This window comes from Apodemus sylvaticus, chromosome 5 (assembly GCF_947179515.1).
Source record: "Apodemus sylvaticus chromosome 5, mApoSyl1.1, whole genome shotgun sequence".
Classification (NCBI taxonomy): Eukaryota; Metazoa; Chordata; class Mammalia; order Rodentia; family Muridae; genus Apodemus; species Apodemus sylvaticus.
The window spans coordinates 113,228,764-113,350,659 of NC_067476.1; the positions used below are offsets into that span (position 1 = coordinate 113,228,764).

Here is a 121,896-nt window from a genome sequence, read left to right on the forward strand (position 1 = left end):
CATGATCTGCATTCAGGATCTAGAGAACAACTCCTTGTTTCATTTACTAGATAGAAAGGTAGGCAGGGAGGGAAGTGACTTTGGCTTTCATAGGGAAACAGGGCTCCTTTAATCCTAACCATCAGCCCTGCTAGTCCAGTTCTTACCTGCCTGTGGTACCAATGCAGTAGAAAGCAGGGGGCTCCCACTTATCTCTCTCTTGGTTCCTTTTATTTTTTTTCTTCCAAGACAGCTCTTGATTGTGCTAATGGGGTAGGGAGCTCTGAAAGGGCCAGCAGTCAAGCAGGACAAAAGCTAGGCCAGTTTCTCTAGGGAGTAGCTAAGAATGAGTGAGTGAGACTCTTCTCATAAAAACTGTAGTTGTCTAAACTGACCCTCCCTTCCCAGGGTCTCTATCTAGGGCAGGCTACTTGAGAACCTTGGTTTGAAGTTCTGTCACCCTTTCACAAGTATCACACTGCCCAAATATTATGTAGAGAAAAGAAACTTGCAGTTTTTTTTGAGAATGGGTTACTTTGCCAGGCTGCATGTACTTGGAAGGGCCCAGGAAGAGTCAGGTAGGCTCAGGGTATCATCACATGAGAGGCCTAGAAACCCAGAGCTCTCACTACCACACCCGACTGCAAAGATTCCCAAGTGTGGTCAAATCTGGCGGTGTCCTTCACTTGGTCTCATGGGCAACTGCTCACTCTATTTTATTTACATTACCAAATATTAGTATGGAAAAATCTTTTTATTATACTGTGAATTCAAATAAAATAGGAAGAGAAATGAACAATGTAGGTTAACTGTAGATAAGAAAACCTTAGCTGGTAGGGTTTGCTCTAAAACCATGAGGCTGCTTTCTTAGCCAAGAACCAGTATTTTTCAGTATTTTGTTTTGTATTGGTCTTGTTTTTTTTAATGCATTGAGTTCTAGTGCAAGACCCGACTTTTCATTTGATCACTTATAATTTGCTGTGTATTTGCACCCCTGATAGACTTTGTAGGAAAAGGGCTTCTTGAACTTGTAGGAGGAGTGGACCTTTTTGGCTGGAAACTGACCTTTAGGAAACTGGATTGAGGTCTTGTGGATTGTCTTTGAGATAGCACTGCTAAGGAAGATCGAGAGTCACAAATCTTACAGAGAGGTTTTTACTACCCAGAGGGAGGAGGTTTAAAGAAGGCCCATTCAATGCACATTTGCAGGTCCTGACTCTGGTCTGCACACACTTATTCAACAAATATAGGAAGGCTGTTTACATAGAGTTCTAACTTGGCGCCCCAGGTCTTGCAGCATCCAAAGTGCTCTAAACTGAGGACTGCTACCTCCCAAAACACTGACTATGGCTATGTTCATCTTCTATGAGAAGCTAGATGAGGGACCGATGGCCAGAGAACAGTGTCCGCGCCCGTGGTCTCTCTCAGCGTTTTCAATCTTTCCCTCCGGACCTATCAAGAAGCATCTCCCCGCCCGTTGCAGGGCACCATGTGTTGTGCCTACATCCAGCTCTAGAGAATCGGGCCCAGCTTGCACATCTGGAAAGCAAGAGAGATTTCCCTGGGGTTCGGGTGGGGATGATGTGGGCTGGCTTATTTAAGATGACATCCACAGAGCTAGACCCCTTCTAGGTACTCATCACATGAGAGGCCTGGCAAATTCCTCTCTTCTCACAATTACATCCTTCGTCCTTTAAGTTCCTACAACAGCAGTGTGTGTGTGTGTGTGTGTGTGTGTGTGTGTGTGTGTGTGTGTGTGAGAGAGAGAGAGAGAGAGAGAGAGAGAGAGAGAGAGGGGGGGGGAGAATCACATTTGGAGAAGGATGGAGGTGGCTTTCAGTGCCTGAGTTCACGAGTTGGTGTGGCTTGTGCCTGGTGTCAGTTTCCTCAACTGTGAACCAGGAAAAAAGCCCATGCTCAGGGGCCTAGGACTGTGACTAGGTGGGAGACGTGTCCGGGGAGGATGGAGAGCGTCGCGCCCTGCAACCCGGAGACCCCCAGTGCGCCCGGGCAACTCCGCGGCGCAGTGGGGCGCGCAGGGGTGGGGCCCGCGGAGGCGGAGACGCCCGCCTGGCGTCAGCGAACCAGCGCCCGCCTCTCAACGGCCAATGACGAAGCGCCTTACAGCCCGGGCCGCGTCGCGAGTGAGGCTGCGGCGAGTGAGGCGCTGACAGGGACTCGCGGGGGCATCTTGCACAGACCCCTGGACCACGCCGCCATCGCAGCCTCCCGCCCAATCCTCTCTCTGCCGCTTCTCCTCGCCATGGAGGCGAGGCCGCCGCCGCCGCCGCGGGGCTTCGAGCAGCGGACCGGGCGGCGGCCCTGAGGGGAGCGGCGGGCCGAGACGCCGCCGCCGCGGTGCTGAGGCGGAGCTGCCGTGCGCGTCCCCCGCGGTCCCGCCCAGCGCCGGGCTCGGTAAGCGTTCGCGCCTGCCGCCGTCGGGAGGGCTCGGGAAGGTGGGGTGGCCCGGCCGCGCGTGGGAGCGGTGCCGGGATCCCGTCCTGGAGGAGCGCCTCCGGCTTGTGCATCCTGGCACGGTGGACAGGGGGAGGGGGTCCCGGAAACGTGCGGGACACAGACAGGCTGGAACTTTGCGGACGTCCTCCTCGGGCCCGGGCCAGGGCGCTGCCGTAGTTCATTCTGAAAGAAAACTTTGAGCAGCGAGAATGGTATTTGCTCAGGTCCTTTTAATGGGAGGAGAAAGGTGGCTCACGCAGTGACCATCCCACTCCCCACCCTCCCCTAAAAACCCTTCGTGTCCTACTCTCAGGCCCCTCTCTGCCGCCCATTCCCAACTGTTGTGTTTGCTTAAGAAGGAAAATATGGACATAAGCTACCCAGAATTCAAAACCAGCCACTTGGGAACGCATATCTCCTCTGTTTACTTTCAGTAATTCTTAAAAATTGCCATGTGGTGGTGGTGGTGTTAAACTCCTAATATTTCCTAAATATAACAACTGCAGAGGCCGAAATGATCCTGATATATTAGGGATTTTGTTATTGACAGTGATGATATTTGGTTTTTGGATTTGGTTTTTTCGAGACAGGGTGTCTCTGTGTAGCCCTGGCTGTTCTGGAACTCACTCACTGTAGACCAGGCTGGCCTGGAGCTCAGAAATCTGCCTGCCTCTGCCTCCCAAGTACTGGGATTAAAGGCATGCACCACCCTTGCCCGGCAGTGATGATATTTGTAAGACAAGAAATAAATGTTCTAAACCGTCTTGCACAGTGTGATGGGGCCGAAGCCCAGGGCTAGAGTAGGGAATCCCTGTTGAAAACCAGCCTCATTCCCGGAGATGGCACCACTTGTTACCTGCTGAGTCTTGAAGCAGCCAGAGAGCCAAAGATGGTGGATGAGAAAAGACTGGGACAGGAGGACCTTCGTTCTGTCTGGATGCTCCTTTCAAAAACATAGATCAGATGCTGTCATTTGTGTGCTTAAAAACTCCCTCGCTTTCCTTCCTCCATGAGATGGAGGAAAACCCAAATGTCTTAAGGTTTCCTACAAGATTCTTGACAATCTTGTCTGAACTTACTCTTTGATGGTTACCTCAGTCTTCTCATTCTCCTTTCCCTTCCACCTGCTTGGCCGCCCGTTCAGGTTTTGGGAGGTTTTTGCTTTCTGGGTCTCCCTTCTCACCGTTCTTGCCAGGTTCCAGGCCTTCCTTCATAATTCTTTGTTTGACAAGCTTCTTGAGGACGGGGCTGTGTCTTGTTTAAGACTTCCCTGTTAGAATTCATCCTAGCTATCTTGAAGGTCCTCAAGCACTTCCCAAGAGAAATGTTTACTAGTGTTTCCTGGCAGGCTGCTTGTGTGGGGGCTGCCCATTCCAGGACCTGCATCCCTGTGTCTCAGCGTCTGTCACACCAGGCACTCATGCAGTCACTGGGGAGAAACTGGTAGGCTTTGCATCTTACTTGCTTCTCAGCCTGACTGTCCTTGAAAGACCAACAACTCCTCAGTGACATCTCTCCTCTCGCTGCCCCAGTGGCCCAGCACATGGTCAGGTCCAGAAGACTATTGGCTGGGTAACTTTTAGCCGCTGATTATTAGGTGGGTGAATACAGAACCAGAAAAGCAAACCCCTTGATTTAGTGCATTCATATGCCATCTCTTTGCCAGACACAGTACTGGAGATGCAAAATGAAAATGAGAAAGTCACATTCTTATCTTTAAGAAGATTACAGACCAATGGGAGACAGGTGGATATAAACAGTTACATCATAGGTGCTAGTAGAATAATAATAATTGCTGTTTTCTGTGTGCCTGTGACAGGCTATATAATAAATGCCTTACATGAATTATCTTGTTTAATCTTTTCAGTGATTATAAGGGCTCGTTTTTTACTCTGCAGGACTTGACGTTAAGTGAGCAGACAGAGGCCTAGTCAGAATCTAAATCCTGATGGTGTTTCTAGAGCCTCTGCCTGGGTAGTCTGGAAGGGCTTTCCTGGGAGGGGATCTTGAGATCCTAAAGGAAGGATCTGCATGTTTGGAGAGAACACAAGCAGTCTCGGAGGAGGAAAACTCTGTCTTAGGAAGCTGGGAAGAAGTATAGCTGGCCAAGAGGGGCAGAGCAAGGTAGGGTTAGGATCAGAGTGAAGGCTTCTGTTGTTCTGTGGGGTCATTGGAGGCTTTATGGAGCCACAGACATGCTCATTGGTAACTGAGCAGTTTAGGAGGCGGTGGTCCAGACCCACAAAAGTAGACCTACCCTTTTAGACCCAGAGGATGTTCATTCCTCTTGAGAGGGGTTCTTACTTGGTTTGGGAAAAGTCAAAGCATTGGAGAGGAAAATTCTAGCAGTCAAAAGGAAATGTAAAGAAATCTATCCTCTTATCTCCTAACATCTTCCCATGGATGGCTGAAGCTGCTAGCATCTGTGAGACCCTCCTCCTTTATAAACATTCATCCACTCCTCCCTCTGTGGCCATACCAGCCACACTCTTTAAATGAGCACATGTTTAGGAAATCATTCCATGCTAGCATACAGTATTGTTTACCCCTTGTGTTGACATTTCTTTAAAAAAATTTTAATTTAAAAATGTATGTGTATGGTTGTTTTGCCTGCATGTATGTCTGTGTAGGACATGTGTGCCAGGTGCTCTTGGAGGCCAGAAAAGTTGTTGGAGATCCTGGAATTAGAATTATAGACCACTGGGATCTGCCATGTGGATGCAGAGGATTTAGCTCAGGGCTTCTGGAAGAACGAGCAGTGTTGACATTTCTTAGTCTGTTATACAGCTGTAAAATAAGCTGCTTTTATCTGTGCATAGGACTGTTGCATGTATTTGTAACTAGTCTTTAAGTTAAACATTTGTTTCTAGGTTTTTCTCTTATAAGAATACAATGAACATCCTTCTAGATATTTTGTTATGTGTTTGTACCTATAATTGTCTCAGCAATGTATTTTAAGAAATGGAACTACCTGATCAAAAGACCTGTGCATATTATTTTTATTTTTAGACATACCAACAAGTTGCTGCCTCTTTGAGGTAGTGCTCATTTGTTCTCTCCCCTAAAATGTGGCTCAGTGAACGTAAGCCACAATATCCAGCGGAATCCCCTGCCAGGCTTTTCCAACAGTCGTTTGCCTGTTTCCCTCCCCTACTCCAGCCTAGTCCAGAAGGAATCATGTGATTTGTGCAAGAAGATCAGAACTGGATGATGGTGGTTTAGTTCCTGCAGTTCTGGTGTTGGTGTTTGCCTAGTCCGGTTCCTGGAGGGCCTCGGCATCAGTTTGTAAACACTGTTGCATTACCCCTTCACCGTCTTTATGTAGAGAAATGGGATGCAGCTTCAGTTTCAAGCAGGAAGCTGGCCAAATATAGAATCTTGTCATTTTCCTTTGCTACAGGAACTAGTAAGTGTTCCAAATCCCAAAACGGAAGAATTTTTTTTCCCTTTGGTCCCGGGTGCAAAAATAGCAGTAGTGTAACACAGACTTAATAAAGCCAAGCAGCAAACTGACAAGATAATCTACTCAATAAAACTGTATTTTCTCAATTCACATTTGTTTGCATCAGTGTACTGATATTGATGTTATTTGTAGTCAGTACATATAGATATGGTTTCTGGAGTTTTAATATATTAAGTTATACGTACTCACTTCTGTATCTTGTTTAAAAAGTATTATTCTATGTAGTTTATGAAGTCTGTTTTATTCTTTCTTTTCTTTGTGCAGTTACTTTTGGATGATTTTATTGTCCAATAAAACCCCTCAGCCCCCAAGAGGAGCCACTGAAATCAGGATTATTTTAGTGATGAAGTTGAATTAATTTGCAACAATTTTCTGCCATTCCAGCAACACTGTCACAGATAAAATCCTAGTCTTTATTTTTATTTATTAATATATATATATATATTTATATATATATATATTTTATGTATATATATATGTATAGGAGCTAGAGAGGTGGCTCAGTGGTTAAAAGCTCTGAGTGCTCTTGCAGAAGGCCAGAGTTTGTTTTTTGCACCCACATAAGTTGACGCACAACCTCCTGTGTAACCGAAGCTCCAGGGTTCTGGCATCCCTGCCTTCCAAGGGCACCTGCACGGATAGCCACACACACAATTAAAAATAATAAAAATAAAGTGTTAAAAAGAAATATCAGAGCCATTTAGAGTGAGCACTGCTCTCACAGAGAACCAGAATTCAGTTATCAGTATCTACATCTGACAGGTCTCAGCTGCCTGGAACTCCACCTCCAGGGGACAGACACCTTCTGGCTTCTATTGAGTGCACATGTACGCATGCATACAATATTTTTTTTATTAAATTAAACACAAGGTGGATGACTCTTAAGAAATGACACTTTCAGGTGTCCTCTAGCCCCTGTATGCACAGCCGTATCTGTAGTTTTATCCTTCCACACATACATGTACACAACGGAGAAACTCCATTTCTTGTCCCCCCTGTGGGCAAACAAGTCAGGTTATCATTCTCTTGTTATCTTGTGTTGTCAATGACTTGTGTATTAGTCAGAGTTCTCTGGAGGAACAGAACTTAAAGAATGAATCTCTCTGTGTTTACACACACACACACACACACACACACACAGGATTTATTAGAATGGCTTACAGGCTATGGTCCAGCTAGTCCAGCAATGGCTGTCTACCAACAGAAGGTCCAAGAGTCCAGTAGTTCTGTCCATGAGGCTGGATGTCTCGGCTTGGCTTCAGTATGTGCCAGAATTCCACAGAAGTAAAGCTCTAATGCCAGTGAGGGCATGGGTTTGCTAGTGAGAGCTTGCAGCAGGTAGAGCGAAGGCTTCCGTCTTTCATGTCCTTTATACAGACTGCCAGCAGAAGGTGAGGCCCAGATTCACGGTGGCTCTCCCTACTTCAGGTGATTTCATTGAGAAGAAGCTCCTCACTGATGTACCAGCCACCTAGGTTTCAGTTAATTTCAGATGTAGTCAAGTTGACAACCAAGAATAGCCACCACAAATTTCATATATGTATGTATACATGTATACGTGTATATATTTATGTATGTGTATTTTAATGCCAATTTTTGTGAGTCTTGGTAGAACATAGCTATACAACTCATACACAGCCAGTACACCTCAGAGGTTGAGGAAAGAGGATTGAATGAGACCAGCCTAGAATACAAATGCTCAATTTTTTGCTGCCAAACAAGAATATTAGGGAAAATGTCTGGCTGATATCTTCAAGTAGGGTGGTTACTTTTTTTATTTATTATTTTTATTGTATGTGTATATATGTATGTGCACCTGCTCTCTGTTTGTACAGTGTATTCATGTAGGTACTTGCGGTGGCCATGGCCATGAGAATCTGTCAGAGCCCCTGTAGCAGCGATTCTCAGCCTTCCTAATGCTATGACCCTTTAATTCAGTTCCTCATGTTGTGGTGACCCCCCCCCCCCACCATAAAAGTATGTTGTTGCTACTTCATAAACTGTAATTTTGCTACTGTTAATGATCGTTATGTAAATATGTGATATTCGAGACCCACAGGTTGAGAGCTGGCGCTGTGGAACAGTGAGTTCCCGGTGTGAGTGCCAGGGTTCTCCACAAGAGCATACCTTACCTGTGGGGCTGTCTCTCTAGCCCCAAGAGTGCCCTTCTTGATAGTGAATGAGAAAGTAACTGCATTTAAAGTTACTTTGTTTTCATTTTTGAGTTACACATTTGTGTCAGTGTATAGGCATGTGCATATGAATGCAGGTGCCCACAGGACCAGAAAGTGGCCTGGGGTCCTCTGGAGCTGGAGCTGCAGGCAGGTGGGAGCCGTCTGATATAGGTCAGGGAGCCCATCTCAGGGTCTCTGAAAGAACAGTGTGGTCTCTAAATCCCTGAGCCATTCCTCCAACTCTGAAAGTAACTGCTTTTTTTTTTTTCTTTAGAAAGGACAGACAAGCTGATTGATATCATGGGAGGCCTACTCTTTTCAGAGGAGAAGGGGACGAGGAGTGTATGGGTGGGGAGAGGTGAGGTGAGGGGGGTAGGAGGAGAAGAGAAAGGGAAAGCTGTGGTAGGGATATAAAGTAAATAAATGATTAATTTTTTAAAAAAGAAAGGACAGCCAAGGCTACGCAGAGAAACCCTGTCTCAACAAAACCAAAGGTAGGGAGTATCGACTGTCTTTCTATGTGTTTATTAACCATTAGTGTATGTTACTTGAAAAAATATCTCTTTAGTCTTTGTCCCTTTTTAGAAACACAGTTGTTTTTTTTTTTTTTAATTACTGGGTTCTTATGTGTTTTCAATATGTTCTCTTATTATGTATATGATTTGTAAGGAACTTTCCCACTGGTGAAGGTTTTCGTTGAAATTATTGCATGTTTGGATCTAGCAACAGAGTTGCTAAGGCAGACACTCACCTTTGTGTTTAGTTTGCTGAGGCCTGTGGGACTGTGTCCAGTCTGACACAACGTGCGCTGCCTAAGAGTGTCTGCGACTCCACATCTTTGTCAGTGGAACTGCCTGTATACCTTTCAGCTCTAGCCATCTTAGTGGGTATGAAGTAGTTTTGATTTGTGGTTTGATTTACAGACTGAGATGCATTGTGATTTTGTTCCATCTTTTAAAGAAATTCTCATCATTTTACACTTGAGGAACTTGTAAACAAGATTTTATAATCTGATAAAAATGTCTTGAATCTGTTTCCTTAATATAAAGTTTCTATGTGATGATCTAATGAAATAAAAGACCTGTGCATTAATTATCAGTAACAGTTAAAACCACTTATGGGACTTTAGAGTAAGGGGCCAGACTGACAATCTTAAGATAAATCACACCAGCTCTAAATTGGCACGACTGAATCCTTCTGTGCACAACGGGCTAGGAAGAGCATGGCATCGTTCATGAATATTCCTGTTTCCTCCTCCACAAATTAAATAAAGCTAAGTTTCGAGGTGTAACAGTTTGTAGAGTGTTACTAATTATGATATGAGAATACTATAGAGCAAAGTGAGCCCAAAGACTTCAGCTGTGTGTCAGGAGAAAAGGACAGGATCATCTACACACTTGAAAGATCAGATCCCAGCCAAGTGCACTGTGGAGACCTCATTTGTATTATACCATTGTAAAAAGGTATTTCTGAGGCTATTGAGAATAACTTTGGTAGCCTTCAAATATTAGATGATTTTTAAGTGATTTATTTTTTTACATATGATAATAGTATTGTTAAATTCTAAAAGATTATTTCTGTCTTAGAGATAAAAGCTGAAGTCTTAGGAATGAAGCAATATGTTTGGAAGTTGCTTTGAAATATTCAGTGTATCTGAAGGATTACAGATGAGCAAAGAACTGCTGTATGTTGGTAATCATTCAAACCGAGCAGTAGGTGTGAAAGGGTTGTCCTGTGTGCCTGCTCCTGGAGGCATGTGTGTGTGTGTGTGTGTGTATGTGTTTGTGTGTGTGTGTGTGTGTGTGTGTGTGTGCGCGCGCGGACAGCTGCAGAGGCTAGTCCTCAGCCTGGGCATTGTTCCTCAACTGTCTGACGCCTTTTGAAAATAATTTTTATTTTACATTTGCTTATTTTATGTGTGTACACTCATGTGCCATGGCATGTGGGTGGGGGCAAGAGGACACCTTGAGGGAGTTGGCTTTTTCTTCCACACGTGAGTCCTGAGAACCCAGCTCAGTCAGGCTTGGCAGCAGGCACTTTTACCTGGCGCGCCGGCTCATTGCTCCTCGCCTTGTTACCTTTGAAAGAGTTCATTTTATATTTGGGATTGCATGTGTATTTTATATTTGGGATCACATGCCCGTGTGTGTGTGTGTGTGTGTGTGTGTGTGTGTGTGTGTAGAGGGGGGATATGTACTTATGGAGTACAGTTACCAAAGGAGGCCAGAAGAGGACATTGGCTCCCCCTGGTCATTGTGAGCCAACTGATGTGGCCACTGCAAACTGAACTGGGATCGTCTGCAAGAGTAATATGTTGTCTTAACTGATGAGCCATTTCTACACACCCCCAACACACACACACATACACACACACACACACCTTGTTTTCTTTTTCTTTTTCTTTTTTTTTTTTTTTTTATGTTTTTTGAGACAGAATCTTTCACTGTAGTCCAGCCAGGGTGGCCAGTGAGCCCCAGGGATTTCTTGTCTCAGCCTTCCATTACTGAGATCATAGATGCACAGCCCCACCCACCCCTGCCTACCTTTTCAATGGTCTCTGGAAATCAAACTGAGGTCCTCATGCTTGCCTGGCAGGTACTGGCAGATGGTAGTCCAAATGAAGAGTTTTAATAGATTTCAAACACATTTGGTAACAAGTGACATCTTCTAACTAGTCGTTAAGAGTGAGTGCATCGGAGAAGATGGACATTTACTAGACCAATTTATTTTTGTGGTTCTGGAGTTCTGTTATTTTTTAGGGCAGGAAGGATATGAGATGAGGTTTAGGTATGTAGTCCAAACTGGACTTTCCCACCCCAGTCTCCTGAATGCTTAGATTGCATGTCTGAATCACCACACCCAAATGCAGGTGTCCGGAAGCCAATGTTTGGTGTCTTCTGCACTCTAAACCATTTTTTAATGGTCTTACACTAAACCTGGAGTTCACAGACTCAGCTAGGCTAACCAGCCAGTGAGCTGCAAGCATCTACCTGTCTCTGCCTTCTCAGTGCTGGAATTTCAGGCACACGACACTGATACTTTTACATGGGCACCAGGGATGCGGACTCAGTCCTTACACTTATATGTTCTGTAGCAAGCACTTTATTCACCGTGCCACTTCCTCAACTCTATATCCAGCTTTTTATTTAGATCAGAATGTTTCTGTTACTGGATGGTGGGAAAATACCACATCCTAGAGCATCTTCCCTTTGGAAGCATGTTTCCGTTGCCCATCATAACCAAGCGTTGTCTTGAAATCAGTCTTCTGCACTGCTTTGCCATGGAATACTAGAATGAACTTTAAAAAGATAGCAGTATAGTTTAGCAGTAGAGTGCTTGTATACCCCAGGTCTCGGGTTCAGTACCAACAAAGAAAGGAGAGAAAAAGGAAGGTGCATTTTCAACCAAAATGAAAAAGTTTTAAATTTCATAAGTCACTATTTTTATTTGTTGTTGTGAGTGTATTTGTATATGGAAGTGTGAAGAGGGGCACACATGCCACAGCACACATCGAACAACTTCGTGGAGTAGATGCCTTCCTGTACATGAGCTCTGGTCATCAAGCTTGCATAGCAAACACTCTACAGCCTGGAGGCCCACATGAAAAATATATTAATATTTTAAAAATTTTATGTGGATGGATATTTTGCCTGCATGTGTGCTTCTGTATCCCTTGCATGCCCACAGAGGCCAAAACAGGGTGTCAGATCCCCAGGGCATCAGATCCCCTGGAGCTGGCAATAATATTTGGAACTGATTTAGTGTGAAGGCATGATGATGCAATTGGGCACATGGACAAATATTACTAAGCAGGAAAAGTGTTAATAGTTCCAGGTTTGGGGACCAGTGGTGGTCCTTTAATCCCAGCAATTGAAAAGCAGAGGCAGGCGGAGCTCTGTTAGTTTGAGGTCTGCCTGGTCTACAGAGCAAATTCCAGGACCGCCAAGGTTTCACAGAGAAATTGTCTCAAAAAACAAAAACCAACCAAACAAAAATAGATCCAGGTTTAGGGCCTTGGAAGAAGATTATTGGAGAGTGGAGCTTCTGTGTAAAGGAAGAAATTGAAATCCAGCTGTTAGGAACTGTGTGTGTGGTTTCCAAACATAAACTAATTGGCTGGTGAATCAGTAGCAAGAACTGATACCTTTCCAGTAACTGTGGCTGGAGTGATGGAGCAGCCTCAGGGCTTCTGATGCTTGACGGACCACATCTTTCTACCTGGGAGCCTCTGTCCCTCTCCATCTTGTTTTATCTCTGGTGACGCACGTGTTTCTCCCACTTGGCACGGAGTGAGACAGTAGCTTAGTGCCTGTGCCTGTGCCTGTGCATGGCAGCCCTTCAATGTTCTCTCCTCTTGGCTGGGCCTTCTCCTCAGTTCACAGTGGTTCCCAGCTAGAGCATCTCTTTCCCAGGTCTGAGTGTTAGCTGGAGAGGCTCTCTTGAGTCAAGTCTGAAAGCCTCATTACAGAAGCAGCAGCAGCCAGAGAAGTTGTCTGTGGCCTGAGATTTTGCTTCTAGTCTGTGGGTTCAAGAAGATGCAATCCTTTTTGTCATGAGCACTCAGTGCTCCAGTGTTGCTGCTGGTAGTAGTTGTCACAAGTAAGTGACAAGGTTAGTGGGTTACTCAAAACAAAGGGAACACATGGTTTTGGCATTGTATTTTTACAAATTTTTGCATTTTAAAATTATATGCATGTTTAAGTAATTAATACTTATAATAAAATATGTAGAGAATTAGAGTAAAAGATAGTTCTCTCTTTCCCCCCAGCCTCCAGCTTCCCCTTTACAAAAGCATCTTTAGGAGTCTGGGGAGAAAGCTCCGTCAGCAAAGCCCTTACTAGGCCAGCATCAGGACCTCACCTCACTCCTAAATCCAGGTGGAAGAGGCAGGCAGGCATGGTGGCACTGGCAACCCTGGCACTAGGGAGACAGAGACAGGCGGGCCCACTGTCCTGAAGGTTACTGACCATCATTCATGCTTAGTTTTCAGAAATTATGCTTTGAGCGAGTTCTTGTGGGACAAGCAGTGGTTAGAGCAGCCAGGCAGCCGGTGCTGTGTGAACTGGGTGCTGGGAGGGCCTTTTGTATACAGGAGGGCTGTAAATTAACTTAATAAAATGGCAGCAAAATCAAGGTTTTTTTTAAAGGCTTTTTCAACTGCAGTTGTAAGCAGTAACTATAGAAATGGGAAAACTTTTATTCTTTTTCTGTACTTTGTCTTTCTTCACTCTTTTAAATAAATGTTAAAATTTCGCAGATAAAATCTTCCAACCCCCTCACTCACTGAACTGAACCTCCTAAGTTGTTTAAAATACGTTCATTTGTGTATACATTCAAGTCTGACAAGCACAGCCAGTACTTGCCCTGCTAGAGTGAACCACCTTCAGTCTCCAGAAGAGTTGAGCAATCTGCGATGGTAAGGAAGGAGTTAAACCTGCAGAAGCAGCCAAGCGGGTCCTGTCAGGCCAGTGCTTTTTGTTGGTTAGGTCTGAACTACCAACACACAGCCAAAACTTAGAAATGTTAGTGCAGTAGCTTTGATAGCGCTTTGTTGATCCATCACAGCTTGTCTCCCTGGGTCATGATGTCACTCAGCTTTGGGGGACAGTTTTAGTCATCTCAAAGAGTCAAGGTTATTGGATGGAAAAGCCCCACCATGATTACAGCAGTACAGTCGTAGGGTTTCTAAGACTGGGTAGAGAGAGAGGATGCTCAGCTTCTAGGGAACTTTGACCCCGAGGGTGGCTCTGTTTATGTAGAGTTCTGAATGTGGCACCCAGTGATTGTGCTGTGTGCATGAAGGATCACAGAAACTGCCTTTTTTACATTCCTGCTTTTAACAAAGGGAAATGTAAAGAAGTCCAGGGAGGGAAGAAGGAAAGGAATGGGGTAAATTAGTAAATTAATCGTCTGCATCCTGAACTGGCTCCTCTCTGTGGCGCTCTGTCCTGTATCTTCTCTGGTCTCCCCTCCTTTCCCTCAGGCTGTTTTTCTTTGACCACTCTGGGCTTCCCAAAGTCCATCCCTCATTTGTGTTTACCACACACATTCTTGGAAGGACAAGGGTATGTCTATGGCTTCATGTTTTTTGTGAATTACAGGGGGAAAAATTATCCTTAGATCAGATCTGGTTGATAAGCAACAACCTGTTGTTTTCCCCATTGAGGTGTTTCCCAGACATCTTCGTTGGTCTCAGAACCAACCTGTTTTTTAATCTCTGTCTTGATGAATGAAACAACCCAGCAGAGACACCAGAATTTAAATGTTGCTATCAATGTCGTCAGTCATGTGTTTGGCTCTCAGATTGGCCTGTACATCACCTGCACAATTTTTCTTGTGTGTCTCTTTTAGTTTTTGACTTTTACTTCTATAGTAAGAACACATAATATGAAGCTGCCCACCTATGTCTGTAAGAGTACCCTACGGTATTGCTGACTGCAGGGTTTATGCTCTATGATCAGTTTCAGTGAAGAAACTCTCAGAGAAGCAGTATTCACTGTCTATAGCACACTGCCTCATATAACTTTTCTAGCATAATACAGCATCAGACACCAGGACTGAAACGCGGAACTGTAAAGCAGATGTGGTGTTAAGATGGAATTATTTTTAATTATTTGGTGGGCCTGACTCATAAGAGACAGTACACACAGGTTTGTAAAGAAGGAAACAGTATTAGAGTTGTAGAAGTCTGAGCTCAGCATCGGTCCTGTGTTTGTTTCTTTTATGTTTTATTTATTTTATGCTTATGAGTATTTTACTTGCATAGATGTTTGTGTATCACATGTGTGCCTGGTTCCCACAGAGCTGGGAAGAGGGCACTGAATGCCTGGAACTGGAGTTATAGAAGATTACTGAGCTGCTATGTGGGTGCTGGGAACCAAAGAACTCAGGAAGAGCACCCAGCACTGAGCCATCTCTCAAGTACCCTGTGATTTTTTTTTCTGTCAGGTTATTTTATCAGATTGTTTGGTACTCCACATACTTGTGTGATAATCCTCACAACATATAGATTAAGTGTTGGTCTCAGAAGGAACTTTATGGTCTGCAGTTTTGTGATACATAATTCTCCTGAGGCATGGCTTGCATTGCTTGTGCACTGAGCTTGGCGGCAGCAGAACTGAGCTCACTTACAGTGAGCCTTGGTAGCTTCATTTAGCATTTAATTCTGCCTTTATTACTTGATTAGGTCAAAAAGAACTAGAACCTTCTGTATAAAAAATAATATTTAAAAAGATTTAATCTCTACCAGAAGAAAAAAATATTTGAAGGAAACTTGTGTTGTCAGACTAGATTTAAATCACAAATGCTGCCCAACAGTACTTGAAAATGTTAACTTTTTTAATTTAATGGTTTTATTTTTTTTATTTTGAGCTAGAACCTTGCTATAAAGTAGGCTGGCTTTAGACTTGAACTCTCCTGTCTTGGCCTTCTGAGAGCTAGGCTTACAGTCATGTGCCACCCAGGTTACTTCTCTGTTTGTTTCTTTTTTTGGTCTTTTGGATTTTGGGGTTTTTTTTGAGACAGGATTTCTCTGTATAGCCCTGGCTGTCCTGGAACTCACTCTGTAGACCAGGCTGGCCTCGAACTCAAAAATCTGCCTGCCTCTGCCTCCCAAGTGCTGGGATTACAGACGTGTGCCACCACCGCCTGGCCTGTCTTTGTTTCTTTCTTTTTATATTTGTTTATTTAATTTCATGTATATGATGATTTGTGTATTTTACTTTATATGTATGAGTACCATGTGTGTACCTGGAGCCAACAGAGGTCAGAAGAGGACCCCAGATCCTCTGGAACTGTAGTTACTGAGGTACCATGAAGGTGCTGGAAACCAAGCCCAGGTCCTTTACAAGAGCAGCCACTGCTCATACCTGCCAAGCCATCTCTGCAGATCCCTAGTTCGACTTTTATGGCTATCTTAATGTCAACATTTTGTTAGTTTCTTTTCTACGTATAGTAAATTGCTCTCTTGAGGATAGAGGTATGGATCTTGTGTTATAGTTTCTTTTAAAGCTTGTTTTTTTATTTGTTTGTTTTTATTTCAACTCCTATATGGCATTTATTAAGTATAAGTATACTCCAATAAACCACATTGACCCACACACATACACTCTGAGCACTGTAAGACAAGTGTGCTAGTATTCTTTCCTTTTTCTTAGTCAAGGTTTCTCACAGTAGCGGCCTAGATCTTTGCTGCCTCAGCCTCCGCGGTGCTAGGATTGTGGGTATGAGCCACTGCCCGGCTTGAACCAATTCTCCTAAAGGAAGCAGTATGACCTAACAAGCATGTGACTTCCTGGTCAACTCTTTTGAAAAGGATAATCCTAGAAAAATTTTAAAGTAGTATTTAAAACTACTGAAGATGATTTTAAAGTTGTTTGCCAGTGTTTTTTCAGTTAGTAACTTAGGAACACTGTTTTGGGGGTCGAGTCCCTGCTTCTCTGGCTCCGTTGCTGTGGACCTTTGGTGAAGTATAATGTGGCAGAAGAAGCTGCTTATCTCCTGGCAGCCAGGAAGCAGAGTGAGAGCTCACTTCCTGAGAGTGAGCCGCCCCAGTGGCCTTTCTTCTTGGGTTCCAGCTGGAGTCCTAGCTAACAGATGGCTCCAAACACCTCTGTGCTGAGTCTTTTCCCCTGGTTGCTACCGTGGCAGAGATCTTGGAAACCCTGTCATAGTCACACCCAAAAGTGTGCTTCACTAACTCCCACGAGTCTCAGTCTATTCAAAGTGATAATCAGGATAAACTGAACCTCTCTCAAATTGCACTGATCTCTTGGTTATATCCTTTGCAGCAAAAACAAAAACCAGAGAACTTCTTACCTCTTACTTGTATTTTAGGGACCATCCATTGTTGACTACTTGGTTGTCATATTTCTTAGGTTTCTTTCAAAGAAGAATAGTTTCTCAGACTTCTTTTTAGTAATTTGACATTTTTAAGAGGTTTATTTTGTGTGTACGAATGCTCTGCCTATATGTATGCCTAATACCCTCAAGAGGACAGAAGAGGGTGTCAGATCTGGAGCTGGGCAGCTGTGAGCCGCCACTGGGAAGTGCACCAAGCACTTACAACCACTGAGCCATCTTTCCAGCCTCTACCTTGACCCTTGCTTTGTTTTGTTTTGAATAGTTTCTCCTGATGTCCTGGCACTCACTCTATAGACCATGCTGGCCTCAACTCAGAGACCTGTGTGCCTCTGCCACCCAAGTGCTGGGCTTATAGGCATGTGCCACCGCCGACTTTCCCTTGTTTACTACCTTTTTCTTTTTAAATAGTCTATAGTTATTATACAGAATGTTCTTCATTCAGAGTTAGTTTGACATTTTATCACCAGGAGATTTGAGGCTTTATTTTATTTTTGCTTCTGTGTATGTGTGTGTTTGTGCATGTTTGAGTGCAGGTACTCACAGAACCCAGAGCGATTGTTAGATTTTCTGGAGCTGAAGTTAATGGGCAGTTAGTGAGAATCAAATTCAGGTCCTCTGCAAGAACAGTGCTTGCTTTCACCCACTGAGCCAGCTCTATCCCCTAGTGAGTAGATTTAGATTATATATTGTTGGCAGAATACCATAGACACTGTGTGCTTGTCACTGCATTATGTCAGGAGGCCCATGCCCATTTATGCCATTATACACATTAAAATTGGGTTCACTTTTATCACATGGTCAAGATGTTGTCTGACAAGCTTTTCAAAAGTTTAACTGAGAAATATTTTGTGCTTATTAATAGGTAAATAATACTTATTTTTTGGGAATGACACTTTGAGGTTATATAAAATTGTCTATTTCAAAATTTGACCAGCAAATGTTAGTCTCCATCCAGGGATTGTGACTGAATCCAGTATTGCTATGGTGGTAACCAGATGGCAAATTAAAAAACAAATTAATCATTCTTCATTCATTTGACATTTCCTACAAGGAAAAGCTTTCACTTTGTCTTTTAAATTTGTAAAATTACCCAACATGGTTTCCTATTTTATTTTATTCTTTTAAAACTTATTTTGATGATCAGGTTGCCCCAGATTTAGCCAGTGGTGACCTTTTCCAACATGTGTTTGTTTTTGTTTTTCATACGTTCATTATTTTTATTTATTTATTTTTGGCATAATATGATTTTTTCATTCTCATCCCAACTCAACCATTTCTTCAAGGAACTCCTCTAGTTCTTTTTTTAGAAAATATAGTTAGGCATCAAATCTGATACATGCTTCGTGCAATTGGGATGTGATCTCCCTTATTCCCTGAGCCCTGAACTACAGTTGTTGTTGTTGTTGTTGTTGTTGTTGTTGTTGTTGTTGTTGTAGAGACAGGGCTCATTTACTCTGTCACCTAGGTTGACTTAAATGTATAGTAATCTTCCTGCCTCAGCCTCCAGGTCTGAGAGTTACCATACCTGGCTATGAAATTGTTTTACTAAATTCCTGGAACCAAATTTACGGAGGTGGCTGAGTAACAGCCCAGCTCAGCACCATTAAAAGCTCGCTATTGCACAGTTTTCCAGAATCAGGATGCACACCCTGCTGCTGTGCAAGACTGCGTGGAAAATCACCAGCATGGCCATAAAGCACAGAACCAGAGACAGACATGAGTGCTGGGAAGATGTTTGGTCTGTGTGTATGGGGTGTTGTAATTTGATTTGTGCATGCCCTCAAAAACTAGGATGATAAGAACAGAAATAACTTTGCCTCTAATTTTGACATCTGCTTTCAAGGTGCCAACTGATTAATTACAGAATATTAAGATTATTATGAATAGATATTCATGTTGAAATATACATGTGCGTATAAATAAACACAAATACCTGAAAGCCATTTTCCATAAAATACCTCTAATTCCACTTTAACCCTATAGAATTGTTTTCCTGTTTCCTCTTTTTTGACTTTAACAGATATGTCTCTCATCCTTTCCACTGCACTGCCATAATCAGTCTCTGTCTGTGAAGACCATCCCATTGCCCTACCCACAAAATGCCCTTCACATTCCATAAGCTGTTCTTTACTTTGCATGGTTCCAAAATGCAAAATTCCTGTTACTGTTGCTTAATTAAATAGCATTGGTTTCCCCAGACTACTGAAATAAATGATTTGTAGTGGGTGGCAGTGCATCTCAGTTTATAGAGTGCTTGCCTATCACGTACAAAGCCCTAGGTTTAATTCCCAGGTGCACATAAAACCAGGTATATGGCACATTTCAGGAATGTCTGCACTGGAACTGAGGAATGGAGGCAGGAGAATCAGGAGTTCAGGGTCATTTCAACTACTTAGGGAATTTAAGGCCAGCCTGAGCTACATGAGACCCTGTCTCAAAACAAAAACAGAAGATAATTTGTGCTCAGAAACAACTCAAATTTTGAAAATTCATCTGACCTTAAAGTAGCTGGCTAATGTGTCTGGAACATTACTCAGTTGGAGCTGTTCTCATTTCTTTTAAGAAAACTATAGTCCACACTTTCCTCAGCTAAACTTTACATAGCTCTGCATTCATCCTGTCCGTTCTTGGGATTCGTGGTGGGTAGCAGAAAGCGAGATGTTCAGTTATGTACTTTTAGTTCTTAAAAGTAGTAGTAGTTCAAGGAAGTATATGAATCCTGCTTTAAGAAGACCTAGAATGAAAAAAGAAGGAAGGAAGGAAGGAAGGAAGGAAGGAAGGAAGGAAGGAAGGAAGGAAGGAAGGAAGGAAGGAAGGCTTAGTGGCTGTACTTATTTCATTAAAACTTAGAAATATACGTGAAGAACTTTGGGCATTCTGAAGAACTCTGTGTCAATGTACTTCTCTCTGTTGCTATGATAAAACCATACAAAAAGTAACTTAGGGAGGAAAGTTTACATTTGCAGACTAGAGTCCATCATCCAAGGAAGTCAGGTCCTCAAATAGGAATTTGGATGTGGAACCGATATAGAGACCATGGCGGAGGGCTTCCTCCGCCCGGTGACTTGCTCAGCCTGCTCTCTTACATAACCTAAGCCCATCTGCAAAAGAGTGGCACTGCCTGCAATGGGATCGGCCCTCCCCGGTCAATCACCAATCAAGAAAGTATCCCACATCATGTTCACAGGCCAATCTCAGGGCAGTAATCCCTCAGTTGAGCTTCATTCTTCTCAGGTGTCAGAGTTGACCAAACTAGTGAACATAAATCTTGGGGAATATTTTGGGTTTGGAGTTTGTCAAAGCAGAAGCACAGCTCTTGTTTTCAAGAGGAAAAAAAGAGAACACTCATTCTGGAACGCAGATTTAGGTTGCCCCAAATTCCGTGTTCCAACATGGAAGCAGATTCAAGTTTTTATAGTAACAGAACAAAGACTTCACATACATCAGTAGAAACATTGAGTGAGTGCATTACGGCACAGAGGAGATGCTCGTCCGTAAGCCTAGATGAAAGCTGTCTGAAAGCATCCTCAGCCCTTTGGTTGATAGAACTAGTACTTTATTAAAGTAATGCATTCTAAAGATTTGTTTGTTTGTTTGTTTTATCTGTTAGGATATTAGGTTTGACTTTATTTGTAATTTGTAACTTTATATGTTAGGTCTGACACAAAGGGGCACAAGGAATAGCTATTTTGTAAGTTAACAATAACCCAAGATAAATTGCAGTTAGACTTTCTGTCTGCAATCTTTCATTCTATCGCTGAATTTCTAATCAGTCAACCAACCTTTGCAAACACAGCTTCTATCTTAGCTTGCTTTCTATGGCTGTGATCAAGACCATGACCAAAAACAGCTTGGGAAGGAAAGGGCTTATGTGGCTTATAAGTCACAGTCCATCATGAAGGGGGGAAGTCAGGACAGAAACTCAAGACTGAAGGCAAGAACTGAGGCAGAGGCCGTGGAGGATCTACTTAGTAAAAGAGTCACTGATGCCATAGATGGACAAACAGCAGCATGTCAGGGGTTCTGGGGAGGAGTCGGGTTCAGATGGTAGGTTCTTTCTCATACAGTTCAGAGGAAATACCATGTGATGAATGGGTTGTCCATAGTCTATTCTTCCTGTCTTTGGTCCCTGACAGGCAGGTGGGAATGGAGTCTGTTAGTGTGGGGCCTGTGAGCAGAATCAATTCTTGAGAGTGGGGAGAGCAAGAATTTAGGGAAAACAAGTTAATGGAGAGCTCTACAAAAAAATGGCATGGACCTGGCTACATTCCAGACTTTTATTTCTGTTAGATAGGTGAAGGAGGCAGTAATTGTCACTCTTTTCTTTGCCTTCATGTCCCCTTTGAATGCCAAACCTGAAACCTACCAAGCATTTGAGATGCAGGAGCAGGAGGATCAGGAGTTCAAGGTCATCGTTAGGTATGTAGGAAGCTCTAGGCCGACCTAAAACCCTGTCTTAAAAAAACAAACAAACAAACAAAAAAACCAAGATGAATGCAGTATAGCTTATGTTAGGAAATTTTAGAGAGTATATTGAATATTTCATAACTTGGAAAAGGTTCCATTTTGATATTTCACAAAAGGCCCTTCTAGAACATATAAGGGTATGTGTGGATTTTCAGATGTTAGTAGCATGAAAGTATACAGGAAAGGTACTAAAAATGCCAACAAACATTTTCCTCATTTACATATGATTCATAAAGTTTGTATTAGTACGGCTTATATTGCTGTTCTTTCAAAGATTGAAACTAAAATCATAATTCCCACTCCCACTCCCAAAACTAATGTGGACTTTTCCACCAAGGACCACACAACTTGCTCAACCACTTTGCTTGGAACAGGACATTTGCTGGTGATTGTCATGTGCAATAGGCACATTAAACCAATTTGAATTTTTATAAATCAATCTTGTCTTCCCCTCCCCCCTCCTATCCCTTCCTTAATTGAGGGAAGCAAAAAGCTGGTTTCCAAGGATACGCATTCTCTTGTGCTGGTTTCAGATTGTTGTAGTCATGGAAACTAGGCTAGTAAACTCATTCTTGGCAGCTTCTGGCATTGGTCTGATCTTTTCTTTAAAACACATTACAATTATAATTTAAAATAATACATTTGGGGAAGGTTAGTGCCTTATGAGTCCATGTCATCCCAGAGGGGGAATAGGAATGTTGCTGAATTGGTTTAAGGAACTCAGTTAAGTAGTAACAAGTGGCTAAATGAAACCTCAGTAACTTAACTAAGGGTGGTTATATGTGATTTAAACAGAAAGACCTATGTGGAAGAAATTAACATTTAGGTTTTTTATTTATTGTGTTTTATTTGTATGAGTGCATGTGTGCACATGAGCTTTTTTCATGTGTGGTGGGGAGCATATGGTATATTTATGGTGTGCTGTGTGGTATATTTGTGGTGTGTGTGTGTGTGTGTGTGTGTGTGTGAGTGTGTGTAGGCTGGAGGTGTATAGGAGGCATTTCCTTGATTGCTCTTCACTTTATCAAAAGACAGGATCTCAGTCACACCCCGAGCTTGCAGATAAAGCCATTTTGTTTTCCCCTAGGTAGAAGTGGTTGCCTTGTCTATCTAGAGTTCTTGGAGGCATGTGACAGCAAAATGTCTGTTCCAGAAAGGCCTGGCTGCATTGCTTGAAGCTAGGGTAGTCGCTGCTGTTATTCAGTCCCATCTATGGGATGTTCAGCCTGGCTGATACTGGAGCAGGCTAGTCTCGGGCTGATAGAGCCGCAGCCAGAGCTGTGAAGGGGATTCAGTAGCTGCCAATTGGGGAGTAAGGCTGCCCTTCTCCTTAGCTTATTGATAGGAAAAGAAATATCAGGAGTGCTTACAATAAGAAGTTCAAGAACTTATCACTCACATTACTAGTGGTTTTAGCAGTGCTTAAGACTGCCCCTTGCTCTGGGGAGAGATGAGGTCCAGTGTCAGCCTCTCCCTTATGTAAAATCTTTTCATAAATTGTTGGTGGAACCTGTGAATATGATGGAATTTTACTCTAGGGACTATATTGCATTGCCTCACATTAAAGGAATTTACAAGTGTAATTAAGTTACTAGTCAGTTTGCTTTGAGATTGTCAAAGGGAGGAGTATCTGACCTGCCACATGAACCAAAAGTCAGAATCACAAACTCTAAGATAATCAAACATGAGAAGGATTTGATGAAGGAAGTTTTCATTCTTGGCTTTAAAGATGGAGGGTACATGTGAAGGATTTTAGACTTTAGGAACTGAGAATGGCTTCAGGCTGGCAAAAACAGAAATTAGGGACCTTTGTCCTACAGCTGCAAGGAGCTGAGTTTTGGTACAGCCTTGAGAACTTGGAAGAGTATCCAAAGACAGGGAAACTGAATGTCTGGCATACATACTGAGTTTTATCTTTGTGAGTGCCTACCCTAGAATCCGCCATGCTGCACCTGAATGTCTAACATCTAAGTGTATGGTTATTAGATAGTGTATAAAATTAATGTGCTATCAAGATGATAAAGGCTTTCTCTTATTTAATTAGATTTATTGATTTTTATTTGTATGAGTGTTTTGACTGCGTAGTGCCTAAGGTGGTAGAAGACGCCACCAGGTCCTCTAGAACTGGAGTTATCAATTATTGTGGGTTCTGAGAACCTAACCCAGGTTCTCTGCAAGAATAGCAAGTGTGGGGCTGGAGAGATGACTCAGCAGTTAAGAGCACTGACTGCTCTTCCAGGCGGTCCTGAGTTCAGTTCCCAGGAACCACATGGTAGCTCACAACCATCTGTAATGGGATCATCTCTTCTGGTGTGTCTGAAGACAGTGACAGTGTACTCATATACATTAAATAAATATTTTTAAAAAATAACAAGTGCTTTTAGCCCCTGAGATATCCTTCTAGCCCCTGTTCTGTTTGTCATAGCATTCTATCAAGTCCTCTGTCAGCTTTCCTCTACCAGAGTAGCATTGGCATTCTCTTGCATATTACACAAGCACTTATGTATTTATAAATGTATGAACACAAATCTGCTGGAAATCTAATTGGGATTGCACTTAATATATAGATCAGTTTGGAGTTACTGCCTTTGTAACAATTTTGAGGGTGTGTGTGTGTGTGTTATTTGAGATGAGATCTCTTGATTGAGCTCTGGGTAGCTTAGAACATAGAAATCCTCTTGCCTCAGCCCCCCAGAGTACTCGGATTGTAGCCTGAGCCACCATATGTGGCTTGAGTCTTTTGATCCATGGGGAGATTGGGTCACTGTTTACTTAAGTCTTTAGGTTCAACAGTGTTATAATTTTCTGCACGCAGGTTTGCCTCTTTTGTCAAAGTTATCCCTAAGTAGTTTTGTTCTCTGTTATACATGGTGGTTTTTCATTTTAACTTCTTTCTGTCAAATTTCTTTAATATTTTTAAGGTTGTCTTGAGGTGGTCCTATACGGTGTGGGTGTGTTTGGGTGTGGGTAGGTGTGACCAAAAGTTCATTTCAGGTGTCATTCCCATTGCTTTCCATCTTTTTGAGACACTTTCTGAGCCTGAGCCATTTCTGCTAGACTGGCTCACCAGCAGACCCTCAGAACCCACCCTTCTCTGCCCCACTGTGTCAGCGCTGGTTGCAGACCCGAGCCTTTGTGTTTGGGATCCAGGCTCAGGGCATCTCACGCTTGTAGAACAAGCACATTATTCACTGGGCCCTTTCTGCAGCCCCAATGTAATTCTTTCCCAATTTGAATGCTGTTTCTTCTTTCTTATAAGACAAGATTGATATAAGAGATGAGAACGTTTATCCTTGCCTTCTTACTCATTTTAAGGTAGAGGAGTATTACTATTACCTTTAAATATAATGTTAGCTTCAAGTTTTTCATAGATTTTTTTTCATGCCAACATACTGTCACATATGAATCCCAACTTTCTAAGAGGAATGTTTTGTTTTTTAGATTATTTGAACTGTAGGGAGGGAGAGGCCAAAGGAGCCTTGCACTGTGAACCCAGGTGTTTATAAGTTTGAATGCTCAGCTACTTTCCTGTGTAAGAACTTGCTTTATAGACCAGGCTGACTGGGAACTCAGCATCCCACCTGCCCTGCTTCCTGAGAGCTTGGATGAGAGAGACGTGTGCACCACGTCAGGGAGCAGCTTCTAGGTCCTGATTGACTTTTTGTTCAGCCAATTATGGTTGTCTCTATCTCTCTTGTGCTTTCCAAAGTATGTTAGTATTTATCCAGTATTTCCAGGTCTTAAAAGCCAAAAGAGTTTTAATTCATTTTCTAAACTGCTGTATTACTAGCTAGGGAAGGAAGGAAGGAAGGAAGGAAGGAAGGAAGGAAGGAAGGAAGGAAGGAAGGAAGGAAGGAAGGAAGGAAGGGAAAGAAAGAAAGAAAGAAAGAAAGAAAGAAAGAAAGAAAGAAAGAAAGAAAGAAAGAAAGAAAGAAAGAAAGAAAAGAAAGAAAGCTATGTGCATTAATGGTTACATTTCTTTATTAGTGTGCATGCCAGCTTTGTATTGCAAGTGCTTTTGCCCACAAAACCACCCTGCTGGCCCCTAACAGTTGAACTTAATATGTGGAAATACTGAGTGTCAGTCAAAATTTAAAACTACATTTTACAAAGTCTTATATTTCAAATTCTATTTTTAAAAAGCTCCTGTTCATCAAGTAAATACAGAACCAGGTTTTCCTGTCTACTTTCTGAGAAAGCAAAAATTGCAAAAAAAAAAAAAAATTGTTGAACAAAACCAGTGGCTGCTATAGTAAGCCAGGTACTTCCTGTCTGTGGTTCTGTCAACTGTTGCATGCCACTCCTAATTTGTTGCAGTTTTGTTTTCCATCTTTGGGAGCTGGAGGCTGAGGGCTGCAAACACATTGCTTCTTCCCATTGCTTTACTCAGATAACAATTCAAAGGCCTTACTAGGTGGGTGCTTTGTAACAGTGTAACGGTTGTGATATATCGGAAGAGAATGTTGATACTTTACATTCCTCTCCTTTCAGAGAAAGCCCTTTCATTAGTGACCTGCCTGGGCTTAGTCTCTCTGCAGCCCATGAGTGACAGCACTGGCTGTGGAGTTGGTTCAGTGGTTGAGTTTGGGTTTCTGGATCTGCCACCTGCTGGCTGTTTATAGACAGTTGTACTCTGCATCACAGTTTCTTCATCTGTAAGATCTACAAAAGAATAAGGCAATATGGTGTGTGTGTCATAGTTTGGCAGGATACATACTTAGTGATGGTCACTAAGATTATTCCTGATCCATTTACTTGATTCCTTTTGATGTGTTCTACTTATCTCTACATGGTAATCTCTAAGGGGTTTGGTTTGGTTTGGTTTGGTTTCATGTGGTGTGGTGTGGTATAGTTTGGTTTGATTTGGTTTGGTTTGGTTTGGTTTGGTTTGGTTTGGTTTGGTTTGGTTTGGTTTGGAAAGACAGAGTTTCTCCATATAGCCCTGGCTGTCCTGGAATTGAGTCTGTAGACCAGGCTGGCCTCAAACTCAGAGATCTGCCTACTCTGCCTCCCCAGCACTGGGGTGTGCCCAGTGTGTGCCCAGCTAGTAGATGCTTTTTTTGGTATTCTTAAGATTTAATCAAATATCAAAGTTCTAAGCAAAAGAAGCTATCAGGAAACAACAATTAAACAGTTATTAAAGCATTCACTAATAATGACCACAGTGTGCTTAATAAGGAATATGCTCCATTTCTGCCTCAGCCTTTATTTTGTATATTTTAAATTTTGCTGTTTCTCTAGGTAAGGTGTTTCATGTCTATAAGCTCAACAGTTTGGAAGCAGAAACAAGATAGTCTAGACCAGCCTAGGTCATTTAGTAAGACCCTGCCTCATAAAAATAATTGCTGTGTTTTCTCTCCCTTTAAGCCTTACTAACGAATTCAATAATAAGCTAAGATTTTTTTAAAAAAGTCTTTACAAAAAATGGGGTACAGAGTTAAACAAAGAATTCTCACCTGAAGAACTTCGGATGGCGGAGAAGCATCTTAAAAAATGCTCAACTTCATTAGTCATTAGGGAAATGCAAATCAAAACAACCCTAAGATTTCATCTTACACCAGTCAGAATGGCTAAGATTAAAAATTCAGGAGACAGCAGGTGTTGGAGAGGGTGTGGAGAAAGAGGAACACTCCTCCACTGCTGGTGGGGTTGCAAATTGGTACAACCACTCTGGAAAGCAGTCTGGCGGTTCCTCCGAAAACTGGGCACCTCACTTCCAGAAGATCCTGCTATACCACTCCTGGGCATATACCCAGAAGACTCCCCACCATGTAATAAGGATACATGTTCTACTATGTTCATAGCAGCCCTATTTATAATTGCCAGATGCTGGAAAGAACCCAGGTATCCCTCAACAGAAGAGTGGATGCAAAAAATGTGGTATATCTACACAATGGAGTACTATTCAGCCATTAGAAACAATGAATTCATGAAATTCTTAGGCAAATGGATGGAGCTAGAGAATATCATACTAAGTGAGGTAACCCAGACTCAAAAGGTGAATCATGGTATGCACTCACTATTAAGTGGATATTAGCCTAGAAAACTGGAATACCCAAAACATAATCTACACATCAAATGAGGTACAAGAAGAAAGGAGGAGTGGCCCCTGGTTCTGGAAAGACTCAGTGAAACAGTACTCAGCAAAACCAGAACGGGGAAGTGGGAAGGGGTGGGTGGGAGGACAGGGGAAGAGAAGGGGGCTTACGGGACTTTCGGGGAGTGGGGGGGCTAGAAAAGGGGAAGTCATTTGAAATGTAAATAAATTATATCGAATAAAAAAAATAAAAGAAAAAAATATTAAAACAAAAGTACATATCATGCAGTCATGAAGACCCAAGTTCATCTGCTGCTGGTGTTTACATAGAGGATAAAGAACTGTTTTACAGTATTTGTGCACTTATGGACGGTGGCCCATGAGTCCTATGTGTGCCTGTGGAGGTTAGAGGACCGCCCTTAGTGTTATTCCTTGGGCACATTCCACTTCTTGTTTGTAGCAGGGTCTGTCATTGGCCTGGAACACTGCCAAGTAGGCCAGGCTGGCAAGCTCCAGGGACCCATCCGCCAGCTCAGCCTCCCATCTCCCCACCACTGAAGAGTACAGCTGTGTACCACTAGGAAACCATTTTTTCATGTGGATTCTGGGGAGCAGTACTATACTGCGTGGGGTTGTTTAGCTCACAAGGGTGGAGAAGCATTGACTGGGTGTGACTTGAGAGCACGGGTGGGGGTGGGGGTGACAGGGAAGCTTGACCAACGGCTCCCCCTCCTGCCTTTTGCACTTTTTAGTGATTGAAAGAAAATCAAAATAAGATTAATGGTTTTTGGCATGAAGATTACATGAAATCAAACTTCAGTATTCACAAGTAGTTTTATTAGAATATAGCTGTGCTAAAATGTTATATATAGTTTGTGGCTGCTTTATACCATAATAACAAAGCAGAGTAACTGTGGCAGAGACTGTTTGTCTTACAAAACCAAACCTTTATAAATCACTGATAATTGCAGGCTTCTTGGAGAGATAGTGGTTGTAAATTTTTTAAATTAGCACACAAACCAATGGGCTTCATTGTGGCATGCATGTGACATGCGTGTGGCACTCGTGTGTGTGTGTGTGTGTGTGTGTGTGTGTGCATCATACTACCTTGTCTTGATCACCCCCCCCGTGTTCTCTCCAGCCCTTCCTCACACAGCTCCCCTCTTGCCATGCCATGCATAGTTCATTACCTTCTCTTTCCCTTCCTCCCTTAAGAGCTCTTTCTTCCCTCTTATGATCCTCTAATTAAATCAAACACACATGCGTGCACATGCGCACACAATCTAGGTACTGTCTGAGAGAAAATATATTTGTCTTTTATATCTGCCTTATTTCATTTAACAATGATTTCTAATTTCTTCAGTTTTCCTGAAAATTATGTGATTTCATTTTTCTTTATAGCTAAATAAAATTTCATGGTGTATAATGTTTTACATCAGTGCTTCTCAACCTGTGGGTCTCAACCCCTTTAGTGATTGAACAACCCTTTCACAGGTTAACCTAAGAGCATTGTAAAACAGATATTTACATTATGATTCATAACAGTAGCAAAATTACAGTTGTGAAGTAGCAGTGAAAATAATGGCTGGGGTCACCACAGCATGAGGTACTGTATTAAAGGGCTGCGGCATTCAGAAGGTTGAGAACCACTGTTGTGTGCTGTATTTATCTATTCATCTGTTAGAGGACTTCTAGGCTGGTTCCATTTCCTGGCCATTGTGAATAGCGCAACAATAAGCATGAATGTGCACACTCTCTGGCATGTTAGCTTAAGAGACCGTTTAATATACTGGAGTGGTGTGCCACATCATAGATGGTTCTATTTTTAGTCTTTTGTAAAATCTCCATACTGCTCTCCATACTCGCTGTATAAAGTCATCATTCTCACCAACACTATTAAGGATTCTCTTTGCCCAAATCCTTGCCAACATTATTGCCGTTTGTTTTCTTGGATAGCCATTTTAACTGAGGTAAAATAGAATCTGAAAGTAGTTTGGGTCTGCATTTCCCTGATGACTAAGGATGATGGGGTGGGGAGGATGGTGCACAGGGAAGGGAGAGGACCAAGAGGGAACCAGGAGCCAAGACAACCAAAAGAACACTTGGCTTAAATGCAGCATTATATGGAAATAGGAAGCCGAGGAAAGGGGCCCCAGGAGCTGAAGAAGTTTAGGGAAGGGGACAGGGTGAGAAAAGCCGAGGGAGACTGTAGTATGCTGATAGGCACCACAGTCGGCCATTTGTCCCCAGTTCCTTTTGGACCTGATACAGGTTGACATCTGTAGGCTCACTGATGCCAATGTCCTCTAGTGAGCTGCAAAGTACCTTCGAGCATTATGGAAGCTGGCCAGCGGGGAAGAAATACCAGCTTAGTTGTGCTTGATTTCTCTATATCTTGACAACCAGAGTATGTGGTGTCTTCAGTAATAAAGTTGTCCTATCTAGCCTTGCTGGGCCACTTATTGTTTGGTTTGGGCATTTTTACAGTTCTTTATATAGTCTAGCTATCAATCCCTTCTTCTGTGTAGTTGGTAATTTTTTTTCTATTTTGTTGCTGTTCAGGAGCTTTTATATTTAATTTGTGAATTATCGGGATTGTTTTCATGTGCCTCTTGAGAATTCTTTTTAGAAAGTCATCACCTGTAGCTATATTTGGACATGTTTTGTCTGTATTTCTTTCTAGCATTCTGAAAGTTCTTCACATTGCATTAAGGCTTTGATCCATTTTAAGTTGCTCTTTGTGAGAGGTGAGAAATATGGTTATAGTTTCACTGCATCTTCTCTTTCTCTTCCTCATCCCCCCACCCTCATGTATGAGGGTGTGTGTGTGTGTTGTTGTTGTTGTTGTTGATAATGATGATGATGGTGATGATGTTTGATTTGTTTTAAGGGCTTATGTGTCCCAGGCCTTAAACTCAAGTGACCTTGAACTTCTGGTTCTCCTGCCTCCATTTCCTCAGTAGTGGCATTATAGGCAAGTATCACCATACTTGGCTTTATGTGGTGCTGGGGAGTCAACCCAGGCTTTCATGTGTGCCATCCAAGCAGTCTACCAACAGAGCTGCATCTTCAACCACATTTCATTCTACATGTAGAGATATAGTAGTCCCAACACCATTTGTTAAACAGGCTCCCTTTTTCCAGTATATATTCTTGAAACCTTTGTTAAAAATTGGTTGGTTATGGGGGCTGGAGAGGTGGCTCAGCAGTTGAGAACTCTGGGTGTTCTTGGCTCAGTGGTTAAGAGAACTAACTTTTCTTCCAGAGGACCAGGGTTCAGTTCCTAACAACCACATGATGGCTCAACAACCATCTGTAACTCCAGTTCCTCGTGACTGAACTTCTTCTCCTGGCATCAGTGGTTACCAGGAGCAACTGGTACACAGACTTCAGGCAGAATGCTCATCTACATAAAGGTTATTTAAAAAAAAAAACAGGTAGTTATAGCTGTGTGGGTTTTTTTCCTATTCTAGTCCATTGCTTCTGTGTCTGTTTCCATTCCAATGTCATACTATTTTTCTTTCTATGGATTGTACTTTCTGCTAAGGATGTCCTTATGTATATTTGTATGTATTTTACATCCTGACTACAGTTTCCTCTCCCTCCTCTCCTTCCAGTCCTTCCCATTAATACAAGCTTTCTAAGGGGGGGGGGGGGGAGTTTACAGAGATGCATAGATTTAGCCTGAAAATAAGATTTCCTACTAGTGCATGGCTGAAAAGCCTTGACATCACATTTCCAGGCTGGAGAATTCGTTTTTCTAGAAGCCTGTCCTGTGATTTATAAGAGGTTTAGCTGCATCCCAGGCCTTGACCCCTGTGTGTCCATGACACAGTCCTCATGCCTTCATTTATAGTGATCAAAACCAACTTTACACATTGCCCAGTGTCTCTGGGAGTCTGTAATGGTATGTGAACAGCTCTGTAGCCACACAGTCCACGCTTTTACATAAGCAAGCAGTGCCAACAACCTACTTGGAAAAGCCTAATGTCTTGTGAATTCAATTCTCCTGAGCTACTTAGTGCTCAAAGTTTAAGATGGTACTGTGTTCTATAGTCCTGGCACTGTAAGCATACCTTTATGAGATAATTTATAAGGGTGCTGCCCTACCCCCAGGGCAGCACTGGTATTTAAATAAGGTTATTTTATGTCTCTCTTAGCCCCCTTTAGTGGCATTTGGCACAACTTGGGGGAAGGGGTTGGAACTAATACCTAAATGTGGGGGTACAAGTGTCTGTCCAATTAACTGTTCAGTCCTTTAATGTGTATGTCTAGAAATGGGATTGTGGATCATACAGAAGTTCTGTGATCCACTACTTTTTTTGAGGAACTACCCTACTGTTTTGCATAGTGTCTGAACTATTTTATATCTCCCTAGCAGCAATGTTGTTTTTTTTTAATTTATTTTTTTAATGTTTATGGATATTTGCATCATATACATGTAGTGTCCACAGAGGCCAGAAGTTGGCATTGGATCCCCCAGAACTGGAGTTACAGATGGTTGTGAGCCACCATGTGGGTGCTAGGAACTACCTTCAAGTCCTCTGGAAGAGCAGCCAGTGCTTTTAACCACTGAGCCATCTCTCCAGCACTGCAATGCTGTGTAATGGCCTCCACATTCTAGATAATATACATTTAGACTGCTGGGCTTTTGTGGTGGTCTTCTACTTCTTCTGTTTTTTTTTTTTAATCTTATTGAAAATAGATTTTAATGCAGTATATTCTGATTATGGTTTCTCCTCCCCCAGTTCCTCCAAGATCCTCCCTATCTCCCCAGTCCAATCCTCACTCTTTCTTTCTCTTGTTGGAAAGCAAACAGGTACCTAGTGGTGGCGCACGCCTTTAATCCCAGCACTTGGGAGGCAGAGGCAGGTGGATTTCTGAGTTCAAGGCTAGCCTGGTCTACAGAGTGAATTCCAGGACAGCCAGGGCTACACAGAGAAATCCTGTCTTGAAAAACAAAACAATGGGGCTGGAGAGATGGCTCAGTGAGTAAGAGCACTGACTGCTCTTCTGAAGGTCCTGAGTTCAATTCCCAGCAATCACATGGTGGCTCACAACCATCTGTAATGGGATCCAATGCCTTCTTCTGGAGTGTCTGAAGACAGCTACAGTGTACTCATATAAATAAAATAGATAAATAAATCTTAAAAAAAAAGAAAAACAAAACAACAAAAAAAGAAGAATAAAAACAAACAGAAGAAAAGGAGCCAAAGAAAAAGCATAAAAAGGCATATAAACACAGAGACACACATGTTTGCACACACGGGAATCTCATAAAAACATACAAAACCAGAAGCCATACTATATATATGTGCCAAGGATCTGTAAGGTTAGGGATGGGGAAAGCCCTGTCAAAACATTATGAGTCAAAGAAACTTAAAAGGGGCTGTTGAGTTCACTTTTTGTTTGTCACCTACTGATGGGCATGGAGCCTGCCCTTAAGAGTAGTTTGTATCCGCAGTGAGACTCCCACTGGAGAAAACTAAGTTTTCATTTGTGCATAGTCTCCATTTTGAGATAGTTTTGGGGTTAGGGATGGGGACTTGTGTCTAATTCTCGTCTCAGTGCTGGGACCCTGTCTGGTGCAGATCTGTGCATGTTGCCACAGTCTCTGTGAGTTTATATGGTATCAGTTCTGCTGTGTTTATAAAGCCTTGTTTGCTGTATAAAGCCTTGTGGCCTGTATCCCCTCTAGCTCTTACACTCTGTCTTCTTGTTCTTCCACAATGTTCCCTGTGCCCTTAGGAGAGAAATTTGATGGAGAGATCCCAGCGTTATCATGTTTCAAGGTTACTTGCTCTCTGCACATTGTGTGGCCTTGGGTTTCTGTATTTATCGGAGTAACACACAGATCTCTGAGTACCACAGAATGTCATCAGAAGCCATTTTATTGCTACATTCCTTTAGCATAGCAGTAGTATTTGGTCTTCCTCTAGTTCCCTGGCCTATCTGGTCTGAGGTTTTTGTCCAGAGCAGAATCCAGGATAAGCTCCATCTTATGGAGTAGGTCTTAAACCCAAGCAGATATTTTTTGATTACTATTGCAAGCTGTTGCACTAGCATACCTTACAGGCAGTTCACCTTTGTTGGTGTTCCCTTTCACCTTTGTTGGTGTTTCCCTTTCTTCTCTGGTAGTTTGCAGAGGACCTTCTAGTATCATGAGCATTAGTACATAAGGCTCTAGGTAGGCACAAGCTTAACTTCTCCATGTTCAGTGAGTTGTGTAGGTACGTTATCTTCATCAGTAGGGCCTTACTGTGGAGAGCGCCCTAGTAGCCTTGGCTACATCCTGGGTTGCTTGAGGGTTCCCATAGGGCCCTTTTGACCAACAACTCAGTAAGATGTAACCCATTCTCAGAACTAGATGCTTCATTTGGTGATGAGAGTCATCCAGTTGGGTCTGTGTTACCCCATTATTTGGCAGTTTCCTTTAGATCACCTTCATATATATTTATATTATAGGAAGCTACTACTGTATTAGGTTTAAGTAGAACCCCTCAAATGGCTGTTAGAGAGGCCATTGTATCTCTCCCCATAGTGTCTTTATCATACCCTCTTTCTTCCCTTTCTCCATTTGATCCTCTTGTTCATTCTCCCACCCTATCCATCTAGAACTGTCCCCTTCCTAAGAAGATCGATTCCACCCCCAGTTCCTTACTCTACATCTAACCTCTGTGGTTATACAGATTATAGCTTGCTTATCAAAGACTTAACAGCTTACACCACATATAAGTGAATACATACCGTATTTGTCTTTCTGGGTCTGGGTTACCTCACCCAGAATGAGTTTTTCTCCTAGAGCCATCCATTTATTTTACCTGTGAATTTAATGATTTCATTTTTAACAGCTGAGTAATATTTCATTGTGTAGATGTACCACATTTTCCCATATCCATCATCCATTACACACATGTAGGCTGTTTTCAGTGTCTGGCTATTATGAATAAAGCAGTGGTGAATGTGATCAAGCTAGTGTCTATAGTGGGACGAAGTGTCCTTTGGCCATATAGCCACGAGTTTTACAGTTGGATCTTGAGGTAGATTGCTTGCCATCTTCCTGAGGAGCCACTACCGTGATTTCTGTAGTGGCTGTACAAGTTTGCCCTCCCACCAGCGATGGGTGAGTGTTTCCCTTGCTCCACATCCTCACCAGCATGAGCTGTCATTTGGTTTATTGATCTTGGCCATTCTGACTGCTGTGAGATAAAATCTCAAAGTTTTTACTTCATTTTGATTAGCATTTCCTTTATGGCTACAGATATTCTGTAAGTGCTTCCTAGCCGTTTGCGTTTCCTCTTTTGAGAATTCTGTTTAGATCTGTACTCCATGTTTTAATTGGGTTTTTCCCCCTTGATGTACAGTTTTGTTTTGTTTTTTTACTTCTTTATATACTTTGGATATTAGCCCTCTATTGGGTATGTAGTTGGCAAAAATATTTTCCTGTTCTGTAGCCTATCACTTTGTCTGAATGCTGGTGTCCTTGCTGTTCAAACGCCTTTCAGTATCATGAGGTCCCATGAAAGAATGAATTGTTGTTCTTACTGCCTGTGTCTTCAGTGTTCTATTCAGAATGCCTTCTCCTGTACCAGCGAGTTCAAGAGTATTCCCCATTCCTCTTCTATCAGATTCAGTGCATCCTTGCCTTATTTTGAGATCTTTGATCGTTTGGAGTTAAGTTTTGTACAGAGTGAGAATATGAATCTGTTCGGAGTCTACATGCAGCCATACAGTTTTCAGCGTTATTTGTTAAAGATGGTGTCTTTTCTCCACTGTATACTTCTGACTTCTCCATCAAATTCTGGTATCCATAGGTGTGTAGACTTACATCTTCAATTCCACATGCCTTTTTATACCAATGTTATGCTGTTTTTATTACTGTAGCTCTGTAGTACAATTTCAGACTAGGGACAGCAATACTTCCAGCAGTTTGTTTATTATTCAGGATTTTTTAAAGCTATTCTGGTGTGTGTGTGTGTGTGTGTTTACAAAAAAAGGTGAAAATTGGCCTTTCAAGTTCTGTGAAGAATTGTGTTGAAATTTTGGTGGAGATTTCATTGACTCTATGGACTACTTTTGGTAGGATGGCCATTCTTTCCTGTGTTAACCCTACTGATCCATGATTATGGGAGAGCTTTCCATCTCTTGATATCTTTTTCAGTTTCTTTCTTCAATGCCTTAAAGTTTGTATCAGGCAAGTTTTTCATTTGCTTAATTAGAGTTACTCCCAAGATATTTTATATTATTTGAGGCTATTATGAAAAGTATTGTTTCCCTGGTCTCTTTCTCACTCCATTTTTATATAGGAAGGCTAGTGATTTGAGTGTTAATTTTGTATCCTGCTATTTTTCTGAAAATGTTTATCAGCTGTAGAAATTTCATATTGTAATTTTTAGGGTCACATATGTATACTATCATACTGACATATGAAATTAACCATCATAAACCCCACACCTTACCAACTTGGTACCAATTTACATCTTTTAAGACATGCTTAATCTCTAAATAAAGATAACAGGGATTTCATATTTCCGATTAATATGATAGAACTATGCTGCATATAGCCCCAAACTCACATCTCTCTCAGAAGAGGATCTTAAGAACTTGGGTGATGTTTATTTTCCTTATGTACTACCATTCAGGTGGGGGCTAAGGTCCATTTGCTCTTCCTGAGTAGGAATCTTAGATAGGTAGGGCTTCTAGCTCTGGTAGTCTCTTGCCTTTTATTACCAAGCCTAAGGACTAGATTAGCAGATCCAGAAGTTTATTAGGTCTGCATCTTGGGAGCTAGGGACCTAAGATCCAGATTTTAGAAACCAGAGACTTATAGCTCTGACTGCTCACACTGGTGGTTATTGCTGGCAGTTTACCCTCATTCCTTGTTTCTGGCAATAATAGAATCAAGCAGCAGTAGGTGGCTGCTAACTCTCGAGCTCTTGTATAGGCCTCAGGTATTGGGATCCTTAGGCCTTGCTTGGCAGTGGCTAATGTTAAACTCTCCAGCCTAAGGTGTCAGAGACTCTTGGCCCTGGAGTCCTTCCATAATCAAGGCCCAGTTTCTCATCTTCAGCTCTTCATGACCCTGTTTCTGCTTACACTGTTCTCCAGATCTCTTTGGTTCTCCTGTCAGTGCTGCTGCTGCTACTGGAGGTACAGCCAGCAGGACAGTCGCTGTTCTGCTTCCATAGCTACTCCCACCTTTTCTTTATGTTACTAGTTCAGTCCACTCTAGGATAAGGATGAAAGGTATACAAAAGATCCCTGGAGTGGAGCCTTTATTGGGCTTAATGTTGCAATACCAGGTGATATCTCAGAAGATCACAGCAGCCTGTTTTCCTGGCTGAGCTGAATATGCTGATTACAACAGTTTGGGTTTGGTTTGTTCAGTTGGTATGTTTTGTTTTTTGTTTTGTTTTGTTTTGATTTTTACCTTTGTTTATTTATGTATATTGGGTGACTGCTAAGTGCACACATTTCTTAGTATGCATGTGAAAGTCAGAGGACAACTTGCGGAGTTCAGTTCTCTACTCTGTGGGTACTAGGTTTCAAACTCAGGTAATCAGGCTTGGAGGCAAGTGCTTTTACCCACTGAGCCATCCTGTTGGCCCAGCCTGCTTTATATAGTCAGGAAAGTAGGTATAAGAAGGGTATCCTTTCCGTGCTACCCAGGGACAGGTCCATACGGCGTTGTTCTTGATTCCCATCGTAACTTAAAGGGAAACTTACACAATGTCCGGAGCCCTCGACGTCTTGCAGATGAAGGAGGAGGATGTCCTCAAATTCCTTGCTGCAGGAACCCACTTAGGTGGCACAAACCTCGACTTTCAGATGGAGTAGTACATCTACAAAAGGAAAAGTGACGGTATCTACATTATAAATCTAAAGAGGACCTGGGAGAAGCTGTTGCTGGCAGCTCGAGCTATTGTTGCCATTGAGAACCCTGCTGACGTCAGCGTCATCTCCTCCAGGAACACTGGCCAGCGAGCTGTGTTGAAGTTTGCTGCTGCCACAGGAGCTACTCCAATTGCTGGCCGCTTCACACCCAGGACCTTCACTAACCAGATCCAAGCTGCCCTCAGGGAGCCACGGCTTCTAGTGGTGACTGATCCCAGGGCTGACCACCAGCCGCTCACAGAGGCCTCTTAAGTCAACCTGCCCACCATTGCTTTGTGTAACACAGATTCTCCCCTGCGCTATGTGGACATTGCCATCCCATGCAACAATAAGGGAGCTCCCTCGGTGGGGTTGATGTGGTGGATGCTGGCCCGGGAAGTACTCCGCATGCGAGGTACTATCTCGCGTGAGCACCCATGGGAGGCTATGCCTGATCTTTACTTCTACCAAGACCCAGAGGACACTGAGGAGGAGGAGCAGGCTGCTGCCGGGAAGGCTGTGACCAGGGAGGAATTCCAGGGAGAATGGACCGCACCAGCTCCCGAGTTCCTGCTGCCCAGCCTGAGGTGGCCGATTGGTCTGAGGGTGTGCAGGTGCCCTCTGTGCCCATCCAGCAGTTCCCCACGGAAGACTGGAGTGCCAGCCAGCCACTGAGGCCTGGTCAGCAGCTCCCACAGTGCAGGCCACCAAGTGGGTCGGAGCCACCACTGAGTGGTCCTGAGCTGCTCTGCACACAGCCAAGCAAAGGGAAAATAGATGGAAGGAAAATAAAGTTTCTAAAAGCTAAAAAAAAAAAAAAAAAAAAAAAAAGAAGGGTATCTGCCCCAATCCCAACAGAACTTCATTCACTGTTATCACAGTCCTTACACAAACGAGGGGCTGTACGCGAATCAGTAATCTGTGTTTGTACCAGTCACAAGTGGCCTACTAAAATCAATAGGGGAAGTACTCCTTCTAGCCTGAGTGTATCATCTAGAGTCCACCGGAACATATGGTGGAAAAATTCTACCACAAGCTATTTAAACAATTGCGTTTCAGAACAACTGTCTTGATCAGTCAGGTTGTGCTTCAGCAGCAGATGCCTTGTAGCTTCCTCAAGTCATCTGTTGAGTGTCCAGAATAGCCAAAGCTGACACGAGGGCGTCAGGCCTTCAGTCCAGGTAGTTAGGGCACTAGGGAAGACTCTACTAGCTGTCAGTTATGGGTTGAACAGTAAGTATCAAAATGGCTGCTTAGAATAAAGGCCTATTGTTGACTTACACAGCATTTAACAGTATACTAGCAACTTTTTCTGTCATTAAAGAGAAGATGAGGTAAGAGGTTTCCATGTTGTTGTTGTTGTTGTTGTTATTTACTTGAAAGAAAGAATATGGGATTTGAAGAGAGAATTCAGCTGTTAAGTACATTTGCTGTGCCTTCAGAAGACCCAGGTGTGGTTCCAGGCACCCACAAGGAGGACCACAGCCATCTTAACACTAGTTCCAAGATAGCCAACACCCTCTTCATGGATCTATGGGTACTGCATGCACATGGTACATACATGCTATAAGCAAACACTCATGCACAGAAAAAAAAATCTTAAAAAAAATAATAGCTTGATACAGGGTCTCACTCCTTTTATATCAGCATGCAGAAGATTGGGGCAGGAGGATCCATGGACTACTCTGAGGCCAGCCTAGACTACTCTGTCAAAAAACCTAGCTAGAAATTAGAAATTAAAAATTACTAATTAGAAATTAAACAATAGAAGAAAGAGGAAATGAATCAAAATGAAGAAAAGCTGTCATTTTCCTCTCTTGGATGAAAGAATTTTATTGACTGACTGAAATATTTTGGGCAGCAGAGGAAGTGAGGAAATGCAGGACATGTGAGCGCCTCACATCGCTTTTTCTGGATTCTCAGTCCTCCAAGAGAACATTAGAATTTGATCGAACAAATGAGTAAGGGAGTGTTTCCCTGTGTGGAAATAACGGACTGTCAATAATTTTACAAGTCAAGTTTAACCATCCATTTACTCAGTATGCCTTCCAGGAAGAAATTAAGAGAGTATTTTCCTTTGAGATATTACTAGCCCAAAACTAGTCACTAGTCTGATTAGCTACAGAATTTAGATTTCTCAGAGCTTGCTGCCAAACCCAATGACCTGAGTCCAATCCTAAACCCAATAGAACGAGAGAACTGAGTCCCACAAGTTGTCCTCTGACCTACACTTGGCATGCACACACACACACACATACACACACACACACACACACACACAATCAGTGTAAAAACTTGTTTTTCCTTTCTCAGAGCCCACTTTACACTGAAATAAAGAGCCTGTTCAGGGCCTTGTTTAGTATTTTCTGACTTCTGTGATATGACAGGGAATGATGGGAAATAGTGGAGTTATACTTCCTATGTCTTAATTTCTCAGTTATTATATAAGGTTTTCTTTTTCTAGAAAGAAACTAATCTGGAATGAGAATGGATTCTCATCAATAAAAGCAGAGCTTTAAGTAGGTCATCTGACTTTGCTTTTGTACTCCACATTCACATGGCTATGAAAGGGCCTTTCATGAGTTTTCTAGGCTTTCATTGCTGTCAGACTCTCCACCAGCATTGTAAAAGAATTAAACTCACCACCCCTCCCCCTGCTGGTCGCATGGACTCTTTCAGGGGCTATTTACAGACTGCGTTTAGCTCAGCAGGAACTGCTAACACTGAATCAGTGAACAGCTCTTCTAGATAAGTGTCATAACCACCAAAGTTAATGTCTGCTGGTGTCTGATGGGATGACCAAAAGTTTACCAAATTGTTAAGCTGTGGTTTAAGAAGTGTTTATATTAAAATTACTTATATATAAAAGTTGTCGATAGAGAATTTCTGTTATCATTTGGATAAGAAGTTTATGAAAGCTTTCTATAACCTAGACATACACTCAGAACTTTTAAAGAGAAGATCATCTGCTGGTGAGATGGTGCACATCTATGATCTCAGTACTGAGGAGACAGGATCCGGGAACAAGACTGTCCTGGGCTATATAGTGAGCCCTTGTTGAAAACAAAACAGAAGAGGAGTGAGTCGTAGCTTCTGCTCAGCACTGGGAATAGTTGTTATTTCAGGATTTTATTGGAAGAGTAGTGATGCCAGGGAGAGTATGGAGTTTAGTAAGGCACTTGGGACATAACTGAGTAGTAAAGTAGTTGTAAAACTTTGACATGTGGGGGCTGAGAGGTGGCTCTTGAGAGAGCCCAAGTTTGATTCTCAGCACCAATATTAGGCAGCTCACAACCACCTGCAACTCCAGCTCTAGAAGATCCAGCACCTTTTTCAGGCCTCCATGAGTATTCCACTCATGTGCACAAACTCAACCACATGACACATGTACACATAGCTTTAAAACATAAAATATTTAGTTGGGTGGGTGGGTGGTTGATTGGTTGGTTGGTTAGTTTGAGAGAGGGTCTCTATGTTACTTAGTTACTTTTTTTTGAGAGGTCTTTGTATGTAGCCCTGACTGTTCTATTCTAGAATTCACTATATAGACCAGGCTAGCCTCAAACTCAGAATACCCTGAAGAAAAGCTATTTAAGAGTTAACAGACTATCATTGTAAGGCAGTCTAGGTAGGAACTTCAAATAGCTGCTCATATCACCAGCAGTCAGGAACAGAAATGAGCACACACATGCTCGCTTCCTACTTTGTTCTCCACTCATTTCTCTACTTTTTAGCTGATCAAGATCCAGTGCCTAGGGAATGGTGCTACCCACAGTGGGCTGGGTCTCCCCATATAAGTTAACTTATAAGGCAGTCCCTAACAGATATGCCCACTGACCAACCTCATGTAGATAGTTTCTAACTGATACTTTTTTCCTAGCTTATTCTAAATGTATTAGGTTGATACATTTAGAATAATGTATGTACATATTAGTTAGCTTTCTATTGTTGTGATAAAATACCATAACCAAAAGCAACTTGGGGGAGGAAATGGCTTATTTTGCTTAATATCCCATCATTGAAGGAGGTCAGAGCAGGAACCTGGAGGCAGGAACTAACTGAGAGGTGATAGAGGAGTGTTGCTTACTGGCTTGCTCCCCGTGGCTTGCTCAGTCTGCTTTCTTATAGCACCCAGGACCACCAGTCCAGGGTGGTATCACCCAGGGAAAACTGGGCCCTCCCACATCAGTCATCAAAAAATGGACCATAGTCTTACCCACAGGCTAATATCATAGGGGCATTTTCTCCCAAAATGACTCTAGCTTGTATCAAGTTGACATAAAACTAGCTAGCACAATTGATAATTAGCCATGTATTTATAGATGTTAGATTAAAATATCCTATTAAAACATCCTTAGGTATTTTGGATAAATTCAAATTGATCATGATTAACTTTTTTGTATGTCACATTTAAGTTTTCAAATATTTGCCTTAAAATTGTTGATAATACTAGTTGTTCCATATACTGTGTCTAGATGCTTCTACTTGGCATTCATATTAATTTTTGCCTTCTCTGTTTTTAATTGTGGGTGTTTGTTGTTTCATTTTAATGGGCATATGCTGGTATGTTGCATTTCTTAGACGATTAGTGGTTCTCACGGTTTTTTTCATGTGCTTGTTTTCCAAATACATTTGTTTTTTGTCATTTTACAGTGTTGAGTCTAACCCCAGGATCTTTTTGAGGGGTGATGGGGTACAAGACTGGGTTTCTCTGTGTATCCCTGGCTGTCCTGGATCTCACTCTGTAAACCAGACTAGCCTCAAACTCAGAGATCTGCCTCCCAAGTGCTGGGATTAAAGATGTTCACCACACAGCTTGGCTTAACCCAGGATTTTTTTTTTAATTTTTAATTTTTTACTTATTCATTTTACATCCCATTCACTGCTCCCCCCTACTCATCCCCTTCCATAATCCTTCCCTCATCCTCCCCCCCCTTCTCCTCTGACCATGACCATGGCAACTCTTACAATTTAATTAGAGTTGGCTTACAAGGTAGGGGTCTTCCTGAGGACCCCTGACACCCTGGCACTTCATGTCTTTGTGAGGCTAGGCACTTCCTCTCCCACTCAGGCCAGACAAAGCAGCCCACCTAGTAGAACATATCCCACATATAGGCAACAACTTTAGGGATAGACCCCCCCCTCCAGGTTTTTGGGACTCACATGAAGACCAAGCTGCACATCTGCTACATATGAGCAGGGAGGCCTATGCCCAGCCTGGACATGTTCTTTGGTTGGTGATTCAGTCTCTGAGAGCCCCGAGGTTCTAGGTCAGTTGATTCTGTTGGTCTTCCTGTGGAGTTCCTATCCCCTTTGGAGCCTACAGTCCTTCTTCCTATTCTTCCATAAGAGTCCCAGGCTCCATCCACTGTTTGGCTGTGGGTGTCTGAATCTGTCTGAATCAGCTGCTGGGTGGAACCTTCCAGAGGACAACATGTTTCTGTCTGCAAGCATAACAGTATCAGTAGTGTTAGGGATTGGTACTTGCTTATGGAAGGGGTCTCAATTTGGTCTGGATATTGCCTGGCCATTCCTCTAGTTTCTGTTCCATTCCCCATGCCTTCATTACTTGTAGACAGGATAAATTTTGGGTTGAAAGTTTTGTGGGTGGGTTGGTTAACCCAAGATGTTGATGAATGCTAAGACAAGTGTTATGTTACTATGCCCTTCCACGAATTTTTATTAAAGTATCTGTATCTGAAAAGCAATTGTTTACTAGCTAGAAACTCTTAAGATTCTACCTGTTTGTGACTTGTCTTAATTTTTCTGTCTACTGTTTTTTTTTTTTAATGTTGTTTTATACCAGGTATGATGGTTCAGGTGAAGCTCTGTAAATTCAGGGATAGCCTGGTTTACATAGTCAGTTCCAGGTCAGCCAGGGCTATGTAGAGAGATCCTATGTCTTAGGGTTTTACTGCTGTGAAGAGACACCATAACCAAGGCAACTCTTACAATTTAATTGGAGTTGGCTTACAGGTTCAGTCCATTATCATCAAGGCAGGGACATGGCACTATCCAGGCAGGCATGGTGCAGAAGAATCTGAGAATTATATGTCTTCATCCAAAGGCTGCTAGCAGAATACTTGCTTACAGGCAGCTAGAATGAGGGTCTTAAAGTCCACCCCCACAGTGACATACTTACTCCAACACCTTCTAATAGTGCCACTCCCTGGGCTGAGCATATACAAACCACTATATCCTGTCTCAAAAAACAAAATAAAACAGAACAAAACAAAAACAAAAAAGTAAAAATACAATGAAAAAACAAATAAATCAACAAATAAATAGATGAATAAAATATTCTTTGTACGTAAGTCACATTGCTGTGCAGCTATCACTATATCTATGTTTAAAACTCTTTCATCTTCAGCTGGACCTGTACCCGTCTAAGACTGTCCTTTCTTCTTTCTACCACCTATAGCAACCACACTGCATGTTTGTTCTGATTCTGAATTTTACTACTCTCAGAATTTCAGAGTATTTGACCTTTCATGCCTGACTTCCTTTTTATTTAGTTGCATGTGTATTGGGAAGGATGTATCAGTGTTGGATACATCTTCCTTAATCAGTTTTCCCCATAGATTTTGGTTGAACCAGTGTTCCACACTGAACCTGGAGCTAGCTCCCTGATTCAGTTAAAGTGGCTGGAAATAGACCTGGCTTCAATCCCCTGGACTGAGAAATTATAAATATGTAAATAGAAATTCAGGCACATACCCTGAGTTTTACCTAAGTTAAAAAAAAAAAAAAGCCAGATACAAGAGGTCAAATATGATAGGACCCCAAAGAATGGTAAAACTCAGAATCAGAAAGTACAATGGTGGTTACCAAGGCCTGGAGGAAAAAGAGGGGGGCATAGTGCCTGTGTAAGGGACCGCCCTCCAGAGCTCCAGCCAACTCTCATTCATTCCTTCCCTTGCTGGTCTCTCCTTGCTCCCTGCCCACCCTCTCAGGCAGGTGTCAGCTCTCCGCTCAGCATCTACCTACTGCTTCTTTCCGTGTCTTCTGTCTGACATGCTCATTACTGCATTTGTCACCAACCAGCTGCCAATGTCCCTCCCTTGGCTCTTTGCCTGACTTTCATGGCAGAGGCTCTGTCATTGCCTATGTGGTGCGCTGCCCTTTCTCCCATCTCCCTGGGCAGACACAGTGTGTTCTATAGAACTATACAGTCTGCACATTCACAAGTAAACTCATCAATCACCTCCCCTGTGTGCCCCAAAGCCTGATCACCCTCTGCCATGACATTGTGATACACTTAGATCCAACACATAGTCCTTGCACACCCCAGCATCTTAGTGAGTTGAACTCTACACTGGTGTACTCTCTGGAGTCTATCTTAGGAGCTAGTCTTCCCCTCCTCTAGTTCCTCTTGCTTTAATGGCTGTATTCCTTTTGAAGGAATTCCTTTGGTCAGTGACTCCCCTCACCTCACTGTCAGCCAGTTCAGCCTCTATTCTGTTAACTGTTCCAAACTCCAGATTATTTGGTCAGCTTCCTTACACTCTAATCATTGGTCTTTCCCAGTTGTGCTCACCAGTAAATCAGAACTTTTTATTATGGGGAAATTTTAAAAATCTTTTTATCGCGGGCAACTGCCCTTTGTTAATGTACTGGCCGCTTCATCTTGTCTCACGTGCATTATATCCCTTTTGCTTCACCCTCTCACACACTCGTCTGTTGTTTGCAGGTTTGTACTGAGGTCCTGCTTGTGCCTGTGTTGGAACTATGTCCTCTGAGCATGACACAGCCATTGCCATCTTGAAATCTCAGCAGCTATTGTTACCACATGAAGCATTGACCTGAAATATCTGTCACCACTCCCCACTGTCCCCAACTGCCCAGTCTCGGGGGACTTAAGAGAAGGGAAGAGGAGAGATTGAGATCTCCTGATTCATCACCAGTGCCAGGGGTAGGGCTTATTCTCTGGTACAATGGTCTAGTAGTCCCTGTTGCTGCCAGTAACTCCTAATCCATGAGCTATCCTTTCTGTGTCCGTCAGGTGTCCTCTGTAATCAGCAGGTGTGCCTAGGCCTCTTCCCAGCTTGTGGTCATTGATGGTACAAGACAAGCTGTTTCAAGCTTTGAAGACCTCTTTGTTTAATGACAGCCTGGTCATTCTCTTAGCTAACTTTATTCTCCCAAAATGATGCTTTACATCATCCTCACTGAAAATTGTCTCTGTAGTTTGCACTCGCCCCACCCCATTTCAGTGCCCTTTGGCTACCATTTTATGACTGGTAATAATTCAGGATTTGAATAGTTTGTGCCTCACTGCAGGTAAATGAAGCCCTTGCTAGCAGTATCTATATCTAATCTCTGTATCCTCCAATATCTGGTGAATTAAAAGGAGAAAAATGGGCTGTAGAGGTGGAAAAGCCCACGTTTAAATACCAGTAAACATTTATTAGCTATGTAGCCTTGAACAAATTTCTTAATCTCTAGAAAAATAGTATCTAACTCATAATATCATAGGAATTTAATAGGATGCCAGGCAGTAGGGGTACACGCCTTTAATCCCAGCACTTGGGAGGCGGGCGGATTTCTGAGTTCGAGGCCAGCCTGGTCTACAGAGTGAGTTCCAGGACACCCAGGGCTATACAGAGAAACCCTGTCTCGAAAAACTGAGAGAGAGAGAGAGAGAGAGAGAGAGAATGAGAATGAGAATATTTAATAGGATAAAGTGCATAAATGCCTATTTCAAAGTCACAAAGCAAGCAATCAAGGATTATAGCTATGTATTGTTTCCGGTAAGAAATATTGCTGAACAAGTGAATAGTTGCCTGAAGTGGCTGGTGCCTCCTAGTCACCTAGTCACCTGAGCAGCCCCAGGAGATGGCCCAGAGCAGTTTGAAATGACTCCCAGCTGCCATTTGGAAGGCATGTTCAGTAAGGCTGGGATCTGAAAGCATTTTTTTCCCACTACAAACTCCATCTCCACCAGAGAGGTGAGTTTATTTAAAATCAAGACCAGAACCAAATGTTAAATGTTTGAACATCAGCCCTTGGGTAATCTGATCATATTTTCAAGGCCCACCACTCCATCAATGGAAAAAAAAAGTCTGTAAAATAGAAATAGGATCATTAATTAGTTAGGATTTTTGAGAGATGTATGTTTCTTCGTTAGGTACATGAGGAAAAGCCAGGTAATCTTAATCTGAATTCTGCCTACTGAGAACTTTTCTAATTTCCTTATTGGCAAAATGGGAGTAAAAAGAGTAGTAAAACAAGAGGCCAAGCATGGTACTGCACACCTTTGATTTCCAGCACTCAGAGGCAGAGGTCGGAGGATCTCTGAGTTTGAGGCCAGCCTGGACTCCATGTGGAGTTCTAGGACAGCCAAGGCTGCATAGAGAAACCCTGTCTCAATAAATAAATAAAAGACTTTAACAGAAATAAAATGTTTCCAGTGGTAGTACATACCTATCTTTTGACCATATTTTATTGGGAATATGTTAAATATAGAACACTTAACTCCGGATATAATTTTTTTCTTTTGTTGGTAGTAACAGTTTAAGCAATAATCTCATGATTTGTGCTAGGCAAATGTTCTATAACTCAACTATATCCCCTGCTCTTTTTATTTTTATTTTATTTTTTTTAAGATTTACTTACTTAATACAGCATTCTGCCTGCATGTATGTCTGCAGGCGAGAAGAGGGCACCAGATCTCATTATAGATGGTTGTGAGCCACCATGTGGTTGCTGGGATTGAGCTCAAGACCTCTGAAAAAGCAGTCAATGTTCTTAACCTCTGAGCCATCTCTCTCCAGCCCCTTTATTTTTATTTATTTTGAGATAAGGTCTTTCTGTATAACCAGGCTGGTCTCACACTTGTGATCCTCCTGCCTCAGACCTCTATGCAGCTTGGCCTACAGGGGTACACTCCTCCACATGACTAGAAAGACTTCCTGGAACGTATTAGAACCCAGTCTAAACTCTGAGAAATGCACAGCTGAGCTCTCCTTCATGGTAAGGACTTCATAATACTGTTACCCTGAGATAGAGCCTCATGCTAGCCCCAGGCTGGCCTTGAACTCTAGATCTTCCTTCCTCAGCCTCCTGGTTGCTGGGAATGTAGGTGCATCCCGTAACACCTGCATAATGTTGAGTGTGTTTAATCCTTTTTGTTAGTAAATATATGCAGAGCTCCTTCGTTCATCAATAGTCATAATGTGAGTTGTTCTTACTCTTTATGAGTTGTACCCGAGGTTGATGCATCTGTCTGAAATATTTTATGTGTATCAGTGATTTGCCTGCATTTATATGTGTATGTATGAATGATCTGCCTGCATTTATACATGTGTGTCGTGTGTCTGATGTCCTCAGAGGCCAGAGGGCATTAGATCCCCTAAAACTGGAGTCACAGGCTATTGTGAGCTACCATGTTAGTGGTGGAAGCTAAACTGAGATCCTCTGCAAGAGCAGCAAGTGCTCTTAACGTGCAACCCATCTCTCCAGCACCCGAGAAAGGTTTTTAAATCACCTTCCTAGAGACCTCACAACACAATTTAGTGCATTAGCCCTTTGGCTCTGATGTTCTCAATTGTCCGCAGCTGTCTAAATAATGGGCACGTTCTCTTGCACCTAAGTTTGCTTTCTTCCTCTCTTTGCACTCACATGAGAGGTCATGGCTGAAATCAAGACAACAGTTAGGAATTTTTTTCTTCAAATTTTTCTTAGTCTTTTATCATATTGCTTTCATGCATATTAGTGGCATTTGAATGTTTTTTATAGTTTATAGGTTGAACTTTGATAATTGATCAGCCTAATGTATATATAATGGAAACTTTTTTTTTTCCCAAGACAGGTTTCTCTGTATAGCCCTGGCTGTCCTGGAACTCTGTAGACCAGGCTGGCCTCAAACTCAGAAATCCACCTGCCTCTGCCTCCCAAGTGCTGGGATTACAGGCGTGCACCACCGTGGCCCAGTGGAAACATTTTAAAGTAATAATGTTTTTTAATAAGTAAGGATTATACATTGGCTCTTTGAACATGGAGGAGCAAGGGAAAGACCACAGTGTATGCTGCTGTGTTTGATATATTAAATAAGGGCTGGAGAGATGGCTCAGCGGTTAAGAGACCTACTGCTCTTCCAAAGGTCCTAAGTTCAAATCCCAGCAACCACATTGTGGCTCACAACCATCCATAACAAGATCTGACACCCTCTTCTGGAGTGTCTGAAGACAGCTACAGTGTATTTACATATAATAATAAATCTTTAAAAAAAGAAATAAGCAGATTCATGACTCAAAGTATTCTTGCTTTGTTGTTACACACTCATTTTACCAAAGGTTTGTGATTTGTAAGTTTTGTGTTTGTTTTTATTTTTAAATAAATAATTGAGCAGCTTGGGAGATAGCTCAAAAGATAAAGCTTTGCAAATGTGAGGACCAGAGTTCTGATTCCCAGAGCCCACCTAGGAAATGAGACTGACTGTGGTGAAGGGTCTTTGTTTTGCTTTATACTCCTGTTTTGTTTGCATTTGTTCTTACAAGTGCACTTTACTTTTGTAAAGTAGTTTATAATACAAGTAAGAGCCGGGCGGTGGTAGCGCACGCCTTTAGTCCCAGCACTTGGAAGGCAGAGGCAGGCAGATTTCTGAGTTCAAGGCCAGCCTGGTCTACAGAGTGAGTTCCAGGACAGCCAGGGCTACACAGAGAAACCCTGTCTCGAAAAAAACAAAAAAACAAAAAATAAATAATAATAATAATACAAGTAAGAGATTGTCTGAAATCTTCCTGTTTCCAAGGTTTTTGTTTTGGGTTTTTTGTTTTGTTTTGGGGGGTATTTTTTGGTTAGTTGGTTGGTTGGTTGGTTGGTTTGGTTAGTTTTTGTTTTGTTTTCAAACAGGGTTTCTCTGTATAGCCTTAGCTGTCCTAGATATTGCTTTGTAGACCAGGTTGGCCTTAGACTCGAAGATCCACATGCCTATTCCTCCTGAGCTCTGGAATTAAAGGTGTGTACACCACAACACTTTGTTGTTTTCAAGTTTTATTTTATGTGTGAGTGTCAGAGGACAGGTCTTAAAGGTTCTTATTCTACCGTGTCAGTCCCAAGGATGGATTTCAGTTTGTCAAGATTGCCAACAGGATCCTTAACCTGCTGAGCTATCTGCCTCCACCCAACCTCCCAGCCCCAAGCTTTTCTTACCTAACAGAAACAGTAAGTAGCACCACATGATTCTATTCACAGTTGTTTGAAAAAAGTAGTATTAGATGCTATGTCCTGGGTTTCTAAGATCTAGTCCTGTGGTCATTTCTTGATAAGTCATCTATTACAAAAATTTTGAATATATAGAAAAATTGAAGGAAGTTCTTTGTTGCTTTTCTGAGACAGGATCTCACAGTATATCCACACACACACACACCCCTTAGCCTCAGGCTCACAACAGTCCTCCTGCCTCAGCTTTCTGAGTACTGAAGTTATAGGTATGAGCCATCACCCCCAACTGAGAGAATTGTGTATGTGGAGATGTGTGAGGGGTGCCATGCTTGAATTTGTCCTGAGCTCTGGAATTAAAGGTGTGTACACCGCACCCTGTTTTGTTGGAATAGGGTGACAAGCTTGAATGTTCCTCATGATGTTCTAATGTTCTGAATTAGACTAGACTGGACTAGTGAGGGACCTGCCCATCTCTACATCTCCAGTACTGGCACTGTAAGCGTGTCCCACCACACTCAGCTTTTTCTCATGACTGCTGAAGTGGCAGTCCTCTCGTGTCCTCATGCTTGCGAGACAAGCACTTTGTTGACTTAGACATTCAAGATTACATTTTCCTATAGTCTAAAGAGAGAGACAGGGACTGAGACAGGGTTTCTCTGTGTAGCCCTGGCTGCCTTTTAACTTTCTCTGTAGACCAGGCTGGCCTCTAACTCAGAAATCCGCCCGCCTCTGCCTCCCAGAGTGCTGGGATTACAGGCATGTGCCACCACCACCCAGCTAAAACAGTTTTTTTTTTAATTTTTTTATTCGATATAATTTATTTACATTTCAAATGATTTCCCCTTTTCTAGCCCCCCCCACTCCCCGAAAGTCCCGTAAGCCCCCTTCTCTTCCCCTGTCCTCCCTCCCACCCCTTCCCAGTTCCCAGTTCTGGTTTTGCTGAATACTGTTTCACTGAGTCTTTCCAGAACCAGGGACCGCTCCTCCTTTCTTCTTGTACCTCATTTGATGTGTGGATTATGTTTTGGGTATTCCAGTTTTCTAGGTTAATAACCACTTATTAGTGAGTGCATACCATGATTCACCTTTTGAGTCTGGGTTACCTCACTTAGTATGATGTTCTCTAGCTCCATCCATTTGCCTAAGAATTTCATGAATTCATTGTTTCTAATGGCTGAATAGTATTCCATTGTGTAGATATACCACATTTTTTGCATCCACTCTTCTGTTGAGGGATACCTGGGTTCTTTCCAGCATCTGGCGATTATAAATAGGGCTGCTATGAACATAGTAGAGCATGTATCCTTATTACATGGTGGGGAATCCTCTGGGTATATGCCCAGGAGTGGTATAGCAGGATCTTCTGGAAGTGAAGTGCCCAGTGCTAAAACAGTTTTTAAGTGCAACAAAGTTTGAGAATTATAATTTAAAAGATACGTTATTTAAATTCACTTTTATTTCTATGAAGATAATTAATAGCTGAACTTCTGGGGAAACTGCCTCTCAGGCTGTCAGAAGACCCAGTGTACACATTGTAATAACTAAGACAGATGCTACCCAAATTAGCCTTTTGTATTTTGAGTCATTTGGACATAATTATAATAATATAAGACTTCATCTTGTGTGTCTGTTTTCTAGGTCAGCATGGATTCCTGGTTCATTCTTGTCCTGTTTGGCAGTGGTCTAATACACGTTAGTGCCAACAATGCTACTACAGGTAAAAGTTGTCATGCAAGAGAGAAATCAGTATTTAAGTTATAATAAATTATCATTAAATGTGACTGTGAAGCTCCTGAAAGTTTGAATTATATTGGCAGCTTTGTTCTGTGTGCTAAAATAACTGGAGAGACTGTTCTTTCCTAAAAATTATAAGAAATGTTAATGTTTACGTCCCTACATTGTGGCTCTGAAGAAATAAGTGAAAAGCCCTTTTTCTTCATGCCATGAAACAGCAGTTCTTTGAGGGAAGCAGGGAGGGTCCAGCATTAGGAGCATGTGGGATGTATGTGTCTGTCTAGTCTCTGCATGGTGTCCGATATGTGAGATATTGTTAATGCTTGCTACTTTGTGTCTTAACTTTTGAGCCTCACACTCTTTTTTTTTTGTTTGTTTGTTTTGTTTTTGGTGTTTGTAGTTTCACCTTCTTTAGGAACTACAAGATTAATGAAAACAACAACAGAATCGGCTAAGGAAGAGAATAAAACTTCAAATTCAACCTCTTCAGTAATTTCTCTTTCTGTGGCACCAACATTCATCCCAAATATAACTCTGGAACCCACCTATCTAACTACTGTTAATTCTTCACACTCTGACAATGGGACCAAAAGAGCAGCCAGCACGGAATCTGGAGGCACTACCATCTCACCAAACGGAACATGGCTTATTGATAACCAGTTCACAGATGCCAGAACAGAACCCTGGGAAGGGAATTCCAGTACTGCGGCGACAACTCCAGAAACCTTCTCCCCTACAGGTACCAGAGATGCTTTCTGCTTGCTCATCTTGCTACGGGCTGGGTTACTGTCTTTGTATATATTTTATAATCATAAAATTCTTAAAATATATTTTTGTCCAAGAAAAGAAATGAAACCTAGAAACAATTTTTTTAAATTTGTTTTCATGTGTGTGTGTGTGTGCCTGTGTCTGTGTCTGTATGTTTGCATGAGTTTATATGTAATACATGTGTAGTGGTGCCCTTGGAGGCAAGAAGAGGTGTTGGATCCATGGTCTTAGAGCTTCAGGGGGTTATGAACCACTTGATGAGGACACTGGGAACCAAACCCCAGTTGTCTGAAAAGAGAGCAAGTGCTCTTAGCCACAGAGCCATCTCTCCAGCCCCGTCATGTTAGCAGTTCTTAATACCTGGTTAGCATAGCACTTTCTAGAGGATATTTCCTGATGATGATGATGATGATCATGATTAGATTGGGGAAGTACAAGTGTATTTAAAGGTATTTAAATGTATTAGAATATTTGATTATCAGCTAGCTGGGAAGATAATGTCCCATGACATAATGAAACAGCAGAAGAATGTCTGCAGGAACAGTGTGGCTCCGGGAGGCTTATACATGGAGAGCCGCCCCTTCAGCCCTCGGCTCTGGGAGGCTTATACGGGGAAAGCCGTCTGCTCAGCCCTCGCCCCTGTCTCCTTGAACCTCAGTCACTAGAGTGAAGCAACAGTGGTCTGGAGGATAGGATTGGAACTCTGGGCCTGAGACCAGCCTGGCTAGGACAAATTTCTGACTTATTCAACCAGATTCCTAGTCTAGACAAGATGATTAGAGGGTCCCTCAAAGAGCGTCTGCATGGAGTAAAGTCATTGCTCCAAATGCCACATATATGAAGCTTCGTTTCTAGTAAAATTGCTGTGTGATCTGTGATCACACCCTTGGGCTCAGATTTCTTGTCTGTCTCAGATTCTCTTAGCCATGTCTGGCTCTTGGTAGAATTCCAAAAGTACTTTTGAAATTTAATTCTAGTTGATACTAAAGATGACATCTTTCAACTAGACTTTATAGTACAGACCTGGTACCTGTCTGCTTTAGGGTCATTGTTTCAACAGTACAAGCAAAACAGCATTTAGCTGGGCCTGGTGGTGCACGCCTGTAATCCCAGTACTAGGGAGGCAGAGGCAGGTGGATTTCTGAGTTTGAGGCCAGCCTGGTCTACAGAGTGAGTTCCAGGACAGCTATACAGAGAAACCCTGTCTCAAAAAACCAAAAACAAAAAAAAAAACAAAAACAAAAACAAAACAGCATTGGCAGTTACAGTCGAGAGCAGTTTGTAAGACAGCATTGACAGTTACAGTCGAGAGCATAGTTTGTATGATAGCATTGACAGTTACAGTCAAGAGCACAGTTTGTACGCTAGCATTGACAGTTACAGTTGAGAGCACAGTTTGTACGGTAGCATTGACAGTTACAGTCAAGAACATAGTTTGCAGACCCAACTTGTTTGGTCCCAACTCTGCCATAAGCTGCACTGTGAGCATTGGCAAATTTCCTTGATATTATCTATACCTCGGGTTTTTCATATATAAAATTGAATGAATGATGGTAATGATTCATACCCATAGAGAAGTTGTTTGATGAGTTGATCGAAGCCGGGTATAGTGATGCCCGCCTTTAATCCCAGTACCTTGCCTGGTAGAGACTGGCAGATCTCTTTAAGTTCAAGACCAACCTGGTCTACAGAGTGAGTTTCAGGACAGTTAGAGCTACATAGTGAGACCCTGTCTCAAAAATAAATAAATAAATAAATAAATAAATAAATAAATAAATAAATAGAGGTAGATTACTTATTATGGTTCTGTGCATGATGATAACTTTTTTTAAGGGTCAGCTCTTATAATTGTTACAACTTATGCTCTGAGAGGTTTCCATAAATGACATGGCCAGGCAAAGTGGTATATAGCTGTAATTCCAGCACACAGGAAGCTGAGGCAGGAGGAGTTATAGTTCCAGATCAGCCTAGGCTATATGATCAGACCCTATCTCATATTAGCTGGGCCTGATATACTCAGTGGAGGCCCTTGTCTACAGAACTGCACCAAGCCTTGGATTCAGTTACTGTAAAAATAAACAAATATAGAGATGCATGCGGCTGCCGCTATTCTTAATTAGGCTGAGAACTGCAAATAATTTTACTTTATATTTTAATGTTAAAGTACAATTTATGCCCCATTCATGAAATTTGTTTAATGGGCTACAACCATTAGTGTTTATTTTGTCATGTCTATTCTTGTTGAATGTATAATGTTTTGAAGCTATGCACATCTCACATTGTATACTAAATAACAACATAAAAAGTGTTCTTCTGTGAGTTATAGCATTGCTTAGGGGAGAAAGCCAGTAACTTATGCAGGCTGAAGGAATAGGTGCAGAAGGTAGGGCTGTAAAGTAAGCACGGTTGACTTCATAGCCTGTGCAAGCTCATTCTCTGCTGCTTTCCACTCGGCAGTTCTGCGAGACGACCATGGTGATTATCTCCTGTTAATGTGTGCTGAATTTAACACTAATACCATATTAGACTTGAAATAGTTTCACTTTTGTAGTCTTTCCACATTAACATTACTATACACATACACTCTAAAATGCAATTTTTAAAAAATATCCTCTTAAAAGTAAAATGAGGGCTGTAAACAGTTGACTGGATAAAGTGTTTGCCACACAAGTGTGAGGACCTGAGTTCCAGTCCCCTGAATCCGCATACCCTCGAGCATGGTGATTCCCACCCTTTACCTCAGTGCTCCTATGACAGGAGGGATGTAGAGACCGGAGAACTCCAGAGGCTCACAGAAGTTAGCCTGCTGTACACAGTGCAATGGCAAACACCGAAGAGATCCTGTCTCAAATGCGATGGCAGGTGAGGACCCGGGCAGGCTAATGTTATGCCAGCCTGGCCCTGCTCACTGTGCGTTTACCACCCCCGGGCTGGTGATCCTGACATCTTCTATAAACAGGCTGAGCAAACCTTGAAAAGCAAGCCAGGACGCAGCACTCCTTCATGGCTTCCATATCAGTTCCTGCCTCTGGATCCTTACACTGGCTTCCCTGGATAAAATACAAGCTATAAAATGAAATAAATCCTTTCCTCCCCACATTGACTTTGATTATGGTGTTTTACCACAGCAATAGCTAAGACACGGCTGGTGTCCAGGGTTGTCCTTTGGCCTCCACACATGCATCAGGTACTCATAGGCCCTAACTCACAAATGTGAACATGCAAACAAACAAAACTCCCATCTATGTATCGAATTACTCATATCACTTTCATGTGTGTATATAATACATTTCATCTTCACCCCGACTCCCGGGACACCCTGTCCTGTCACTGTGCCAATCCTCCCCTTCCTAGCCAGTCCCCGTCAACTTCCATGGCTTTTTCTTAAAGGTTGTGACATATGCGAGTGTTTTGCCTGTATGTGTGTATGTAGTATGTATGTATGCATGTATGTATGTAGTGTGTATGTTTGTATTCATGTGTACTGTGTACATGCATTCTGTCTATGAAGGCCAGATTCGGGCATCAGATCCTGGAACTGGGGTTGCAGGTGATTGTGAGCCTCCACGCAGATGCTGGGAATTGAGCTCAGCCTCTGTGAGAGCAACCAGCACACTTCATTACCGAGCCGTCTCTGGGTCCATCCTTTTTTCTTTTTAATTTATTTATTTTCTGTATGAGTACACTGTAGCTGTCTGCCTTCCGACACACCAGAAGAGGGCATTGGATCCCATTACACATGGTTGTGAGCCACCATATAGTTGCTGAATATTGAACTCAGGACCTCAGGAAGAGCAGTCCTTTTTAAGAGATTTTTTTTAATGGCTCGAGAAGTGTCATTAATATTGCTTACAAAGCATGTGTGAGGAGTTGTTATTTACTTAGGATATTTTCATTGAAGTTTACAAGTGTTTTGTTGTTGTTTTCTTTGTGAATTTGGTCTGTTTTTACTTTGCAAATGTGATATTATTGGTGTATCAGTTGCTAGTGTTTAATTTTCATTAAAAGAACATGAAAGTTTAAAGATGAAGTAAAAGAAAAAAGAATTTGAAAGTTTGCATAGAAAGCTATGAATTTTAGTCATATTTTCTATTCAAGTGAATTTAAGGAAAGTCATCCCATGATCATTTAATTTCCTGTATAGCTATGAATATCTCTCACTTTGCATATTTTGACCCCCTTTTTTCCTTGGGATATACTATCTCATAGTTCATTACTTCTTTCCTCCCAAAGAACCCACTATTCTTTGTTGACTCTAATTGTTATCTTTCTTGCCTTTTTAAAGGTTTATTTTATGATACATATTCAGTTTTTTAAATTAAAGCTGAATTTTTATTTTTCAGACTTATTAATATTTGGTGGTGTGATTTTTATACAACATAGGTTACAGCATGCTGCATAGGTATTCCTGTAGGTAGCTGTTAGCTAGGATGCTGTCTGAGCTGCTCTGATAAAGACTAACGATTGCCTTCTCTATGGGTATGGCCAGAGGGATTCCCTCCCATCAGGAACCATGTCACTGCTACATAGCCTGCCATCAAATGCCAGCCTTCTTATCTGCATGGACCTATTCTCCAAATGTCATAACTACACCTAACCATTTCAGTGTTTCCTCAGATCCCATTAGCCACCCCTAGTCTCAGATTATAGTGTTTAACTGGACCACTTTGTACTTGGCTAAAAAAAACACAAAGAGGTGTTTTCATCATGTATTTTTATTTTAGTTTTCAAATTTTGACTGTGTTAGTTAATTTCCACTTTGATTGTATAGTGATGAAAGAATATCACACTGTGTGTCTTGGGGGTCTGTTTAGGCTGAAGATACTCCAAGGTGCACCTTGGTGTTCACTGGTGGTGGTTGTGAGCAGCCACAGTGCAGGTGTGATGGGACCTGTTTTCTCCTTCCACTATGTAGATTTTGAGGATTGCTCTCAGGTCATCAGGCTTTGTGGCCAAGCGCCTTTGCCTGCTTAGTGTCTCTCCTGTTCACCATAGGTTTCTGAAAACAAGCTTTTCTCTATTAGTATATGGACTTCGGTACATAGCAGTTAGATTGGATTGTTTGTTTTTCATTGGTGGTTGTTTGCATCTCATTGTATAGATCTTTTATTATTGTTAATGTTGTAATTTTCCATATCAGAAGTCCAAAAGAGGTAATGTTTTCTATTTGCTTATATTTGTGGTTTTCCTTGAATTCCTGTATTTTTAGTGAATATTGAATAGGCATACTCAGGAACAAGGAAGGAGACAACTGACCAAAGTGTAGTAACCCTGGATAATTCCCCATTTATTGCAGTGTCCTGAACATGGAGAAAATTACCTATATTCCTGGAGCTTTTCTTTTTGTTTCCCTTAAATTGAATAGTAGTACTTTCCTTTAACCTGAGTAAATGTTTCTGTTTTTTACTTGCTACACAGGTAATTCTGACTCAAAAGACAGGAGAGGTGAGCCCATCACCTTTATCTGTTGTCCTTTAAGGGTATCCACTGTCCATCATGTATCTGATGTGCTGTCCACTGTCCACCATGTCTCTTCTGCCTACTGTCCACCATGTCTCCTCTGTCCACTGTCCACCATATCTCCTCTGCCCACTGTCCACCATGTCTCCTCTGTCCACTGTCCACCATGTCTCCTCTGCCCACTGTCCACCATGTCTCCTCTGTCCACTGTCCACCATGTCTCCTCTATCCACTGTCCACCATGTCTCCTCTGTCCACTGTCTACCATGTCTCCTCTGTCCACTGTCTACCATGTCTCCTCCGCCCACTGTCCACCATGTCTCCTCTGTCCACTGTCCACCATGTCTCCTCTGTCCACTGTCCACCATGTCTCCTCTGTCCACTGTCCACCATGTCTCCTCTGCCCACTGTCCACCATGTCTCCTCTGTTCACTGTCCACCATGTCTCCTCCGCCCACTGTCCACCATGTCTCCTCCGTCCACTGTCCACCATGTCTCCTCTGTCCACTGTCCACCATGTCTCCTCTGCCCACTGTCCACCATGTCTCCTCTGTCCACTGTCCACCATGTCTCCTCTGCCCACCGTCCACCATGTCTCCTCTGTCCACCGTCCACCATATCTCCTCTGTCCACCGTCCACCATGTCTCTTCTGCCCACTGTCCACCATGTCTCCTCTGTCCACTGTCTACCATGTCTCCTCTGTCCACTGTCCACCATGTTTCCTCTGCCCACTGTCCACCATGTCTCCTCTGTCCACTGTCCACCATGTCTCTTCTGTCCACTGTCTACCATGTCTCCTCTGTCCACTGTCCACCATGTCTCCTCTGTCCACTGTCTACCATGTCTCCTCTGTCCACTGTCCACCATGTCTCCTCTGTCCACTGTCTACCATGTCTCCTCCGCCCACTGTCCACCATGTCTCCTCTGTCCACTGTCCACCATGTCTCCTCCGTCCACTGTCCACCATGTCTCCTCTGTCCACTGTCTACCATGTCTCCTCTGCCCACTGTCCACCATGTCTCCTCTGTCCACTGTCCACCATGTCTCCTCTGCCCACTGTCCACCATGTCTCCTCTGTCCACTGTCCACCATGTCTCCTCCGCCCACTGTCCACCATGTCTCCTCTGTCCACTGTCCACCATGTCTCCTCCGCCCACTGTCCACCATGTCTCCTCCGTCCACTGTCCACCATGTCTCCTCTGTCCACTGTCCACCATGTCTCCTCTGCCCACTGTCCACCATGTCTCCTCTGTCCACTGTCCACCATGTCTCCTCTGCCCACCGTCCACCATGTCTCCTCTGTCCACCGTCCACCATATCTCCTCTGTCCACCGTCCACCATGTCTCTTCTGCCCACTGTCCACCATGTCTCCTCTGTCCACTGTCTACCATGTCTCCTCTGTCCACTGTCCACCATGTTTCCTCTGCCCACTGTCCACCATGTCTCCTCTGTCCACTGTCCACCATGTCTCTTCTGTCCACTGTCTACCATGTCTCCTCTGTCCACTGTCCACCATGTCTCCTCTGTCCACTGTCTACCATGTCTCCTCTGTCCACTGTCCACCATGTCTCCTCTGTCCACTGTCTACCATGTCTCCTCCGCCCACTGTCCACCATGTCTCCTCTGTCCACTGTCCACCATGTCTCCTCCGTCCACTGTCCACCATGTCTCCTCTGTCCACTGTCTACCATGTCTCCTCTGCCCACTGTCCACCATGTCTCCTCTGTCCACTGTCCACCATGTCTCCTCTGCCCACTGTCCACCATGTCTCCTCTGTCCACTGTCCACCATGTCTCCTCCGCCCACTGTCCACCATGTCTCCTCTGTCCACTGTCCACCATGTCTCCTCTGTCCACTGTCCACCATGTCTCCTCTGCCCACTGTCCACCATGTCTCCTCTGTCCACTGTCTACCATGTCTCCTCTGTCCACTGTCCACCATGTCTCCTCTGTCCACTGTCCACCATATCTCTTCTGCCCACTGTCCACCATATCTCCTCTGTCCACTGTCTACCATGTCTCCTCTGTCCACTGTCCACCATGTTTCCTCTGCCCACTGTCCACCATGTCTCCTCTGTCCACTGTCCACCATATCTCCTCTGTCCACTGTCCACCATATCTCCTCTGCCCACTGTCCACCATATCTCCTCTGTCCACTGTCTACCATGTCTCCTCTGTCCACTGTCCACCATGTTTCCTCTGCCCACTGTCCACCATGTCTCCTCTGTCCACTGTCCACCATATCTCCTCTGCCCACTGTCCACCATATCTCCTCTGCCCACTGTCCACCATGTCTCTTCTGCCCACCGTCCGCCATGGCTCTTCTGCCCAGTGTCCGCCATGTCTCTTCTGCCCAGTGTCCACCATGTCTCCTCTGTCCATTGTCTGTCATGTCTTTACTGTCCACTGTCTGTCATGCCTCTTCTGTCCACTGTGTGTCATGCCTCATCTGTCCACTGTGTGTCATGCCTCTTCTGTCCACTGTGTGTCATGCCTCTTCTGTCCACTGTCCACCATGTCTCCTCTGTCCACTATCCACCATGTCTCTTCTGTCCACTGTCCGCCATATCTCTTCTGCCCACTGTCCGCCATGCCTCTTCTGTCTACTGTATGTCATGCCTCTTCTGTCCATTGTGTGTCATGCCTCTTCTGCCCACTGTCCACCATGTCTCCTCTGCCCACTGTCCACCATGCCTCCACTGTCCACCGTGTCTCTTTTGTCCACTGTCTGTCATGTCTCTTCTGTCCACTGTGTGTCATGTCTCTGCTGTCCACTGTCTTGTCATGTCTCTTCTGTCCACTATCTTCCATGTCTCTTCTGCCCACTCTCCGCCATGTCTCTTTTGTCCACTGTGTGTCATGTCTCTTCTCTCCACTCTCCTGACTTTTCTGTCCACTCTCTGTCAGGTCTCTTCTGTTGTTTGTTTACTGTCCCTTAAATGTTCTCAGGTTTACCTTAGAAAAGAGTAAAAGAAATGGCATTTGGTTATATGTACATTACATATTCCAACAGATTCCGTGTTTTTTATGTTTTTAAATTTTAGCTTTGTGTATGAGTGTTTTGGCTACATGCATGTCTGTGCACCACATATGTATGCCTGTTGCTTACAGAGGCTGTAAAAGTGCATCAGCTCCCCTGGGAATGGAGTCACAGTGGTTCTGAGTCCTCATTTGGGTGCTAGGAATGGATTCAGGGTCCTCACAGCCAGGGCTCTTAGCTACTGAACTATTTCTCCAGCCCCTTGATGTATTTTAATCAATAATAAAATAACTGTACATTTATCATGTCCCCATGCTAGTATTTTACCCTTTGGTCATACAATAAGGCATAATTTTTTGTTTTCAAATTGTATTTATTTTGTATGAATGTTTTGCCTGCATATATGTCTGTGAACCATATGTGCCCTGGAACTTGGAGTTCAGTTGTGAACCACTGTCTAGGTGCTGAGAATTGAATCTGGATCTTCTGGAAGAGCAACAAATGCTCATACCCACTGAGCCATCTCTTCAGTCCCTAGGGTATAATTCTTATGAATTAGTTAATTTCTGGCTTTTAGTCTACTATTACCTTTATTCATATTTGCTTCCTGTAGTTTTCTCCTTAATTCATAAAGTGTTGTCACTCCATGGCTTTTAGGGACTCTTGCCACCCTAGTGGAAAACTCTCACAACCCCAGAAGATGTATTACTTTTTTTTGCTGTCAATGACCAAGACAACTTAAAAAGCTGAGTGTAGCCTATGGCTCCAGAGGAATAAAGTCTGTAATAGTGAGCGAGGCAGGTGTCAGAAACAAGAGACTATGAGATTACATCTTAACCACACACAGGAAGCAGAGCACAAGAACAGGAAGTAAGACAACACTGTAAACCTAGAGGCCTCACCAGTGATGTACTTCACCCAGCAAAACTGTACCTCCTAAAGGTTCTTTAACACCCCAAACAGTGCACCAACTGGAGTCCCACATTTCAAGTAGATGATTCTGTGGGGGACATTTCTTGTTCAAATCAACACAGATGCAATTTCTGTGATCTAAGCTAGACTGAATTTCTGGGGTATGAGTATTTATGTACAGATTTCAAATTTTATATTGGATAACAATAATATGACTGTTAAGAGAGACTGAGTTGGAGACAGAGGCAGAGACGAAAAGATAAGTCATCCATTCTAAGAAGTGACTGTTACATTTGAATTTGGAAAATGAACACCTATTGAGGAGGTTTTTCATGACTTTTGTGTTTTGGGGTGTTATGTAGTCCTGATGTTTTTTGTCTCTGTCTCCCAAGTGCTGAGATTATATACCTGCACCACCATGCCTAGTTTTGTGTGTGTGTGCGCGCGCGCGCGTGTGTGTGTGTGTGTGTGTATGTGTGTGTGTGTGTGTGAACTTAAAGTATCTTCTGTTACTTTCCACCTTATTTTTCTGAGACATTAATCCTAGAGCTTGCCATTTCAGTCAGACTGGCCAGTCAGCGAGGCCCAGGACATCTGTCTCAGGGTTTTACTGCTGTGAACAGACACAACAACCAAGGCAACTCTTATAAAGACAACATTTAATTGGGTCTGGCTTATAGGTTCAGAGATTCAGTCTATTATCATTAAGGCAGGAACATGGCAGCATCCAGGCAGGCATGGTGCAGGAGAATCTGAGAATTATACATCTTCATCTGAAGGCTGCTAGCAGAATACTTGCTTCCAGGCAGCTAGGATGGTCTTAAAGCCCACCCCCACAGTGACACACTTACTCCAACAGGGCCACACCTTTTAATAGTGCCACTCCCTGGGCTGAGCATATACAAACCATCACAGGATCCTTGACTCTAGCCTGCAGCTCAGGTTTTCAGGCTTGTACTTCCATATCTGGGAATTTGTTTACAGTGTTCTGGATATCCAGACTCAGGTCTTGCACACTTAGCCATTTACCCACTGATTAACTTCCCAGCCCCTTAATTTTCAATTTTATCAAATCAAAAATTTTCAGAATCCTTGTTATAATTCTATTATTTACCCATATTCAGTTTTCAATGTATAATTTGAAAGCTTATGAAGACTAAGAAAGAAGGAAGGATTTGCATCAGCAAAATGGACACTCTGAGCCCTCACCCAATGGCCATCTGTCATTATGTCTGTACTGTGTGCAAGGTTTCCTTGCCTTTACAGCTCTCACTTTCCTAAACTCAGCAACCAAAAGCTGAGTGAGTAGAATGACATCACTGCTCAGGCTTGCCCATTAACGACAGAGCTTATCCGTTTTATAATGCAGCATCTACTTATATCCGTTTCCTACACTGTTCTCTTAACCATTCACAACAAGTGATGTCAGAATGATTAGTCTCAAGGTTAAAGCCAAAAGCTTTTTGAAGAAATGAGTCAACTATTTAGAAATAATTTATATTATAACCTATGTAAATGAATTAAGGGTTTTAAGTTTTTGTGCCTAGGTCTTTAGAGTGCTTTAAACAAAAATGACTGGTAGATTAGTTTATTTAACTTTGAGACAGGATCTCACTCTTTGGCCTTCCTGGTCTGAAACTATGTAGACCAGGCTAGCCTCGAATTCCCAGAGATTGGCCTGCTTCTACTTCCCAAATGTTGGGATTAAAGGCCTGTGCAGCAGTTCCCTGCATAGCTAGGGACAGGATTCCTGGCATTTCAGGAATCAGCCATCAGATGAGGCTTTTGAGAACTTTCTTTTTAGATAGTATATTTCTTGTATGTGTATGAATATTTTACCAGCATCTGTGTATTCCACATGCATGCCTGGTGCCCACAGAAATCAGAAGAGGGTCTCAGGTCACCTGGAACTAGACTACAGATGATTGTGAGCCACCATGTCGGTTCTGGCAATCCAACCCTGGTCTTCTGGAACGCTGAGCTGTCTCTTCAGTGCAGAATTAACTAAAGTATTGGGGAGGGCATGGGCAATGAGGGACACACATGTGCCACAGTACACAGATGGTGCTCAGAGGACAACTCTCAGGAGCCAGTTCTCTCCTTCCGCAAGAGGGTTTCAGATATCAAAACTTAAGCTGTCGGGTTTGCTTAGCAAGTACCTTTGCCTACTAAGGCATCTTGCCAGGTCCTGGAGCATTTCAAATTGAAACTTTATTAAGCCAGAATATTCCTTTTCATCCTTTCTTTTTTCTTAATAACTATTTTCCTTTCTGTCTCTATGAACTACTAGTTAGTGGTTACTCTTATTCCTATCCTGTCTGTATTTATCAGTGTTACTATTAATTATGAGAAGCACAGTTTTCCTGATAACTTGACTATTTAACTCATTTGTTCAGACCCTTTCCTGACCTCTATATCTTTTGGTTTTTCGAGACAGGGTTTCTCTGTGTGGTCCTGACTGTCCTGGAACTCACTCTGTAGACCAGGCTGGCCTCGAACTCAGAAATCCTCCTGCCTCTGCCTCCCAAGTGCTGGGATTACAGGCGTGTGCCACCACGCCCGGCCCCTGACCTCTATATCTTAACTGTAGCCCTCCCCCCAACCCACTTTCCACTCTTCATTGCTCGTGTTCTTCACTAAAGACATTTCATAACTAGGCAAAGGGGTTTGTTGTCACTGCTGAATACTCCAGATTTGTAGAGTATTAGATAAAATAATTCATGTGTGTTATTGGATGATATCTGTTGGCTTTGTTTATCATGATCTTGGGGCCCTGCACATGCAACACAGGTGCTGCTCAAAACCCATTGAGTATATCTATCAGCTATGTACCAGTTAGACTTCTACGGGGTACCAGCTTTAACCAGACCAGAAAAGGCATTTGAGAGTCAGTCAGAGTAAGGTAATCAGTATCTGAATCTTATACTGTAGTGAAGAATTTGTGTTGCTCTTTTAAAGGAATAATAGTGGGCTGGAGAGATGGCTCAGAGGTAAAGAGCACTGGATGCTCTTCCAGAGGTCCTGAGTTCAATTCCCAGCAACCACATGGTGGCTCACAACCATCTGTAATGGGATCTGATGTCTTCTTCTGCTGTGTCTGAAGACAGTTACAGTGTACTCATATGCATAAAATAAGTAAATAAATCTTTAAAGGAATAATAGTAATTGGTTATATTAAGAATTGTTACTGGGCTAGAAGGATGGCTCAGTGGTTAAGAGGACTGTTTGTTCTTTCAGAGGACCCAGGTTCAATTTCCAACACCCACATGGCAGTTCACAGCCGTCTGTAACTCCAGTTTCAGAGACTCCAACACCCTCACACAGGCAAAATTCCAATGCACATGAAATAAAAATAAGTCATTAAAAAATAAATATTTCCAGGCAGTGGTGGCACATGCCTTTAATCCCAGTACTCTGAGTTCAAGGCTAGCCTGGTCTACAGAACTAGTCCCAGGACAGTCAATGCTACACAGAGAAAACATATCAAAACAATCAAACAAACAACAACAAAAAAATAATAAAAGCAAACACACACACACAAAATGGAGGTAATTAGTTATCCAAAACTGAGTGGTCATCCCCTAGAAACTTATATGCAGGCATAACTTTGAACAGACTTAGCAGGTTTTATTTCTATGTTTATATGTACCTAGGTCTTTAGAGTACTTTAAACAAAAATGACTGGTGGATTAGTTTATTTAAATTTGAAACAGAATCTCACTATTTGGCCTGCCTGGTCAGAAACTATGTAGACCAGGCTAGCCTCGAACTCCCAGAGATTGGCCTGCAATCTTGGTATGCAACAAGTTTTCTTTCCAGCTACTGTTCCTTTTGTGTGCGTTTATACATGGTGTAAATTCCTCACTGAGTGGCTGCGCCTCTCTCCCTCTTCCTAGCCTTCTTTCATCCCACTTAGGCCTTCTTCTCACCATGCCCCACAGTACCCACTCCAAGAACCTGCCAGTGACTGTCATCTGGTCAGAGTGCAGTTTCCTTCCTGTTTGCATCTTACTTAACCTGCCATCAGGATTTGAGTTCATTTCTCTTTCTTTGGAAGACTGCTCTTGGTTTTTTGCTAAGATGACTTCCTGCTATTTATAAGTTAGTTTAGCAGAACTTTTAAACAAAGGCAGATTCTGTTGTGCCATTTCTGTGTCCGTTTCCCAGTAATACTGTTTGTCCTCATATTCAGAATTAAAACACACTCCCTTCCATGGCCTATAAATAAATAAGTCTCTCGGCTCCAACCCATCTCTCCCATTGCAGCTTGCATAGTGCTGGCTCTGTGGTGTTTCTTGACCTGCCAAACTCCTGAACCATTCGAGTTGCCTTTCCTTACGTGTCTAGAGAGTTAGTGCTTTGTCCAGATCTCTTCACAGTTCACTTTGTTAGCGCTCTGCTGAGGTGCAAGCTGCAGTGGACCCGCTCCACTGCATGACCCGCTCCACTGCATGACCCGCTCCACTGCATGACCTGCTCCACTGCATGACCCGCTCCACCAACAGATCTCGGGAGTGCTCCTCAGACGCCCTGCTGCCTCCCTACTGCTTTGCCTTGTTTTCTCCAAATCCCTTGTCCTGGCTTAAATGGCATGTCTGGGACCCATGTAAATGTTCTGTCCTTTGTCTGCCTGGGTACTTTTCTCAGTGTCCCAACAACCCAGCAACAGTTGCTGCTCTGTGAACATATTTTAAATGAATTCTGGTAAGAGGGTGAATCCCATGAAAATGGGACTGTTTCTGTTAGATTTGGTAATTGCCAGTTTTTGGTGTCCTTGCTGAGCAATTTCAGAGGAACAGTAAGTAGGAGTTAATGTTGATGGATCAAGAGATCTTGTGGTGTCCTTAACCCCTCCTGCTCCCTCAATTCTGTCCCCCAACCTTCCACAAGACCCCCCAGCTCCACCTGATGTTTGGCTGTGGGTCTCTGCTTCTGTTTACATCCACTTCTGGATTGAGCCTCTCAGAGAACAGTTATGCTAGGCTCCTGTCTACAAGCATAACAGAGTATCATTGATACTCTCGGGGATTGGCTTTCTTACATGGGAAATAATGGGATGGGGAGCATAAATAAATTTTAAAATAGATCAGGAGAACCTGGAGGAGGGGATATTGAGAAAAGTCAAGCAACAGTTGTAAGCGTTAGCTGAGACAGGATAATGGAGTCAAAACGATAAAATGTTTGAGATGGCATCAATGACCATAGTCCAGAGACCATAAGGCAGGACCAGCCTTCACAAGCACAAAGGTGCATGTTGTCACAATACAGAGAAACTCCAGTGGCTTGTTGGGTTTCTAATGTAGAGTAGACATGGAGTCCTGACCTGACCTGGTCCACTGCATGAGAAATGTAGCTAGGTACTGAGCTAGGAGCTAGGAAAGGAGGGAAGGCTTAACCATCTATCTACTCAAGCCAGACTTGTCAGCTTGGGATCCTAGCTGAGGGAGCGGGGTGTCAGAAGTGGGCGAGGGGATGAGGACACCTAGCAGCTGGAAGCCTGGCATAGCTCCTGTTTAATCCTATTTCCTGTGCCAGGACGACCCTGGGGTTTATGAAAGAGCAATCTTTTCCCTTCCCTCCTCGGATTTGCTCTAGGCAGAACTCATTGAGACTGGGAAGGAATATAAATATTGGTCCTAAATTGCTGGCCTGCCAGGATTTGTACCTCCAAATCTTTGAGTCCTTTTAGTTTTTTGGTTGTTTGCTGTTTTATTTGTTTGTCTGTCGTGCTCAAATGATATATCAATAAAAGAGTCTCTGACTTAAAAGATAAATTTTATCCCGACACAGGAAGTCATACAGTAAATAAGTGTATGATATATCAGAGATGGGCCCCATTTTCTACCCGTGGCCCTAAGGTGGCCCAAGGGAGTCTTCCTCACGCACGCTAGCATGTGTGCTTGCTCCCTGCTCTTCTGTGTGCATTTCTGTACCTCCCACTTCTGTGTTCTTGGGGTGTGTGTGTGTGTGTGTGTGTGTGTGTGTGTGAGAGAGAGAGAGAGAGAGAGAGAGAGAGAGAGAGAGAGAGAGAGAGACAGACATCCTACCATATGTATAACTTTGTGCTCTTGGTGTGTGTGTGTGTGTGTCACATCCTATCATCTGCTGAAAAGTTTAGTTGGTGGCGCCCCCTACCCTGCATCAGCATCAGTGTGTCTTCCTGAGCTCCCAACTTGAGCCCTTCATTGCACAAAAGTTATGACCTGTGCTTTTCTCTTGGTTTCAGATGAAACACCAATTATTGCAGTGATGGTGGCCCTGTCCTCTCTGCTAGTAATCGTGTTTATTATCATAGTTCTGTACATGTTAAGGTAAGTAATATAATATTACTGCATTTTCTTAGACTATGCTGATACCCCTGTGTCTCAGTAAGCCTACACATACACAGTTCAGAAGACAGGAGCCTAAGGACATAGGGACATTGAGGGACAGTGACTTAATAGTGCTTAGATTAAATTCTTCTTAGAAATGGTTTCTAGAAATACAGTCTTGCTTAAGACCTCCTCTCTCTTCCTTGCTTTATTTGTCTAAACCAAGTCTCCAAGTTCTAGTTTAGCCAAACTCTAGAGAAGAGTAGTGGTTTGGAGATGGGAAACTTCCATACTATCTTATGAGAGACAGGCGTTTCAAGATCTTCAGGTCTGTCCGTTTGAAACAACACCGGAAAAGGCCCCTGGTAACATTATATACACCACAAAAGCTTACTTTGTTTCTACTTGAGGATTTGTTGCCAAACCTCTCTAGGGCCCCTGTCCTTTGTCTGCTAGGCTGATCTTACAGGTTAAAGTATTCCTCTGGAAGACCTTTCAGAAACTTCTAGATGATGAACAAAACAAGGAGGGAAACCTCAGAGGAGGAAAGCATGGTTCACTTGTTCTCTTCCTACTGAAGCTCCTGCCTTGACTACCTTCTCTTGGACCCGACCTTCGCAGTACTTCCTTTGTTCTTCAGGAATTAAGAGGGGCCAGTGTGCCCCCAAGAATTTGGCATCTGTGTGTCTCCATTAAGCCTGTGCCCGCTCATTCTGGAGCTCTGGGCTTCTCCCCATGACTCCTAAGTGCACTGAGGAAGCACCAAGATTTTTGTCTTATGACGTCTTTAGCTGTTTCACCAGTCCGCCCGTTCTATCACCCCTTTCCTCCTCACCCCACTGTGTACACCTGCCCATATCCCACCTGTTATGGTGTGCATGCAAGTGTGTTATGGAGCTGAAGCTACACAGAGGAACCATGCAGGCCGGAATATACTATTGCATACAGTGGACTTCAGGGTGCCAGGTACAAAGAAGACCATCCCAAGATACCCAGTCACCACAGAATGGAGCCACCTCAGAGGTCCCTGATCTATGTCTCTTTTTTTAAAAGTTTGATTGACAGAAGAAGTTTAGAAAGATAGAGTCATTAGCAGGAATAAAGGACAGTGCTTTACCTCTGTATCTAGTTTTCATTACAAATATGTTCTCATTAGGTTTAAGAAATACAAGCAAGCTGGGAGTCATTCCAATTCTTTCCGCCTGTCAAATGGCCGCACGGAGGATGTGGGTAAGACATGGGGAGCATCTGGAGAAGAAAACCAGGAAGTGAACATTCCCCCCATCCTTTTACATATGTCTCTCCATCACTTATCTCATTTGTGTGCACACACATGTGTCAGGGCATGCTTATGGAGGTCAGAGGCTAACTTGCAAGATCGGTTCTCTCCTTCTCTCATGTGGATTCTGGGAATCCAGCTGAGGCTGCCACGCTTGGTGACAAACATCTTTCATTGACAGTCATATCTCTGCCTCATTTCCCCATCTTTTCAAAAGAACGAGACCACTAGTCTTCGCAAAAGGGACTGCATCCATCTTCATGGCACCTGACTGACTTTCCCTTTTGTACACTACAGAGCCCCAGAGTGTACCACTTCTGGCCAGGTCCCCAAGCACCAACAGGAAGTACCCACCACTGCCTGTGGACAAGCTGGAAGAGGAGATTAACCGGAGAATGGCTGATGACAATAAGCTCTTCAGAGAGGAATTCAACGTGAGTTCTTTGTTGTTAGCAGAGGAAGGGAGACCTAAGGTCCTGCCTTCTGAGTCATGGAATATAAAATAGGTTTCTAATGATAATTGGTGGGGAATGTTTCAGAGTTCATCTTGCTCCTTTCCTGTGTAATCATAGAAAGAAAGTTTTAAAAAAGGAAATTGCTTTACCTTCCTCATCTTCCTATCCATTCATTACTGACTAGCTCATTCATCGTCGTGTCTAGTGACTCATCTGTTCAGTACTTACAGCCACTTTATAGGTACCGAGTGCCGTATTCTAGGTGCCAAGGATATGATACCGAGCAGAAACAAATTCCACTCCCAACCTCAAATAACTTTCTACCCACTTGGGAAACTCTACTTACAAGAACAAAACTACCTAGAAAGCCAGTCAGCAATGTAAGATGTTGTCTATAGCAGGGATCTGGAATGTGTATAGTAACTAATAGGAATAGTTTGGTGTAAAAAGTAGAGGCTCCAACAGAAGGCTGAATATTAAGATTTGTGTTTTTCATGTCTCTCAAGGGAGCAGGATGAGTATAACCAGCACCTGCTAATCCTAGGTCAAAAACTTCCTTGCTGTCATGTAGCTCAGTAACAGCTTACTTACCTAGAGTGTCACAGGTTCCTGGGTTTGTTCCCCAGTACTACAGAAAAGGATGGGAGAGACTTTAGCCAAATCTAGTTTGCATCCATGTCAGTCCAACTAGAGAGGCTGAGGCAAGAGGATCACAAGTTCAAGGCCAACCTGAGCAACTTTATAAGCTGCTGTCTCAATGGACTGTGTAGCTAGAATTTGAGGACAATTTCCTTAAAGAAGTGGGAGAGTGAGTAGTAAGACCCTAGAAATAGAAAAGGCAAGTGTCAGGCATAAGCAACAGGCATATTTAGATGGTTTTAAAGGGACTACATGGCCCATGAACAGTGCTGTCTATCGGTTTCCTGCTAATTGAACTGTTCCTTCAGAGGAAAGAAGAAAAGATCATTTAAGACTCAGGAAGCCCTGAGGCCTGCACTCTTGTAGGGAGCTCCAGTGAGGCATCTAAGTGATTGTTTCTGCTTGTTGGGCTTCAGGGCTCCAGCTGCCCTCGAGACATCCTGTTCCTACCCAGTAGACTTAGCAATGCGCTCTGCCCAACTTAGATGGAATCGTTTCTTTAGTCTGTCTTTGGTGCCCTGTCTGGCATGAGTAGACGTTTAATTATATCTCCCAAAGAGAAATCCTGTAACAAGGAGTAGTAGGGGATGATTCTATTTGCTATATGGAGAACAGCCTGTGGGAACCAGATGGGGATCAAGGAATATAGCTAGTCTGTATCGGTTGCTAAGACCAATTCTAACTTTTATAATTATCTAATATGGTCATTAGATAATTAGCAGACAGGACAGAGGAGGGCAGTTCCAAGGCTATTGGTGTCCCTTGCCTTTTGCATTGTGTCATGTGACATCTTTGTCTTTTAGGTAGGTTCCTCTCATAACGACAAAATGGCTACCCCAGTTCTAGAAATAATAATAGAGATCCAGTCAAGTCCACTGGAAAAGGGATGACTGCTTTAAGTTTCTGGAGGCTTCTTTTGCTATGTGTTCCTTCTTAAAGTTATTCTAGGTAGGGGAGAAAGCACCTGCATCTTAGTAAGGCCAGTGCAGATTATCTCTGGTCTAGGCAGATAATCCTATAGGGAAAATTTTAAATCCAAAAGGAAAGGAGGCTGGCCATCTGGCCCAGTCAATACAGGCCTGAGGACCTGCGTTTAGATCCCAAGCACCCATGTGAAAAATTGGTCACTTTGATGTACTCCCTTAACTCCAGAGCTAGGAAGGCAAAGACTCTGTGTTGCTTCCTGACTGGCAGGCCTAGCCAGATTGGTGAGCTCCAGGTTCAGTAAGAGATGCTATTTCAGAAACAGTAAATACATTGGAAAATGACTGAAGAGATCCTCACTGTCCACCTGTGGCTTCCACGTGTACACATGCACACTCAGATATCACATACTCAGGACAGTAAAAGGGAAAATGGTTATTGAGTGGTCTTATCACCCACTCACAACTGCTCTATCACTGAAGGGTTTGTATTCAAAGTCACATCTTTAGAAAAATCACTGGCTTCAGTGTGAAGAGTTGGTAGGGAGGAGGAAAGCCTTGGAGCCTACACTCATTTACCAGGTAAGAGTTGACAGAAGAGTTTAGACCTTTTGCCTTAAACTGTTGGAAAAAGAGCACCATTTAATACTTATTATTGATTGAGAACATGTAGCACATCCCACCAGACGGCCTCACAGATGGGACTGCGGTAGACATTGTACTGTTCTGTAATCTGTGACACCAGCTGCTTCTGGGTGATGGGTATGTGACCCTGTTGACATACTTTTTTTTTTTTTGTAAAATTAATTCTTTTGGGGAAATAATATCCCCTGAGATAACATAGTAAAGCATTCTGGTAAATCCTTGGAGAGAAGAAGTCCTAGAAGCCTGGCACGGGGTTGGGAGGGTGCGGGGGACAGACAGAATAACCCTCAGCTAGCATGCTCATGAGCTCATCAGGCTAGTCCTGAGGTAGCAAGGAAGAAGGGAGCTGTGAGCGCTTCCTGCTGAGTGCTCACTGAGCATAAATAGTTCTTTGTTCCCATTTAGAGCCTGTCTCTTGTGAGAAGCGTGACAACATACTTAAAGTTCTCCTCACTGAGAGGATGTCTCCTTATGGTCATTAGAGCTGACGGGGAAGCATAATCTCTGCCACAGTCTACTTCTGTCCAGCTTGGGTCGGCATCAGAGTCATGTACTGCAGCTCAGAGTGGTCCCCTCAGTCAGCTGCTGACAGCGACAGGGAGTCATCACTGTGTTTTAAGAGAAGGACCTGTAGCATGTGTCAGGTCTTCTGTGCTCACTGCTTCTAACTAAGGTGTATGTCTGCCAGGCACATCCACATTGTTATTCACAGATCACAAAACTAACTTAGGACGCCAAGCTCCTTTGTGTCAAGTAAACAGTTCCCACTCAGAGCTGGGTTCTAAGCTAGGAGAATGATCTTGTAGACAGGCCATGTGCTTTCTCTCTCCCCTTTGTGAGGTCTAGAGCCCACAAACCTGCTAGGCTGTTTGGCTCGGCCAAGGTCAGCTCTTTTCTGAGCATTCAGTGAGTAGATAGAAGGACACCCGGCATGTGTCACGCCCTTTCTCCAGGATTCAAAATAACCAGGCAAGTATGGCTCCTTTTACTGGGGGAGGATGGTGGGGCAGAAGTGGGAGTTCCTCCTTTAGGTCAGAGGGAGGAGCTTGGCAGGCCTACAACTGTGACCTCAGAAAACAAGGCTCAAGTCACAAGACAACCCTGGGGTTTGCTCTGTTCTGTTCTCCTTTTGTGTCCAGCTTGCATATCTGAGATACATAACCTCCTGCTCTTGAAGTCCTATTAGCTTGGCATCATTAGCCTGATGTTCAGGTTAATGTCCTATGAACCTATGAGACAAAACACTGGCAAACTTGGCTACCGCTGGATAGATCAGGGTTATTTATCACTGAGGTAGTTTTTGGGGTTTTGTTTGTTTGTTTTTGTTTTTTTTTCATGAAAATGGGAAACAACAGTCTGGTATAGCTGTCCCCTGAGAGGCCCTGCCAGCACCAGACTAATCCAGACACAGATACTCACAGCCAACCATTGGACTGAGCCTGGGTACCCCAATGGAAGAGTTATAGAAGCAATGTGACAAGAGTTACGGAAGGACTGAAGGAGCTGAACGTGTTTGCAGCCCCATAGGAAGAACAACATTATCTAACTGGACCCCCAGAGCCCTCGGACTAAACCACCAACAAAGGGTAGACAGGGATCCATGGCTCCAATTACATATGTAGCAGAGGATGGCCTTATCTGGCATCAATGGAAGGGGAAGGAAGCCCTTGGTCCTGTGGAAGCTTGATGCCCCAGCATAGGGGGATGGTAGAGGGGTAAGGCGGGAGTGGGAGGGTGGGTGGGTGGAGGAGCACCCTCATAGAGGCAAAGGGGGGATGGGATGGAAGGTTTGCAGAGGGGAAACTGGGAAGGGGGACATTTGAAATATAAATAAGTAAGATAACCAATAAAAATAAAGAAAATAGGAAACAGCTTTAAATAATGTGTGCAACTTTAAAAAAAGCATATTCTTGTCCCATTAAACCTAGATTCGGGTATTAGTGGTTGATTCTACATTAAGGAAAAAAACGTTGCTGGGAAAGCCAGTTGTTAAATCTGCAGCTCTAGCTGATTGCTGACTCGGTTTATCAAAAGCCAGTATCGATTTGACTTACTGTATAGCCCAGGTTGTCCTGAAGTTTACTGTGTAGCCCAGACATGCCAGGAACTGCAGGTCTTCCTGCCTCAGCTTCCAAGACCATGTGTCCTCTGTGTTAGCCTATTTGGTTCTGTCTCTTTATCCCTTCATTTCCCCTTCCCTCCAAGGTAGTGTTTCCCAGACTGGCCTCAGACCCTTGAGTTTCACAACATTCTTCTATCTTAGATGCTGGGACTATAGCATGTACCTGTAAAATACGAGTTTTTTCTCTCAGCCCTAAGCTCTATAGATTATGACCCTGAGATGCAAATTGTACTTACAAATACCTAGGCCTTAAGTTTTGGCCATTCCCCAACCATCTCATGAATTAATATCCCATTTATTCTAATCTAAGTTCTGCTATGAGGCAGGTTACCTCCGCTCAGGTTCCATGCCTGTCCTCCTGCTCATCCATTATCCCAGAATCTTTTCTTCCTATCGGATGTCCCACCTTCTATTCCTGTCTCGGCTACAGGCCAGTCAGCTTTAATTGATGGGTGTTGCATCCATACTGTACACAGAAATTTCCTCTGAATGTCACTGTAGCTGGATGTCCTTCAAGCTTTTACGTTCTCTGTACCACTTAAGATCTCTGCTTTATGTGAAGGCGGAGCCTATGGTAGGTCAGTGCTCCCGGAACATACATTTGCTTTTCTGTAACAGTCTTTATCGAGTAGGTAGGGAGTTTGTATACCTATGGATAGTCTGCTGTCATAGGTATCCCCTAATATATCCCAGTTCAGGCCAGAACTCCTTCCTTCACCTGGCCTTTAAGTGCTCCATTGAAAGTAATATGTCATAGTGATATTCTAGACTCCTAGAAATTGGTTATTTCAAGGCTAGAGACCAGTAAATCCTTTTTTTTTTCCTTTGCCAATGTGAGTTACCACAGGAAATATGCAAATTCTTAAGACAGAGAAATAGGGTGAATGAATATGAATGTGGCCGTGCTTGGTCAGGGTTAGTCAGAAACAGGTGCCTGGCCTCACTCTAATTAAAGAGATGACCCAAGCTTAACTGTCAGCTGAGAAGAGGCACTTTCTCTAACAGGTTAGTCTCGTAGGTCCCCTGAAGTAACTGAGCTAGCCGCCTCCCATTTCCCATATCTTTCAGAGGCTCCAGTGTTTTCTTCACCAGTGCGTATTACATAGCGAGGACTATGCTAGGACATACAGCAAGATCCCACTAGAGACTTGGTGAAGACATCGTAATCTTCCTGGATTGAAAAGTAGGAAGTCAGGCTTGGGAGAAGGCTTAGTCAGTAAAATGTTTGAGGACCTAAGTTCCAGACCCAGAACCAATATTAAAAGGCCTAGGACACCAAAATCACCATCCCAAGGAAGTAGAGATGGGTGGACCTTATGGGCTTTCTGACCAGCTAGTCTTATTAAAGAACACGCTCCTGGGGGCTGGAGAGGTCGCTCAGTGGTTAAGAGCACTGACTGCTCTTCCAGAGGTCCTGAGTTCAATTCCCAGCACTATGTGGTAGCTCACAACTGATGCCCTCTTCCAGTGTGTCTGAAGACAGCTACAGTGCACTAAAAAAAAAGAACAAACTCCTGAAGAAGGACATGACATCAAACTGTCCTTTGACACTAACATACACACATACACACACACACACACACACACACACACACACACACACACGCACATGAACACGCATGCACATGACAGCTCTGGCAGAACAGACCCTGCCTTGGTGATAGGAAGGACCAATGGGAACAGCTTTCTGCTGTGTCACTGGACTTCCTTAATAAGCTTTTTTTTTTTTTCCTAGTTTGGGTTTTTGAGACAGGGTTTCCTCTGTGTAGCCCTGGCTATCTTGGAACTCACTCTGTAGACTAGGCTGGCCTCAAATTCACAGAGATCCACTTGCCTCCCTAGCGCTGGGATTAAATGCTTACACCACTACCATCTGGCTTCAGATTCTTTTCCTTTTTTTTTTTTTTTTTTTTTTTTGTTAAGTAGGTAGTGATGATGTTTTAATCTGAAGAGTGAAGCTGATGGACTGTAGGACATGTTGGTGGGTGCATTGCATTTGGGATGAAGGAGTTGCCTTTGAATTCTGGCCAGCACATGTCTGGTCAGGTCACTGAGGAAGGTATATGATTTCCAGATATGTTGTTCTGGAAAGAAACGGTGGCATAGAACTTGACAGCTGTCTGTCAAGCTGAAGAAAGAATGTGCAGCATTTCTGTGACTTCCTACTGACTAGAAGTTTGAGGCTGTATCTCTTTCATCTTAATTATAAACTGGAGCTTTCTTATTCACCAGCATTTGTCTACGCTTTAGTTTCCTAAAATGCTCAAGGTTTAAAGAAGAAAAGAAAAAAAGAAAAAGAAAAGATTTAGTTCCCAAGAGAGAAGAGAGGAAAGAGGTAAAGCCAGTGAGGTCCTGCATGTGGCCTTCCTCTGGCAGGTTTATTTTTAGGATGCCAGGTAAAGAAGACACGTATGCCATGTAACGGAACTAGACGGACATTTGAGTTACCTTGATGAGCTAAGACCCCAGGGAAATTAGCAAGAATCATGACAAGGGCTTCAGGTATTCACCATGTCTGTGCTTCAGCACCAGCCGATCTGGTTTACGTTACTCAGTGTGTCTGGTTGTTGTGTTCTTTTACATAGAACTGCTGGAGGGGAGAGTGCTTGAAGGATACTTGACAGTATCAGGGACCTGAGAGCCAGCAAGTTCTGGTAATCCTGACAGAACAGGGAAGCAAGACTAGAAAGGATTGTAAAGTCAACGATAAAATAAGAAGTTATTTCTACAACTATTTCTTCAGAAAAATTTAGTCTCAGGAGATAAGTTTATCAGATAGAAAAGCAGCATAAAATCTAATTTTTGTATGTAGGCCATTAAAACTACTTTTAAAATATATCTTTTATATTATATCCAAGCTGTAAAGTACTTTAAAATAGATTTAACAAAATATCTGCAAAATCTTTAGAGAAAATTATTAAAAAAAAATATTTGCATACATTAAAGGAAAATAGCTTAAACTAGTGAAGAAATAAAATCCTGGATTAGGAAATTCACTATGTGAAGATGCCAACTCTCCTCAGACTGAAACCCAGATTCAATGCAATTCCAATAAAAATCCCAACAGGTTTTTTGTGGAACTTGACAAGCTGATTCTAAAATTTTTATGGAAGAGAAAAGAGTCAAGACTAGCCAAGACAGTTCCGAAGAAGAAAAACAAGGTGAGGAGAGCTGCCTTAGCAGACGGATGAGTCCTCATGACACCAGTGTGATGTTGTCAGCGGGGTAGACAGACGACCTAGTACAGCAAAATACCAAGAGCAGACAGACCTGAGTATAAATGGAAACAGTGATTCGTCATAGAAACACTGTTGCCTTTTGGTTGGGGAAAGAATGACTTTACAGTATCTAGTACTGGCACACTGGGCAGCCCTATGAGAGTAAGTGAAGTGCGCCATCTGTCTCTTATAAAACGCAAGTACCAGTTCCGCTTGACATACATACTGAAGTTTAAAGGACAAGTTTGGAAAGCATAACAATATTATAGGAAAACACACCTGTGGCATCACAGCAGGAAAGGGTTTCTTCTTCCCGACCCCCATCCCAACAGGGTTTCTCTGTTGTAGCCCTGGCTGTCCTTGAACTCACTCTGTAGAACAGGCTGGCCTAGAACTCAGACCCACCTGCCACTGCCTCCCAAGGGCTTGGACAAAGGCGTGCACCACCACTGTCCAGCATGAAAGGATTTCTTACACCTGAAAATGTTGGTAAAGTGAAAGAATTTGAGTACATGTAACACAAAAATGTTGATAAGTATAGACCATAAAAGAAAATGAAGGAGTACAGGTAACTGATCAGTTAGTATCCGCAATATATACAGAAATAATGGAAAAAGTAAAACAGTGGAGAAAATGCTTAATGAGGTACTGCATAGAGGAGGAAACCCTTTGAACCAGCAAACTGGAAAGATGATGACCTTTTCGGTGACATAGAAATGTCAGTTACAACGATATCTAATATATTTAAAGCATGACAGTAGCAAGTGTGGATGAAGGTTCCAGTGGAACCAATTTCTGTCACACTGGTAGTGTAAACAGTCACAGTTACACTGAAAATCAGTTCTGACTCAGCAATTAAGAAATCATAATGTGGACTGGAGAGATGGCTCAGCGTTTAACAGCACTGCCTGCTCCTGCAGAAGATCTGGGTTCCTTTTCTAGCACTAAATCAGAAGCTCACAACCTCCTCTAACTCCAGTTGCCTGGGACCTGGTGCCATCCATCTTCTGGCCTCTTTGGGGGCACACAAACACTGCACACTTACACAAACATACCTGTATGTAAACAAAACACAAGGAAATGTTCAAAAAGACCAAAACAAAACTGTATCTCTCATTTGTTAAAAAGGACAAATTCTAGTTACAAGCAACAGTTTGAATGACTTCAGAACATGTCTTAGGGTTGCTTTTTTTTTTTTTAAGTTTTATTTATTTATTTATTTATTTATTTATTTATTTATTTATTTAATGTAAGTACACTGTAGCTGTCTTCAGACACACCAGAAGAGGGTGTCAGATCTCATTACAGGTGGTTGTGAGCCACCATGTGGTTGCTGGGATTTGAACTCAGGACCTTAGGAAGAGCAGTCAGTGCTCTTAACTGCTGAGCCATCTCTCCAGCCCCCATGTCTTAGGGTTTCTATTGCTGAGATAAAATACTATGATCAAACCAACTTGGGGGAGAAAGGGTTTATTTCAGTTTATACTTCCCATTGACAGTTCATCATTGAGGGAAGTCAGGACAGAAACTCAAAACAGGGCAGGATCTTGAAGGCAGGAGCTGATGCAGAGGCATGGAGGGGTGCTGCTTACTGGCTTGCTTAGCCTGCTTTCTTATAGAACTCAGGCTCATCTGCCCAGGGGTGGCACCACACACAATGGACTGGGCCTGCCCCATCAATCACAAATTAAGAAAATGCCATATAGGCTTGCCTACAGAGCACTCTTGAGGCATTTTCTCACTTCATGTCCCCCCACTCTTAGACAACTTATGTCAAGTTGACATAAACAAAACTGCAGCACATGAGTATAATGTTGATCCAAACAGAAAGCACCTTAGCACTTTATTATGCTTCCATTCTCATCACAAAATCCACTGAGCAATAATAAGGCCGCAGTATATGAGATGTATATCATAACAGATATATAAGTTCCAAGCTTACCTGTGAAAGGAGAGAGAGGAAATCAAGAGTAAAAGAATCCAGAATGATATTTTCCAGTTCCATCCATTTGCCTAAAAAATTCATGAATTCATTGTCTTTAATTGCTGAATAGTACTCCATTGTGTATATATACCACATTTTCTGTATCCATTCTTCCATTGAGGGATACCTGGATTCTTTCCAGCTTCTGGCTATTATAAATAAGGCTGCTACGAACATAGTGGAGCATGTGTCCTTATTGCATGCTGGGGAATCCTCTGGGTATATGCCCAGGAGAGGTATAGCAGGGTCCTCCGGAAGTATCATGTCCGGTTTTCTTAGGGACCGCCAGACTGATTTCCAGAGTGGTTGTACCATCTTACAATCCCAGCAGCAGTGAAGGAGTGTTCCTCTTTCTCCACATCCTCACCAACACCTGCTGTCTCCTGAGTTTTTAACCTTAGCCTTTCTGACTGGTGTGAGGTGAAATCTCAGGGTTGTTTTAATTTGCATTTGCCTAATGGCTAATGATGTTGAGCATTTCTTAAGGTGCTTCTCAGCCATCTGAATTTCTTCAGGCAAAAATTCTTTGTTTAGGTCTGTACCCCATTTTTAATAGGGTTATTTGGTTCCCTGGGGTCTAACTTCTTGAGTTCTTTGTATATATTAGATATTAGCCCTCTATCGGATGTAGGGTTGGTGAAGATTTTTTCCCAATTTGTTGGTTGCCGTTTTGTCCTTTTGACGGTGTCCTTTGCCTTACAGAAACTGTGTAATTTTATGAGATTCCATTTGTCAATTCTTGATCTTAGAGCATAAGTTATTGGTGTTCTGTTCAGGAACTTTTCCCCTGTGCCTGTGTCCTCAAGGGTTTTCCCCAGTTTCTTTTCTATTAGTTTCAGTGTGTCTGGTTTTATGTGGAAGTCTTTGATCCACCTGGAGTTGAGCTTAGTACAAGGAGATAAGAATGGATCAATTCGCATTCTCCTGCATTCTGATCTCCAGTTGAGCCAGCACCATTTGTTGAAAAGGCTATCTTTTTTCCACTGGATGTTTTCCGCTCCTTTGTCGAAGATCAAGTGACCATAGATGTGTGGATTCATTTCTGGGTCTTCAATTCTATTCCATTGGTCCACTTGCCTGTCCCTGTGCCAATACCATGCAGTTTTTAACACTATTGCTCTGTAGTATTGCTTGAGGTCTGGGATACTAATACCCCCAGAAGTTCTTTTACTGTTGAGAATAGTTTTAGCTATCCTGGGTTTTTTGTTATTCCAGATAAATTTGAGAATTGCTTTTTCTAACTCTGTGAAGAACTGAGTTGGGATTTTGATGGGGATTGCATTTAATCTGTATATTGCTTTTGGCAAGATGGCCATTTTAACTATATTAATCCTGCCAATCCACGAGCATGGCAGATTTTTCCATTTTCTGAGGTCATCATCCTAAGCGAGATAATGCAATCACAAAAGAATACACATGGAATGCAATCATTGATAAGTGGATATTAATTAGCCCTGAAGCTCTGAATACTGAATATACAATTAGCATATCAAATGATTCCCATGAAGAAGGAAGAAGAGGGCCCTAATCCTGGAAAGGCTTGATCCAGCATTGTAGGGGAGTACCTGGACAGAGAAAAGGGAGGGGGGAAAGATAGGAGAATGGATGGAGAGAAGAGGACTTATGGAACATATGGGGGGGGGGGAACTGGGAAAAGGGAAAGCTTTTAGAATGTAAACAAAGAATATAGAAGAAAAAAAAAGAATCCAGAATGAACCTGTAAGTTAAAGTGGATGGCAGGTGTACCTTTTTAAAAAAATGTTGAAGCACATAACCCTGGTTCAGTTAAAGTTTGACTAAGAAATGAAATGATCTTTGATGCTACCTAGAGTTTTCTAGAGAAGTTGATGTCTTCTGATCACTCAGTTCTAAAGCTTCTTCCAGGAGTTAGGCAAGCTGTTTCTCAGAGCAAAAATGAAAGTGGTGTAAGGCCCCCTTTGTTATGTCCCTGACATAGGCAGAACAAGCTCTATCTTTCTTCCCATCTCTCCCCAGGTGGTCCTGATAGCACTGTGGGGGCACCAGTCTCTCATTCCTTACCCTTCCATAGTACAGATTGTGTTCTGGGGGGGTTAGGCATATAGCCCAGTTGGGATTACTTGCTTTGCATACAGAGCCATGGGTTTGATCCCTGACACCACATAAAATGGAGCTTGGTGACACCTTTCTTTAATCTCAGCGTTCTGGAAGTGGAGGCAGAAGGATCATAAAGTCAAGGTCATTTTCAGTTATAAGTTCAAGGCCAGCCATGGCTAGTTCAGTAATCTCACCTTCCCTTTCTCTGTTCTACATCATTTTTAAAAAGAAATTGTAGGACTCTTAGGAAAGGGTTAGTCTGGGAATTGAAAGAGCAGGCATTTCACCTGTCCTGTGCCAGCATGGAAACCCAGCCTAGACCAAAGATGATGCAGTGTAAGTGGATTGGGGAATTCCAGGATTAGATAAGTTCTCAGTTCTGTATGCAAGAGTTGGCACAAAGAAAAGAAAAGCAAGAAACTTTCCTTTCCGCATATGTTGACAGCACAGAGTGGAGAACTGGTCATCTTAGTGGAACTGAACTCTCTTGAGTCAGGAGGGAATGACAGGTTGAGACTGATGCCCTCACCTTTAGATTTACAGTGTAATTCATACCTCATCATGCAAGGTCTGGGAAATAGGCTTATTTCTCCTTAGAGCAGTTTCATCAGACAAAAGCAGTTTCCCCAAAGCTGGCATCTCCATCCTTTAATCATTCTTATTCCCAAAATCGGAAGCCCGGGAGTTCTCCTTCATTCCCTTTGCTCCCCTCAGACTGCTTCACTTGCATCCATCTCCAAATGCAGCAACTGTTAACTCCGGAATATAGCTCAGGTGCACTTGCTCGTATTGTCATCTGTCTTAGTCACAGTTCTGCTGCTGTGAAGAGACAGCATGACCAAGGCAACTATTATGAAAGAACCCATTTAATGGGGGCTTGCTTACAGTTTCAGAGGTTCAGTCCATTGCCATGGTAGTTGGGCATGGGGGCACACAGGCAGGCACTAGAGCACGGCCCTCCTGACCCTAACCCTGAGAGAGCCTGGACCTGACTAGGGCTTCTGGGACCTCAGAGCCCCACAGAGACACTTTCTCCAACAAGCTCACACCTCTAATCCTTTTCAAGTAACTCCACTTCTTGATGACTAGGATTGCAGTGCGTACGCCTCTGGAGGCCTTTCTTACTCACACCACATATCTTAACCTGCGTCTCCCAGGCTTTGATTCTTGCCTCTCTGCAGTCTTATTTTTCACAAAGCAACCAGAGGTATTTATCGTGTAACTAGTTTCATTCTTAAAACCCTCAATGAGTTTACTCATGTATTTAAGATCTAAACTCCTGTCTTAAGGATACCTGTGAAAACAAGTCTCACCTTGTCAGACTCCTCCTGCGTCCTGCCATCTCCACCCGCCTCCTGTGTGTTAACTTACCGACTTCTCAGTCTTTGTACAGAGCTCTGGATCTTCACCGGTTCTGTTACTTGTTACTGGAGTAGTATCTCCTGCCTCATCCTTCCACATGGGCATCTACTTTTGATCTAAATTTTGCCCTTTCTGATAAATTTTTAATAGCATTCTGCTTTTCATGGCATATATGTATGTGTATATATATATATATTTTTTTTTACTTGTTTTACTAGTTTAATGTCACCTAATGATTTCCTGAATACTGCTTTGTACCATACATGACCCTGTATCATTCACTCCTCGTGTTGAAGATGAGGTAATACAGGCTGAGAGCGTTAACTGATTTACAGGCTCTCATGTCAGGACACTTTGTTTACCTGCATCCTTCCTGTGCCAGCCACACTATAGTTGCTCCAGAATAGATAACCATTCTCTGTCACTTCATCCATCTCCACTGCTTCCCACCTGCCACACCCCTGTGAGGGTGCTGCCCACCCGTCCTCGCCATACAGTGCTAGAGGTTGGGTGCCTTGTCTCTGAAAGACCCCCTAAAGAAGCATGGGCTAACCAGTCACTCAAGAGTAGTTCACATTTGAGTTTCATCTTGTCTTTGCATGATGGGTAAAATACATATATACATACATATATAGACAAGTGACCTATTTTTCCCTTTATAATCCCCACTCCCAGTTTACAGGTGTAGTCTGTTTTGGTCACACATTGTAATAGTCCTCTAACTAACAAATAATCATATAGAAAGCATGCATGGATTATTTTATATAGATAAATCATATAAAAAGAAAGCATGGATTCTTGGTAGTGAATCCTTAAGGCTTGAAGCGATATAGGAGAAAGGTGAATTTTCTGTGTTAGGCTGCTAATATTCACCTGGGTCTGTGTTCCCCTCGCACCCCCCAAATAGGACTTACTGACCGATCAAGTGTGGTCAAGCAGAATGTCTGCTTGGTATTTATCCTTCTTAATAACTCCTTTAATTTCTCTTAACCTTTCAGGCTCTCCCTGCTTGTCCTATCCAGGCCACCTGTGAGGCTGCCTCCAAGGAAGAAAACAAGGAAAAAAATCGTTATGTAAACATCCTGCCTTGTGAGTGTAGGGTGTCTTGAAGTGTGATCTGAAACTATACCTCTAGATAGATTCTTTGAGGATGGAAAGAATCTTGAAGTAGGTAGCAGGAGGGCAAAGAGAAGAATGTGCTTGGGCTGGTGAGATGACTCAATGGTTAAGAACACTGACTGTTCTTCATGAGTTCAAGTCCCAGTAACCACATGGTGACTCACAACCATCTGTAATGAGAAAGAAATAGAAAAATTTATGGGGCAGAGCAAACAGGGGCCTGGAGCGAGCGAGCAAGGCCGGAGCAAGAGGAAGAAGAGAAGGAGGGGGAAGAAGAATAAGAATGTGCTTGGTCCTTAGGGCTGAAAGAGCATGTGCATTGTCCATATTCATTGTCCCCATAGTCAGATGGGACAGTGGAACACAGTTTGAATTGCAGGCCTGTTACTAGAAACCAGGTGGGGCAGCTTCATGGAACCAGGCAGAAAGTAGGTCATATGGTTGGTTGGTTGGTTGGTTGGTTGGTTGGTTGGTTGGTTGGTGGGTTGGTGGGTGTGTTGGTTGGTTGGTGGGTTGGTTGGTTGGTTGGTTGGTGGGTTGGTGGGTGGGTGGGAGGGTTGGTTGGTTGGTTGGTGGGTTGGTGGGTTGGTGGGTGGGTTGATTGGTTGGTTGGTGGGTTGATTTGATATACACACTGTTCACTCAAACTATTATACGAAGTTCTCTCTTTAGCTGTAAGCAAGGATTAGTGAACAAAACCACTCCATTGCTAGGAAGAAAGGTATATTGGGAAATCTAACTTGAGAGGCTGTCTCTCAGGTGAGAGAGAACAGTAAAAGCAGGGAGAAGCCTTGCCAGCGTTAAGGGGAGCAGGTAGTGACATGGAAGGTGCATGTGAATCAGAACAGCCGAGGAGCCAGCATCGGGCGCTGACCTGTTACAGCCCACTGCCAGAGGTGGTTGTAAGGCTCAGGGAAGGAAAGTCATGGCTTTCCTGACAAACAGAACTTACTTCACAAGATTCCTGGAGATGCTGAGTTTAGGCAGCCCAGCTGTCACTTAGGACATTGTCAATAGCAGTACCATTTTGGAGACCCGCTTTGAGCCTAAGCATAACTTCTTCCCAGAGGTAGCCACTGATAATCAGTTGGTGTTGTCTAACATATTTTTTAAGTCCCTGCTAAGGAGTTTGCTTTACCTATTAGGGTATAAGACAAAGATGTTTGACCTTCTTTGTATTTATATATTGGCTTTTTTTAAATTTCTCATTTGGGGGCTAGAGAGATGGCTCATCTGTTAAGAGCAGTTTCTGCTCTTGCGGAGGACTAGGTTCAGTTCAGTACCCACACGGAGGCTCACAACCTTCTGAAACTCTAGCTTCAGGGGGTCTGACTCATGCAATAATAAATCTTGTCTAAAAAAAAGTATCTTTTTAAATTCTTTTTTAACTTTACTTGCATTTTGTGTGTGTGTGTAGCTACACATACGCCATGGCACACATGCAGCAGTTGGAAGACAGTGTGCAGGAGCTGGGTCTCTCCTTCCTCGTAGCTCCTTGGGTTGCCAGGCTTGGCAGTAAGGGCTTTTACCCTTTCAACCATTTCACAGGTCCTCATACTTTTAAAATGTTTGCTTTCTAGATAGTATTTGTACATAATTTAGCAATAATTGAACAAATATTGAAAATACCTACTCAGGTGTTATTGGTAAAACCTGCAATCTATTTGTATCCTTGTGTGTGGTATATATGTACACAACATTTTTACATATACTAGGTATAGTGTACAGTATACACCCCTCTGACTTTAATATATATATATTGTCAGTTCATCTGTCAAAAAACACTTTTTATCAACTGTCTAATATTCTATATTATAGATACAATAAAATAACCCTAATGTGGTAGAACTGTTTACATATTTAGGGCACTAAAAACAGCAGTGAGAGCTACCTCAGTAAGTAAGCCTGAGACCCTGATGCAATCCTTGGAATCTGTATAAATGTGGAAAGAGCAAACCAACTTTACAGCATTCTCCTCTGACCTTCACATGTGTGGGGTAGCACATGTACCCTCACATGCATCTCACACACATACAATAATAATAGTTATTATTATCATCATCATCATCATCATTATTAGAAGTTAAATAATGTTGAGGGCTGGTGAGATGGCTTAGCAGGTAAAGATTCCTGACACCCTGAGTTCGACCAAAAATAGAGGGAGTAAACCAACTCATGAAAGTTATTCTCTGACCTTCACACACACACACACACACACACACACACACTAATATTAAACAAAAAAATTTTGAGTCACGGTTTCTCTATGTAGCTCTGGCTGTCCAAAAATAAGCCAGGCTGTCCTCAAACTCACAGAGCTCTGCCTACCCCTGCCTCCTGGGTGCTAAGACTAAACAGCAGTTTTCAAGGGCAAGTGTGGAAAGCAGCAAGGGGGCTCAGGGTAAAGGCTGCTTCCAGGCCTAGTGACCTGCGTTCATGGAGGGGGAAACTTGATTCTCTTAAGTTGTCTGCTGAGCTACACAAGCACAAGCAGGCAGATGCACACAAAATAAATATTTTGTAAAATGTTTCCTACAATCTACATGCAAGGTACAGTGGCTTCTGTGAACCTAGCACATGGGAGGCTCAAGCAGGAGGATTGTCGTGAGTTCAAGTCAGTGTGGGTTACAATGGGAGTCCTGGGTTAGCCTGATCTACAAAGTAAGACTATATAAAAAAGAACACTGGAATACCATGTCTCAGTCACAGAGACACAAGATGTCTGAGCTAATCTGCTTCAGGGACATTAACAAGATTGGATCTATTGAAGTGTTAATTTCTTTGTTTTTTTCCAGATGACCACTCTAGAGTGCACCTGACACCTGTTGAGGGGGTTCCAGATTCTGATTACATCAATGCTTCATTCATTAATGTAAGGAGCCTGAACTCTTCTTGTTTATGCCATGAGGCACTATTAGCTGCTATCTCTTGATTTCTTCCTTGCTGTGTTTTGAGAGGTTGCCACCACAAGCTTTTCCTAACAAATCTGAATTTTTAAGTGGCTAATTTCCTTTTTAAATAGTGATTAATTTAAAATATATTTCTGTTTATCTTTTCATCATTCACTACAGTTTCCAGTACAGAAAACTGAATCTAGATGTGTATTTCTGTAAACCCTTTTTTGAGCATTTTCAAATGCTACAAACAAAAGCAGATCTTACCCTCAATAGTAAAAATAAGGGAGACCAAGACAAGAAAAGCAACGACCAAGTAAGTCTGGTCAGTCCGTCCACTTTGAATCAGGCCTGAGAGAAGGAAAGTGGCCCTAGATACCCTGGAGTGGTGCAGACAACAGGAGACTACTATATTCTGGGCAACACAAAGGTCACCTCACCTGCTAATGATCACAGGACTTGATGAAGCACCACCCTGGACACATTGACAGGAGACTCTGGTCTAGACCTTCATTACCTTTGGATACCTGAGGCATATAGCAAGTCTTTCAAAGTGTTTCCACTGGAAGGAATGTCAATTCTACCTACACCACCAGCTGGGGCTCAGTTTTCAGAAAGCACAGACACAAGGAAGCAGCTAAGTAGCCACATTCATCCACCCCTTAGTATAGTAGTCTTTCCTTCTGTTCTGCTTGTAATTAGGTGATGTTACTGTATCACAGAGGGCTCTCAGCTGAGGAGTTAACTGACCCACTCCACTAGGAAACACTCTGGTGCTGGCTTCCACATCTATATGTTTGTTTTGTTGATTTTTTAAAAGTTTTTTTATGTTCCATTGAGACTTCAACAGTGGCTTTTCATGAAGCCAGAGTGTGGCATGCATAGAGTGTTTCTTAAGAGCGCATCACTTTAATTACACATTTAGAACTGGGGCAGAATTGAGTATCCTGAATTATGGCTGTCTCAGTTTTCACATTGTAATGATTTAAAACATTTCTGAAAACTAAATTCCTGTTCAAAAGAAAGTTGTAAGAAGCCTACTATTTTCTTCTCTGCTATGAACCAGTTCTATCCTGCCCTTGTTTGAACTAGAACAGAAAATGACTTCTCAGGTTTATATCTGTTCTTTGATTTTACCACTACCTTGGTGTGGCCTGGTGTCCTAGCAAGACTGCTTCCTATTGCCCACCTTACTGCCAACTGCAGTAGGGAGAAAAAAGACCCTGTCTGGTGCAGTCTTGTCAGAGACTCCTTATCTCTTTGAGTGGCGTCCCTGTCGCCTTTGTTTCTTGTCTCCCACTGACTAATGGAGCCACTCACTGTCAAACCAGGCTGTTTCTGAAGAGTTTGTTTACACCTGAGAAACATCTTCAAGAACAAATGCTTTTTTTCTCCCCAGTTTCAGCCCAGCTTCACCAGGAGCCACCTTTTATGCTCTGTCTTGGAAGGCCTCACCCCACGAACACTAAAACCCACATTGTTGGCTACTAGTAAAGTTCAGAAACATGTAGCCCAGGGGTCAGCCTCTGGATGTTCTCCCCCAGTATTCCTAACAACTCACCTTGAGAAGACGACCTGCACTATCTGAGCCTCACGGTCTCTGGTTCTCCTCCCCAACACCAGCCCTCCTGGGCTTTCTGTAATGGAAATTCTTATGAATTGCCTAGACAGGGGAGGCTTTGTGAACTGAGAGGCTGACAGGAAAGTCATTCCTGCCAACTTCTGCTTTTCACTTTTCTTTCTCATCCCTTTCCACCAGGGCTACCAGGAAAAGAACAAATTCATTGCTGCACAAGGTGATGACAACTTTTTATTCTTGGGCTAAACCATGATTCCCATACTGAGTTGAGGGTGGGGGATTTTGCCCAAAGACTAAATGAAGTAATGAAAATACAGTAACTTTTCTCCAGTTGCTATCACCTAAAAGATATGTGGGGGCTGGGGAAATGGCTCATTTGGTAAAGTGGTTGCTACACAAACATAAAAACCTGAATTTAGATCCCTAGCAACCTCGTTAAAAGGCATGACAGCACGTACTAGATTCCACTGTAGGAGAGGCAGAGACGGAAAGGTCCTAGGGACTCACGGGCTAGACAGCCTATCTAGTTAACAAGCTCCAGGTTAGTGAGAGTGTCTTCAAAAAAATAAGGTTGAGAGTAATTGAGGAAACCCTAGTCTTTGACTTCTTACCCCATAGCCAAGCAATGTGCCTCTACAGTAATATGCAAATGCACGCAAACACACATGAACATGTGCATACGTACTCTCACACACAAGAAAGAAGGAAATATAATACATCTTACAGGTTTGCACCTAATGACATGCATCATGATGACTAAGTTTTGAAAGGTCCTTTTTTAAAAAGTCCCTTGGAACTTGAGAGATGGCTCAGTGGTTAAAAGCACCACTGTTTGTATAAGCTGACAATATAGCTGCTGTTTGAAATGGTTAAGGGGAAGGTTTATTGTAGATGTGAGAGAGAAAACATTCCAGGAGAATCTGGAAGAGTCCAGAACAGAGAGCAAGAGGAGGAGACTGAACACAGTCATGGGATAGCAAGAGCAGAACAGAGAGAGAAAGAAATGAATAAAGGAGGGAGAAGAAGAAAGAGAAAGAGGGAGGGAGACAGAGAGCCCAGAGCATAGCCAGAGTAGCAGGAGAGACAGAGGAGGGGGAGCTGGGGAGAGAGGCCCGTGAGCAGGATGGGGAGGGAGGGGGGGTCTGGGAGGCTAGAGATGTGCAGCAGACATGTGTGATGCTGAGGGAGGCTGCAGGCCAGCATGCGCTCTGGTACAAATAGGAACCACATGTGGCCATTTGTCCCTTCTGCCAATGATGCGGGAGATGGCCAGCCAGAGATACATAGTGAGACCCCATCTTAAAAAACAACAACAGCAGAAAGGGAAAGATTAGCATAGGGAAGAAGGAAAGCTATAGATATGCCAGAAAGGTTTGCAGGGCTCTAAGGAAGTGTGCTCTGCTCTGCAGGCCATGCTCAGTCTGGGCTTTGTCTCTGCTCTGGACTCTTCAGGCACCTCTGGTGGTCTCTCTCTCTTATCGACAATAAGCCCCCCAATCATGGATCTTTACTGTGCCCCTTGTATATAGGCCTCAGTTTCCCTGTGACGAGTTACAGATGATTGAGAGCCACCATGCAGGTGCTAGGAATTGACCCCAGGTCCTCTGGAAGAGCAGTGTTACATCCAAGGAGATTCCAGTTCCTCAAATTCCAAAGGGCCATCCAAATATCAAAAATAGGGTTCAACCTGGGCTGTAGGGGGATTTCTGGCTGTCAGATAAAGGCAGCATTCCTCGGGGAGTCATCTCCCTCACCACTGGCAGAAGGGACAATGGCCACCTTGTGGTACCTGTTAGTGTAACAAAGCATGCTGGCCCACAGGCTCCCTCAGCATCACATGTACCTGCTGCACAATTCAAAGTCCAGGCTAGCATCCCAGCCCTTCTCTCCTCTGCCCCCACCTCAACTCCTCCAGCTCATAGGCCTCCCTCCCCAGCTACTCCCTCTCCCTCTCAGCATTTCTCCTCCCTCTCCCTGTCCCTCTCCCTATCCTTCTCCTTCTCCCTCTCCCTCTCCCCCCCCCCCCCCCCACCTCATTCATAGTACAGAGCCTGGCTTTCTTTAGGAACTTCTTACAGCTTTCTGAGAAGAGCTGTAAGTAAATTTAAACTCCAGGCTGAACAGTTCTCTCAACCTCTCTGGGGTTGATAACCTTTACTCCAGAGTGTAATAGGACAGAGTAAATGTCAGAGTTAGCCGCTGGCTTATTGTCTGGACTGTGGTCAGTAATCAGTCATGACTTCTAAACCTTTACCCTTAAAGAACCATTGTGTTCTTTCCTACTCAGAAGCCTCCTGTCCACAGTCCTAATGAAGTGTCTGGTACACATGTGGTAGAGGCATGGGAAACATTCAGTTGGCAGGTGGATGGATGGATAATAAGGTGGATATTCCCCTCAAGATATGTAGGCACAAAACTTCAAAAATCGGGACTAAGTAGTCTCAGATTCCTAGAATTATTCCCCTTTTCAATCCTCACTTCGGCTGCTTTAGGACCAAAAGAAGAAACAGTGAATGATTTCTGGAGAATGATATGGGAACAAAACACAGCTACCATTGTCATGGTGACCAACCTGAAGGAGAGAAAGGAGGTAAGCTGAAAATTTAGAAGCAAATCCCAATGTGGGTGGGTCTGGTAGATGGACGGTCTGCTCTGCTGGAGCTCGACGCCTGAGCCTAGCTGCCTTCTTTCTTTGGTTACTGTACTATTAGATTATCCAGGCAAGCTAATGTGTCTCTTCCTGTGCCTGGAAACTTCAGCCGAATCTCAGGACAAGGACTAGAGGTGTCCATGGCACGCTGTCATGTCTGGAAGTAAAATAACTCATTTTCATTCCAAAGTAACCGAGAAGGGAGAAGTGGGACATTAGCTAGAAAGACAGAGGCTTTCCCCTTAGCATCTCTGGTCCCTCCTGAGTTTCCTGCAGCACCTCCTAAAGCTTTTGGTATACCTTCAGGTCCTATGGGCAGCTTCTGTGTGTGTGTGTGTGTGTGTGTGTGTGTGTGTGTGTGTGTGTATGTGAATTTCATATCATGCTTGTTGCTTGAGTTCTACATGGGCAACTTCTGTGTGTGTGTGTGTGTGTGTGTGTGTGTGTGAATTTCATATGCTTGTTGCTTGAGTTCTACATGGGCAACTTCTGTGTGTGTGTGTGTGTGTGTGTGTGTGTGAATTTCATATCATGCTTGTTGCTTGAGTTCTACATCTGGATTTGCAGCAGCAAGAAGAGAGAAATGATGGGCCAGGCTAGGGCTTTTGAAACCTCAAAGCCCACCCCTAGTGGCACATTTCCACCACCAAGACCACAGCTGCCCCAGCAATGCCATATCTCATCCTTCTCAAATAATTCCACTCCTGGTGACTAAGCATTCAAATCCATGAGCCTGTGGGAGCCATTCTCATTCAGACCACTGCACTGAGTCATAGATCAGCCCCCTGACATGGATTCTCATTCAGACCACTGCACTGAGTCATAGACCAGCCCCCTGACATGGATCCTCATTCAGACCACTGCACTGAGTCATAGACCAGCCCCCTGACATGGATTCTCATTTATGGCTTTCTCAAGGATGGCCCTCTGTCACCGCGATCCAGCGATCCTTCGTGAATTGTTGAGTGTGTTGCTCAGCAGCTCCACAGTGCTTAGGAGGGAGTTGGGCTGGGCTTATGGTAGAGTGGTGCTCTAAGCTGACCAGGCAGGCCTGTTGAGTCACCAGGAAGAGCTTGGGTTGACAACAAGCCAGCAGTCTGTATGGGCACACTGCAGTAGCTCTGTCACAGTTTACAGCCAGCCCCTCCTCCACACAGGCTTGTGTCTACAGCCTGACCTGGGAGATTGGGTGGTGCAGATTTTGCTGGTAAAACAGTTTCCTGTTTGCCTTGAGCTGAGGGGTAGGAGTGGAAAAGATGGAGAGGTTTGTGAGTGAGGCTGGGTACAGCTGAAGAGAAAGCAAGTTACAGGAACTAAACCTTTAGCTGACAGAAGTGACAGGAGAGACGGGCTTTGTGGTTATTTCTCTCAGTCCCTTTACATCTGCAGTCTTGAGTGAGAGACATATGTCTGTTTTCATTGTAGTGTAAATGTGCCCAGTACTGGCCAGACCAAGGCTGCTGGACCTATGGGAATGTCCGTGTGTCTGTCGAGGATGTGACTGTTCTGGTGGACTACACAGTACGCAAATTCTGCATTCAGCAGGTACAGTCTTCTGTCTCCTATCCAGGCGTTTGTGTAGTATCTGCCGACCATTGAGAGTGGGAAGGTCTGGGTTGTCTCCTTCTTACTCAGGATGCCAGGAATTGTATAGTCTGTGTGAGTTCTGAAACCTGGAATCTGACCTCTGAGAACTTCTCTGTCAAAGCTAAATAAGCATTGTTTTTTATAGCTGAGAGGAAAAGGACCTGTTCAGGCAAAGTTTGATTGCCTTGAATATGCCAAGGCTGGTTTTCAGGAGGTAGGGCAGTCTTCTGGATGCAGTGTTCATCTCGTGAAAGATTTCTCACACCAAGGATATGCCAGGACTATTGTAAGCCTTCCAGAGTGATCATGGAGGCCTGAGCTGGAGTTGGGGATCGGCGTGCTATGGAAAGAGGATTTATCAAGGATCCGGAGCCCTGCTAGCTGTGGTGGTGCACACCTTTGATCCCAGCACTGGGAGGCATAGGCAGGAGGTTATCTAACTAGGAGACCAGCCTGTTGTACAGAGTGAGATCCTGTGCCCTGCATGTGTCTCCGATCCTGCTGTTTACCCTAAGAGTTCTTGGGCTCAGACCACTTAAGTTCTCTGAGTTTTGCCTGCATTTGTAGGCCAGGCATGGTAGCAGCTGCACAGTCTCCTCGTTGTTCTGATCACCTGACCTCTGTCACACATGTCTGTCCGACTGCTGCCTTCCTTGTTACCAGAACAAACACTTAACTCCTCACTTGACAGGTGGGCGACGTGACCAACAGGAAACCACAGCGCCTCATCACTCAGTTCCATTTCACCAGCTGGCCAGACTTTGGGGTGCCTTTCACCCCAATTGGCATGCTCAAGTTCCTCAAGAAGGTGAAAGCCTGTAACCCTCAGTATGCAGGGGCTATCGTGGTCCACTGCAGGTCAGTGTGGCCTGACCCTTGCCCACTTTCTGCCCTCTTAGCCAGGGCAAGGGATCAGCTCAGGGACCCTGACCAAGAAGGCTGGCACAGAAGAAATGCATAACTGGGACCCCAGGCAGTGACCAGGACTCCTCCAGCTCTAGTATGGGGTGGAGAACATGACCGGGGAAAGACGGGGAGTTAGGCCACTTACGCTGGCTCTAAAATAACTGTGAAGGAAGACTCGAGCCAAAGGCTATGTCTTACCTCTACAAGCAGTATTTGCAGTTATAGAATGTTTTCCCTGGCTCCCATTATTTTCAGTATATACCCCTGACAATGTATGGGGTAAAATCATCTGCTTTTGCTGTTATATTTATTGGAGTTAATGTACCTTTCTTCTTAGGAGGGTAGCCCTCCTAGGTTTGGAGTAGAGAGACCACACTTTGAAGCCAATTGACTGACTCAGTTCCCTTGCCATCTTGAGACCCTTAGATGTCAGGGTACCCAGGTCCTGATAACTAGAGACCATGAGCTCCTACCACAGTAGGATTGTTGATGCTAGCTTAGTGTCTTGTCCCACTGGAAATTCTATTTGTCTGCTGGAGATGCCTGAGCTGTGCACCCTCCCCTGCCTGCTCCTGCACACACTAACCCCATGCTCTCTGGCTACAGTGCAGGTGTAGGGCGCACTGGCACCTTTGTTGTCATCGATGCCATGCTGGACATGATGCATTCGGAGCGCAAAGTGGATGTATATGGGTTTGTGAGCCGGATCCGGGCCCAGCGCTGCCAGATGGTACAGACAGACGTGAGTGATCTGTGGGTGAGGCAAGGGAAGGGCTTTCTTTCTAATGCCAGGACATCTGCCTGCTCTGATGACTCCAGGTCATTGTGCATGGGCATCATGTAGTGTGTATACACATGCATGGAACACATGTGTTGGTCAGAGGACACATTACAAGTTAGTTCTCTCCTTCTACCATATATGTAAAGAAACTAAGCATGGGGGTTGGAGAGGTGGGTCAGTGGCTAAGAGCACTAGCTTTTCTTCCAGAATACCCAGGTTTAACTCCCAATATCCACATGGAAGCTAATAAATATCTGTAACTCCAATTCCAGGAGATTCAACACCCTCCTGTGGGCTGTGTAGGCACTATGCATGCACATAGTATTTAAACATACATGAGGCAAAGCACTCATACATGTAAAATAAATAAAAATCTTTTTAAAAAGGATTTTAAATAGCACATATAAGAGGTTTTAGCTCCATGGCTGGGGAAATAGAAAGACAGCTGTGGTTTCCATTGGACCTTGAGGGTAAGGGAATAGTGGTTACTGAATGCAAGCAAGACAGGGCCTGCAGTCAAGTCCACGGGCAATAGTGAGACTCTGGGCACATCACAGATGGGAGGTGGGGGTGGGGGGAGCTCCAGGCTGAAGTCTGCCTTGCAGACCTTGCAGGCTTTCACAGCCTTTGTGTATGTCTAGTATCCCACATACCCTCCAGACTGTGGAATCTGCCAGGCTAGGACAATTATCTCCCAACCCAACCTCCCCCAGGGGACCTCATGCATTTTAAGTCTTGCTTCACTGTACTGGGATAGTATGAACGACAAGTTTATCCCTGCTAAAATCAGAGGAAAAGTACCCTGAGGGACGCTGGCGCTGGCAGTGACCTGGTGCCGGACCATCAGTGACGGAGACCTCTGTGTGATGCACATTGCAGATGCAGTACGTCTTCATCTACCAGGCGCTCCTGGAGCATTACCTGTACGGGGACACAGAGCTGGAAGTGACTGCTCTAGAAACCCACCTGCAAAAAATTTATAACAAGATCCCAGGGACCAGCAACAACGGGCTAGAAGAGGAGTTCAAGGTGAGTCGAAGCTGGACAGTCTCCAAACAGAAGGGACCACACAGTCTGGAACAAAACAGACCTAGGAAAAATGCTAATTCTATGTGTGCCATGGCTGGTGGTAGCTGAGTGTGTCCTGCATGGTAAAGTCACTTGAATTGTCTATAAGGAAAATGAATAGAAAACAGTATTTCCTTAAGCCTCTCAGCACCCCTAGATTATTATAATGTACAGCAGTGTAAAGGCCAGATAAAAAGTCTTTTCTTTGCAGGCCATGCAGTATTCCAACTACTTAATACTGCCATTGTAACACAAAGGCACCCAGAAACAACTGAACAAATGACTTAGGCTGTTATTTCCAGGTAATAGGCAATGTTTGGCCCATGAACCCTAGGCTGCCGACCACTACTGATGCTTTTAGACAGTGACGTAGCACTTAGGGCCTGTGACTAGGGTTTAACTGAGTGGTGGAATGGATGCACGGCATGTGGTGGTGGAGTCAATCCCCAGCAGCCCTCCGCCCCGAAAGAGTAAGTAAATAAAAGCCATGTCACTCTCTCATCGAGAAGTCCTCCTGGCACCAAGCATGGTAGTTCACTCCTTTAATCCCAGCATAGACAGGAGGATCTCTGAATTTGAGGCCAGCAAGCTCCACAGCAGCCACAACTACATAGAGAGACCCTGTCTCAAAACAACCAACCAAACAAGGAGAAATGAAGTTCTCAAGCCAAAGCTGGCCCAGGGCTGCAGGCCAACAATTACAGCTATGTGGGGGTCAGGCAAGGGGGTCGCAAGATTACCTCAAAATCTAAGGAAAGGAATCAAGCCGTGTGTGCTGGCACACACCTTTATCCCAGCACTTGGGAGGCAGAGGCAGGCAGATTACTATGAATCTAAGGCCAGCCTGGTCTACACAGTGAGTTCCAGAACAGGGTGGGCTATGCAGAGAGACCCTGTCTAAAACGACAAGGCTGTGTGGTGAGTGTGGTAGTAAATGGGTTGCAGAGAGCCAGTCACCTTAAAGCCCCCTTACCACACTGTAACGTACTCTTGATTCGCTGGGATCTGCAGAAGCTTGGCAGTTCAAGTTTGGGTGTCCAGCACCCATGTGAGAACTGCACGATAGGGTGTGCCCGTAGCCCCACTACTGGGGAAACAGAGGGGAGGGGGCAGACACTGGCCAAGCAGCCAGCGCACTGCAACAGCAAGCTCCCGGTCGGTCCCATGAGAGGACCCTGTCTCAGAAAGGACGGTGGAGAGTGCAGGTCACCCAGCCTCAGTCTCTGGGCTCCACATGCACACAGTAAAGAACACAGCCATGCAGGCAAGGAAGTGACCTCAGAACCAGGAAGGAAGAATATAATGGGAATATTTTTCTACATGGCAGAAAAGTGGCCCAGAAAATTCAGGGTCAGAGGACTCTCGGGAGGTACCCAGGAGCCTGGAAGGTGCTGTTTCTCAAACATTCTTTTCACTTCTTACTAAACTTAAAGGCAGAAAAATGACATCTGGAGACTGAGCACTGTAGGGAGGAAGCAGTGCAGTCAGGGCCTGGAGGTGTGGTCTCAGAGACCAGCAGGAGTCTCTCTGGTTCTTCACTAGGAGCAATAGTCGCTCTTCTTTCTTTATTCAGAAATTAACTTCAATCAAAATCCAGAATGACAAGATGCGCACAGGAAACCTTCCAGCCAACATGAAGAAGAACCGGGTTTTACAGATCATTCCATGTAAGTGTCCTCCCCTCTCCTTCCCCTCCCCCTCCAGGCTCCTAATTCCCTCCACACTCCAGCTTCTAAGGCATTGTGGTTGGCCAAACTCAAAAGTCACAGCATTGCCTCTTGTTTCTCTCAGTTCTCTGGTGGTTTCAGGGAATAAAAAAACATAAAAGCCAAAGGAACTTTACTGTCTTTGCCCCGCTGACTTACCCGCTTGATGAGGGGAGTGAATGCTGGTGAGCTGCAAGCCATTCCTTGTCCTCCTTGCAGATGAATTTAACAGAGTGATCATTCCAGTCAAACGAGGCGAAGAGAACACGGACTACGTGAACGCATCCTTCATTGATGTAAGTGGTGGTTATGGCCCATGAGTGTCCATGGGACTTCCAAGCCTCCCTCCCATGCCTGCCTGAGAAGAACGCCTATGAGTCAAACAACACTCCTGAGTTCATTGCCGCTGCCCACCCTGAGCACTAGGCCTGTCTAGCCACAAAGAATACAGTGTAAAGAGACATGCTACATATTTCTAGACGAGAACCTCACAACATAATCATACCCAAGACCCTAAAGCTGATCTAATCTTTCCTGTTTCTACTCCTCCACCTACCTCCGTGCCCCCCCTCCCTTCCCCTGGTATGAGCCTTCGTCAAAAGAGAGCTCTTTGTGGAATGTGTCTACCTCTGAGCGGTGCCTGTGGCTTCAAAGGGCTCGACTTCCTCCATTCCAGATAAGCCTGTCTTTTACACTCGCTTCTTGTTGACAAAACCACCTCTGTGATTAACCTGATCCTTACAGGGCTACCGGCAGAAAGACTCCTACATTGCCAGCCAGGGTCCTCTCCTCCACACAATTGAGGATTTCTGGCGGATGATCTGGGAGTGGAAGTCCTGTTCCATCGTAATGCTGACAGAACTGGAAGAGAGAGGCCAGGTGAGCTCAAGAAGATGCTGGGCTCTGAGAAACAGGTTGGGGGCAGCCGTAAGGGGTGCTGAGTCTTCGATGCTGCCTGGCCTGTCAGCAGCCAGCTGGTATCTGAGTTGTCTTCACTTTCCTCCTGAGCCTCCAGGCAATTCCAGACGCCTACCACCATTTCACTCCTGTACCGGCCCTCAGACTAGCCTCGCACGACACCCTCTTCATCCTACCTCCCTATGAGGCAAAGCCAGTGAGAAGTTGGATAGCCAGGCCAGGCCTTGAAGTAGAAGCATCTCAATGTCCTTAAGAAATGGGCACCTTTTATAATTACTATACAAAAGCAAACAGTGAAATTTAAGAAATATAAAGTAAAAGAAAACCAAACTTTAAAAAACAAAAGAATTTGAGCCCAGGTATGGAGGTACACATCTTTAATCCCAGCTCAATGGAGGCAGAGACAGCAGGATTTGTATGAGATTGTGGCCCCTGGTCTATACTAGGCCAGCCAAGGCTGCACTGTGAGACCCTGTCTCCAAGGGAAGAAAATCATTAGCAAGAGGCTTTCTCAGAACCAGAGATATGAAGAAAATGGCCCCATTGCTGGGCCAGCAGCTTCCTAGCCCATATTTATGGTCACTCTTTTTTTTTTTTTTTTAAGGAAAAAAAAAGACTTAAAGCCAATTTAAAAGTAGAGTTGTCTGGGGTTTAACTCTGCAGAGACCTCAGAAATGCCCCAGATCAGTTCCTCAGCATAGAAAATTGCTCCTCACTCTCTGTTCCTGATAGTGTAGCCTCAACAGGGCACTCCCAATTTCAGGGTATCATAATCTATCCCTTCTTTCAGGCTGTGTTTCCATAGTTCTGATTTTTTGAAGCCTCTTTGTATTAAGTCTGTGCGCTGTCGTAAGTAGGTGACTCACTGTCCCTGGAACATCCTTCAGCAAGGTTCAGAACCAGTACAGGAGGCTGGAGAAGCTAGTGTGGCCTGGTAACAGTTGCTTCTATGCTGTAGAGAAGAGTTAGGGTATTACACCTAAGATCCTTGGAGATGCTTGAGAGATGGCTCAGTGGTTAACGCTTGATGCAGTCACGGAGACCAGCTTTGAATCCCAACACCAAGTAATAAGCCAGGTATTCTGCAGTCCTATAACCCTGCCTCCAGTGGGCAGAGACAGGATTTCTGGGCCTTTCTAGTGTCCATCCTCACTGAGAAAATGAAAGCCTGGGTTCAGGGAGAGACCTTACCTCAGAATAAGTGAAGATTAAAATGACATGCAGTGCCCTTCCTCACACCTCCTCCTGTGCACATTGACACACTCGCACACATGTACACATGGACAAAACACCAGTTAATTAAACTATTTTTGCCTTTGGTGAGGCTTATCTGTATATTTCTTAAAAGCTTTCTGGGGTGAAACGATTCAGTAGGTGAGGATGCTGTTCTCTGACTTCCATATGAACCCCATGGCACATTCGTATCCACACGCAACAAATGAATAAGTATTCTTTTATAAACAGACCTCTTAACCCTGGCCAGAGGCACAAGCCTATGCTCCCAGCATTTAGGAAGCTAAAGGGTCATCTCTCATCCACTCAGCTCTGAGCCCAGCTAAATAAGGAAGTGCGCCGTTAGCCCATTTGCTCACATCCCAGGTCTCAAGTTCATGGCCCCAGCGTGCAGCCTGGGAGTCTGTGGCTGAGCCCCGGTAGGTTCTGAACACTTGAGACAGTTTGAGCATTCTCTTTGACATGATGAGATTTAGTCACGTGGACAGTAGTGACACTCCCGTGCGGCCATCATCTCAGGGCCTCACCAGGGAGCCTGACACCACTCTGTCTATGTCCTGCCCAAATTCTAGTTCTTCATGTAGCAGCTGAATGGTACCTTTTTGAAAAATATAAATGTAACTCTGTCACTCCTTGTTGTAAAATCCTGTTTGAGTTTGTGGAGATCTCAATAAAAATTACCCATACATGTAAATATTAGGAATATTTAGTGCGACAGCTAGTTCCCAAACTTGTTCAGCCCTTTCTCCTCATCTCATCTTATTCATTTATTTGTTTATATACAGACAGGATCTCATGTATCTCAGGATGGCCTCAAATCCACTGTGTAGCAAGGCTAACCTTGAACCTTTGATCCTCGTGTCCCCGCCACTCTTGAGTGCTGGGATCACAAGTGTACACCACTGTGCCTCATCTTTTCTATGTTGGGGAACAAACCTAGGACTTTGAACGTGCTCAATAACTTAGCTACAGCCCCAGCCCTGTTTGTTTCTGAAATTCTTATGCTATTTCCCAGGCTGATTTTTAAATAAGCATCTTTTAACAGAGGTGGTGGCATATGCCTTTATTCCCTGTGCTCCAGACGCAGAGGCAGGAGGATCTCTGCTGAGTTCAAGACCAATCAGACCCACATAGTGAGTTCCAGGGCAGTCAGAACTATGTAGACATTGTGAGACCCTGTCTCTGTGAGGGGAAGGAAGGGAGAGAGGGATGGGGGAGGGGGATAGAGAAGAACAGAGTAGTGAAGACCCTTGTGCCTCACCATCCTGAACCCTGGGGTTGTGGGTATGTGCACCACCCCTGCCTTGTCTGTCACACCCTTCCTTCACCCTACTTACTCTCCGTATTCTCAGAGCCTTCTACAAACTGGACAGCGATGGTCTCTAGAATCAGTTACAGCCTCTGTCTTGAGGCTGATGAGGGGAGTCTCATCTTCTTCGCGGCCTTGTCTTCTCCATGGGCCTAATCACCGACTTCGCCCTCGCACCTCATTCCCAGCAGGCTCCCGAGGCATTTGTGGCCTGGGCCTTCCCACTACCTACACTCCTTAGACTCACACTTTGTCCCCTAAAAAGATTCTTGTCTCTTAAGTGGCAGCAGCCCAGTAGATCCCTGATCTGAAGCTGTCCTTTGCCTTTTGTCAGCTCCACAGCCACTCAAACACTGGTGCTGCTGTAACAGCTGTCGCCACCACGCTCCCCTGCCAAGAGGCCACCTGCATGTACTATCACTCTAACATTCTCTCTCTCAGAGTTTGGCTTTGTTTTGTTTTGTTTATAACTCCAAACTACATTGATTTTTGTTGTTGAGCCCACACGAAGAACTAAATTCAATGAAGTATCCTGTTACCTTCACATACTAAGGAATTCCTAAGTAAAGATAACCCCTGACATCAGTCTCACAACTGTAATGATCTATCCATTGTGTCTCCATGCCATCCATTAAATCCCAGCTCTGTACGTGGCCAGATGTATATCATGCCTTACACACTTTACACACCTCCCTCAGTAGCTTTTTCACCTTCGGTCATACCTTTCACCTAGCATGAGTCTGCAGCCCAGGTTCAGTCGGGACCAAAGAAACCACCTTAACCCACTGTTCCCATCAGCCAGCTACAGGGGCTCCATTTTTGCTGTTTCCATCCTCCTTGCCCACCCCAGCTTGGAGGGCATCTTTATCTTCTGCCTCCTCCCCTGTGAGTAACTGATTTTATGACCTAAGGCAGCAGCCTTAAGACCAAGGTGTGGTCTTTAGTACCTATTTATTAGTTTGATGGTCTGTCAGTTGGGTGGGTGTTTTGAGACAGACCTTACTTTGTAACTCAAGCTCATCTTGAACTCACAGTCCTCTTTGCCTCTGCTTTCCTGGTGCTGGGGTTACAGTCATGAGCCACCATACCTGGCCCTCGATATGTCGTTCTCTTATAATGTCTGATGGTAGTCTTGTTCTACCCACTAGCAAGGATAGAAATGCCCAAGTTAGCAACCTTTGAGTGTCCCTTTAACTGTTTACAAATTAAAAGACAAAGAAAACACTGTGGGCCCAGCGTTGTGGTACACACCTTTAATCTCAGCACTTGGGAGGCAGAAGGGTAGATTTCTGTGAGTTTCAAGGCCAACCTGAGGTGGTTAGTGAAATTTCAGGCACACAGATGGTACACATACATACATGAAAGCAAAAGTCATACATAAATGCATGTGAATATAAGTGTCAGAAGAATAGGTCTCCACTGCGAGGAGCACAACTGCTGCTCTACCACACACAGACTCTAGCTCCTGACCTCACACACCTCTCCCTCTTGTTCCTACAGGAGAAGTGTGCCCAGTACTGGCCATCTGATGGCCTGGTGTCCTATGGAGACATCACAGTTGAGCTGAAGAAGGAGGAGGAATGTGAGAGCTATACTGTCAGAGACCTCCTGGTCACCAACACCAGGGTGAGATGGGTACCAGATGGGGTGGCCCCTATGGGAAGAGCAGGTCTTCCACTGCATCCCTGACCACCCTTCTTCCAAAGGAGAACAAGAGTCGGCAGATCCGGCAGTTCCACTTCCACGGCTGGCCTGAGGTGGGCATCCCCAGCGACGGGAAGGGCATGATCAACATCATCGCAGCAGTGCAGAAGCAGCAGCAGCAGTCGGGAAACCACCCCATCACCGTGCACTGCAGGTACCACTGGCCGTGCCCTCGGGAGGGGCCGGGAGAAGGGGGTGAGTAACGGGGAGTGTCGGTCAGACCACAAGGACAGACTCAGAGACTCTGCTGAGCACCACGGTGCTGGATGATCAGAGGGGACGCTAGAGTTTGAGTTGTGCAGCGTGTGCTGAGGAAGTGGGGGCAGTCACATCTTGAGAAGAGCATGGGACCGCGACGGGAGCAGCGAGGGAGGCCACCGCTAGAGAGACCGGTTAGGTAGTATGGCATGGTCTCAAAGAGAAGAGAGTATTTTAAAAATGATTTGATGGGGAGGGGGAAATCAATGAGACTAAGAATAGAATTAAAAGAAGAAAAGACAAGAATGCTCTCTGGGTTTCAGCCCAAATTAGTAGTAACAATGATATGAGCAACAGAAGAGCAGTGGAAAGAAGCCCTGTTCTGGGAGCAAGTGACTCTTATTTGAGCTGGCACTTTAGAAGGAAAATAATGGTAGGTGGAGGATGTTGTAGCACACTTGGCTAGCATGCTCGAGGCCCCAAGTGGAATCCCTAACACCCCCAGGAAAAAAAATTTATCCTGATGTATGTCCTTAATATTTAAGTCTCACAAAGCATGGTGGTGCACACAGCTAGTCCCAGGACACAGAAAGCATAAGTAGGTAGATCTTTTAAATTCAGGACCAGCCTGGTCTATAGAGTGAGTTTCAGGCTAGCCATGGCTACATTGTAAGTCCCTGTTTAAAAGGGAAATTATATATATGTAGTCTCTCAAAAGATTCACCCCTAGGGCTGAGGATGTGACTTTGTGAACACATCACATAAGAGCAAGCATGTCAGCACATGGCTTGTAATCCCAACACTTGGGAGATGGAACACTGGAGGATCAGAAGTTCAAGGTTATTCTCAACTATATAGCAAAACAATAAAAAATACAGCAGTACTAACTTTCAAGTTTTTCTCCTCCCATTTCAATTACACTGTGAATGTGAGTACATATGGCGTGTGTGTGTGTGTGTGTGTGTGTGTGTGTGTGTGTGTGTGTGTGTGTGTGTTTTCATGCTCAAGTGTGCTTGTGTATCCTGACACTCCATTATGGTCCCACACACATCAGGACTACCTGTGGCCTCAGGATGGCTGAAGACAAAGGCTTTTCACACTGGACACAAGTCCCCATCTCCATGTCATGCTTTAACAGATTCTCTGGTGATTTCCATCTTCATGAACTGCCCTGTCTCTGTGTCTGTGCTGATTCTACTCTATCTGTAGCCCAGTCTTCCCCCCCCCCCCCAGTTCAGTAGACGGTGTCTTGAGGTAGCCCATTTACGCCTTTGCTGGTGATATCCACTGCAGAGTCTTGGTCTCCAGTTCAAACGCTCCCTTAAAGTCCATGTTGCTCTCTGGCTTCCGTGTATCTAGTACTCAGCATTTCACAGATGAGTACTCATCTGTGTAGCATCAGTACAGTGCAGAAGCAGCTGTACTGATGCTTAATCTGATGCTTAATCTGATGCTTAATCTGATGCTTAAGATTCAAATCATAACTCATGTTCTTTCTTCCAAATCCTTAAATCCATGACCTTTCCACCCCTGATTACCTCTCTTATTGTCTTATTTTTTTGGTAAGGGTGTTTTGTCTACATTTATGTCTGTGCACCAAGTGTATGTCTGGTGCCCAAGGAGGCCAGAAAAGGCATTGGATCCCCGGACCTGGAGTTACAGGTGGCTGTGAGCTGCCATGTGGGTGCTGGGAATGAAACCCGGGTCCTCTGCAAGAGCACTCTGTGCTCACAACCACCAAGCCACGTCTCCAGACCTCTCTTTTTGGTTTTAGTTTTATGTTTGAGACACAGGCTGGCCTCAAACTTACAGAAATCCACCTACCTCTGCCTCTCAAAGTGCTTGGATTAAAAGTATATGACACCTCTTCTGGGTGTCACTTAGCTCTTAAGAGTTAAGGCTTAACTTATAAGAAGCCTGAGAACTCTTCTGTTTTCTCATTCTCCACATCTGAGCCACCAGTAAGTCCTGTTCTACCCACCCTGTCTTCTCAGAACCCAGATATTACTACCTCCCCGACAGCTCCTAAGTCAAAGCTACCTTCCCTCCCATACTGGCTTTCCTGCTCTCCCCCCCCCACCCCCAATTATTAGCACATCAACCTTAAAATCTTCTAAAAGAAGTCTGACTTTGGGTCAGAGAGATGGTTCCGTTGGTAAAAGCACTTGCCACACAAGCCTAACAGCACGATTTTTATCCCCAGAACCCACATAAAAAGCCAGATGTGGAAGCCAGCACTATAGTGCCAGCCCTCCACCAGTGAGAAGGGAGGCTGAGTCAGGAGAGGGGGCCAGAAGCTCTCGGGCCAGCTGTCGTGGTGTTCACTATGTAGTGGCAAAAACTAAGAGTCTGCCTCGACAACCAACCTCCAGAGGTTGTCTCCTAACTCCCAGGTGTACACTATGGCTTGTGCATGCCGCACATCTTGCAGCCTGTGTGTGCGCACAAACAAGGGCACAGTATGATGTGAGGTCTCCTTGCCAGGCCAGTGAGCTAAGTGTGCCCAGCACTCTCCTGGACTCTGACCTCATACCTACCGTTCTCCCTTTCCTCATGTACCAAGTCCACGTACATACTTTGTCCCTCTCACCCCTTAGAGGTTTGTTTTCAGATAGGCAGCCACTTTGGTGTCTGTGCATACAACATCTCTTCATCTCTTCAGAGAGCCTTTCTTGAGCATCCTGCATGGAAGGCTGTTCCTCCTTTTTTTTTTTTTTTTCATATCTTATTGTCTGCTGAGTTCACAGCCTCTGCCATAGAACAGATACTCAGTGTCTCCTAAGGGAATCAACTGGTAATAGTAGTCAAAATGGATCATATCAAGATGGAAGTTTAGATTCCTTAGAAAGAATGGAAAGGAATCAGCAAAACATCAGCGCAAAAAGTTTGAGTCAGAGCTGGTGGAGATGTACACAGCAAGGAATCAAGCTGTCAGGGTGTGTAAAAGTTGTCACAGTGGTCTCATGAGCACATCCTCAGTGCACACAGGAAGGGCAGCAGGAATCCATCACCTCTCCAGAGATTCTCTCTTGCTAAGGTCCCAGCTAGGAGGCAGAGGTGAGCATGGCTGTCCTGTTCCACTGATACCTTCCCAGAGGCAGCCTCAGCCTGTCCCTCCTCAGCATACTCACCGCTCAGGATAGACAGCTCCAGGCAGCAGGCGTAGTACTAAGTGTATGTGCTCTGTTTCAGTGCTGGGGCAGGACGGACGGGGACCTTTTGTGCCTTGAGCACAGTCCTGGAGCGTGTGAAAGCAGAAGGAATTCTGGATGTCTTCCAAACCGTCAAGAGCCTGCGGCTGCAGAGGCCACACATGGTCCAGACACTGGTATGCTACACGTCTTCATCTGTGTCCGTACACTATAGCTCTTCCCTGTCAGGAGCAAGGCTTCAGGGAGCTCTGCATACTCAAAAGACAGGAAGTCTCTTGAGAAACAGGGTCAGAGTGGGAACACAGCCTGGTACCAGAAGAAATAGAAGAGATTAGAAAGAAATCCCTGGGATCTGGGGAGATAGTTCAGTGGGTAATAGCACTTGCTCTGAACGCATGAAAACTTGAGTTCAAACCCCCAATACCTATATACAAAACTAGGTGGGCTGTATGCACCTGTAACCCCAATATTGAGGGCATGGGCAGATCCCAAGAGCTCCCTGAACAGCCAGCCTCGCTGAAACAGCCGTCTTCTGGTTCAGTGAGAGACCCTCTCTCCAGGGAATGGGATAGAGAGCAATTGAAAAGACTTCCTACATCTCCAAAGATCACCTACCACATCACACACATGCGCTCGACTCTGGGTTCTGTCAGTAGTGAACAGAAGTGCCTGCCTTTGTTTTGCTTGGCTTCCCGTTCAGAAGTCTGTATATCCGCAAAAGTTTTCCCAAATCTTGTTAAGCTAGAAAGGTTTGAGGGGAAACGTGAGTTTTAGGAGATTTGAGGGGAGATAAAGCTTTGGATGTTGGGTTCATCTCAGCCTAGCAGCCTAGGCAAGTTGAGTACCACCCTCGATGCCATGTGTTCTGCCTGGCACACTTACATCTGACCTGTAGGACCTTGGATTACCCTCACATGTCTGGTCAGCTCTGCCTGTAGAAGATCTACTATAGTCCAAAAATATTCTTTTTTCTCTCCATTTTCCACTTTAAAAGCTGGGTTTGCTAAGCCAGCATGCTGGTGCTTACCTTTATTCCCAGCACTCAGGAGGCAGAAGTAGGCAGATTTCTGTGAGTTTAAAGACAGCCCGGTCTACATAGGGAGTTCCAGGCCAGCCAAGGATACATAGTGATATGTCTTTTTTAAAAGGGGGCGGGGGATTCAGCAGTCCCTTTGGTAACTGGTTTTCCCTGCCTCTGCCTGTCTTCCAGGAGCAGTATGAATTCTGCTACAAGGTGGTACAGGAGTACATTGATGCCTTTTCAGATTATGCCAACTTCAAGTGACATGTGACAAGGCCCACAGGAGAATTGCCTTTAATATTTTGTAATATTCCGTTTTGTTAATATACCCAAAATTGTATATATCTTATAACTGTTTTAGAAATGGCACATAGGCTTCTATTACCTATTAGGTGGAGATTTTGTATGTAAATGTGTTAGCACTGATAGTCCTTTTCCAGTGTTTTATTGGGGAATTAAATAGTGTGATATTTGGACTGATATAATGAAATCCTCAGCCTAGAAATTGGGCCAGATTAGTCTTTGCTTCAAATGTCTTTTCCTAAAGAAGATAAACATAAGACTCATTCCAGGTAGCTCAGTGCCAACTAAAGCAAAGCACAAAGTTCTCGGAGCTCTTGAGGAAATGGTTGTCTCACTGTCCCCAGGCCTCTTCCCCGCCCCGTCCTGTAAATATCCCTCCCCTCTCGGGTCCACCCTGTCTCCCACCAATATCAGCCACCCAGGCATGGGGAATAATGAGACCAGGGTGGCATCTCTGGCACCACACTCGGGGTCATCAGGTAATAAACACTCTTGATTCCCTGAGGAAATGTCAGTCCCTGTGTCTTGGGCAGAGCAGCCTTATGAAGAGGGCTCTCCTGGACTGTTCCTAGCCCTGCTGTTAGCCGATGTCTTTCTCCCAGCCGCCCACAGCTTTTCTCCCTAGGACAAACAGCAAGGGTCTCCCTGAGTTCCTCTACAGGAAGGGACACCAGAGGCAGAGGAGCTGCTGCGGGCTTGAGCCGGGGCCACTCTGGCCTCTCTAGTTTCTGTCCAGGATAAGCTTTAAAATTTCTTCAGGAGATGTATTTATTTCTGTGTGTTAAATGTGACCACATACATGCCACAGCACACTACGTTCAGGAGTAGGTCTCCCCTTTCAGCTTGTTTTTGAGGCGGGGTATATTAATTACTGTTCTGTTGCTGTGATAAAGTACCATGACCATGGCAACTTAGAGAAGAAAGTAAATTTGGGACGCACAGTTTCGGAGGGTGGGTCTATAGCCACCATGGTGGAGCACAGCAGCAGGCAGGCAGGCAGGCATGGTGCTGAAACAGTATCTTAGAGCTTACAGACAGACTGGGAATGACATGCGCTTTAGAAACTTCAGAGCTCAGCCCCAATGATACACTTCCTCCAAAAAATGGAGACCAAATACCCAAATATATGACCGGTAAGGAATAGTCTTCTTTTCTTCCTTCCTTCCTTCCTTCCTTCCTTCTTTCTTTTTTCCTTTCTTTCTTTGTTTTTATTTATTTATTTAATTAATTTTGGTTTTTCAAGACAAGGTTTGGGTGTCTTATTCTTTCTACTGCAGTGCTGTGCCATCTTTTAGTAGGAGTACTGGGGCTGGGATTATAGACACTAGCTAGAACCTAGGCCATATTTTAGAAGTATGACTATGCCACTACATCTGACATTTTAACTTTCTCTTTATTCTGTTTTGTTTCTTGAGACAGGGTCTCACTGTGTAGCATGGACTGACCTAGAACTCACTTTGTAGACCAGACTGGCCTTGAACTCACAGAGATCTGCCTGCCTCTTCTTCCAAGTGCTGTAATTGAAGGCATGCGCCACCTCTGCCTGTTTTTCCATTTTCTGATGCCAGTGTCGTGAGGGTGTAATCCTCATCCCCATGGGAGCTAGGCCACTGCTATCAACCAGGAGTAGGAAGAAGCTCAGAAGGCAAGCGGCCTCCTTGCACACTTTACTGTGTGCACTAATCCCCACTGGCTGGGACTGTGGACGGCTGCCCTTCACTTGAGGTAGCGGGGATGGCGGTTTTCCCACCACCTCCAGCACTTCTCAGCATAGTGTTCTTGTTGTCATAGAGGGCAAAGGTGGGGAGGTAGGCGTGGCCTCTGCTCTTCAGAGGCTTCAGCAGGTCCCCTGGTCTGTCCCACAAAGGCACATTCAGAGGTAAGTGCTGTTGGGATGCTTGGGTGGTGCTGAGAGTTTGAGTAGAAAGGAAAGGTCAGTTGGAGCCATCAGAGGACTTTAAGTCAGACAGAGTGGTGTGAAAGGGAAGCCTAGCGTGTACCACATATTCATGGTGTTTATGTACAAGAAGAAATGAGGGACAGACAGCTCAGTGGTTAAGAGCACTGTTCTTGGAGAAAACCTGGGATCTTTTCCCACACCACATGATGACTCACAGTCACCCAGATCCAGGGGACCAAGTGCTTTCTTCTAACCTCCATGGACGCCAGTCAAGCAGATGACACACAGGCATACATGTAGGCAAACACCCATACACAGAAAAGAAAATACATTTAAAACAGTTTCTACCTGGGCATAGTGGCACACACCTTCAATCCCAGCACTTCGAAGCAGAGGTTGGTGGAGCTCTGTGGGTTCAAGGACAGCCTGTTCTACATTACTGAGTTCCAGCATAGCCAGAGATACATAGTGAGACCCTGTCTTAAAAAAAATTAATTAAGAAAATTTTAGAGAGGTTGGACAATGGTGGCACTTGCCTTTAATCCCAGCACTTGAGAGGCAGAGGCAGGGAGAACCTCTGTAAATTTGAGGCCAGCCTGATCTACAGAGCAAGTTCCAGGATAGCCAGGACTCACAGAGAAACCCTGTCTTGAAAAAAAAAAATAATAACAGGAGAAGAATGTACAGGAGGAATCCCAGAAACCTTTGAGAGTGAAGATGTGAAAGCAGACCAGCCTTACACTGGGTGTAGGCCATTAGAGACATTCTGTCCTGCTAGGAACTGGAACTTAAAGACCACTGCATCAGAGATTTTCCATGAAGAATGCCCTGTTCTTGCACACTTTGTGGGATCAAGTCCAACAGTGGAGGAGTATGCTTATTGGGTCAGCAAGACCTGTGAATATGCAACACCACTAAGAGAATCCTCTCTGCGTGTGTGTGCTGTCCACCTACCAACAGCCTAGGCTGCTCCCCACCTCCTGCCAAGGCTAGTCTTGACCAGAGCATACTAGAGCAACCTTAGCAAGATTCTGCTGCAGTCTGCGGACTTGATCAGCAGCTCTTAATGTTAAACATCACCTGCTTGCTAACAGGTATCTTCCAGCAGGAATGACCTCTGCCCTTTGCTCCCTTCCACAGAAGCAGCCCTTGTCCTCTCCTCTTTTCTTTCTTAATCAGGGCTCAAACCCTACAAGGGACTCCTGTATGTCCAGAGAAAGATGTGTCTTGCATAGCACAGTTGTGTGGAAAGAGCGAAAGTGACCAATTCACACACGGCACTCTGGCACATCAGCTACGACCTGGGTCGGGGAAAGGGTCAGAATGGAGGTAAGCATTTCCTCAGAAGGAAGTGTGCGGCCAGCCTGAAGCACACACCCAGAGCCCTTCCCTCAGACCTTACTTCACTGACTCCACTTGGTCAGCACTGTTCCCTGATCATCTGCCACTGAAGGCCTGCATTTCCCGGCGCTTAACTTCCTTCTTGCTTGTGACAGGCTTATGAAAAGTCTTTCTTCTTCCTTCACCCTCCATTCCCACGCCTCTTACACCCATGCTTACTCTAGAGGAGCTTGGGTGCTGGACTCCAAGAATCCATTGTGTCTGGTTCACCTGTATCGCCATATCACATGTTATTATCCGAAGAGATAGGGGATGTGGGACTCTGTCGGCTTGTGGCTTTCTTCCACCCTTCTCCCCGGACCCCAGCGTTTCCTACTGGATGGCTCACTGCTTGTCCAAAAGCAGCCCTCTCTACCTTTCTACCCTGAGGGCTCCACCCACCCACCCTGCTCCACCTCATGGGGCAGCCTTTCTGTTTTATCTCTACAGGGGGATCTCACTTGCTATTCTACTGCCACATTCTAAGTTACTCACCTTCAGTCACTGGGGTTCGTACCACATGTCTCCACCAACTCCTCAGCTCAGCGCAGCTCTGACCATGTTTTCCCAGCTGGTCACCAATAACTTCATATACCATGATTCTTGTGTCCTGACATCAGCAGAAGCTCCATGGTGAACAAATGTCTTTCCTGTCCTACTGAATGGGACACAACAGTAATTTGAGTTGTTAAGAAGGAACAACAGACAATCCTTGGGTTTTTTGTTTTGTTTTGTTTTGTTTTTTGTTTTGTTTTTGTTTTTTCAAGACAGGGTTTCTCTGTGTAGCCCTGGCTGTCCTGGAACTCACTCTGTAGACCAGGCTGGCCTCGAACTCAGAAATCCGCCTGCCTCTGCCTCCCAGAGTGCTGGGATTACAGGCGTGCGCCAACAACAGACAATCCTTAAAAACACCCTGGCACATGCCTTCAACCCCAGCACTTAAGCGGAAGGTGGATCTCTGTGAGGTTGAGGCCACCTGGGCTACATAGACTCTCTCTTTCAAAAAAAAAAAAAAAAAAAAAAACTTAAGTTACCAGGAGAAACAATCAATCCAGAGTGTTCCTAAAGAGCATGGTTCTTTGGATTTTTAAAAGGAAAAAAATAATAAAGTCACTTACTCATTAATTTTAAAAAATAAACATTCTAGAGCTGGTAAGCTGTTTCAGCAGGTAAGACAGCTTGTTATACAAGCATTAAGAGCTGTCTTAGTTGGGGTTTCTGCTGCTGTGATGAAACACCATGACCAAAGCAATTTGAGGAGGAAAGGGTTTATTTGATACTTCCACATCACTGTTCATCATGGGAGGAAGTCAGGCAGGAACTCAAACAGGGCAGGAACCTGGAGGCAGGAGCTGATGGCAGAGGCCGTGGAAGGGGTGCTGCTTACTGGCTTGCTCCTCATGGCTTGCTCAGCCTGCTTTCTTACAGACCCCAGGACCACTGTCTAAGGTGTCCCACCCACAGTGGACTGGCCCTCCCCATCAGTCTCTAATTAAGAATTAAGAAGAATGCTATGCAGCTGGATCTTATAGAGGCAGTTTCTCAACTAAGATTTCCTTCCTTTCAGATGACTCTACTTGTGTCAAGTTGACATAAACTAGCCAGCACCCAACCTGTTTAGATCTTCAGAACTCACATTAGAGGTTTGCCATGTCTATTTTGAACACACCTGTACCCCTAATATAAAGATGGATACAGAAGGTTTGGAGTGACACATTTTTCTCTGACCTCCATGTTTCTACATATGTACTTACTTGAAGACATGCTTGTATATGACAAGCTCACACAGGAAAAGTAAAACACTAGGATCTGAATTTGAGGCCAGCCAACAGATCCGGATCCATGACAGCCAGAGCTATACAGTGAGGCCCTGTCTCAAAAAAAAAAAAATACATACATAAATGAATATCATCCACTTACTAGAGTCTGTTTCTTAAAATAGTTTTAACGTAGCATACATTTCCCGACTTTGAGTTCCAGGACAGCCAGAGTTACATAGTGAGACCCTGTCTTGAAAAGAAGCATATATGCATACACATATATACATACACATATATACACACACATATATACACACACATATACATACACATACATACACACACATATATACACACATACACATATACAAACATATACACATATATACACATATATACACACACATATATACACACACATAAATACATATACATACACATATATATATACACATACACACACACACACTCTTAGCAGAGTCTATGTCTCTGGATGTAGCATACATTTCCCTGCCTTCATTTCCTGATCCTGCTAATAAAACAGCTCTAGGAAGTCACAGTTAGAGCCCTCCTGAAGCTCATGCCCAACTCCCACTGCCTGTCACTTTAATAAAGCTGGGTGCACTTGATCACCCAGTGACTCTGATCACCATTATGCCTAGCTTGGCCCTACCTTAATAAGGTTTTCAGCCCAAGTGCAGATTGGCCATTAACCCTATAAATGTTTCTTCTTAACCCACACCCACTGCCAGAGGTTAACAGCTGGCTGTGAAAGCAGAGCTACTGACTCAAACTTTGGCTGCAAAGATGCATTTCCAGCAGCCCATGCTAATAGTGTCCAGATCTACAAAGGACTGTGGATGAGCACAGCGTGAGGAGGACTTAGAATTACCCACTGTGGACAGCCCCAAAGAGACTGCAGAATCACCTCTGCTGGGGTGCCTGCCCTCAGGGGTCCAGATGTAAGAGAGGTCAACCCTGGGTGGTCACTACCCCATCTAAGCCCATCTCTGTCCAGAGTGGCCCAGTGCTGGTGCCAAGTGTGTATTAGTGTGAAGCCCTCCATACTGTTTTGCAGGTGGGTAAGTGTGAACTCTCTCAGACTCCTTCATGTGCTGCTGGGCTCCCTGTTCTTAGGCCAGAGTCCTGAGCTAGGTGAGCCAGGGAATCTCCATCTGTTTCCTTTTGAGGTTAGGAAGGCTGCAAGGGCAGCCCAAGAAGTAGGGAAGTGAAGATAATGTGGACCACTATCTGGGCCATCAAGATGGCTTAGAGGGTAAAAAAAAGTGTTTGCTACCAAGCCTGACAAACTGGGGCCAATTGCCAGGAAAGAAAATGAACTCCAGAAAGTTGTCCCTGGACTTCCTGTGGCACATGTGTACACACACACACACAACATAATAAACTTTTCACAACATAGATATCCATTTAGATGCAGAGTCAATTTGCAAATTTGAAACAGATCCAGTTAGACTGATCAGTGCTTCACCAATCTTGGGGTGCTTGGACATTGAAGGGGAGAGCGAATACATTTTTGAAATCTGTCAAGATGGTTGAGGCAACTTCTACAGAAAACAGGGTGAGCATAAATTTTGTAAACTCACTACAGTGTCCAGGTCAGGGGACAAAACTAGCCCTTTGGTGTTTCTTAGCCCTTAAGAGGTGTTAGGATCCAGATCATGGGGTTGGAGACGTAGCAGTTGGCAGAACACCTGCTTGGTGTGTGGGAGTCCTGCATTCAGTCTACAGCACTGCATGAACTGGCCACAGTGGTAGCAGCTGCCGTCCCAGCATGAACTGGTCATGTGGAAACACCTGCCACCCCAACATTCATGAGAGAGAACAAAGAGGCTCAGAAGTTTGAGACCAGCCTGTCAGAGAAAAGAAAAAGATTCCAAAAAGTTCCTTGTGGATTTGTTCCCAGTATGTCTATATGGTAACCTATCTGTCAGTGAAGTTAAGTTCACGAAAAGGCTTGTGCCCCTCTTCGACCACTTGTTGCCATTTTGCATTTTTATATTTTTAGTGAGTGTGAGTGTGTGTGTGCGCGCATGTGCGAGCCTCCACACATGCTCTCATGCCACATGTGTAGGCCAGAGAACAAATTACAGTTCTCCTTCCACTATGGCTTCCAGGGATTAACTTCATGGCCTCAGGCTTGACAGCAAAAGCCTTTGCCCTGTGAGCGGATCCATCATTTTAAATTTTTTAAAATTTATTTGGGTTAGAGAGCACTGACTGTTGTTCCAGAGGATCGGGGTTCAACTCTTAACACCCACTGGACGCTCACATTGTCTGTAACTCTAGTTCTAAGGGATCTGACACCTCACACAGACATACATTCAGGCAAAACACCAATGAACATGAAAAAATAAATGATTGAAATGTTATTTTTAAAAACTGGTTTTAAAAGGTTATTTTTTACTTATGCGCTGGATGCACACATGCATGTGAGTGTCCCCAGAAGCCATAACAGTGTCAGATCCCTAGGAACTGAAGTCACGGGCCATTCTGAGCTGCCTGCTGTGGATGCTGGGAACCACATTCAGGCTTTCACTGCCGAGCCATCTCCCCAGCCCCTTAGAAGATCTAAGATGGGGCATTTGTCTGGTGACCTTAAAAGTCGTCAGCAGCTTCATATTTGTTCATTGTGGGAAGGGGTTTGAGGAGCAATTTGCACCTCCCTGTTTCAAGATCTCACTGTACCTTGGTATGGTGGCACCATCTTAGCACTCTGGAGACAGATGCAGGGCTGTTACTACAAGTTCAAGGCCAGCTTGGGCTTTATCAGAAATATAAGGTCAGCAAGTAAGACCCTGTTTGGGGGTTTTGGTTTTAAGGATATCACTGGATTTGACACCAGAGGAAATAGAACAGCTTGGTCGTTAAATCCTAGGACCATCTGAATAGGGTCCTGCAGACACCTGGAGTCACCTTATTCATAGTTTACCCCTTGGTAAATGAGGAGGCTTCCATTCCTCCAGCTCTATCCTTCTACCCACGAACTGCCCAGAAAAGCTTCCTTTCCCGGCTTCTGCCCTCAACAATTCTATCTTGCCACCTTAGTGGGGAGGGTCAGTGAATGGAAACAGTTACTTCCATCACCACTGCACACCAGTCCACATCCCCATCAGGCCAGAGAAAGGGGGCAGAGAACCTGCCTTCTAGTTCTGCAGCATTAGATACTCAAAATGATGCCACGCCTTTGATCCACCTTAGGCCTACATATCTTACACTGATGAAACCCTCTAAAGGAAGAATGGGTGAACCTGGCCAGCTAAGAGGACTCCAGAGCTGGGTTAGACAGCCTCCAGGAAATGTTCCATACCCTAGAATATTCTCTTGGCCCAGACTCTGAAGTTATCTGAGATGAGTTGCCGGTTGTCTAGGGTGACCCTGAAGAAGAAAGGGTTAGGACAGGTGTGGTGGCACATGCCTTTAATGCCAGAATTTAGGAGGCAGTGGCAGGTGGATCTCTGTGAGCCTGATCTACACTGTAAGTTCCAGGCCAGACATCGCTATATAGTGAGGCCCTGTAGCCAAAAAAAGAAACAACAAAACACTGGGCAGGAGTGCCATGTTCTCTGACGTTCAGAGCAACCCTGTGGCACTCCAGGGTAGGGTGGCAGTAGTGCCCTGGTTTCCAACGACCATCCATCCTGGATCCTCCAGGGCTCAGCAGTGGTTTTATGGCTGGCATGCTGGAGGGAAACCAGTTACCAGCTTAGCCCAGGACTCCAGAGTATCCTCTGGCATCGCATCTCCAAACCCTGTCTGAGAGGAAGAAGGTGCTGGCTGGGCCTCCCCCCAGCCTGGAATTGGAGAGCAGGATGTAAGCAGCCTCTGTTCTCTTCTGAGAAAATGTCAGGTGCTGCAGCCAGCCTGGGCTCCTCAGACACTCCCAAGTGCCCTGGAAGTGCAGGACCATGGCCTGGTGTTCTCTGCAGAATCTGGAGTTGACAATACTAATGAGTGGGATGAGAGTTCAGTTCCCCAGCATTCACGGTCAGCTTCTGATTACCAACAACTCTCCTTGCTGGGGGACAGAGGAGGATGAATTACCTCTGGGAGTGGTGCTCTCTGCCCTGCACTGCCTGCAGTTTCTCTTCAATTGTAGAGGAAATAGTTCTTCATAAGTAAGAGTAGTCTCAAGGTGGGAAGACCCCAGGTCGGGTGGAAGAGGACAAGGGTCACCTCACACGGGCCGCACAGTTGAGAACAAGTGGTCACTGATAACTGAACTCTGGCAACTGCAGAGCTGCCCAAGATCACAACAGGGCAGTGCGCTGCAAGGAAATGGTTTGTTGCTCGTTTGCAAATCTTAAGTTTAAAGTACACCAGAAGAACGCTTACTGAGAGAGGAAGTGAAAGCCTAACTTAAGTAGCCAGGAGCTCGGACTTTTTTGCTTCAGGACTGGAAGGGTAGACAGGCCACCGGTGGGCCCCAGAGCACTAGGGCCACACGCTAGGAGACCGCGTCTGAGCGTGTGAACAAGTAGGCAGAGCGGCCTTAGTCGTCAGTAGCAAGCGCCGCAGCCCAGCAAAGCTGTGGTCTCCAAGGTGCCCTCGACCCCGCCCACTCCACCCGAGAGTCCGGGACGCGACGGGCCAGACAGCAAGAGCTCCGCCTAACGGGGGCGGGGACAGGAGGCTCCCTTGGTGCTCCGCGGCCACTTCCGGTCCGGGCGCAGGCGCTGGCTGTCATGTTGCGCGCTCTGAATCGCCTGGCTCCGCGGCCCGGGGCCCGTCCCCCAACCCTGCTACTCCTGCCCGTGCGCGGCCGCAAGACCCGCCACGACCCGCCCGCTAAGTCCAAGGTCGGACGCGTGAAAATGCCTCCCGCAGTGGACCCTGCGGAATTCTTCGTGTTGACCGAGCGCTACCGACAGTACCGGGAGACCGTGCGCGCTCTCAGGTGTGTGTAAGGGGCAGGCGCCCTTCGGCGCCCTCTGGGAAGTGCTGGGGCTGGAGGACCGGTGCTGACTTGAAGCCCGACCTCACCCAGGCTAGAGTTCACGTTGGAGGTGCGAAGGAAGTTGCACGAGGCCCGAGCCGGGGTTCTGGCTGAGCGCAAGGCGCAGGAGGCCATCACGGAGCACCGGGAGCTGATGGCCTGGAACCGGGAAGAGAACCGGCGGCTGCAGGAGCTACGGTGCGAGAGGAGCGGGGCTGGGTGAGCTGGGCTAGGCTCATCCGCGGCCCCGCTCACCCCGGCTTCTTGCCCCTCGCAGGATGGCTAGGTTGCGGCTGGAAGCACAGGCCCAGGAGCTGCAGCAGGCTGAGGCCCAGGCCCAGAGGGCGCAGGAGGAGCAGGCTTGGGTGCAACTGAAAGAGCAAGAAGTGCTCAAACTGCAGGTGGGCCGAGGTCGGGGAATGTGGGCTTTGGAGACTCCAGCAAGGGAGGCTCTGGGGAGAGCGGCACAGGGCGTCCAGTGACCAGAGGCTTCTCGCTCTGCGCAGAGGGTATACCTCGCAGGCGATGGTCAATAAAAGGTTACAGGCTAGTGTTGCCTTGTGACACTTGAAGTCAGAGAAACCGTGGGTGAGAGTGGAGCTTTTTTTTTTTAACGTGTAAGAGGGAGTGACTCACTTGAGAGGGTCCACCCCCCTCTAATCAGGTTGTCACGATTTGTCCTTGGGTTGTGGCTGAGAGATCTGATGGGTGATTGTCCAAGGAAGAGCATTATGATGGTTGAGGTCACCTAGTACAATTGTGCTGGACAATGGTGACATTCAAAGAGGCCCTGGGCCCTTTTGACACCCTTCTTACGTTGGGCAGCAAGCTGTGCAGTGGCCAGCTCTGGTAGAGATCCCACAAAGCTAACCTTTCTCTTCCCGTAGGAGGAGGCAAAAAACTTCATCACTCCGGAGAACCTGGAAGCACGGATAGAAGAAGCGTTGGACTCTCCGAAGAGTTACAACTGGGCCATCACCAAAGAAGGGCAGGTGGTCAGGAACTGAGCACGGAGGCTTCTAGGGGCCAAACAAGGGCAGTGCTCGCCTAGGGACTGAGTTTTGGGGTAGGAATTGGTGTATCCCAGGAGGAGGGCTCAGCCTTTTCCAGAGCGGGCCCCATTCGTTCTAGGCTCAGCACTCATCACCTGACTGGAAACTCCCAGACCCAGCACCCTGTTGACACCACATCAGACTCAGGACAGCATTACACTCGGGGAAGTTCCTATGGAACAGAGGATCGGACTGGACTGTGTCCTTCTAGAAGCCAGGCTGTCTGCTAAGTCTCTTGGAGTAGAGTGAGCCAAATGTTCCCTGCTTTTATAAATAAAGTACTGGAGCCCTGTCCTGCCCATTTACTGACTCATTATAGTGAAAGAGGAAGGAAGCTAATGCAGATGCTCACTTGCTTGTAAAATCAAAGGCATTTGTTGTATGGCTTTTTGCAGGACAGGGAGTAGAGTAAGTTTATTTGTCCCTAATTATTTGGGTCTTTAGGTTACTAACCCAAAGCAAGCTTCACCTACCTGAGCGATGAGTTAGTTGTCTGCTTTGATCAAACCTGAGTTTGCTGGCTAGGGGCTGGTGTGTCCAAGATCCAGAAAGCAAAAAGGGTACCCTGTTTCTCCTGGTGGCCCTCCAGCAGTGATTCTGTAGCCAGGCCCTGTCCTGGTGCAGCGATATTGGACTACCCAGCAGGTAGTAGACCCCCAGGCTAAACCTGCTTCTGATCACTTGCTGCCCTCCTGTGGTTGTGTAAGCAGGAGCCACAGGGTGTCGTTCTTCAGGACTCTCTCGCTTTCATCTGGTTTAAGTTTGTTTCATTGTGGTTTTTTTAAGTTTATTTTTTATTTTGTTTTATTCTGGTTTTTGAGACTGGGTCTTTCACTGGAACCTGGCACTCACTGATTAGACTGTCTAGCCAGCTAGCCTCAGAGGATCGATCTGTGTGTGCTTGCCTGGCACTGGAATTAGATGCACGTGGCTTTTATGTGGTACCAGGGACCAAACCCAGATGTCGGCGGCTGCAGTGCATGCATGTTAATGGACGAGAGCTGTCTACCTTTTTGCTTTCATTATTATAAACTTAAATACCATTGACGGGAACTCCAGACACTCCAGGGAAACACCATCCTAGCTACTTTCCACACTGCTGAGGGTTTTGGAGTCCCCAGGAAATGAAAACCTTGGGGGTGATAGCAGTCTCTTACCAGTGAAGAAGCAGGTGTTAAGGTGCAGGCATCATCCCGCACCCAGCCCTCTGAGAGCCATAACAGCCATTTTAGGGCAGTAGATACTGTCCCCGACTGAGCCGAACACAGAGGCCCTGCATTCACATATCTGAGGTAGGCTAATGGGATCATGTCAGGAGCAACCTAGTCCATTCCTGGATCTTTGTCGTCACAGTAAACCACAGGAACTCTGCTGGGTAAACACACACACACACACACACACTCCTGCCCCTGGATCTTTGTCGTCACAGTAAACCACAGGAACTCTGCTGGGTAAACACACATACACACTTCTGCCCAGGATGTACCTCCCCAGTCACACATACACACACACTCCTGCCCAGGATGTACCTCCCCAGTCATGAGCATAGATACTTAACCAAGACACTGAACCCTTGCTCCTTCATGATCAGTGGGTGCTGGGGTGAATGCTGTGGCCATGGCCTTCAGGGCTAGGTAAAGTCCTGCAAAACTGAAGGAGGGGGGCTTCAGACATTGTTCACTTCGTAGAGTGATTACCTAGCCTGCACAGGCCCTGGGTTCGATCCCCAGCACTGCATAAACCAGGCCTGTCAGTTCAGTGCCTGCTTACTGGAGATGGGGGCAAGATTAGTAGAATCTCAAGGTCATCCTCAGCTACATAGGGAGTTTGAGACCAACCTGATTCCTCATGAGACTCCAAAAAGACTGCCCAAGTGCTCGTCAGGGAGATGGCGGGAAGGTGCTTGGCTGGCGCTGCAGCCGGGCGAAGGCTGACTGCTGTAGCTGATTGCAAGGCTGCAGAGAGTGCACCTTGCTCGGTGGGTGCTGGGTATTTTAATCTGTTTCATCTAGGTGTGAATATCCAACGTGCCCTGTGATCTCCAGTTCCTCTGTGAGTTTGCAAAAACAGTTACAACAGACTCAGAGGAAGCCTAGTGCCAAAGACTCTGGCAAGAATCCGATTTGGAATTTTTTTTTCTTACCAAATAGAAAGTCAAATCAGTCTCTCAACACCAAGCCTGGCCAGTCTCCTCATGACACTGGCCGTTCCTCTTTGTGTGCTTTAACAAGTATGCTGGACCCAGGTGATCCGGATGTCCTCCGCAGTCAGCCAGCCTCCTCAGGACCCCAGCGGCACCGGGCTCTGGCCTCCATGGGCACACACACTTACCCACACAAACATAAATAAAAGTAATAAAAATACAGTTTTAAGCCTTGCGGGTTTTATAGTTTGGTTGAGTTTTTAGGGTCTCACTATGTAGCTAGCCCTGGCTGTTCTGGAACTCAGTATATAGATCAGTCTGGCCTTGGACTCAAAAGCTTTGCCTGCCTCTGTCTCCTAAGTGCTATTAAAAAATAAACCTCTTTTAAAAAAAAATAAAGAGTAGTTGGCAAGATGCTCACAGTCGTCTGGGTGCTTGCTGCTTTTTCAGGGACCCTAGTTGGTTTCCAAGTACCCACATCAAGTGGTTCACAACCATCTGTAAGTCCTGTTCCAGGACAGACATCAGAAGTGGCCAGGAATGATGACACACACCAGTAATCCCAGCACTTATAAAGCAGACAGGTTGGGGCTGGAGAGGTGGCTCAGTGGTTAAGAGCACGGACTGCTCTTCCAGAGGTCCTAAGTTCAATTCCCAGCACCCTCACAACCATCTGTAATGGGATCTGATGTTCTGTGTCTGAAGACAGCTACAATGAACTCATAAAGATAAAGCAGACAATCTTCAAGTTAAAAGCCAGTCTAAGCTGGGCGGTGGTGGCGGCGCACGCCTGTAATCCCAGCACTCTGGGAGGCAGAGGCAGGCAGATTTCTGAGTTCGAGGCCAGCCTGGTCTACAGAGTGAGTTCCAGGACAGCCAGGGCCATACAGAGAAACCCTGTCTCGAAAAACCAAATCCAAAAAACAAAACAACAACAAAAAGCCAGTCTAGTGTACACTGTATAAGGCCAGCCAGGGCTATATAGCAAATTCTCATCTCAAAAAGGAAAGGCGTGGGCAGGAGAGATGGCTCAGCAGTTAAGAGTATTGACTGCTCTTCCAGAGGTCCTGTGTTCAATTCCCAGCAACCACATGGTGGCTCACAACCATCTGTAATGGGATCTGATGCCCTCTTCTGGTGTGTCTGAAGACAGCTGCAGTGAACTCAAAAAGGAAAGGCGAATGTTGAATGAACATGGTGACACCTTAAAGGAAAAGGAGTTTAAAGACAGCCTCACTCATTTAGTCAGTGTGAGGACAGCCTGGGCTACATAAATCGATATCTCAAAAGGGGGTAGGGGGTGCAGGGAGGAGACATGGTGGTAACCAACTGTAGACGCAGGACTCAGGAGCATCTGGAGTCTAATGTCATATTCAGCTACATGGTGAACTTGAGGCCACACTACATAAGGCCCTTGCAGGACCCAAGACTTGGAATTGAACCCGGGTCCTCTGGAAGAGAAGCCTGTGTTCTTGACTACTAAGCCATCTCTCCAGCTCTGCAATGTCTCGCAGGCACCACGTTCGGTTCCGCTGTGTGTGCTGACCTGCCTGTGATCTGACCACTGTTCACAGGCTGGTACAGGAGGGCAAGTCTCCTGGGGAGACTGAACGTTTTCACAAACTTCACAAAATTTATTGTTACAAAGAATTAAGTTATATTTGCTCTGTGATAAGAATTACACACAAGAACCTCAGGTATTTTCAGGAAACTAAGTTGATTATATGAAAAATTTGTAGCTGATATTTTTCCAGAATTTAAGAAATTATATATCTTTAATTGTCAAAATATATTACTATTTCAAATTTCATTTCAATAGCCTTATTGGGTTTCAGGATGTAGTTTCATGGTAGAGTGCTTGCTTACCATGTCCCAAGGCTCTGGGTTCAATCCCCAACACAGAAAACATCCCAGAGTCTTCAAAGCCTGGCTATTAAAAGTCTAGATACCTGATGGTCTTCCTTATGTTTGTTTCTCAAATAATGTAATAAAAATTGTAAACTTTTTCCTTTGCGTTTTTGTTGGGAACTGGATGCAACACTTTGAATTAATCTGACCTCCAAATGCTGAAGGTCCTTGTCCCCGATTGGTTTTTCATCGATCAATAAAGATGCCAGATGCCAGACAGTGACCAATGGTTGGGCAAAGAGAGACTGGGGTGGGTCCCTTAGACCTTAGATTTGTGTGGGCTAGGATGAGAGAGAGGGGGGGGGGGAGATGAGGATATCTCCTC

General features: G+C 44.3%; 2 protein-coding genes and 1 pseudogene across 2 annotated transcripts; all 3 read left to right on the forward strand.

Annotated features, from left to right (window-relative positions):
- The first annotated feature begins 2,145 nt into the window (after positions 1-2,145).
- On the forward strand, positions 2,146-107,613 carry Ptpra (protein tyrosine phosphatase receptor type A). The gene is made up of 21 exons (XM_052183628.1): positions 2,146-2,394; positions 51,116-51,194; positions 51,612-51,950; positions 67,559-67,643; positions 68,800-68,873; positions 69,220-69,356; positions 83,345-83,435; positions 86,261-86,337; positions 88,119-88,155; positions 90,431-90,528; positions 92,014-92,133; positions 92,867-93,033; positions 93,688-93,823; positions 94,742-94,891; positions 96,504-96,597; positions 96,856-96,932; positions 97,381-97,515; positions 101,597-101,722; positions 101,803-101,954; positions 105,191-105,326; positions 106,361-107,613. The coding sequence occupies exons 2-21, from the start codon at positions 51,122-51,124 to the stop codon at positions 106,433-106,435; spliced, it is 2,379 nt and encodes a 792-aa protein (XP_052039588.1). The 5' UTR covers positions 2,146-2,394; positions 51,116-51,121; the 3' UTR covers positions 106,436-107,613.
- LOC127685923 (40S ribosomal protein SA-like) lies at positions 37,086-38,076 on the forward strand (annotated as a pseudogene).
- Positions 107,614-116,182: 8,569 nt separating the features above from the next.
- Mrps26 (mitochondrial ribosomal protein S26) lies at positions 116,183-117,812 on the forward strand. Its single transcript, XM_052183638.1, has 4 exons — positions 116,183-116,429; positions 116,520-116,666; positions 116,746-116,869; positions 117,356-117,812. Exons 1-4 carry the CDS (start codon positions 116,218-116,220, stop codon positions 117,473-117,475), a joined length of 603 nt encoding a protein of 200 aa, XP_052039598.1. The 5' UTR covers positions 116,183-116,217; the 3' UTR covers positions 117,476-117,812.
- Positions 117,813-121,896: the final 4,084 nt, after the last annotated feature.

What these genes read in the sequence shown, in the direction of transcription:
- Ptpra (XM_052183628.1), top strand. Translation starts at nt 51,122, where the DNA reads ATGGATTCCTGGTTCATTCTTGTCCTGTTTGGCAGTGGTCTAATACAC. An exon ending in TCTTCAGAGAGGAATTCAAC is followed by an intron (nt 69,357 to 83,344) that starts GTGAGTTCTTTG and finishes TTAACCTTTCAG; the next exon opens with GCTCTCCCTGCTTGTCCTAT. An exon ending in GCAAATTCTGCATTCAGCAG is followed by an intron (nt 92,134 to 92,866) that starts GTACAGTCTTCT and finishes CTCACTTGACAG; the next exon opens with GTGGGCGACGTGACCAACAG.
- Mrps26 (XM_052183638.1), top strand. Translation starts at nt 116,218, where the DNA reads ATGTTGCGCGCTCTGAATCGCCTGGCTCCGCGGCCCGGGGCCCGTCCC. An exon ending in GAGACCGTGCGCGCTCTCAG is followed by an intron (nt 116,430 to 116,519) that starts GTGTGTGTAAGG and finishes GACCTCACCCAG; the next exon opens with GCTAGAGTTCACGTTGGAGG. An exon ending in CGGCGGCTGCAGGAGCTACG is followed by an intron (nt 116,667 to 116,745) that starts GTGCGAGAGGAG and finishes TGCCCCTCGCAG; the next exon opens with GATGGCTAGGTTGCGGCTGG.